The 144,179-nt window shown below is 46.4% G+C and overlaps 1 protein-coding gene across 2 annotated transcripts; it reads left to right on the forward strand.

Annotated features, from left to right (window-relative positions):
• Positions 1-43,725: 43,725 nt before the first annotated feature.
• SDHAF4 (succinate dehydrogenase complex assembly factor 4) lies at positions 43,726-96,030 on the forward strand. Of its 2 annotated transcripts, XR_015296618.1 has the most exons (4): positions 43,828-44,045; positions 67,032-67,172; positions 90,957-91,699; positions 92,339-96,030. XR_015296618.1 is itself a non-coding variant. In XM_086926469.1 (3 exons), exons 1-3 carry the CDS (start codon positions 43,925-43,927, stop codon positions 91,064-91,066), a joined length of 372 nt encoding a protein of 123 aa, XP_086782595.1. In that variant the 5' UTR covers positions 43,726-43,924; the 3' UTR covers positions 91,067-91,514. The 2 variants fall into 2 exon arrangements, 1 of the variants encoding a protein (XP_086782595.1); XM_086926469.1 differs by lacking the exon at positions 92,339-96,030 and having other exon boundaries at positions 43,726-44,045; positions 90,957-91,514.
• Positions 96,031-144,179: the final 48,149 nt, after the last annotated feature.

Here is a 144,179-nt window from a genome sequence, read left to right on the forward strand (position 1 = left end):
ACGTCAATGGCTACTCTTTCCCACACATTCTTTGGGACATCGGACATCGTTGGAGGATGTTGAGTTGCCTTGGTTGTCAGACAACGGCATAAGTGACATGCCATCTGATAGATTTTTGGGACCTGTACCCTTTCAAGTAGAGCTTATTTGGTGGCTACTACACCATGATGTCCTTCATGAGGCAACTACAATCCGACAGGCAGCCATCAATTATTCTGAGGCCCATAGCCTCCTCATCATTGAAATCACAACATTTGCAGTGCTTAATAAGAGTTTCCAAGTCTCTCCACAAACTCATCTATGGCTTCCCCTGCCTGTTGTCAGCTCTGTTGAATTATGTAACATAGTTGATATTTGGCACCAACTCACACTTTTTCGCCTGTGCGTCCTTTACCTTTTGTTAAGATGATGCATCTTCTCCTGGGTGCTTTTTTAGGATTTTTTTCACTCCCTCCCTTTTGAGATTATTGAGGTACCTAACGATCTTCTTCCAGGGTGTTGAACAATCATCAAATGTCTTGATGCACACAGCCCAACGTGCTCCAATGTTCTGTTTCTTCCCTGTGTCGAAAGAGGGCAGTGGCTTTAGGAAAACAGCAACATTGTATTTGGTCCCTACATCTTGCGCCAATGGTTGCAGGAGGAAACGTGCGTAGCGTATTTGGGAAAGCTTCTGAAACCTATTTGCGGTGCTCACAACTTGAGGCAGGCACTCAGAGAGGCAGAACGCTGTGCAAGACACAAAAGAGCTTGCCCTGACCATCAGTGGTAGTTAGTTCCATCTTCCAGCTTAGACTGTCCTTTATAGTGCCTCTGCCACTCCACAGCACACTTTGCAAGCCTGCTGTACTGATTGGTTGGTGGAGTATGTCATGTAGTTTATTTTCCTTGACTTCCAGAGCTGCACCAACTGAAGCGGAGCACCATACTGCAAGTCGAGTCATCTGCTGGGCAAGGGCGGCGGAGAAAATCCACTGCAATCCAGCTGGATGAGCAATCGGGCTGTGGAAAACTGGAAATAGCAGGCTCTTCTCCCAGAACGGCCGTGAACAGTCACATGGCCAGCACTTCAAACGTGGGACCTCAGGACACTCACACGGCGGCTCACCCATACACACAAGCAGTGGTGAGCTCCGTCTCCCCTTGTTGCCAGCTGTAGAGCCGAGAGAGTTTCCAGAGGAGACAATAACTGAGGCAGATGCTAAATCGAATTTAATTATTTACAAACTTCTTTATTAAAATTGCAATGTGCATTATTTACGTTTGAAAATGAAGTATGTTCAATGAATAAATTGTAGTAGGCAACCATTCTTATGTTATGTTATGTTAAGGGGGTGCTTATAAAGCGCACTGTCACCGTGAGTTTCCTGGCGCTGATTGGATGCTGAAAGGAACAGAGGGACTTTAGCTAGAGTGTGGAAAAAGCCAGGTTTTTAGTGATTTACGGAATTGGATGAGAGTGTTAGAGATCCTAACTGGGAGAGGAAGGGAGTTCCAAAATTTGGGGCCAAGGTAGGCGAATCTCCGACCACCAGATCTGCAGAGTTTAATGGAGGGGACAACCAAGAGGTGTAAGTGTGATGATCTGAGGTTACGTGAAGGACAGTAGGGCCGAATGAGGGATTTCAGGAAAGCGGGGCAGGAGCCAGAGAGAGACTTAAAAATAAGGCAGCCAAGCTTGAAGGCTGCCCTTAGGCTAACAGGGAGCCAGTGCAATTTGATGAGAAGGGGTTTGGCAGACTGCCATTTTGGTATCCCGAGGGCCAGTCTCGCCGCCTGGTTTTGAATGATTTGCAGCCTATAGATGGAACATTTAGGCAAACCATGATAGATGGAATTCGAAAAATCCAGGCGGGAGAGGACGAGGGCCATGATAACTTGCAACAGAGCATCGGGGGTGAGGAGGTAAGCCACCTTCCTAATCCTGCGCAGCTGGAACATGCAGGAGGAGACCACCGTCCCCACCTGAGGCCCGAGAGATAGCCCAGCGTCAATGGTGACCCCGAGGCTTTTCACCGAGGCCACCGGGATAGGAGGGGGGCCAAGTTCTGCCGGACAGAAATGTGGACCCCAGTGGGCAGCGCTCCTACCAGGAAGGAGGAGCTCCGTCTTTCCTGGGTTCAGTTTAAGCTGGTTCTGACACATCCACTGAAGGATATGGGACATGACTGCCTGGAAATTGGGAATGGCAGAGGGAGAGTTTAAAGAAAAGATGAGTTGCAGGTCGTCCGCATAATTAAAGACGGTGACGTCCCACTGCCTCAGGGAAAAGAGAAGAGGACGAAGATAGAGATTAAAGAGAAGGGGGGATAAAGAGGAGCCCTGGGGGACCCCACAAGGCAGGTGCTCCCTAGGAGCCCTGAATGTGCCTAGGCTGAGGGTCTGAGATCTCCCAGTGAGGAAGGATTTGACCCATGCCAGCGCCAGGCCCTGGATGCCGGCCTGTTCGACACGGTGGAGAAGGATGTTATGGTCCACCGTGTCGAAGGCGGCCGACAGATCTAATAGTACCAAGGCCTGGGGGGTACCCTTGTCAGCTCCGTCTCTCAAGGTGTCCAGGACGGCCAGGATCACTGTCTCTGTAGAGTGACCAGGTCGGAAACCGGCCTGGTTAACTTCGAGAAAGTTAGAACTCTCGATGAACCTAGAGAGACAGGCAGTGACATGGGCTTCCAAGATTTTAGAAAAGAAGGGTAAGAGAGAGATAGGACGATAGTTTGCCGGGACGGCAGGATCGGCTCCAGGCTTCTTCAACAGAGGCACCAGAACGGCCTCCTTGAAGGAGCTGGGTACCGTCCCGGAAAGAAGAGAAGAATTAAGCAAGGGGAGGATGCAGTCAGGTAAAGAGTGGCAGATGTCCCGTAGTATAGAAGGCGGACAGCGGTCGTCAGGAGAACCAGACTTAATGCGAGCGGCCAGAGTGGCTAGGGATGTGGGGTCTAAGGGGGGGAACTGAGTAATGGAAAGAGCCTTATGAGGGGGAGTAACAGAATCAGCGCCAGGTGAGGTGACCGGAATAGTGTCCTTAATCAAAACAATCTTCTGTATAAAAAAAGTGCTGAATGCATTACAGGATTCCTGTGTAGGGGCCTGGGTCGGGAGCGTCCTGGGATCAGAGGTGAATTCATCCAGGACTCTGAAGATCTCCTTCGACTTGCAAGGGGCTAGTAAGATTCTCTCTGAGGCATAGGCTTTTTTGGCTGCAGAGATGGCAGATTTATACTTATTACGGACTGCCACATAAGTATCTCTGCTTGACGGGCAGTAATCTCTTCTCCACTTACGCTCTGATTGGCGGAGTTCCAGCTGTATGGCTTTAAGTTGGGGAGTAAACCATTTGTGAGAATTACTGTGTCGGGACCGAGGGAACTTGATTAAAGGGGCAAAAATGTCGCTAGCTGACACGAGCCAGTCGGAAACCTGGCCATCTAGCTCGTTGATGTCAATGTTATTGAGGATAGGGGGGCGTGTGTGAGACAGGTGAGATAGCAATTTGGAGGAATCAACAGCCTTCCACTTACGAGCCATGCCACCCTCCCGCGGGGGAATCCTGATCTGACCAGCCACCGAGATGGTGGTATCAATTAGGAAATGATCAGACCACACACAAGGTGTGGTAAGCGGGCAGGAGGACTTCACCCCATGGACCCAGATGTGGTCAAGTATGTGACCGCCGCTGTGAGTGGGAGAGGTGACTAATTGGCTAAAGTTCAGGCTCGAGAGACCTTCGAACAATTCGGTGGCGTGGGGACCGGCATCCTTATGCTGGAACCAGTAGTTAAAGTCCCCAACAATAGCTATGCGTGGGGAGGAAGTGGCTAGACTGGCAAGCTGTTCAATGAAAGATACGGGGAAGGAGGGCATGGGCTGGGGAGAACGATAGAGTACCATAAGGGTAACTGCACCTGCCTCAGTCCCAAGGCTGAGAACCAGATTATCCACTTCAGGAAGAATCATAGAAGTGGAGGCAATAACCTTGATGTTCTTATGTATTACCGCTGTGACCCCCCCCCCGGGGCGGCCCCCTGGGCGGTTGGTGTTAAGCAGGTAATAATCTGGAGGTAACGCTGCCAGGATGTCCTGGAGGGAGTCGTCAGTGAGCCAGGTCTCAGAAAGTAGAAGGACGTCAGGCCTATCAGTCATAAGTAAGTGAAAAATGTCAGTTTGATGTCTGACAAAAGAACGAGTGTTTAAATAAAGTAAACGAATCTGTGACTCGGAGGTGATAGGAGAGGTGGAAGGGGTGACCGGGCCCAGATGAGGGGGAAGGGTACCTGCGATTCCAAGTGAAGTAATCCGCGTCCAGATGTCCAGCGGAAGAGGACAAGCGGCGGATTGTAAGTGCATGAGGGCAGAAGGAGAGTAGGAAATAACGGTAGCGACGTCCCTGGCCCCTGGGCCCGTCCGGCCGCGGACGGGTGCAGACGGGCTAGACTTAGGCTAGACTTAGGCGCGACTTCGGCGCGCGAACGGCGTGCCCGCTGCGCCCGTCCGCTGCGCTCCCTGTAAGGGGGCGCCATTTTATAGGGCAAATGGTTGGTGTGAGGCTCCGAGCGCTAGACCGCTCGCCTAGTGAGCCTCCTCACCCAAGATGGCGGCCAACTATGAGTCCCAGCAGGACTTGAATCTCCTGCAGGACCGATTGATGAGGAAGGGGAGGGAGTGCAGCGCAGAAAACGCCCAGCGCGCAGCCCCAGAAGCACCTGCACAACAAAAATTGTAATTCTTAGAACCTATAGGCCTGTAACCTAGTAATAAGGCCTAGATTTTATTTTAAGTTGACATAGGTATTGATCCCGTGTTTTAACGTGAAAGCCCACTCAATACTGAAATGCTTATTTTTCACTTTACTATGCGGATTTCTAAAGCACATGGCTAACCGTAGGCTTCCCAGCGCTGGCTAAGATACAGCGTTGCTTCGGGACAAGTGAAGAAGCACCAGGGGCTATTAATGTGGATATAGCCATGCCCTTTTCTGAACTGTGATTCGTTATTTGGTCGTCTTAATTCTATGGGGACCATGTGTGGGGATGAGATATGAAAAGGACCTACCACCCCATTTGGCCTTGCAATTTCTAGGTATCTTCAAGCAGCGACCCGTAGAGGATCTTAAAGCCCTAATGGGGGAGTAGGAGGTCAGGAGTGCCCTTATTGAGGGGGAGCGTGGCCAACAGCCTGGCCGGGTAGCCACATTCTCTGCGAGCTCCGCTGGCCCCAAACTGTATCCTGGCAATATCCTGTTCCTCATAGCCGTTTATCCAACAAAACGAAGACTGCAGTGGTGCACCTAGCGGGCGCTTTTCAGTCCTGTAAAATCTGAACAGGAGACTTTTAGCGGCATGTGAATCAACGAGTGATCTCTACCCAAAATGGCGGCTGCGGTGTACTGATTGAGGCTGAGGGCCGATCACTGTAGCTTCTGACCAGTGGCGCCGCACTTAAAAGATCACCCGCGACAGCGAGGAAGAAAGGCGATGTGACCTGCCCTGCCTTTCGGAAGCTGGGACCAGCATAGAGGATAGCGGCTGCTCTGAGTTCGCTTGCAGCTGGAGTGACAGCGAGAGAGCGGACCGGGCACGGGAGATTGCCTGCCGCTTTGACACTCCTGACTGGCAGGGTACACGGCGCTGTTTTGGAAGAGGCAGCAGAGGAGGATTGCTGTTGCTGCTGGGAGTGGCGAGAGACCCAGCAAAGAGGCTCCTGGTTCCTTCACACTCCCCCATGGGCACGGATGACGGAGAAGCCACTGTAGAGGCAAGCAACGCCGTACGCTAGCGGGATTCAGCGCCGCACATTCACCAGGTAATCCCCCGTGGAGCCCCTGGGTATGTCTTGAGATTGGCACGGCCCCAGCAGAGAGACAGGAGCATTGGAGTTGAAGAAGGCGGGTGTGGCCACCAGTGAGGTTCTCGAGAACTCTTGCGACTGGCGAAACGAGATGGAGCTGGAGACACCCCAGTGAAACCCCGCGGCTACAAAGGCGGTGAGATAAACCAGTGGTGCAACTGCATTTGGCAGGGAGAGGGGAAACTCTCCTTTCAGAGGTGCGGCCCCTAATGGAGCTGGTTTCTGTGGGAAGGCAGGCCCCCTGCAAGGTAAAATATAATATTGCGACTGCGATTGGGCTTTCTGTCCTGGATGCAAGATGACATAGTAAGCCCAGACGGGACGAGGGCGGTGCTTCCTCCTACCCCTCGATGTTACTGGGATTGGAGTGAGTGCTGCTTCCCCCTACTTGCTCAACAATACCGGGGAGTGAGGCCAACCACTATAAGTTCACCTGGCTGCTGTGACATACACTTTCACCATGGCACGGAGGGCCAATGGCTGCAATGGGACACTAGCTGTGGGCATATCGACTGAACAACACGGGAGCCTGATCAACATAGTGCAGTGGAAGGGACTGGTGATGCCCGGTCATGGAGAAGAGGGGTACACTGCATATGGGAACAGACCCGGGCTTACTTCCAGGGGGGCCTGGGAGCTGCGCCTGGGGTGGACTTGCTTGAGTCAGAGTCCTTGGAACATTAACAACATATTGCATCCTGGGATTAACAACCCCATTGGAATGTTGAGCAGCTGACGGATTTGTTGCCAGTCACCAGGCCAGGATTCGGACTGTCTGGACATCTGCGCGCTGGGGGGCAAGGTCCATGCCCCCCCTGGCGCTCCTTTCTGGGTGTCCCTTGATCTTGATACTGGCGTTGGTCCAAACCCTGTTCAGTCATGATGGCTAGGGAAAAGGATTCCAAGACAGCCAGACAGGGGAAGATGGATCGCTATACAAAGGTTCTTCCTGCGCCCGCCGGGCGGAGGGGGGCTTGGCCCTCCGCCCAGATACAGATGAAATCTACAGGCGATCCGCACCTCTCGAGAGAGAGCCTGGAAGGCAAATTGGCGGAGGTGCACACGGAAGTCTCTTTTCTGAGACAAGACTTGCGCCACGTCTCTGAGCGGGTGACAGAAGTCGAACAACGTGTTTCCGAGCTTGAGGACACCACGCGGACCGCAAGCAAGGATGTGAGAGATCTTCAGGCGGCAATGAAGGAGGTAACCTGGAAAGTCGATGATGCTGAAAATAGGGCCCGCAGAAACAACCTGCGTTTTGTAGGCTTTCCGGAAAATGCAGAGTGAGCAGATCCGGGACATTTCCTCCTGACTTTCGTCAAAGATGCGCTTCCTGCAGTGCAATTACTGCTTTATCATAGAATGGGCACACCGGATGCAAGGGGTCAAGCCGCAGCCCGGGGCCCCTCCCTGGCCGTTGATAGCTCGATTCTTGACCTTTCAGGACCAGGATCTGATACTCTGGGAGTTGCGGAAAAAAGCTAAAATACCACAAGAGTGATGGTATTTCCTGACTATTCGCGTGATGTTCAAAAGCAACAGCGCACCTTCGACCCAATCAAAGTGAAACTTTGTGCCCTTGGAAACCAATATATGCTGCTGTTCTTCGCCAAACTTAGTCATCTTCCAGGATACCACCCATTTTTTCAGACACCACAGGATGTGTGGTCTTGGATAGAGGAACAGCCTCAGCTGCGGCGGGGGACGCCCTCTCCTGCGCCCTAGACTGCTATCAGGCAACCGGGCCTTGGCTGGGTTAGGTCTCAGCCGAAGCCACGGAGGGGAAAGATCTAACGCCAGACATCCGTTGGGAGCACACTGGGAATATCCTTAATGCCAAGAAACCAGAAGGCCAACCAGTTGGACTGGGACGATGACACAGCCTTGGAGTGTGCATCGAGGACTTCTTTGAGATCCAGCGGCCGTGGAGATTCTGACCAGTCAGAACACCTGGAGTCTTGGATCTCGGATGCCACGCACCCTCTTCTGGAGACTATTCAACACCTGGAGGCATCAATCTCGGGTTCCCGGGTGGAGACCCTGGCTTTCTGCATCACCCGCACAATGGCGAGGATGAACAAAGTAACGGGCCGGACACCCTCACAGAGATGCTGTATTGTGTCTACGACACTGAGGACTTTTGAACCATCTGTTGTAAAGAAGGGAAGTATACAGCGAGTTGTGTGTGTTTCTCTTTTTGTAGTATTATATAGTTGAGTGGGTGGGGGGATGGGCTACAGACCTCTGGGTGATCTACCCGCAACAGTGTTGTCATGTTGACTAGTTAAGGGGTGCCTGCAGAGTGTAAGGAGGGGGGTACGACCGGTATGGTTTGTTATTTTAGTTCTTGAGTTTGGGGTGAGGGGGGGGGGAGGGGGTGGTTGTTTTGTTTTGAGTAATTGTACACACAATGATATTGAAGCAAGGTGGCGGAACATCGAGATGGCATGTATAGTGACATTGCAAAACCGACAACAGTGGGGAGGGGGATAGAGACCCGTTAAGGAGACAGACACAATACACCACCATGATGGCTACAGCTAATAGAGGAATGTACTGGATCCTCTCTTGGAACGTGAATTGGATGGGAAGCAAGGTTAAGAGGGGACTAGTGGCCGCATATTTTAAAAGGTTGAAACCTGATGTCATTCTCCTACAAGAGACACACCTAAAAGGTACTCAATGTGTGTTCCTAGGCAAAGGTGCATATAAAACTACGGCCCATGCTGGATTCTCCACCGGAGCAAGGGGCGTGGCAATACTCATCAGGAAAAACATGCCCTTTCGAATAGAACGCACTTGGACAGATCCCAACGGTACATATGTAGCGATCAGGGGGGGGTGGAATAGACGTCACAACACCTTCATTAGTGTATATGCACCACCAATGCTCCAAAAGCAAACGATGGACAAGTATTCAGCAATTTTATTAGAGGCCGGGTCAGATATGCACATTATAGGGGCAGACTTTAATGTTGTAATAGACCCTACGTGCGACGGCACAACTGTTCTAAAGGGAAATCCCAAGGAGACGCCACTCAAGAGGTTTGTAGACACATTAGCGCTCACAGACATATGGCATAGGCTGCACTCTCGGACCAGAGCCTATTCTTTTTATTCAGGGGCGTAGAACGCCTTTCAAGGATAGATTATGTATTTGCACCAACGGAGGAAATTGAATATCTGGCAAGGTACCTCTCGGATCACTCACCCTTGTGGCGCACGGTGGGTACCCGTACACAGACAGAAGGGGGAATGGAAGTTGAACCCGTGGGAACTTAAAGACCCTCAGGTTGCCAAGGAACTCAGGGTGGACTGGGAGTTGTATTTTAGTGAAAATGTGGGGTTGGTGGATTCTGCCATTACGCTATGGGAGGTGTTAGGAAATAGCAGGGCCATTTTGGTCCAGTCTCTATGTCAATGTACAAACAGGTCACATGTCTAATGGGCGTATAAATTCGCACTTACCCTCCTCTTGGTTTTATTCCTTGTGACCTTTTGCCTGGAATCGGAAGCTACACCCTCCCACACCTCGCTGTCTCCTTGGATCCCTGGATTCCTGCTTCGTCCAGTTTTTTCCTGTTTCCTGGTTATTTTGAGGTTCGGCGGCTGCCGAACCTACTCTTGAAGCAGGGGCGGCTCTAGGCTCATGGAGGCCCTGGGCAGGGAGCGTAGGTAGGGGGCCCCGGAAGAGGGGGTCTGGGCGGGGCGGAGCGCGGAGGCCAGTGTAGAGGGGGGGCAGGGGTGGTCAGGGTGTTTGGAAGTGGAACAGAGCGGAGGCCGCCAAATACCTGCCAGGGGCCGCCATGCAAATATGTATCCATCCTCAAAAGATTATTATATTAAGGATATATATTGGTGTGGTGGCCCCTGGGGTTTGGTGGCCCTGTGCAGGTGCACAGCTTGCACATGCCTAAAGCCGGCCCTGCTTGAAGTTACCTTCTTTATTTTTAGAGTCGGACGGGTGCGGGGCATTCTGCCTCTCCCGGGGAGTGTCTCGATAGACAAGCTAGGACTTGCAAATACGCAGCTGCATATTGGACTCGAGTGACATTTCCGGGTATTTTGTTCTATCTCGACATCGTTTTGTGGTGTTTTGGGAGCATTTACGGAACTCTTGGATTTGTCCTTGGTTTGGAATACTTTGAGCAGTAAACTCTGCAGGGAATCTTATTTTTTTGTTTGTTTCTCCGAATATTTGGACTTAGAGGGTTTTTTTTTTGTTTGATTACTCTTTTTCCCCTTAAGTGACTGAAGTGGGGTTTTTGTTCATATTACTGGAGCAACAATTCTGGATTCTGTGAAGCTCAACTTGATGTTCCTGACTGTTTTCCTCATACAGCCTGCTTTTCGGGTAAGACAACTCCATTGGGTGACACAGGAAGCTGTTTGTACATGTTCATAGACACTGTTTATTTGTCAAAGTCCCTGTCCCTAGTAATAGGCTTGTACATTTTCTTTTCTCCCCTAAACACTGCAGGTGCCTTGGCCTATTGAGACATTATCACCGCTGGGGCTATTATATGGCAGGAATCTGTTGTCTGTCAGACGACAAGTCAGAAGCCAAGTCAGAAGTCAAGTTATACACAGCTATACTGTCGCTTTGTTTTTCCCCCACCCAACGCCCTAGTGAATCGTTCACTGTGTTATTCCTTTAGTGCATCTCATGTGGGTATTGGTAGGGGATTGGAATAATCTTCGCCTCTGCAGCGTTGGGCATAGCCGTATGGTAAAAGGTAACAGAAAACCAAGCTCACGAATTTATACGCTGCCCGGGCGAAGATGAATGAGGCTGGTTCTGCAATCAGTGAGGACAATGGCCCAACTATGCAAGATTTAATGGGAGCTATTAATTCACTCCAGTCTCAGATGCAGGATTTAAGGCAAGAGAATGTAGGTCTGAGACAGGAACTCAGTGCCGTAAGAACAAGGGATCATTCTAGGGGCCAGGGACCGATTTTACAGCCTGCGACCTTCCAGTTTGACAGGGGGGCGGGACCGGGAGCTAGTGGAGGAGCACCTATCGCTGTTACTGTAACAACTCCCGTTCCGGTGCCTTTGGCGGTGGCAGAACGTTTTTCTGGAGACTGCAATAAATACAGCACGTTTATGAATCAGTGCCATTTGCATTTTATGTATCGTCCAAATGCTTTCCCGGACGATTCTGCGAAGGTGGCATTTATCATTTCATATTTAGCGGGTACGGCGGCGTTGTGGGCAGTTCCATTAGTAGATAATGATAACAGAGTGTTGTATAACTATCAGGCCTTTAAAGAGCAGATGTGTTGTCTATTTGCCAAACACGCATTTATGCAGGCAAGTGATGTAGAATTATTGAAACTTCGACAGGGCAAGCAGGATCTATTGACGTATATTGCTACATTCAATCATTTGGTGTCAGAGACACAATGGCCTATGGAGAAGAGGACCTCTTTGTTCTAGCAGGGTCAGAATGAAGACTTGAAAAATGTTGTGTCTCAGGTTGTTGGACCGCCTATTGACAGTGTAGCTTTCATTGACTTGGTGGTGAAGTTGAACCATCGGCTTTTAGAAAGATGTGGTGAGCGGAATCGGTTTCAGTCCTCTCGGGCTGTTTGGGCAAGGAGTGAAGGAAAACCCTCTGTTGCTGTTGAGTCCAAGCCAGGGCCTGAACCGATGGAGATTGGTGGCATACGAGGTCCTTTAACGTTTGAGGAGAAAAAGAGAAGACGTGACATGAATTTGTGTTTATATTGTGGAGGAGCTGGTCATTATGCACGTGAGTGTCCAACAAAGCCTTCCAGTGTGACTTCACCAAAGAATACAGTGGCGTTTGTAGACAAAAAAGGAATGGTTACAACATGGGAAGAACATAATATGTCCTATGAGGTCATAGGGGCCGTGCAGAGAGTCCCTAGACACTTTACCATCTCTGCCTGTCTTGTGATTTCTAGTATGAATCGTGCGACTGTTTCAGTATTACTTGATTCAGGAGCAACAGGTAACTTTATGGATATTCAGTTAGCTGAACATTTGAGTGTTCCTTGTGTGAACAAAGAGCAGCTAGAACCCGTGCGGGCTATTGACGGAACTGAGTATATATGTTTTGATTTGATCGATGCTCCTTCGTTTGGTATGGTTCTTGGTGTGCCATGGCTGCAATTACATAATCCCAGAATAGATTGGGTAAAACGAACAGTGACATTAGATTCTGTTCACTGTTTACAAGACTGTTACAAGGTAGCTACGGATTGGATATCTCCTCTAACCTGTGCTGGTAGTGAGGGGGGAGTAGTGTCACCACTGCCTGCCCCTTATTCCATCTTTAGGGAGGTGTTTGACAAGGGCCAAGCAGATAGTATTCCTCCTCATCGGTCATTTGATTGCCCTATTGATCTGGTGCCTGGTGCTACATTGCCATGTAGCTGCATCTATGCTTTATCTGAGCCAGAGGAGCGACATCTGAAGGTTTATGTGGATGACATGTTGGCTAAGGGCTTTATCCGTCCATCTTCTTCACCTGTATAATCAGCTATCTTCTTCATACCGAAGAAGGAGGGTAGTCTGCGGGCATGTGTGGACTACAGGGCCCTTAATAAGGTCACTGTAAAAAAATAAATATCCCCTTCCCTTAATTCCAGTACTGTTGGATCAGTTGAAAGATGCCACCATATTTACCAAGTTGGATTTAAGGGGAGCATACCATCTCATTCGGGTAAGACCAGGAGATGAATGGAAGACTGCTTTTCGGACAAAGTGTTATGCCTTTTGGTTTATGTAATGCTCCGGCAGCTTTTCAGTTTTTTATCAATGAGGTGTTGAGGGATTTTTTGGATTTAAGTGTTATTGTTTATATTGATGATATTTTGATTTTTTCGAAGTCTTCTGTTGAACACGAGTCTCATGTAATCCAGGTCTTGCGGAAATTAAAGGAACATCAGTTGTTTGTTAAATTTGAAAAATGCCATTTTCATGCCTCAAGTGTGGAGTTTTTGGGGTTTATTGTGTCATCTAGTGGTATCAGAATGGATCCTAGAAAGATCGAATTCATTATCACTTGGCCTCCATCTACATGTGTTAAGGATGTACAGGTACTGTTAGGTTTTCCCAACTTTTATCGGCGTTTTATCTCGCACTTCTCTGATGTGGTGGCCCCGATGACCGCCTTGTTAAAGAAGGGAGTTCAATTTGTTTGGTCATCAGCGGCTCAAGATGCCTTTAGTCAGCTAATCAACAGATTCACTTCTGCCCCGGTGTTGGTACATCCCGATCCTGCCTTGCCATTCTTTGTGGAGACTGATGCCTCTTTGTGTGCTGTAGGAGGGGTGCTTTCACAGAGAGACCAGGAAACTGGTTTTATGCATCCTGCCGCGTTCTTTTCAAAAACCTTGTTGCCAGCTGAACGCAATTATACAGTGGCAGAATGAGAACTTCTTGCTATCAAATTATCATTTGAGGAATGGAGGCATTATTTATGGGGAGCAAGGCATCCAATAACCATTTATACTGACCATAAAAATCTAGAATTCTTTCGCTCTGCGCGAGCATTTACACCTAGGCAGATGTGTTGGGTCCTGTTTTTCAACAAATATGATTTCGTTACTACATATAGGCCAGCAGCCCAGCAGGTGAAATCAGATGCCCTGTCTCGTATTCATGTGGAACAGATTGAGGCAGGATCAGAGAAGGATATATAACCCATGATTGCTGAAGGAAGAATAGTCGGGGCAGTGTCTGCTGATGATTTATTTGCAATTGTAAAGAAAAAGATGGAAAACGTAGATCTGATACCATGGTTGTCAAAGCTGCTATTTGAGGTCCGAGATGGGTTACTGTTCCGAGAAAGTCGCTTGTTTATACCCCCTGAATTATGAGATATGGTTCTTCAATGGTGTCATTCTTCATCTTTGGTTGCATACCCTGGTATCCATAAAACTAGGGAGTTCTGCTTGAGATGGTTCTGGTGGGATACGTTGGCACATGACATTCAGGTTTTTGTGTCATCTTGCCCTGTTTGTGCCATTAGTAAGCCTTCACATTTAAGCCCTTCAGGTATGTTACATCCATTGCCTGTCCCTCCGGCTCCGTGGCATACTATCAGCATGGACTTTGTAACAGATTTGCCTTTTGTTGCAGGGTATACCGCGATTATGGTAGTGGTAGACCTTTTCGCAAAAATGCAGTGGCGGCTGGTGACATTTGAAAGTGATGAGCCGCAAAACGCGTGGTGAGGCGCAAAACGCGCGGTGGAACGCACCATGGCGAGCGAGCGTAGCGAGCGTGCCCGATCCGCATAAGGAGGGTTCGAGAAATTTTTTAAAAAGAGTAGGCAAACGGTGCATTTTGAAGCAAATTTGAGAAAGCAGGAAAGTTAAAAAAGCAATTGTGAAAGTACAGTTATTACATTAATAAAGAGATGTCAATGTCACATTATAACATAGGTAGTTGCTTATTCAGTATAAATCACAGAACTGCATAACAGACTTCGAGATAACCATGCTGAGTACCATTCATACACAGCACATTTGCCATCAAAATGCTCTTTTTTTTTTTAAGCATTCACCTTAACTGTTTAGTTTGCAAAATAAGTAAAGCAGTGGCAGTTGGTGATTTTTCAAAGTGTAAAAAAGTTAGAACCAAGTGAGCCCAACCGATATAAGTCAAGTACAGGGGAGGGGGTTCTTCCTCTGAGATGTTTTTGAAAGAAAAAAATAGCAAATAGTGCATTTTAAGCTAAATTAGACAAAGAAATGAAAAGGCAATAAGAATCTAGAGCACACATAGGGTGCACGACAACTGAGCTGCCTCTTTGTTAATGGCATTATTGTAAGGAAGGAGGCTGAACACTTCTAGTAAAGTACACCTGCACCCCAGTAAGCAGTCTAGAGACAGTGTTGGACTAAACCTGACTTGTATTTTTATTTGTCACAAATCTAACAACAAATAAAAACATAAGTGGGCAGTGTAAGGCACAATACCCACCATGAAAGCTTTAATGTGAAAACACACTTCCCTCTATAATAACTAAGACATACACAGCGACAGTCCTATCCTGCCTCGGCATTGTGGCTTTTATTGAAAAAAGGTTACTAGACGGAATACACAATCTCCCAAGTACATTCCGTAACTATTTCTCACAGAGAAACACCGATCACATGCATCAGTGTACAATGCTGTTGCTTTATAAAATATAAAAGCTAACAGTTGAAAAACTGCTGAAAAAAATATTTAAAAATCATAACAAAGCACAGCAGTGCATCACTGCTGCATTATCAGTAGAATTGCCTGTAAATTGGACAGTCACCCGAGGTCAGCTCTGTACCCCCAGAAATATCAACGTCCAAAATCATATAGGTGTTTTGCAAGGTATGGGAGATTGCATGCACTTTACCTGCTGCAGACAATGTTTGTGGTAATACTAGAGAAATAAACAGTAAAAGCAGCCTTCCAGACCATAAAACAGGAGCACAAACATAAAAAAAACTGCCTACTCATTCCCATTATTAAACGTTACCTCACTGTGTTAGTGATGACTTCACTCGGCCTCAGGAGTCTGCTGACAGAAGGGTTCCCACTTCACCTCTACTCTTGCCTTCTGTCAGCAGAATCTGTTGCACAAATTGCACTGCATTTTACGCTACTAAGTTAAAGGCATCAAATGGCGTGCCAGCCACCTAGCTTAGGCAGCAAGGAGCCTTTGATGTGGTTTCTGACACTTGCAATAATGTGAAACTCTAAGTAGGTATTCTGGGTTTGCAGACCTCTTTACAGCTCTAAAGTGAAATAACGTGCTCTCTCTGACATACTTTGGGAGCTCTCTGACACCAATCTATAAATAGGAGCAGATCGGCTTAGTTTGGCACACATGTATCCATATCAGAAAGCTGTCGCTGAACCTGCTATTGAGCAGCACTGATACATGGTCCTGAATCCGAAAGTGGACCCAGCTTTAATTTTAAGAACCCTGAGTGAAAGTGGACCCTGCTTTAATTTTAAGAACCCTGGGTGAAAGTGCACCCTGCTTTAATTTGAAGAACCCAGAGTGCTTTCTGCCTTCTTACTCTCACTGCTCTGCCAGTGGTTCTCTAATTACCCATCTGCCTCCTTCTACCCCTCTCTGACTCTGCCCTTCTGCCCTCTTACTCTCCCCTCTCTGCCTGCGGTTCTCTTACTGCTTCTCTTTCTCTGGCCCAACTGCCTCTCTCTTACCTCCTGCCACTATCTGTCTCTGCCCCCTCTTACTCTCCCCTCTCTGCCTGCGGTTCTCTTACTGCCTCTCTTTCTCTGCTCTCCTACTCTCCGCGCTCTGCCTGTCCTCTGACTGCCCCTCTGTCTCTTCCCTGCTCCTCTGTGCCTGCCCTGCTCCAAGCTCTTTCTCTCACCGCTCTGACTGCCCCGAAAAACCACAAGCATACTTTAATTTTATTCTAAACCAAAGGAATGTTACCACACACTCGATAAAATCCGCACGACAGTTGATGAGGGCCAGACCTCTCTCCTTGTCCTGCTCGATCTATCTGCGGCCTTCGATACCCTCTCCCCCTCAGTCCTTACATCTCGGCTGAGGGAGGTGGGGGTGAAGAACGCAGCTCTGGATCTTCTGACCTCCTTCCTTACAGGGAGGGAGCAGAGAGTCAAGCTGGGGGAGTTCCTATCTCCATCCCAACCTGTGCGATGTGGGGTCCCCCAAGGGTCAGCACTCAGCCCGACCCTTTTCAATATCTATGTTACCCCACTAGCCAAACTAATAAGATCTTTCGGGATGGAGGTAGTCTCTTATGCAGACGACACTCAAATCCTCGTCTCTCTTCCCCATTCAGATGAACTGATCGCCTCCAAGTTTAGATCTTGTATGGAGGCGGTTGGTCATTGGATGATTCAGAACTCCCTAAAACTGAATGGTGAGAAGACTGAGGTGATGGTGTTCGGGGGGAAAGAAAACATCTGGTCAGCCAATTGGTGGCCCGACTCTCTAGGAACTTGCCCTTCCCCTACAACGTCTGCCAAGAACCTCGGGGTGCTGATAGACCCTGCCCTCGACCTAGGCAGCCAGGTGAGCAGAACTGTCTCCACCTGCTGGGGTCTGATCCACACCCTACGAAGGATCAGGAAATATCTCTCCCTCGAGGCAAGAAAACAAATAGCTGTTGCTCTCATCGGCTCGCGCCTGGATTACTGTATGCGCTATATGCTGGGCTTAACAAAGGCCAGCTGCAGCGCCTACAGGTAGTCCAAAACGCTATAGCTAGATTTGTTCTGGATATTCCCAGACGCTCCTCGGCCACTGCAGCCAGGAAAACGCTGCATTGGCTGCCGGTTGAACACCGAATTCGGTTAAAGGTTCTATGTATGACCTATAGAGCCATTGTCAAAAACAGCGACACAGGAATCGGATCCATCATTTCCCACTATACTCCCGGAAGGAACTTGCGTTCCTCTGGAAAATTGCGTCTGACCACCCCTCGTGTACGAAGAGCCAAATGGGGTGGTAGAGCTTTTTCCACTCTTGCTCCTAAGTGGTGGAATGACCTTCCCCTGGATCTGAGATCTCTCCCGTCTTTACAGCACTTCCGCTCTGCGCTAAAAACCCTTCTTTTTCGGCAAGCATACATGTAAGGTTTCCTGTTTCTTTTCCTTGCCCCTTTTCTGATCATTTTGTTAGGCGCCTTGATACCTGCGGGTCATTGTTCTGCGCATTATAAATCGCCATTCAATTCAATTCAATTCACTTTTCTGTGATGTACAGGTGGATGAATATACTGTAACAGAATTGTCAGTATATGTATTTCTTATTAAAAATATATCACACTCTTGTGTAAAATCCAATATTTACAGTCATAAACACGTAGTGATTACATACATGCTTTAGTTGTTTCTAGGCCTGCAGACATGCCAGAACCACGGATAATGTTCACCTGGAGCACACCCACTCTGCTAGCAGGCTCTTTAAATGCTTCCTTTCATAGGCCAGCAGATAGGGCCTAAAGCAGCAGCTAGCACCTAGGCCAGCAGCTATCACCTAGGTCAGCAGCTAGCACCTAGGCCAGCAGATAGCTCCTGGGAGAGCAGATAGCGCCTGGGAGAGCAGATAGCGCCTGGGAGAGCAGATAGCACCCAGGCTGGCAGATAGCACCCAAGCCGGCAGATAGCACCCAGGCAGGCAGATGGCTCGTGGGAGAGCAGATAGCGCCTGGGAGAGCAGATAGCGCCTGGGAGAGCAGATATCGCCTGGGAGAGCAGAAAGCGCCTGGCAGAGCAGATAGCGCTTGGGCTAGCTTCTCAGAACACGTTTCTTCTGAGACATCAAAGAGAAGTCCATCCCTTCAGTAGACAGTTCTTCCCATCACAGAGTCGTTTAACTTTCAAGAGTATATTCAGAGCCCAAACACACGAACATTCATGCTGTTGAAATGTGCATTTCAACACAAAACCTTTGTGCCTTAAACCAAAGCACATTTAATATAATATAAACCGTTTACAAAGTTGCCATGCACTAACTTAAACAACGGGTTTACTGACTGATTTAGGCCCTCAGGGAGGCCACTTTTCAAACACTGTTCTAATTAAAAACATAATAAAGAAACTTTGCACATAACCGAAGGTAAAACCCATCCTACAGCCAGTCACATGATGGAGCCATAAAATACAAATCACTCACCTCGTGAGACAATGTTGGGATTCTGCAAACAACTGAAGTGGACACCTGGGCAACCTTCCCTCTACTCCGCCTTCGGGTCCAGGGGTCCGCTGCTGCCTGCCAGACAGTCCAATTCCATCACAGTGTAGTGCTGTACACGTGTGATGCATTTCCAATTCAGCAACGGAAAAAGAAAACTCGAGTCTGCGCAGTGTGTCTTCAGGAATTCTATGGACACACTGCGCAGATTCAATTACTATGCTTCTTGCCTGCCTGTAGCCTCTACCCCACCCCTTGCCAACTCGTCACAGGGTGGGACCAACCCCTGTGACGAGTTGGAAATGGGTGGGGTAGCCGTGCTCTTCACTCTCTGATTGACGTGAAGCCCCGGGCACTACAGGGCTTAAGCCTGAAGCGCACGGGGCTAACTTTACCACCACGTCATCAGGGGGTGGAGACTGAGGCTTTGGGCTATGTGTTTGCCGAGCTGATGACCTCACAGACCTAAGGTCGGTGAGCTCTTCAGCCCGGCAAATAGTTTGCCCAGCGTCAATCATCGTCAGTGACTCAGACTGGCAAAATTTGTGCTTTACTTATGGCCCCATTCACAGAAAACAAGGATGGTAGTATTTACCGAGCGAATTTAGGTGAGTGCAGCAGCCTTTCAAATAACATAAAATGCCAACTTGTTTTTTTTGTGGAGATAGACGGTGATGATGGGGACAAAAGTAAAGGGGGCGGAGCCCCGACGCCCGGTACGAGAAACCGCCACTGCAAAAATGGCTCATTTTATCCCTTTGCCTAAAGTCCCTACTGCTAGAGAAATGGCAACTGTGTTTATAAACTCGATAGTGAAGCTTCATGGGATACCTTCAGCCTTAGTGAGTGATAGGGGGGCACAATTTGTATCACATTTTTGGACCGAGTTATGTACATTATTACACATGGAGATAAGATTGTCCTCTACATATCATCTGCAGTCAGACGGACAAACGGAACGTACCAACCAAACAATGGAACAGTATCTCCGTTGTCTCTTGTCCTCATTATCTTGTGCATGGGTTGAAGCCCTCCCTCTGGCCGAATTTGCCTATAATAACAGTGTGCATTCGCTTTGGGGATGACTCCTTTCTATTGTTCAATGGGATATCATCCTAGAGCCATACCTATACAGCCTTCTGGGCATGTACCAGCTATAGACGTGTTGAGTAAATCACTGACTCAGATATGGGAGATCGCCCAAATGCATTTGCAAAAAGCGAAGATCACTATGAAAACTCATGCTGATAAGCATAGACTCCCTGCTCCGTCTTGTGCTGTAGAGAATCGAGTATGGTTGGCCACTAAGAACTTACGAATAAAGGGGTCTAGGAAGTTGCAGCCCCGTTATGTAGGTCCTTTTTCTATCTGTAAGGTGGTAAACCCTGTGGCCATGAAATTGGAATTGCCTGAAGAGTATGGGGTTTATCCAGTTTTCCATACATCCCTCATTAAACCATATATAGAGACATTGCAGAAATTACCCCCTCCTCCTCCTCCTCCTCCTCTCCTAGTTGATGGGCAAGAAGAATTTGAGGTACATGCCATATTAGACTCCAGATGCAGGAGAGGTAGGTTGTACTATCTAGTAGATTGGAAGGGCTTTCCACCTGAAGATAGGACTTGGGAGGTAGCCAGTGGTGTTCATGGACCCAGATTGGTACGTAGGTTTCATGTGAGTGATCCTTCCAAGCCCCGTCCAGTGGGAAGGCCTATGGGAGGGGGGGCACTGTTAGGAAATAGAGGGCCGTTTTGGTCCAGTCTCCATGTCAATGTACAAACAGGTCACATGTCTAATGGGCGTATAAATTCGCACTTACCCTCCTCTCGTTGCTTGGTTTTATTCCTCATGACCTTTTGCCTGGAATCGGAAGTTACACCCTCCCACACCTCACTGTCTCCTTGGATCCTGGATTCCTGCTTCGTCCCGTTTTTCCTGTTTCCTGGTTATTTTGAGGTTTGGTGGCTGCCGAACCTGCTCTTGAAGGTAAATTCTTTATTTTTAGAGTCGGACGGGTGCGGGGCATTCTGCCTCTCCCGGGGAGTGTCTCGATAGACAAGCTGGGACTTGCAAATACACTGCTGCGTATTGGACTTGAGTGACATTTCCAGGTATTTTGTTCTCTCTCGACATCGTTTTGTGGCGTTTTGGGTGCATTTACAGAACTCTTGGATTCGTCCTTGGTTTGGAACACTTTGAGCAGTAAACTCTGCAGGGAATCTTATTTTTTTTGTTTGTTTCTCCGAATATTTGGACTTAGAAGGGTTTTTTTTTAGTTTGATGACTCTTTTTCCCCTTAAGTGACTGAAGTGGGGTTTTTGTTCATATTACTGGAGCAACAATTCTGGATTCTGTGAAGCTCAACTTGATGTTCCTTACTTTTTTCCTCATACACCCTGCTATTTGGGTAAGACAACTCCATTGGGTGACACAGGAAGCTGTTTGTACATGTTCATAGACACTGTTTATTTGTCAAAGTCCCTGTCCGTAGTAATAGGCTTGTACATTTTCTTTTCTTCCCTAAACACTGCAGGTGCCTTGGCCTATTGAGACATTATCACCGCTGGGGCTATTATATGGCAGGAATCCGTTGTCTCTCAGAAGACAAGTCAGAAGCCAAGTCAGAAGTCAAGTTAGACACAGCTATCCTGTTGCTTTGTTTTTCCCCCACCCTCTTCCAACGCCCTAGTGAATCGTACACTGTGTTATTCCTTCAGTGCATCTCATGTGGGTATTGGTAGGGGATTGGAATAATCTTCGCCTCTGCAGCGTTGGGCATAGCCGGGTGGTAAAAGGTAACAGGAGGCTTGCAAACTAGTGCTGAGAGACTGTTGTGTATCGATTTAGATTCCGTATGAATTTCCTGATTCATGCCCTTATACAGGTACACTTCACATTGCCCTTATATAGGCATAGAAATGCAGTCCTTATTTAGGCATAGCCCATGCTACCCAAATACAGGCCTGGCTAATTACATCTGTTCATCTACGTCACAACAATTTCTTGGAAAACCAAACTCTGAAGCTGTTAGGGACATCCCCTTGCTTGAATATTGATTTCTCGTAGAAACTCATTATTTATTTATTTATTTATTTATTTATTTATTTATAAATAAATAAATTAGAACCTAGAGAAAACTTCGGCAAAATTATTGTCAAAACTAAACCTATGCTAAAACACCACCTACTTCTTCCCTCGTACTAGACATAGGTTAGGTACACTAGGGTAGGATTATTTTAGAAGCACCAGTTAAGTATTTTAGCCTGTGTTATTTATGTATGTATTTTTATATATGTCATAGCAACAGACAATGCTATGACAGTATTATTTTATATTACTGTTTACCCTGTACACATTATACTTTGTGTTCTGTCTTACGATTGTAGCAGTTCATATCTCTTGCTTGAGAAAGAAGACTGTTCAATAAACCTTTTTTAGTGAAACACCCGTCTCTCTATTTCTGTGCAACTCTGTAGAAACTCAGCATACACGATTGACTGAGTGAAATAGTTATCTATTGTTTCCACGACTCTGAAGATATTGTTCCGACTGTAAGGGAAACAAAGTTGTCATGTTTATGCGGTTGTCAGAGACTAATCCCTTCTTGTTCATTCGAGAAAGTTTCTAGTGACCTCTGAGTTAACTGGCACACACACAATTAAGTTTAATATACTCAATAGAGACATACTGACCTCAGTCATATGTGAAATCTATAGGGTATGTTATTCCACTACGCAGAGCCTATTAGGGCTATAGGAACTACACTACAGAACATTATAGCACACAAAAAACGGAAATAGGAAGAGGTGATCATGAGGTTGGAATCCCAATTGCTGCAGCTGGAAGCACAGGCGAGTACGAGTATTGATCCCTCTGTACCACGCAGTCTACAACTTCTCCGACAAGAATATTTTTCACTGGACAAAAAAGACACACAGCATGCGATACATGCAATGCACCAACGTCTATATGACGTAGGTGATAAGACCGGTAGGTTGCTGGCATGGCTTAGCAAAAAAGAGCTTGACAGTAGATGGGTTTCAGAGACACAAACGGAGGATGGTCGAGCTCATCTGACCCTAGTCGCAACAGCTAACACCTTTGCAGACTACTACAAGGCCTTTTACTCACAATGTAACCTGGCAGAGCTGTCACACATCCAAGGGTATCTTCAAGAGATACAACTCCCCAAATTAACAGACGACGAGTCCAAGACATTAGATGACAAGTTCATGACAGAAGAAATCATGACAGTGATCGGCCAACTGAAACTGGAAAGGCACCAGAACCTAGTGGGCTACCTCCAGAATATTTTAAACAACATGCTATGCTTTTTGGCCCACACCTCCTCCACCTATACTTGGAGGCACATAAGACAGGAAGCCTCCCCAGGGGCTTGCGGACTGCCACGATTGCAGTAATCCCCAAAAAGGACAGGCCACCGCAGGCTTGCAGTTCCTATCGCCCTATCGCCCTATCTCCCTCACGAATACAGAGACTAAGATTCTGGCTAGAATATTAGCAAATAGGCTGGCCATAGTAATTACTGGCCTCATTCATAGAGACCAGTACGGCTTTATGCCCAAATGGTCGACTAGGCTCAACTTGAGAAGACTACATAATTGGTTAGAAGTGGTTAATACAAGAGAAGATCCACAACTTGCTCTCTCCCTTGATGCCGAGAAGGAATTTGACCTGTCCACTGGCCTTTTCTTTTGTCTGTCATGGAGGAGTTTGGGTTTTGTCCGGTATTTATGCGTTGAATTGTTGTCCTTTATGAGAGACCTGTGGCCAGGGTCAGAGTCAATGGAGTAGTGTCATAGGAATTCCCAATAGGCAGAGGCACTCAGCAGGGTTGCCCGTTATCGCCCTTGCTTTTTGCCCTGGTGCTGGAACCACTTGCTTTTGTGATTCGACAGCACCCAGACATAAAGGGATTTAGGACTGGAGAGAACACTGAGACCGACGAACGCATATCCTTGGATGTAGATTACATATTAATGTATGTCACAAACCCAGAGATTACACTTCCCGCTAAAATGGACAGCTGTGAGACGTATGGCAAACATGCGAGGTACCAAACTAAATGGGGGAAATCATATTTATACCCCATCGACAGGAGCGGCGGTTCTACTGTCGGCCCCAGCCAACTCCAGCTGACACGGAGGACATAATATATCTAGGAGTTTATGCCACAACGAATGCGACTACGGCGTTGGAGCGCAATCTCTAAAGGGTGCTCAGGGATTTTAGAGCTGACATCGAAAGGTGGTGAATGAATGGCAGCATATGGAGAGGGATCACCCCACATATGCACTTGAACACACCCAGTTTACCAAGTGCCCACACATACATCATCTATATGGGGGAAGCTGTGCTGCACAACTCCTGACAGCGATGCAAGTTGTGGTAACAGCCTGGAAACAGACTGAGCAACAAATTAAATGGGATGGCTGAGTCACTAGGGAAATACCACTTTGAGTGGGTAACCGGCTTCCGGAAATCACAAAACTGCGAGGTTTCCGGCAATGGGATTTGCTGGGCATTTCGCAACTTTTTTTGATAATCAAGTTTTATTGGTTTTAAACACATAGAACAAATCAACAAATACACAGAGGTCATAAAAAGAATTACATTCCAATGATAAATGCAACCCCATATCATGACCTCCAAAAGTCCTACACAGGCAAAATACAAAGGCAGGTTACTCAAAACCCTCAACAATACCCAACCATTTCCCCCATACTCTACGGTACTTCTTGCTCCACCCCTTGGCCATGTACAGGGCTTTCTCCTGGGTCACTCACCAATCCACCCCTCTGCGCCACCTCCCCAGATCAGGTGGCTCAGGAATTATCCAAGCTGCCGTTATGTCTCGCTTGGCCACGATTAAGGCTGTATTAAAAAATAACTTATAATTCCTGAACCCATCCAGCCCGTGATTCCCAGCAGTGAGTGACGTGGGTCACGCGGAACCTCCCAACCCAACACCTCTGCAAGTTCCGACTCAATAAATCCCCAGAATTGCTCCAACCGAGGGCACGACCAAACCATATGGAAAAAATTAGCTGGGGTGTGGGCTCAACTTACACAGAAAGCATCCAGGTGCAAGCCCGCTCGGAAAAGGTGCAGGGGAGTGAGATACATGCAGTTAGTAGAGCTGAATCAATATGAGTTTGGCAGTGACAGAGACAGGGACTATCCTGGGGGCCATGAGAGCATCGCGGCAATCCACTTCATCGAGGGGGCCCACCCATTCCACCCATTGTTCCCTCAACTTATCTAAGGAGGTGGGTGTATTGTTAACTAAAGTGCGGTAAATAAGGGAGACCCTCCCCCTTACCCAAGTCCCCATCATTATCTGGGCCTCAGTGGGGCTGTATTCGGGGACCCTCGTGTCTTACGAGATGTGTGTGTGGAGGGCGTGTCTCATCTGCAAATATTTATAAAATTGGGACAATGGTAGGGAATAGCGGGTTTGGAGCTCCTGGAAGGTGAGTATATGGCCTTTAGCCCACACAGCCCCAAGTTGTGAGATGCCAATAGGACCCCATGTTTTAAAACCTTGTAGTCCGCCAACCTCCCGGAGCCAGGTCCCATGCCAAAGGGGTGTACATTGAGTCCGTTTCTGCGTCCATCCGGTCTGACGCAACGAGGGCCGCCAGGCCAATAACACAGATTTTGTTGCCTTGGGCAATCGTGATGAGATGGGCCCCCCGTACATCATGGCCTGGATACTAGGTAATAATAGTTCACTCAACTCCAGCCTATAGGCTGGATCAGCCCAACCACCATTGAACCAATCGTGGATCACCAGGAGCCTTACGGCCAGGAAATAGAGGTATAAATGCGTCATTCCCATACCCCCATCACAGAAAAGAATCCGGCATGTAGACAGAGCCCGGCGCACCCTCCCACCGCTCCAGAGAAACCGGGTAGTTAAACTGTCCAGTTCCCAGAACCAAGTCCTGGGAAAGCAATAGGGGGCATTTTGGAGGACATAAAGAAATCTGGCGAAGATCGTCATTTTAAACAGGGCCACCCACCCCAGGGGTTTCAGCGGTAGTGCTTTCCACTTAAGGAGATCCTCCTTGGCCTTCTTTACCAACAGGGTTACATTAAGAGCCCAGCCCAACTCGGGAAGGAGGGCAATCCATATCCCCAAATATTTGATGGATTGTCGCCAGAGTGGTATGGTGGATTGCCACTCAAAGCATTCCCTCGAGAGATGCAGAGGGACCAAAACTGATTTCCCACGGTTTAGTTGCAGGCCAGATGCCTGCTCAAAAGAATGCAGGGTCTGGATACAATATGGCCTGGAGGAGGCTGGGTCAGCCAAGAAAATCAGGACATTGTCCGCGTATAATGCGATATTGTCCGTTTCGATGGGCATTTATCAACTTAAGGACATATTATACAGTAAAGAGTTGGTTACTTTCTCACACCGACAGGCTGAATATGATATGAACAAGACTCAGCACTACAAATACCTACAGGTGACCCATGCCTGGCGAGTGCAACACATAGATACCAATAACATTCCTGAATATGCACCACTGGAGAGGCGGCTCCTGGTGGGGGAGCTAGCGGAGAAGGCTGTTTCCTGGACATATAGGACATTAATTGATAATAAGCCTGACACTCTACAGAGGTTGCAGGCAAAATTGGAGTCAGAGTTGGGTGAGCTGGACTACATAGATTGGGAACTGGCGCTGATGCACCCCCGAGAGGTGGCCACTAAGTCCAGACTTCGATTGATTCAATTCAAGCACCTGCATAGAACATACTATGACAGAGCACAACTACACCACATAGGAGGGCAGAAACACCTGATTGCTTGCTCTGTAGGGCGTCGGAGGACACATTCCTTCATACAGTGTGGGACTGCCCACAGATTCAACAGTATTGGGCCACCATAGTGGGAGAGCTGGGTAATATCCTGGGAGAGACGATTCCGCTCAGTCCACAGTTTGTTCTGCTGGGAATATCCACTGAAATTGATCTTCCCAAACCCCAGCCAACTCTACTTCAATTAGGATTAGTGGTGACAAAGCACGACCTGGCTAAGACATGGGCGCAGTGGCAATCCCATCTCTAATCGAATGGGGGGAAAGTATGTATATGTTAGGGGGAAAAGACAACTTATAAAGGACAGGGTTGTCCTAAAATGTTTTGGAAAATATGGAAACCATGGCTTGCATATTATGGACTTTCGTTTTCTGATACACAATGATCTGTGGTGGGTGTACGGGTTGCGAAACAGGAAGGGGTCTAACATGATGTATATGTATAGGATGCAGCTCTTTGATTGTTCACCATTGTTGTTTATTTATGATGTAGATCTCACACTTAATACGCTCCTACGTTTTGCTACTGAACAATATCTTTGTAATGTAAGTAAGAAAATGTTAATAAATATATTTATAAATAATTAAGAAAAAAGAATGCCCTTATCATTGTGGTTCCTTTGGCAATAAGCCCTCAATGTACCAGACAGAGTGTTTTAAATGTTACCCTTGTCTCAATTGGGAGCCAGTGCAGAGAAGCTAGTGCACTGTTTGCTGAGGCAGATTTTTGGGACCTTGCATAGGTTTGTTGCAGCAGCGTTTTGGACAACCTGGAGCCATATGATGACTTATTTGGGGGAGCCTATGGACAGAGAGTTCCCGTAGTCCAACCGGGAGAGATTAAGTAATTGGACCCCAATTCTTCTGGACACACTTGGGATAATGTTTATGATGATGGAGTGTTCTGAGGGTACCAAAACAAGTAGACGCACTTTTTTGACCTGTGTATTCATGGACAGAGACTTGTCCAGCTACATCCCAAGACTTTTGATAGGGGAAGAGGGGATGGGTGGATTGCCAAAAGATTCTGGCCAGTCTACAAGTGGTTGGGATTATTACCAAAAAGGTGGTCCCTATGGGGGAAGTGTAACCTTGAACTTCCACTGCAATAGTATCATAAAGAAACGTTGTGCAAGTTTTCTTAGTTATGCAATTATTGTGTTTATTTATAGCAATTAAATTCAAATAATGCAGAAATGGTTCATGAATATATGACATATTATTTACATTACTCAAAAGATAAGGTACTCCTGCAAAGTGATGGCGACATGAGAGTGGTCAATGTGATAGAGTGCGCTTGTGCTAAACACAAATATATAAATACATGCGACTGATCATCTGTGAAGGAGTAGACAGCTCCAGCCTGCTCGCTGTGCACATTTGACTTCCAGTTACAAAGACTTATCCCATTCAGGTCCTAGTGCACCGGACGCCACCTATAAAAGCCCCTGAGCTCCATCCTTATGAATGTGTGCTCCCTGCACAGACTGGCCATAGAAATCTGGGACCTCCTCACCACCCACGAGCCCGACATCGCCTTGCTCACAGAGACCTGGACCAAAGCCAGCTCTGCACCCGACATTGCAAATGCCATCCCAGACGGATACAAGATCCTGAGGAAAGACCGCCCCATAGAAGGCCTCAGCATCATCCACAACAGCTCCCTCGGACTAACAACCACCAATTCGGACGACGCCTCACCTTTCGTGAAACACATCCACTTCCAGATCCAGCCCAACCTCAGAACGACACTCTGCGGAAACTTGCCTACAGACCACCAGGACCCAGCTCCACGTTCACCAACACCATCGCAGACTACATCGCTCCCTACGCCCTCGCCTCCATGGACTACATACTGCTCAGAGACCTGAACTTCCACCTTGACAACCCGAGTGATCTCAACACCACTGCCCTCCTGGAGAACCTCACTGTTGGACTCGGCCCTTTTTGCAGGGTTATCTCTGAACTTTTTGCCTTCCTCCTGTATTTTTTCTGACCTGTTTTTGTTGGTTTTATGACTCTGGGCACTTTACCACTGCCGATCAATGCTAAAGTGCATATGCTTTCCCTATTGTAAATTGATGTATGGATTAGTGATTTCGTGATTGGCTGATTTGGTTTACTTGTCAGACCCCAGTACCGTGCACCAGGAGTGCCCAGGGCTGGTAAATCAAATGCTGCTAGTGGGCTTGCAGCACTGGTTGTGCCACCCATAGAAGCTGCCTGTAAAAGTGTGTCTAAGGCCTGCCATTGCAGAGCCTGTTTGCAGTCTGGTACTACCATGCTGACTGGGCAAGTGCACCCACTTGCCAGTTCCTAAACCTTCCCTTTTCTTCATATCAGATATCCCTATGGTAGGCCCAAGGGCAGAGTGCATTGTAAGTATAAAGTAGGACAAGCATTGGTGTGTGTGGCATGTCCTAATAGTGAATTACAGCCATTTTCGTGGTTCACTATTGCAAGGCTCCCTGTTCTCCATAGGCCAGAATGGGCATTTAGATTATTACATTTTATCATCCTAACTTACTCAGGGAACATGGTTGAAATCCGAGTTTAGTATGCCTGAACTCAGAATGATAAAATACATCTTTTAGTGAAGTTGGTTTTAACACCTTTGATGCTCATGACAAGCTCAGCTCGTCATGAGGTACACCTCTAGTACACTCATGACGAGCTGAGCTCGTCATGAACAATGGGAATAAATCGGGGCCAGCACAGGAGGGGAATACCATCAGCATTGATGGTGTTAACATTCTGTGTTTGAAAATACCACTTTTAGAAAGTAGGTATTTTCTTGTCTAACCTTTCAAGCCTGCCTCTGCTAGGTTGTGTATTCCTTGCCTGGAGTTTGAGTGACAGGGCTGGGGGATTCGAGGAGATAGGGTGAGTCCGCCCAGTGGTGAATAGAGAGATCTGCATCTAGATGGGAGGGAGGAATTGCACCTGGGACCTGAATAGGACTGTGCCTGCCCCCCACAGTGCTGGCACCACCCCATGTGGTGCGCCTGATGTCTCTGCCCTGCACAATGAAAGGAGAGAAGGAATCATGTCAACAAAGTGCTTCAGGACTGTACTTGCCTTCCACAATGCTGGCTCCACCTCCTGTGGGGCGTCGGAGGTTTCTGCCCTGCACTGTGAAAGGGAAGGAGAAGTCTGGTAAACAGAGTGCTTTAGAACTGGTTTGGACCTGGCACAAGCCCCTCTCACCTCAGATCACTTTGGACTACAAGAAGAAACCTTTACTGAGGAGAGACTATTCCCAAGCTGGAGTGCTGCTTGGGGGATTGGCCTGCAGTAGTTGCCTTACTGCCAAAGGAAGGAGAAAGGAACTTTGTGTACTTTACTTTCAACTTGTGAAGGATCTCCAAGAGCTTGGAAAAGAGCTTGCCTCCTGCTGAAGTCTCAGGGACAACAGGCTTCAACCCCCAGCTCCCCAGAGTTCTTGTGGAAGTGCCTGCTGCTGTTTTGGGCCTTCTGAGGAACTGCGTGTCGCAAGGAGCTGGAAGCGCGATGCAACGAGATCGAAGCGTGTCGCCGTCGCTGCTGCTGCCGTCAACTTCTGAACAAGGGTGTTGCCACTGGAGTTGTCGCACTGCACCACATCGAGAGAAGCGTGCTGCAACGTAGAGGAAGCGTGTCGCCGTCGCTGGGTCTGCCGTCGCACTTCTGAACAAGGGTGTCGCCACTGGAACTGTCGCTTCGCCTTGCATCCCGAGAAGCTCGCCGCCATCGAAGCTGCTGCCGTCGCATTTCTGAACAAAGATGTCGCCGATGTAGTTGTCGCATTGTGCTGAAGATTCACGCATCGTGGGAGAAGAGTGTTGCAGTTGGAACTGTTGCAGTCGCACTTCTGAACAAGGGTGTCGCCGCTGCAGTCCACGCATCGAACCGAGAACTTCTCGCATCCCCGGAGAAGTGTGCCGCATCTGGAAGATTTTCACGTCTTTATTTCTTTGCACCAAAACTTTGCCGCATTTCCATCGCTGCATCATTACTTGTTGTGGAAGCGCAACGCATCGTAAGGTACATTGACGCAAAGTGTCGTATCTTAAGAACTGAACTGAACTAAGCTAAAACTACCATCTTAAAATAACAGTATTGTGTATTTTTGTTGTTTCTGGTCTTGTGGTAAATCTATATAAAGTATACTTATTTTTTATATAAAACCTTGTCCATCTGTAGTGTTGTCACTGGGTTACTGTCTGTGGTCACAACTGCTTTACACACTGCCTCTTGTTGCGTGCTTATCTAGGACCCTGATCGATACTGTGACCTTATGCCCCTATTCGGCTATAAATCCATTTATTCCCTATATTGGCATAACCGTTCAAGTGCGATATTCAGAAACTCATCTCTGGCCTCACACGAACAGAGCCACATTCCAAAATAGCTTTCTCTGCCACTTCCTTTGCAACCAATTAGTGCAATGACAGAGCAGAAGTCACTATCTGAGATTCCTAGATTAACACTCTGAGTTCTTCAACAAGATAAAAACTCAGCAAACCTGGAAATCCCCGCTTGCTGTGTTTTGATTAGTAATAGAACTCTAATGAGCACTGATAGACGATCACTTCCTAGTGACATCTTATTGACGTCTTATGTCCAGCAAACTTACGTCAAACAAGGCACCTTTCAGGTATAAATACTACCAACGTGGCCTTAAGCAAGTCCCCTGTTGCCTGTTGCCTGAAGCTGCTGTCATGCTGATGATATCATAGCTGCTATCGCTATTGCTATCGCTGCTAACTAGCGAACGATGGTGTGGTGAACTTAGGAGCTGAACAGCCGTCCCCCTGCAAAGAGCCCAGCAGATGCAAGCTGCCCGCGGACGCTGCCCCTCCTCCTCCTCGACGCGCTGAAGAAGAGACGCTGCCTTTCTCCTGCCGAGAAATCCAGCTCCAGCGTTTCTAGTCTACCCTTGCGGGTGAATGGGATATCGAGCCCTGAGGGAGATACCAGACCTCCATCATTCTATTCCAGAGGTATGGTGTTGACTAAACCCTTGAGAGAGAATTCTTGAAGCAAACCTTGGCAAAACCAACTTAACTTAAAGCTACTTACTTACTCCCCTCCCAAGTATTAGGCTTAGGTCAGGTACACTGGGGTAGGCGTAGTTAGAAGCACCAGTTGAGTATTTTAGCCTAATGTATATATGAATGTATATATGTTGTATTACTTTTAAACCATTGTATGGCTAAGAAACCATATCAATGCTTTTACAGTATTATTTCGCAATACTTATCTTACTGTACGTACTTTTTATCATAACAAGTCTTGCAATTGTGGCAATTCATTTCTCTTGTACGAGAAGAAAGACTGTTCAATAAATGTTAACCTTTTATTGACAAACGCCCGTCTCTCTGTTCTCTACATATTGTGAAAGTAAACTGCACCAACCTGACTGAGTAAAATAACTGTCTATTGTTTCACACGACCCTAGAGATTGACTCTTGATCTGAGGAGCAAAGTTGTCATGTTGCACGGTTGTTGGAAAACTGAATCCCTTCTTGTCTGTTCCAGGGAAGCTGATCACTTCCTATTTCAGTCAAGAAAGTTTCCAGTGACCTCTGAGCTAGTTGGTAACAAACCCAATTAAGTTTAGCATAGTCAGTAGAGGCCTGGAAGATCCGCACTTCTACGTCGATACTACTGTTTATGTTATTCCAATGCGCAGGGCCTATTGGGAAAATAGGAACTACGCTAACATGGCGCCCAACGTTTGGTAAGGCGATAAACTAACGCAAGACGTTAGAGTAACTCAGTCGTGCATATTTCACACAGACCCCTTTCTCCCGTAAATATTCCAATAGACGTCTGGAGTGGGTGAAAGGTTAAAATCCGCCCGAACTCAGTAGGAAGAGATTCCTATGTAAAGCTCTGGTTTATTCAACGTTGAAGGATACAGTGTTCCAAAATATTGTGCACCTAATCTTTGTCTCCTTGGAGACCAACTCTGCAAACCTTGCATTTATACAATGCCGGGAGAAAACGGAACCACTGGGGGCGCAGTAGATGTAACTCAGCAGGGTCCCGAAGATACAGGCCCGGATGCAATTATCATCGCGGTACATTTAAGAAAATCTATAACTTTAAAACTTATAAAAAACGGACTGACACCACAAGGTGGTACAGTAATTTTCGTGATAGAGGCACACGAATATCGGCAGACAGAGGTATTCTATTCATGGATAAACTTTCCAGCGGCAAACGCTAGAACAAAAGAGTTTCACTATTACAAAATAGAGAAACCACCGGATGAGTACGCTCCTTTCGAGGAGACTGAAATCCCACTAAAATTCCAAGAGCACCTGCTCTGGTTTAATGGCGCCCTAAAACATAATGATCACATAACTAGGCTCGGTCCACTAGGTAGACCAGGAGCAACGTGGCCGGTTCTAGCCAGCTACACACCACATCCGGACATTGCAAAAATGTCAAAGGAAGAGCTGTTAGTACAGCTAAAAACACTTATAAAAATACATAGGCAATTAGTCCAATATGTAATGCGGACTGTAACAGTCCAACCAGCTGTTAATGTACCACAGCTGACCCCTCATCAGGGGAACACTAATAAAATTACACCACAGAACATACAGTCATGTCTTGGTAAAACACCCGTAAAACGGGAACAAATTCCTTTCTGGTTAGCACAGAAAATCACTCAAATAGAGGCAGTATTTCCTGATACTACCCCTATAGAGAAACACAGAATCTTGACCATCTACCTTCCTATGGGAATCGCACCGCACGTGGAGGACTGCGACACTTGGGGTACAGTCTTTGCTTCCATTTACACAAAAACACATGGTGTTCCGTCTATGGCGGTAATACCAGAAGTGCTAAAACAGATTCAAAATGAATACGGTCCAGAGCCCGCTTTAAATCTTGGTATGAAATTACTGAAAGACTTCAAGCAGGTCTCGGCTATATTATTAGCCAATATAAAAGGAGAAGCAGCATCTGTGGCGATCCGCCAGAAGTTGAAGGAAACAGATATAACAGAGCAGCCAGTTGAGCTTGCCAGAATCATAGAAAAATGCTATGAAGAATTAGGTAGAGACAGCTTGGGTGGAAAACCGGTAAAGCCCCAACTGCTCGAAAATCCTGAAAAATTATTTATTAAAAATAATTCAAACACTCCTAAAAAGAGCTGGGATGGAAATAAACAATCCACTCCCAAGGAAAAAGTTTTCCAGTCCAGAGGAAGGTCTCCTCGACGGAGGGAAAGAACTCTGACTCGAGAACACCAGTCTCCCCAAAGGGAGCCCTCTGAGAAAAAATATAACCTTAGAAATAGGGATAATCTGAAAAAACCTGATAGATATCAAAGTATTGATACACGTCCCTCTCGATCTTTTTCGCAGAAATCGGAAAGAAGAGGACGGTCAGACCCAGGAGAGCACACCATGTCCAAAGACAAGGAACCTGCTCAGAGTAAAAAATCTCAATTTCCCAAAAAGAAGGTAGCCAGTATTAGAGTAATCAACCATGCCGAGAATACTGAGGACACAGTTGAAAAACGGGGAGTGGGCATTGACAATGTTGGACAGTGCAGCAGAAATCAGTGTAGCCCGCAAAATCCTGATGAGTCATCTGGAGTCAGTGGACACGAATGAATACATTCAGGTTGAAACTGCCGACACCAGACTTAGCGAGCCCCATAAAATATACGAAATAACATTGCGTATAGAGTGTGATAAGACTAGGAAAATAAAGGGTCTATTTTGGGATAAACTCTCAAAAGGCTATGATATTCTGTTAGCTGAAAAAGATTGGCCCCCAGAGTTTGTCAGGGAGTGCCCTCGTGGCGAAGAAGTGATTATGCCTGCCTTCTCGAATCACATTCCGATTCATAAAAAATATACATATGCAAGGAAATGGGCAGTAGCCCAGGCACCGGCATTATATAAAAATCATGTAGGATGGGATGAAGACTCTCCTCCCCACAAAATCCAGTTAAAAAGTGAACCAACTGCCCATCGGCAGTATCCCATTAAGCAAGAAGCTAAAAAACAAGTCAGGGAGATCTTAGATCAACTTGAATACCAGGGGGTGATTGAAACATGCACCTCTCAAATGAACAATCCTTTGTTTCCTGTCTCCAAACCAGACAATTCATATCGTCTAGTTTTGGACTACAGACACCTTAATGCATGTTGCAAAACATTTGCAGTACAAAACTCGCATAGTGCAGCCCTAATGAATAACATAGTTAGGAAAAAATATAAAACGACATTAGACATATCTAATGGTTTCTTTTGTCAAAACATTGCACCAGAAAGCAGATATTTGACCGCTTTCTCAGCATTTGGGTCGCAGAAAAAATTCTGTCGACTCCCACAGGGGTTCAAGAACAGCCCAGGACTATTCTCAGCTAGAGTAACAGAGTTACTACAAATATATGATGATGAGGCATTATCTTACGTAGATGATATCTATCTCACAGACGACGACTTGGATACTCACTTGAAAAGAGTGAACACCATTATACTTGGGTTGGCAGCAGAGGGTTACAAATTCAACTTTAAAAAGTCTCGAATTGCCCATCTGACAGTACTATTCTTAGGGTACAAATTATCAAGTGAAGGAAAAAGCCTAGCGGACAACTTCTTAGAGAAGTGCGCTGTACTCCAAGCTCCAAAAACGCTGAAGAATTTACAATCCATACTAGGTTTTCTGAATTTCGGAAGAACATACATTCTAAATTACGCAGAGAGGGTTAAACCTCTCTACGAACTAATTAAACCTGATTTTAAACAAATCAATTGGACTCAAAAACACACAGAAATTTTGAGATCACTGCAAACAGACATTTTAGCAAAAACAAAATTAGATACACGTGACAACACACGCGATCTTGTAATCCGAGTCATCCCAGGAAGATGCGGATTCACGCACCTAACCTCTAATGAGGGAGAAAAGGTACCAATTTCAATTAAATTTCACTTGTACACACAAGCAGAAAAAGCATTCAGTCTCACAGAAAGAACTGTGAAAGCAGTGCAAATTGCATTAGCAAATGAACGAGAACTAGCACATGGTAAAAGGATTAATATCCTCACAGCGGAATCCGCCTTCGAGGCGCTATTCAGCCCAGTAAACCTGCCTACAGTGTCACTAGATCCGAAATGGATACAGTGTGTAGATTCTCTAGAAGCGGAAGATGTGAGATACTATTTCGCTCCGCAATTCGAAGAACTGAATGATTTAGAATATGAAGAAGAATATCCTCTGCCAATCGAACTTCTGCCTCTCCCACAATACGCCTGTATAATCTATACAGATAGATTTGTACAGCATTTCAACGTAGAGAGCAAATCCTACGATGCAGCCTGTGGGATTGTTAAAGGTCGTTGGCTGTGCGGTAAATTCAGACCGAAAGTAACAAAAACTGAATCATTGAGAAACTGTTCGGCTCGAAGAGCTGAAATCAGATGTTTAAAGATGGCGCTCGAAAATGCAGAACGTGAATTCCCGACACTTATAGTGTGCGATTCTCATTTTTGCGTCAACTCTTACAATAATAAACTGCAGAGTTGGATTGAAAACGATTACAAAGATGACACAGGTGTCACAATAAAGCATAAATTGCTCTGGAAACAGGTAGCTCTTTTACAGAAAGAACTACAAAAGACCCACATGATACACGCACAGAGTCTTCAACGTGATGGCGTTCACGTTGCAGGGAATTCATTGACTAATACAGCCACAGCGGAAGCAATTAAACCGGCTTCCGTAGCCACAAAAAAACGTACAGAAAAATACATAGACGGGGAAACCATGCTGGCAGTAAAAACGACCGTAAAAGGCGACTGTGCAGCACTGCCCGTGAACTATCCACTCAATTATGCATACGTAATCGATGCAAACTCCGTTCCTTTTGCTCGAATCCCTGGAGTGGGGGATAGGGTAATTCCAAACATGAACAGGAGAATATTATTAATAGCAGACGCACACATGGGATTGGGTCTGAGACACCAAACAATCAGGGACTCTCTGAGAGAGTTAGAATCAGTATACTGGTGGCCGGAAATGAGTGAAGGCATTCATGAGTTTGCAAGCAACTGTGAAAACTGCAACAGGGATCGCAGTGGTGAACCATGCTACCGGCTACCGATCAGAAACAGCGTAACGCTGCCTACACCCCATCCTGCGTCCTATTAATCAGTTAAGACTAAACACACTTAAAAAATGAGGCCTCCAGCGCTCGGCTGACGCTAGAACTGTTATAAGAGAGATCTGCGAGTCTATATCGGCACATACGCAATTACCACGTTCCATTCTGACCAGGGTCCTGCTTTCAGCTCTCGAGCTTATAAGGAGGCCATGGCCAGCATGGGATTTGGGTTGCGGTATTCTTGTCCGTCGCACCCCGAAGGGAATAGTGTGGTAGAAAGAAAAAACCGAGACATAAAGCGATCTATAACTGCGAAGGTATTAGGTTCAGGCGCTGGGTGGGTCAAACATTTAATAAGTGTCCAGTCCAGTCTTAACAACTTGCCAAGAAAATCTCTAAAAGGTTTCAGCCCATACGAGCTATTGTTCGGAATTAGAATGAGAATTCAGGACTTAGACAGTCAGGTGTCAGTGGTACAAGATAAGAAAACAGACTTTGACATCAAAGATCGTTTGGCTGTTTTACAGGAACTGAATGAAACAAGAAAATCCTTAAGCAACATAAAGTTAAAGCAACAGCCAGATACCACTGACGAGGCACCACAAGCTACAGCCCCAACAAGGCCTGTCTGGATTCCAAAGATTGAGGATCTAGGCAGAGAAAAAATCACGGTGAAGAAGGAATTTGGGCCTTCTTACAGAAAAGCAGTACCTGTCTTGGCAGTCACCGGAACAAGATCAGTAGTACTACCGCCCCTTGCTGGTAAAAAGGAGAACAGAGTTGTGTCCATCGACCTGGTAAAACCACAACCATGTATCCTATAATCAACAGTAGGCCCAGTGGACTCCCAAGAAACAACAGAATACCCAAACTTGCAACAATCCAAGAGGTTCAAACTGAAAGACTAATCACATTCGATCAGCCTGCAGTGCACAGAGAAGGACTATGCAATAATGCCATGGAACTCGTGCCTCTTGAGACACAGATTGAAACAGTTCGTCAAGAAACACCAGTCTACAATAATGTGGCATCAGAAAGTGCTACGGAAAGACAGATTGAAAGAACAATCCCAACAATTGACAGAACTGCCTCTGGTTATTTTATCAACTTCGACAACTTCTCTGAATATCAAAACGACCCCGAAGTGATGCCAGAAACAAAAAAGACTTTTAAAGAAAAAGCAACGGAACTCTTTCATCAACTGAAGGAAGTCTACCTTATTTCACCTTGGTTAGAGTTCTGGTTCGGTCTAGGTGTATTTTTCCTCCTGCTTTGGCTCATCATGGTACTTTGTTTGGGAAAATTCATTGAGGGAAAATATAGTAAAATGGACACAGCAAGTCAGAACATCAAATTAGTCCTTAAACCACACAGATCATCCCACGTGAAGGAAAGAGAACTGTCAACAGTAAATGTCACAGCAATTCCAATACCTGGTGGGGTAGTATGGAAAAAAACTGACTATGAGATCTATGGTCCGGTCGAGATCCTGAAGTATCCTCATCAACTGAAGGTTTCCTTAAGTGACTTTGTAAAAGCTAGTACATTCTCTGATGATTGGGACTTTAACAGTATTAATGACATGATCTCTGATTTAGTAATATCAGCTAGATTCACAGAACATGATTGTTTACAAGGTTCATCTAGTTATGAACAGTTATTCTGCTACACACATTATGGCGATCATTATTTGCATAAATCTGCACAGCCTAGAAATGTTTTAAGTATAATCAATGGGAACATTGTTCTACACTACCTAAAAGCAGTTCTAAAGCATTTTTTGAGAAATTCAAATACTTCTCAGGGTTTAACACCAGTGATGCAGAAACGTTTTATTACAAACTGTTAGATAAAACAGGAATGAAAACAATGCTGACAAATTCTAAATTGATATATTCAGAAGCATTTTATGACAAAATGATGACATTTGGTTTTGATTATTGGAAAAATAACATTGAAACAAAGACCATTTGGGGTACAAAAGATTGGCAGGTACAAGGTCTTGAAGCACTATTCAGAACCTGCATGATACCAGAACAAATTATGTTTTTAAATGACACAATTCACCAAACATCCTGTCTTGGCCTAGCTAGGATCAAAAACCTAAACAAACCGTCTATTCCAAAGCCAATACCTGAGAACGCAACAACAGATATTGAGATAGACGTAACTAAAATTTTACATTTTAACAGAACACATCCTGATTGGAAAAAGTGGTTAATCTGGCCTACTGACACAAACTGCAGTCAAGATAGATTCCTGAACAAAACACAGGGGTTAAAAATGACCAAATAAGACCCTATATACTCCCAGAGACAACATCCAGGGATAGTAACAACATACAGTGTAGGGAAACTCGGCCTTGAATGGCTAGGAACATCCACACTGGCTGAAATTAAGCAACACTTGTCTTTACTAGAAGATGGTGCTGATTTGCGCGATTTCATTCTTGGACCACGCAAACAGCGTCAAAAGCGTTTCATAGCGACCAGTATCTATGCTGCGTACAACGAGGCTTGGAAAGTCACACAAATTGAAACAGCTGAAAAAATACGAGAAATTGATCGTATTCATTTGGAAAAATCACTTTCTGTGGTGGACAATGGGTTAATGACTCTGTCCTCCAGAATAATAATATATTCCGATAACAACTTTCCGATTTAAAAAGTGCCTTGAATACATACCTACTGGCCAGTATGAACGATTGGGTAAAGGATATGTTAAATCAGAATGGAAATTACCATACACACATTCATGCTACAGTGACAGCGATAAAAATGTATTTCTTAGTGGTGAGAACTGTAAACATTCACTAAGCGGTATACTTTTGTGTCAGGGTATTAATTTACACGGAGCCTGTGAAGGTAATTCTAACAACCTTTCATGCCCCCAGCTAGTCACACCTGCAACTCAGATAGAGCCCTTCTTTATGCAACTTGCTAACGGGAGTTACATTCTTAGAACGGATCACAGATGTTGTGGCCTTGTGCCAGGGAAAAGTTATCTAGTAAGAGTAACATCCATGGTCAAATGCTGTATGCAAGCATTGTTTCCGAGCGGGCCTGTAGACACAGAGACTCCCATCTGGCCTCGTCTGAATCTCTATTCTATACGAATTGATACTTTAAGCAAAATGAAGTCTGTGCTTTTGCAGACAACAGTGCCCATAACGTCATCAAAAGAGACGTATGATCTTCTAGTTGCAAGGACAGCTACGGAGGTTCATGAACTTTTATCAACAAATTGCCCCGTGCATTTCGTAGAAATGCTTAGCCAACTCCTTAACATGTCTAGTGCCACAGGCATCCCAGGCATATTTAAGACGATTTTTACGGGACTGCTAACACCGTTTCAAGCAATTTTGGGAATCGTTCCAAATATTGTCCACTCTGTTTTTGGCGGCATACCCCTATTTTTGGGACTTGTAGCAGGGATTTTATTTTTGACCATCCTGCTTCATTATGGCAAGCCAAAGCTCAGACATAGCTCCCATGGGAATGGAAGAGACAATCCTAGCAATGCGCTACCGGGACAGAATAACTGGAGTCCTTGGATTGGCCAGGCTGAGAGATCTAAACATTACCTGGTTCCTTTCATTCAGACCTATATGGCAGAACTGTATCTTACCGGTACTTCGATGTATGCTATGCGGAGATGAGTGCGTGTTGGACATCTGTCTTTCACTTCCATCAGCAGTACCAATGGACGTCGATACTTTGCTCAGTCCGATAACGGCTCAAGCATTGTGTTGTCCCCAGCGGCTACCAATCCTGATGACGGCATTCGTTGAGACTCCTGTGCTACGACTAGGTGGTAACAGTGGAGCGAGTGACAAAAGCAGCATCACCCAGGTACGACCTTCTGTGAGCATTGCTGATCCCGACTATGATGACAGCAATCATTCTCACACCTGCCAAGTTACAGCACTATCGAATTTGGTTGAACTGTCACCTGATTTTATAGACCAATTCTTTGAGAGCCTGTCTGATATGATGTTCTCACCCGAACCGAAATAATAACTTTGGAGAAGCTTTCCGACACACAGCGTTCCCATGAACTCTGAATTCGGCCTTCAGTTTTGAACAACAAAAACTGCTAAAAGCGTTGGAACTCTAATTTCCCCGTTCAAGCAATAATTCTTTTGAATTGAACACTTTTTAATATTCACCCTTTTTGGCACGAAAAATTCTTTGCTTAAAGTAAAAACTATTCTTAGAGAACAGAAGCTTCAACTTCTATTTCTAAACACATCTAGAGACATAATAACTTACACCAGCCTCTAGCACATTTATTGCAATGCATTTATATGTGATGATTTATCTCGCCCTTCTTCTGTTTCAGAGATATTTCATGTGTAATTCTTTTTACATTATCGTTCATTGATTTCATATGCAATAATTTTTGAATGATTTCTATGCTTCAAAAGCGTACAGTACCTATATTTTCACGTATTACAATATACGCCTATTTCAAATGCATATATGTATTTTGGGGTGGGCAATGTTACACATGCATCTTATTGCTCTAGTTTTAGTAATTTGATGGACATGAATCCGTGGAGTGGGTGTTGCGTGCTTATTTAGGACCCTGATCGATACTGTGACCTTATGCCCCTATTCGTCTATAAATCCATTTATTCCCGATATTGGCATAACCGTTCAAGTGCGATATTCAGAAACTCATCTCTGGCCTCACACGAACAGAGCCACATTCCAGAATAGCTTTCTCTGCCACTTCCTTTGCAACCAATTAGTGCAATGACAGAGCAGAAGTCACTATCTGAGATTCCTAGATTAACACTCTGAGTTCTTCAACAAGATAAAAACTCAGCAAACCTGGAAATCCCCGCTTGCTGTGTTTTGATTAGTAATAGAACTCTAATGAGCACTGATAGACGATCACTTCCTAGTGACATCTTATTGACGTCTTATGTCCAGCAAACTTACGTCAAACAAGGCACCTTTCAGGTATAAATACTACCAACGTGGCCTTAAGCAAGTCCCCTGTTGCCCGTCGCCTGAAGCTGCTGTCATGCTGATGATATCATAGCTGCTATCGCTATTGCTATCGCTGCTAACTAGCGAACAATGGTGTGGTGAACTTAGGAGCTGAACAGCCGCCCCCCTGCAAAGAGCCCAGCAGAAGCAAGCTGCCCGCGGACGCTGCCCCTCCTCCTCCTCGACGCGCTGAAGAAGAGACGCTGCCTTTCTCCTGCCGAGAAATCCAGCTCCAGCGTTTCTAGTCTACCCTTGCGGGTGACTGGGATATCGAGCCCTGAGGGAGATACCAGACCTCCATCATTCTATTCCAGAGGCATGGTGTTGACTAAACCCTTGAGAGAGAATTCTTGAAGCAAACCTTGGCAAAACCAACTTAACTTAAAGCTACTTACTTACTCCCCTCCCAAGTATTAGGCTTAGGTCAGGTACACTGGGGTAGGCGTAGTTAGAAGCACCAGTTTAGTATTTTAGCCTAATGTATATATGAATGTATATATGTTTTATTACTTTTAAACCATTGTATGGCTAAGAAACCATATCAATGCTTTTACAGTATTATTTCGCAATACTTATCTTACTGTACGTACTTTTTATCATAACAAGTCTTGCAATTGTGGCAATTCATTTCTCTTGTACGAGAAGAAAGACTGTTCAATAAATGTTAACCTTTTATTGACAAACGCCCGTCTCTCTATTCTCTACATATTGTGAAAGTAAACTGCACCAACCTGACTGAGTAAAATAACTGTCTATTGTTTCACACGACCCTAGAGATTGACTCTTGATCTGAGGAGCAAAGTTGTCATGTTGCACGGTTGTTGGAAAACTGAATCCCTTCTTGTCTGTGCCAGGGAAGCTGATCACTTCCTATTTCAGTCAAGAAAGTTTCCAGTGACCTCTGAGCTAGTTGGTAACAAACCCAATTAAGTTTAGCATAGTCAGTAGAGGCCTGGAAGATCCGCACTTCTACGTCGATACTACTGTTTATGTTATTCCAATGCGCAGGGCCTATTGGGAAAATAGGAGCTACGCTACACTCTGAGATAAGCCTGTCTGCTCGTGCCAAGCTACCAAGGGGGTGAGCAGGGGTTATTTAGTAGTGTAATCCCCTTATCCTGACTAGAGGCAAGGTAACTCTATTAATGGCCATCTAGGCACGCTGCTTGTCAGGCAGGTGCTGTGAATATGAATCAAGAGAGTGCCACTCACCAAATGCGTGTGAATTGACAGATATATCTCCTTGGGCAACGCATTAAGGATGGAGAACATTAAGCGCAGCAACGAAATAGCAGGTTCCAAGTCCTCTCCCCTCAAAAACCAGCCGCACTCGGGTGTAGGTGGGTGGGGGGTGGGAGACAGTGAACACAAAAGGGCCCCCCTTCTGCCTCATTTAATTCACTGCCATCAGTAAGGCAGTAAGGGCTCCAAATTTCCCTCAGCCCACGCCCAGGGCGCTACTTCAGACATGCCAACCCTCCCGATTCAGGCGTGAGACTACCGATTTCAAGGCTAGTCTCCCGCCTCCCGAATCCACCCGATTCCTCTGGGTTTCAGCTGACAGGGCTCGGTATTGTGTAAAGTGCCAATTCTTCCAGCAATAGTGGGAGTGGCCATGCAGGGGCCCTAGAAGGGTTGAAAAACCAACAAAGCGTAATTAACAAGGGAATGGTCTTTTAAAGACCTGTGAAGTATTGGTTGGAGGGGGTCTGTATGTTTGCACAAGAAGCTGTTTTAGCCCTGGCTGTCACAGGGGGGTGGGGCGGGGGGCATGCACTGCCAGCAACCTGCCACGCCAGTGCACAACACTTGCATCACCCTCTCTCTGCCTGCCTTTGCGCTCCATGCTTCTGAAAGGTATGGAAGAAACGTGCATTTGTGTTTCAAATGTCAAATCCTGCAGCAGCACACTTCCAAAGCCCATACGTGCCAGTAACCCGATTCAATGCCCCATTCTCCCGAATTTTTTTTTTAATCTCCCTCTTTGCTCTTCTGAAATGTTGGCATGTATGCTACTTTAGCAAAGGCCGGCACTGATCCTGCACATGCCTAAGTCACCGCTGAGGGCCAGTCAAGTAGCGTCATGTCATAGCGCCTTGGCTCCTGACAGTGCTTAGAGCCACACGAGAAGCGCACTCTAAGTTGCAGATGACTTTACAGAAGAGGACGCTACATGCTCTTATGGCTCACGTTATCGTACGAGCGGGCGGGGTTTCTAGGGTCGCCAATATATAATTACTAGAAGCTCTTTAACAAAAAACGTCACGGGAGTGAACTTTCCGGATGCCTGTAGTCATTCTCATTTTTACTTCCGGATCAAGAAAGGCAGAGCACAGCGGTCTGCTACTGCGCGGTATTATTTTCTGGTTATCGTCTCTATTTCCGGGGTCGCTAATGATCGAGGCAGTTTTAAGGTCGAAGCGAGGCCTGTCTCGCGGTCTTAGTTATCAGAAGTGAACGATGACGTGGGGTGCGGGTCGTTTGCTGTGCTACGCTGCAGGGAGCCGGACGCTGTGCTTTTCCCCATCCCTGAAGTACACCTTGGGAGCGCAGGCAGCACCAGCTCTGAAGCTGAGCCAGGGTCAGTGTTGTTGTGCGATAGTACTCTAATGCAGCTCAATAACAACTGAAAACCATAGGCAGGTTATGTTCAGGTTACTCTGTTTTTTTATTCCAGTCAGTGCTGGTAAAGTAAAACAAATATTCCGGGAGCCCATACACTGGGGGTTAAGGTGTGACAGCTAGGTTGACCAAATGGCATGGGTGCAAATTCAGGACGGTGAGTGTAAAAATTCAGGACAGGTCAAAATTCATGACAAAAATTGTCAACAGAAGGCACGTTTTATAGACCCATCAGGGGCGGCTCTAGGCTCATGGCGGTCCTGGGGAGGGAGGGTAGGTAGGGGGCCCCGGAAGAGGGGGTCCGGGTGGGGCGGAGCACGGAGGCCAGTGTAGAGTGGGGGGGGGGGGGGGGGGGTCAGGGTGTTTGGAAGTGGAACAGAGCCAGAGGCCACCAAATCCCTGCCAAGGGCCGCCACGCAAATATATATCCATCCTCAGAGGATTTTTATATTAAGGATATATATTGGCGTGGTGGCCCCTGGGGGTTGGTGGCACTGTGCAGGTGCACAGCTCACATGCCTAAGGCCGCCCCTGGACCCATCAGAGGAGGTGGCGCAATAGTATACAAGCGAGTAAATTGGCAACCAACATAAGTGCAAGTCAAAATAAGTTTTATATTAGGTTGAGACAATCGTGCACTTTACGTTTTTCAGTATGCGCGCAGCTTTGAGCAACTGTGCAGGTCTTTTTGTGGTATTCCATAGGCTTTGAGAATGTTGAAGCTCTAGGTAATGGCAAAGCTAGCACCTTTTAGGCAACGGCGGTTATAAAAAATAAAACAATTGATAAAAGCATCATTCTTAATATTTAGCAATTAAACTTTTACAGACTTCTTCTTACAAAGAACCTTGCACCATTTCCCGAAGGAATTTCACTTGCAGTACTCCAGTAAATCAAGACCGTTTGTTTGCTCTCTTTCATCCTAATTGTGGAGATAACCGCGCTGCTATACTACCCTGATCTTGAAGCTATTTTGGCCAGTGGCTGAAACTTTCAGTGATAGGACAGCTTGGTCAGTGAGCCAATATAGCAAACATTTCGAGATAAGCTCCTGCATTTGCAGTTACAGCAAAAAGAAGAAATCTTTCACTTCAGACAGCCTAACATGAACTCTAGCAATTAACACCCATTTCGCTTTCAACAGCCTTTACATGTGCAGATTAACTACTTGCCCGCGTTTCCATTTCTTTTAAGGAGCCAGGCCCCCTGGCTGCCCCTCCCGCCGAATCACTTCACAGGAGACCCCCCCCCCTCCCTTCTTCTGAGCCATCTCAACTTCTGAAAATACTTGTCCTTTAGCACTATGCTAAAATTACGGACTTGTGGCGTCCGTGGAAACTTCTTTCACGGACATTATGGTAAATTCACGGACCGTCCGTGAAATTTACGGGTGGTTGGTCACCCTAGTGGCAGCGGAAAGGGGTTGTGTCACGCAGGGTGGACTCTTACAGGGTGGACTCTTACAGTAGGGTGACCACTAACCAGTCGTTCCGGATTCCCGCGGAGAGTCTAGGTTTTCGGTGGACTGTCCCAGTGTTCCGACATATTTCTTCATTTTAAGTACATGTCCCGATTTTTGAGACAAAGGTCCGCTGGTTGTAATTGCAAGGAGAATTGAAAGTATCCTCTCCTTTCACAGGCGCCTCAGCAGACTGAAAAAAATCACGTAATTTATTATGTTTCTATCAGACAGCATAGGAGGAGTTCGGTTGCATGCTCCCTGCTAAGGGTAGACCGGTGGTAACATTCAGCAACTTTCCTTATTTTGACAGACGGAAATTTTTCACGAAATATGATTCAAACATACTTTCTCCCCAAAAGAAAGACTGAGGACCTGATTTAGATTCGGCAGACAGGTTACTCCGTCACAATGGTGACAGATATGCCGTCTGCTGAAATGTAAATCCTATAGGATATAATGGGATTAATATTTCGGTGGATGGGTATTAGTCACCCTTGTGAAGGAGTAACCCATCTGCTAAGATCTAAATCAGGCCGAAGGTATCCAACACTTGTCATGTACTGGAATCATGAAGGAAATGGGGGGGAATCCAGCTGGATTCTGGATTTGGCAGATACTATTGAGGGGAATTCGGGCTGAACCCAGTGAAATATGTTGAACTTGTCCTGTTATTTCTCCCAAATATGAAGCCTGGATCTCAAAACTGGTCATGTACTGGAATCAGTGCAGGAAATGAAGTGGATTAAGCTGATATTATTGAGCAGGTTCTGGGCTGAACTCAATGAAAAATTTACCCTGGTGTAGTTTGCCAATACTGGGACACATTCAGTAGGGCCCACTAGTTGTCTGCTTTCCTTTTAGAGCAGCAACTTGCAGGTGGCGATGAGACTTTCACTTTGCTGGACCCAAAATAAAGCCCTACTTTTGTCCAATCAGCATAATGACTGGCAGTTATATGGAGCTTAACACCTAGATGGCGATTGCAATGGAGGGAAATAAAGTAATATCTAATATCTCTTAATATTACTTCACAATACTCCAGACGATCTTTGAGTTGGAGTCAGGTTGTTACCTTTGTTCAACCTCTGTATGTAAGAGATATGCATGTACTGTAAGAATGTCACATGTAGATGCCTACATGAGTAATTATATAAATTATGATTTAAAAATGTGCATACTCAATTTCTTTTTTTTGATTGCTTTATAATGCTACTTGCCCCAACGTAGGTTGTTGGAGTTCTTTACATCTCTGACACACACATTCTACAGAGACAATAAATCGTACATGTTTATAAACTAATTCACATGAAATGTGAAATAAGACCGAGAGATTTTTAAAGGTGTAAGAGTCTCATATCAGACATACTGGTAGACATTATACCTTAATTAAGCATGCATGGTCAGAAGAACCAGTCAGGAATTAAAATGTAGCACAGAGGCACTACCCAAAGGAGCCCTTAAGCAACCGTAGAATAATGACAGATTGAAAAAAAAATCAATACAGTTCTAAACCAGTGCCTTGCTGTTTGCGTACAGCTCCTTGATACCAGTACATAGATCACTATTCTAATTGCAAATTATGTAATGAAAGTAACAAAGAGATCGTTGGGTCGAAAGCAGTAACCCACTTAGCTTTCAACATAAAACACAAGTGCATTAACAACCAGTTGTTTTACCTTTATTATTATCCCCAGAGAATTGCTGGGCACACACAGATCTCTGCACAGGTGCCCCTACTGAGTAAGACCTTGTATAATGCAGCCTCTTTGTGACTAATTATGTAAGTCGGATCAGATTATAGTCCAATTTATCCTCCATACCAATTTCTTTGTAGCAGATTTTTTTTAAAAAGGTATAAACTAGCTGTAAGATAGGGTGACCAGATTTCGAGAACCAAAAACCGGCACAGGACAGAAATAATAGTAGAACTAAATTCCTTGGTCTTACTTCTACATCTGGCGTGTCCCGGTTACCCCTGGAGGTATGTGCCTCTATATACAAGGCTTTAAGTGGGCCGGGTCTCACCAGTGCTGAGCACCAGCAGTTTTTTAAAGTGGGCCTTCGAAACAGGTCTCTATTGGGCTCTGTTTTGTGCCCTGGCATTTTTTTCCGGACTGCAGTGAGAGCAGACTGCTGTCACTGCAGTCTGGAAGAAAATGGACCACCTATGCCAGGGCACAAAACAGAGCCAGATAGATACGCGTTTCGAGACAGCAGGCACATCAATGTGTGCACGCTCACACTGCTAACTTCTCACCAGTGGATAAGTTGTGGCATGACGTCATGCCAGGTGAGTGTTGTAGGGGAAGGGAAATCCTTTAACCCCTTCCCCACGGGGCTGATTCCCCTGCGGTGTGGGGGGAGGTAGGCCGCGCGCAGTGCTTGTGACGAGCTCAGCTCGTCATGCTGCACAGCAGCGGAGCTGTGCTCATTGTATTGTAATTGCATTTATGTAGCGCTTACTACCCCATACGAGGTTTCAAATCGCTTTTTCGGCGAGTAGCACGCTACTCCGGGACCCATAGAGGATTAGTGTTGAATTAGTATAGTGAAACATACAAGTACATTTTAAGTGGTGGATAGGTTAGTCAGTTATTTGGATTTGGAATGATAGCAGAAGGATAGAGGAGGACAAAGGTTTGTATTTATATAGCGCTTGTTGAAGCACACTATTCAAGAAGCCTAAAAAGGATTAGTGGTGAATTAATATGGTGAAATATGAAGTCATGTCAGTGGTGGATATTAGTCAGTTACTTGGAGTGAGAAGGATAGCGGAGGGATAAAAGGGGAAGAAAGATTTGCATTCATATAGCACTTGTTACCCCTGATGGGTGTTAAATCGCTTTTCTGGCGAGTAGCACGCCACTCCGGAACCCATAAAGGATTACTGTTGAAAATTAGTATGGTTAAAAGATATGAAGTAATTTAAGTAGTGGATATGTTATTCAGTTATTTGGGTAGTATATTAGTATAGTTTAATATGGAATTTGAGAAGTGAACATGTTAGTCTGTTAATTTCGATTGAAAAGGATAGTGGAGGGATAAAAGAATGAAAGATTTTTTTTTTTAGGTCCTAGCAATAGGAGGAGGCTTTTGGATGAGTAAAAAGGATTTATGGAGGGGAGGACTCTGAGGAAAGAGTTTAGAAAGGTTTGTTTGGGGGATCGGTATAGTAAAAGAGGTGTCAGATGATGCAAGGAGGGGTAGAATAGGAGACAGTCTAGAAAGGGTTATTTTGCCAATCATAGTAGTGGTATGGGGTTTGGGAGAAATGAGAGAGTGGATGTAGAGGATATGTTGATAGATGTATAGGATGAGAGATAGGGTAGTGCATTGGAAGGAGTAGTAGAAGAAGTTTCAGATGAGTCAGAAAGGTTGGGCTAGAAGATATATTGAGCGAAGTATAGTCTGAGAAATAGGGTAGTGCATTGGAAATGCTAAATTAGAAGAAAGTGATAAATATATAGATCCATAATTACACTGAAAGAATATAGATACATAAAGGAGGTAAGTATATGTGGATTAAAGATATTGATAGAGGCACAGGATGAGAAATAGGGTAGTGCATTGGATATGCTTTTTCAGGAGAAAAGTAACAGACCCACAGATCCAAGTACATGGAAGGTACATACGATGCACAATGGAAGTATGTACATGTAGACCAAAGATGATTTTTATTTAATTATTATTCATTTTTTTTTCTCTCAACAACATAATTATTTTACATGTTTATACAAAGTAATACACATAGATAGGTACATATCTATAGTTAAAAATGCTTGTATACAGAGGGATATGCTGTAAATTTCTCTTTGCGTATGGTGCTTATGTGGGGTAGAGTCAAATCTTGAGTAGTTTTCCTAAGATAAGGTGGTTGTCTGTGGACCTTATGTTGGGGGGATAAAGAGTTCCATAGTTTGGCTGCTTGAACAGAGAAGGATGTGCCACCCATGGTTATTTTTCTTGTATGGTGGGATTTTGAGGCGAGATGCCCCTTTAGAGCGGAGGTTCCTTTGTTGAATGTGTTGGGTGATTTTATTCCTGATGAAGAGCGGTCCCATTCCATGTATTGCTTTGTGGGTGATACAAAGCAGCTTGAACGTGGATCTTCTGGCAACCGGTAACCAATGCAGGGCTTTCAAGGCAGGGGAGATGTGGTCTCACGGTTTGATATGCAAGAGTAGTCTGGCAGCCGAGTTCTGAATCCATTGGTCGTTAAAGGTGATCCGTGGTAGAGGCTATTGGCGTAATCGAGTTTGGACAGAACAAGGGAGATGGTAGCTTGGACCTTGTGTGAAAATCCCAAATGAGGGAAAATTTGTTGCAGCGTGTTTATAGTAGCAAAGCTTGATCTTGCTAGTTTATCCACTTGAGCATTCATTGACAGCTTGGAGTCCATGGTCATTCCGAGGTTTCTTACTTCCTTCGAAACTTTAGGCAGTGATCCCAGTTCATCAGTCCATGCGGCAAGCGGGTTGTAATGTTTCCAATCGCCACACGTGAGCATTTCAGTTTTTGAAGCATTCAATTTAAGATGGCTCCAGGTTATCCACTGATCCATGGCTCTTGAGACAGCTGAAAATTGGTGATTTTTCAATGTCTTTGGGGCATTCCAGTTGAAGGAGTATTTGCGTATCATCTACATAGTTATAGCATGTGAGGTGAAATTTATTGATCAGTACTGGTAATGACTTCATGTAGATGTTGAAAAGCATGGGCGAGATGATAGAACCTTGAGGAACCCCTGCTTTTGTGGAGTATGGTTTGGACGAGAAAGGTGGGGTATGGATGACATTAGTTCTGTTTCGAAGGTAGGACTCTATCCAGTCTAAAGCAGTTCCCTCTATGCCGGATTCATAGAGTCTTTGTTTGAGTGTCATGGTCAACCAGTGTATCAATCTCACACTGAACTTGTCTAATTCTTTTCTACTTCACCTTGGAATTATCTTCCCATCCACCTCTTTTCCGAGCACTTTTCTTCATGCACGTTCCGCTTGGAGAGCGACCTTTTATAATTGTGTTATTGCATAAAAGAAAAGTAATATATGCTTACTATACAATGGAATAAATACTTAAGTTTCCGGATATTACTGGCTGCTGGACATCTCCCTTTATTCCTTTTCCCTTGTAGGATGACTGCCTACTGAAAGGGCATGATATGCATTTATCTCTCGAGTATGAAAGTATTGTAATTTCATTTACTCAGATTATTATTGGTTTGCGGACCATTGTTTACCTATACCTCTTTTAAGTTAAAGCAATTCGGTTTGTAATTAGGTGACTTTTTAGCTTTGCTTTTATTAGTGTTTTTCAAACATTCATGTACATTACATGCCTATGTAGGCATATATGTATATCTAAGCATGCATTTGTTTAAATAGATATGCAGATGTGTGTATATATATGTTTTATGTATGTATGTATGTATGTACATATATACACATACATATATAAATGCATATATAAATGTGTGTACGTAGAGAGAGGTAGAGAGGCAGAGGTAGAGAGGTATGTAGAGAGTAGCGAGTGAGCAGTAGCGAGTGAGCAGTAGCGGGTAGAGTGAGTAGTAGAGAGTAGTAGAGAGAGAGAGTGAGTACTAGAGGGTAGACTCTACCCTCTAGTACTCACTAGACGCCTAACAGGCGCATTTATGGTTGTCGATAGTTGTTGATGATGAGGAGTACCAGTTTCTAGAAACTTTTGTTGCAAGGGGGTCCTTAAGCCTAAAAAGGTTTTACAAGGGGGTCTCGGCATCAACAAGTTTGAATACCTCTGGGGTAGAGAGAGTAGTAGAGAGTATTAGAGTGAGTAGTCGAGAGTAGAGAGAGAGTAGTAGAGAGAGTGAGTAGTAGAGAGTATTAGAGAGAGTGAGTAGTAGAGAGAGTGAGTAGTAGAGAGTATTGGAGAGGGAGTAGTAGAGAGGGAGTAGTACTGTCAGTAGTTGAGTAGTAGAGAGTGACTAGTAGAGAGTGAGTAGGAGAGAGAGAAGTAGAGTATTAGAGAGTGAGTACTATAGAGTATTAGAGAGAATAGTAGATAATAGCAGAGAGTGAGTAATAGAGAGTAGTAGAGAGCGAGTAGTTGTTTAACATTCTGCCCATCAATTGTTGTTTTTGCACCAATCTAACCATGGCTGAAACACCATGAACACAAGAGCTATATCAGTCTTCTAGTTTACTATTTACTTTTGTTATTGTTACCCAATGAAATGGTCCTGAATTTACCAACCTCGGAAGGCTGGAAGACTAAATAGGCTTGGCCAAGATTCTAACCTGAAGAACAGCGTACATTCACCCCACTCAGCCATCCTGCCAGCCCTGCCACATTTAAACCAGGGCCTGTTTTGTTGACTTCAGAAGGATGAGAGCCAAGTCAGCCCCATCAGTGTTTGAACTCGAGACTTAGAGGTCACTGCAAAAGGAACACAAAGACAAGGGGGCATCTCACTTCCTTGGTTCTGACCAACAAACTGAGTAGAATGTGTCCATATCAGAAATGGCCCGTCCTAGCAAGGAGAGACACTTTCATTGCTGTCGCCACATCAACAAATACATTACTCCAGTAATAAAAAGTCCCGATGGTTGTAAGTAGAAAATACCAAAAGGTTAAATTGGTTACTTATCAACAAGACCCATTTGAAAGGGCATTACAAGGCTCCAACTCTGTTGCTGCTCTACGAAACTGCCCATTCTGCCCTCCGTAGACCCCAATTCTAACCGCCATCTTTCCCTCCAGCTCCACTTCCACCTGCGCTCATATACACACTAGCATGGTCTCCTGGGTCGCCGTCGTCCGTGCCAGCGTTGACACCACCTTGCAAACCCCCATGCAGCCTTCTCCCCTCCACACACCCCCATGCCACCGGTACGGTCACCTGCCTTCTAATCCAGTGCCAAGAGATACCAAAGGGGATGATGGACGGAGCGTTTGAGCAAATCAAGCACTCCCCCTCAGTCCACTGATCTGGGTTTAATCCATCACCATTCTTTAGCTCACTCCACCAACTCAGTTCAGACATGGCCATATGCAAATCAGTCTGACCCTGTGCCTCATGGGAACAGTCCAGCCCGAACTGCCAAACCATGTCTTCCCTGGACCGGAAACAAGCATTCTGGGACCGGTTTCGGATTCATAATTCTCATCAGCCAGGCTATCTTGAATCCAGTGGTAGAGTGAGCAAGGGACCCACATCTGGGCATACCCTGCCAACTTAGGGCGAACAAAGCGATACCAAAGGGGATGAAGGACGGAGCGTTTGAGCAAATCAAACACTTACCCCCAGTCAACTGATCTGGGTTTAATCCATCACTATTCTTTAGCTCACTCCACCACCCCAGTTCAGACATGGCCATATGCAAATCAGTCTGACCCTGTGCCTCATGGGAACAGTCCAGCCCGAACTGCCAAGCCATGTCTTCCCTGGACCGGAAACAAGCAACCTGGGAAATGTATTTAATGGTACCAAAAGCATGCATCATTGCTAATTAGCAAGGAAGGAGTCAGATCTGTCACCTTGGGGGCTCTCAGACCGCTTCTTCCCAGAGTGACAGATTTCTAGGTGTTATATACAATATGAAATGCCATATCAGCGGAATTAGAATAAGGCACCAAGCCAAATATGGCTGACATGGATGTGCAATGTCTGCACCATGCAAAACCGCCAGATATGGGCAGACCAGAAAGGCAGGCTCTGCACTGTGTAACACTTGCATATCATGTAGTCTGAGACAAGCAAGGTGACCTGTAAGGGGGTATAGAATAGCGTGTTGAAGCTTGTCCAGTCAAGGTTAGATAGGAAGCCCTTTTGAGCTCCAGGCCTCATGTTAATGTGATCTTATATAAGCATGAAATCTTTGGAAGTACATGCAAATGAATTTATATGGATATTCATATATATTTGGTAACAATCCTCCCTTTTGGATAGACCTATCCAACATTAGTTTAAAACCAAAATATATATATATCTGAAGGAAACATTAGTTACATATCTTTGGATAGCATTACACAGTGTTTGCATACAATGCATGTATTGTCACATTGATACAGCTTGATGAGATCAGTATTATATCAGCAAGCTGTAGCGATACCAGCAGAAAGTGTCCAACAAATATTTTTCTCTGTGCAATGCATAGTGCTACAGTGTCACTTTAGTCACTCAGTTTCTGGGCACTTTTTGCAAGTGTCCGTAATTTAAAGGCACGCAGTTAGCAGTCATCTGCTTCTCCTCCTGGCCCGCAGTCGTCTTGTTCAGGGGCAGTGTCACTGCCCTGCCCTGCGTTGTCCTCTTCAGTCTATTTTTCTGCAGGTGCAGACCATCATGTGTACTTCAATCAACAGCATCAGTAGATGTAGATGTCGTGTCCCTCTGACACTTTATGATGGGCCCTCATGGATCGTGGAAATGGTCTGGTCTGTCCTTTTCTTGGCTGCTGTGTTGCTCAGGTCCTCTCGTGACAGATGGTCATCACTTTCTGGTACCGTCCTCTTAGGAGTTGAGCCGCTGCCTTGCGTCTTCTCCCCTCAATCTATTCATGGCGTTGGTTCACAGTCTGTGGTCCCGTCCACCTAGAACTAAAAGAAACAGCTTTTATTTTTCTTGCAATGACCATGTATCCATAATCACTTTAGAAGTCTTTGCCATATTGCAGGCAGTCCTAAAGTCAGAGTCTTAGGCCATTTCAGGCCTGTTCCATCAGTTGCTTTTACTAATAATAACACCTCCATTCATTTTGAAAACATATCCACCCACACCAGTAAATATTTAAATCCATTCACTGGGAAGCAACATGCATCTGTGCATTCATCCTCCCTTGTGCAATATCAGAGGTTCCCTTTCACTGGGAAGCAACTTGCATCTGCACATTCATCCTCCCTTGTGGAATGTCAGAGGGTCCCTGCTCCAGTCATGTAAGGGAAAGGAACATACTGCGTGGGGATACAGGCATCTATGTCATCCTGGTAGGTCCATACTCTCTTCATTATTCGGCTCGCATCCATCATCAATCCTCCCTCTATGTCCATCTGGTGTAGCAGACCATTGTGCTTCCTTTACATTAGCTTACAATAATTGTCTCTGAATGAGCTGTATTTTTGGAATGCTTTGTTCATTAGTCCCATTTGCACTTGGCTTGTAACATGCTTTCATTTAATGCTGTGTCCGCAATGGCATCACCTTTGGCTAACTTAATATTAGCTCCTGTGTATGCTTCACATCTTATTACCGCTATCCTGGTATATAATAGTATTGCTTTTAACAAGATCCTTACTAAAGGACCACTTTTAATAAGGCGCCCTGCTTCTGTTATGCATCCATAGTAATTCCACAGCTGGCCATAAATAAGAACTGCAAAGCATAATGTGAGTCAGTGTAAATGTTAACAGTTTTACCCTTGACTAGTATTCATTTTTTTGTCACAGCATGCAGCTCATCTTATTGAGTAGATGTTCCAAGTGGCAGAGCTGCACTTCAGCTATTGCTATAGCATACCCTGCTCTGTAATCCGTGTCTATCAGTCTGCTGGAGGAACCATCAGTGTACCACTCCTATAGTCTAACTTTTTTAATGGTGTCTAATCTTGGCGTGGTGCAGTTTTCTACAATCTCAACACCAATTTATTTGGGGGTCTTATCTGTTTCTAAGAGAATGGATCTCATCAGAATAACCTATTACAGGTAATACTTTTGCCAATTAAACAGGTGGTCATCTTACATGGTGCCATTATAACCTGTGTGCCTGCTGCTAGCAGAAAAATGTTGCCGATCCAGACAGCAACAACTGCACCAAATATGGCACCTAGACAATACAGGTATAGTCCAACACAATGAGAGCCGTCCTCTCTACCATCACAGCTGCTGACCCCTAGTCACTGCAGAAAGCAAAGTCGCATAGTTGTGTAGTGTAGTTCCTATATTCCCAATAGGCTCTGCGCATTGGAATAACATAAACGGCAGTTTAGACGTAGGACTGAGGTCGACTAGATCTCTATTGAATATGTTAGACTTAATTAGGTATGCCAGCTAGCTCAGAGGTCACTAGAAACTTTCTTGAATGAACAGGGAGGAGTTAACTTCCCTGATTAGACAAGAAGGGATTAGCTTCTGACAACCGCATAAACATGACAACTTTTCTCCCTCCAGATTAAGGAGTATATCTCCAGAGTCATGCGAAAACAATAGATAGCTATTTCACTCAGTCAATCGAACATACTTAGTTTCACCAGAGTGCAGAGAAATAGAGAGACGGGCGGTTTCAATAAAAAGGTGTTATTTATTGAGCAGTCTTCTTTCTCATGCAAGAGAAGTGAATTGCCACAATTGCAATACTTGTCATAAAGTAAAGTGCGTACAGTAAAAGGAGTATTATGAAATAATACTGTAAAAGCATTGATATGGTTTCTGAGCCATATGATACTTAAAACGGATAAAACATATATGTTGGAACTGGCCCTTCTTGCAGGGTCATCCCCAAACTTTTTGCTTCTTCCTCCCTTATTTTTCCTGACCCGTGGTTGTTGGCAATAGGACTCTGCGCACTTTACCACTAATGATCAGTGCTAAAGTGCATATGCTCTCTGTGTAAATTGTTATTCTGATTGGATATACATGTTTGGCATATTTGTATCACCATGAAGTCCCTAGTAAAGTGCACTGGGTGTGCCAGGGCTGGTGATGACAAATGCTACTAGTGGGCCTGCAGCACTGATTGTGCCACCCACAGGAGTAGCTCTAAAATGGTGTCTCGGGCCTGCCACTGCAGCGCCTACGGGCAGTTTAGAACTGCCATGTCCTCCTGGTCCGCGTCCCCGCTGACCAGGCCTAACCCTTCCCTTTTCGTGCACATCAGTCACCCCTATGGAAGGCCCAAGGTACCCCCCTGGGCAGGGTGCCGTGTATGTGAAAGGTAGAGCATGTACTAGTGCAGGTGACATGCTCTGGTAGTGAATTACAGCCATTTTCGTTTTTTACTATTGTAAGGCTATCTTGCTCCATAGGTTAACATGGGGGATGCTGGCTACAGTGGTTAACAGCATTTCTTCCCATAGGAACAAGATAGGACATAAGTATCTAGTATCCCTGAACTCAGAATTTAATAACACATCTTTTAGGAAAGGTGGTTTTTAAATCCTGTGTTTGAGAACAGCACTTTTAGAAAGTTGCTGTTCTCTTGTCTGACCCTTCTGTGTGCCTGGGCCTGTTTGTGTATTGACTGTCTGGTTTGTGAGTGACAGGGGCTGGGGAATTTCCCCAGAGGCTGGATGAGTCAGCACTAGGCTGAATGAATGCCATTGCAACCTGAGTGGTGGGAGGAGTTAGCACCTGGGCTGAATAGGGCTGTGCCTGCCTGCCACAATGCTGGCTCCACCTCCTGCTGGGCGGCTGAGGACCCTGCCCCTCGCTCTGAAAGGAAAGATGCAGCCAGCAAAACAAAGTGCTCAGGATCCACCCAGAACTGGTCCGGACCGGCCTCAGGGCCCACATGCACAGAGAGAACAAAGACTTTAGGGGTATAAGTACAGGACCCCTGACAACAGAAAATCAGATCATCCTGGAAATCAAGAAGGAACCTCTGCCAAGGAGAAAGCTGACTCTGAAGAAGGAAGACTGTCCTGCTGTTGCTCTGCTGGACTGACCTGCTGTTGCTTTGCTGCCAAGGAGAGGGGAAGGACTTTGCTGTGAACTGTGTCCCCTATCTTGAAGGAATCTCCAAGGGCCTGAGAAGAGCTGGGACCCCAGGCAACAGAAAATCAGATCATCCTGGAAATCAAGAAGGAACCTCTGCCAAGGAGAAAGCTGACTCTGAAGAAGGAAGACTGTCCTGCTGTTGCTCTGCTGGACTGACCTGCTGTTGCTTTGCTGCCAAGGAGAGGGGAAGGACTTTGCTGTGAACCGTGTCCCCTGTCTTGAAGGAATCTCCAAGGGCCTGAGAAGAGCTGGCTCCCTGTTTTTTGAAGTCCCAGGAACAAAAGGACTTCACCCCCAGTCTCCCTGAACTCTGCTGAGAGAGTTCTGTCCTTCCTAGAGTGCTTGAATCAGTTGTGGGGCCTCTGGAAGTTGAACCTGAGCTGGGAAGCTTGAGACTAAGCTTGAGAGACTTTTGAAGCTGAAAAGTGTCGCATCGCTCGCTTGCGGAGCGCATCCCCGACAATGCGAGAAGTTTCCCGCCGCAACGAAGGTCGAGAACGGCGCAGCGCCTTACTCCGCTGCTGAAGCCATCGCACCCTTCGTTCGCGGGACGCACCAGACCGGTGCGGGAGAATCGAACATTGCTGCGAGTGTCGCCGCAGAGCCTGTCGTCGCTGGGTGAGATCACCGCTTGCTTGCGGACCGCATCACGTCGCTGCGAACATCGTCGCAGAACCATCACATCGAGGAGCTGCGAGAGAGAGGATCACCGCTGGACCGCGCATCGTCGCCCCGGAGATCGTCGCAGCCCCTACGAGATCATCGCATCGTGCCTTTGCGAGAACCGACTTCCTACGGAACCTACGCACCGGAATCCACGCAAGCGGCCTTCCTCCCCATACAGACCGTATTCGTCGCAACACGCCCGCTGCTGCAGCGGGGATGTCGCATCGCCTCCCAGGGTCTCAGGAGTAACGCATCGCTTGTTTCCACCGCACCAGCTTCCTGCTTATGGAACTTTGTTGCATCTAAAAGGTACTGTGAGTCAACGTGGCGCAACTGTGAACTTTTCACGCATCTGTGGATTATTTGATCGCAACTTAAAGAACTTTGATTACAACCTGAAGAACTCTTTTGAAACCATATCCTTGAACTGTGTGTTGGATTTTTGACGTTTTGGTCTTGTGTAGTTTAGAATAAATATCTTTATTTTCCTAAACTGTTGTGGAATCAGTTTGTGGTGTTTTCACTGTGTTACTGTGAGTGTTGGTACAAATACTTTACGCATTGCCTCTGGTTAGCCTAGACTGCTCAGGCCAAGCTACCTAGAGGGCGAGCAGGGGTTATCTAAGAGGGTTATCTCCTTGCCCTGACTAGAAGCAAGGGTCCCTATTTGGACAGTGGTACCTACCTCTGCCAACTAGAGACCCCCAGTTCTAACAATATAAAATTACATTCAATGATAAAAGTTGATTAAACGTTCTCAACTGGTGCTTCTAAATTACGCCTACCCCGGTGTACCTAACCTAAGCCTAGTACGTGGGAAGGAGTAAGGGAGTTGCAGTTTAAGTTAAGTTAGTTTTGCCAAGAATCTGAATCAAGAATTCTCTAAGGGTCTAATCAGCTCCGTACCTTGGTTTTAGAATGAAGGAGGTCTTGTATCTCGTTCTCAGGACTCGATCCCCAGTAACCAGCAAGGGTGACTGGAAACACTGGAGCTGGATTTTCTCGGCAGGAGAAAAGACAGCGTCTTTCTCAGTGCGTCAAATGGGAGAAACGGCTTCCTTCGGCACTCGCATCAGCTGGGGTTTGGGTAAGTAGATAGCCGCTCTGCTCCAAACCACTGTGCGTTGCTTAAGGCAAATGCTGGTATATTTATACCTGGAAGGGGCCGCGTTTGACGTAAGGTTGGACATAAGACCTCAATAAGAACTGTCACTAAGAACTGGCAGTTCTTTCAGGACTCGCAGGAGTTCTAGGACAAATCAAAACAAAAACAGGGGGAATTTCTGGGTTGCTGGAGGTTTGGTTTGTTTAAAGAACTCGTTGTACTTTCTAGGAGTCTAAGGAAGTAACCTTGCCATATTTGGACTGCATTGGCTATTACTAAATATGGATATGATTCTTATGCCTTTATAAGGATATGATTTGTTATAACCACATAAGGGCATAAATCGGGAATATTTTATTAGAGTCCTAGATACGTTCACAACAGTTGTGTCCCACAGGCCTTTCTTTTCCAGCTATGTCAGCACATCATTGGCCGCATCACTTCATTTGCAATGTTATTTTGCTCTGAAACAGAGATGGAAAGGCAGTTTGTAGTCAGGCAGTCCCCATGAACGTGCAGTACACAATGTCTCTTTCAATTTCTTGGAACAGTTTGCAAGTTCATTTTGTAACCGTCAAAGCATCTGCATTCATTATCCATTGGTGGCAGCAGTTCATTATCCCCAGAAAGGACATCATTCCTATGTTGGTGGGCAGGAGCCGAGTGCCCTGAAACCATTTAATTCTGTCAGGTGATATGCGGCGTGTACCTTGGAATATCACAAAACCCAGGTAAGTCCCCTCTTTTTTTTCACATTTTGACAATGAGTCTTCTCTTCTCTCCTGGAGGTAGTTCAGCAGAGCTACAGTGTCTTTTGTCACAGCCTTTCACAGGTCTCAAGTGATGGAGATGTCACAAGGAGGTTATCAGCTTATTGCAAGGCAATATACCACCTTCCAGGCATAGGTGGCCCAAGTCTCTCTTTATTGCCTGCGCATTGACATTGGGACTCTCAGTGAACGAAGTGGAATTGGTATCCCAGTATGACGGCACACAGGTTTTCACCCAGTGGATGGACTTTAATGCTAAAGCCCACTGAGGAGAGAAAAATACTTGCCTCTACAGGTATAAATAATAATATTGTACTGGTGTCGGGCACAACAGGCTCTAAGGGAACCACAATTTCATAAGGTAATCACTTTATGGGGACAGCATGTTTTCACCAGCCTCTCTTTTTAAAATCTTATTTATTTTAAATATCACTTTATGGTGAGGGCATTTTTTCAAACCTCTTCATTCCCTAAATCTATAACCTTATTGTTAGTTATGTGTACATCCATCCATTTCATTTTCATATGTAACAAGCTGCAGTCTAACAGCATCATTCATCATCTCTCAACACATCCATACGTGCTCTACAGGAGGTGCATACAACCGAGAATCCTTACTGAAGCTGCAAGCAGCAAGTGCCCTGTTCTGACCTATCTTTAGGTATTTCTGAGAAAAAAAAATATATATATACTGTTGCAAAATTATATTTATTTATATTAAAGTTGTGAAATGTGTCCCTTTATCTCCCACATTAGTGGAAACATCTTCCACTTTAGTGGAACCATGAGATTCCCCTTGGGCATGTCTGATATCTTCATCCTGAAACACTGTGCAACAATAAAACTGATACCATACTCTTATCCGCTCTCTGGTATCTACGTTGCACCCCTTGATAATGTTATTCAGTGGAATAAACTCACCCTGCATATCTCCTCCCAAAGGTATTATTTCTCAAGAAAACAGTGATAGCTTAAACAGATCTGTGGTGTCCAATATAGTTCCAGGAAGGCTAATGTGACAGCCCTGTACACACACACATAGTTGCTAACTTCAGATTAAAAATGCTCAAAAACTCCCAGCATGGAAAGACTTTAGATTACTTGTACAGGAATGCAGACACTTCAAAAAATTATTTATTTTAATAAAAGCACCTACATTGTACGCTTAGGACTATGGTCTTATGTTATAGGAAATGAAAAGAGGGGATGGGTAACCCAATATACCCTCGCGGGCTTGGGCAGACAATAAGTAAACTGAAAATTGCCAGCAAGGGATTTATTTCGTGATATAATGTACAGCATGTGGAATCTATACTTCAAGTTTAAGATTCAGACTGTGAATATCAGTCGATGTGTTCAATTCAAATATTCAATTATTTAAGAAAAATATAAATAGCTACCACACTAGCTAGACCTATAGTCCATTTCTGTGCTATTGACCTCTTGCCATCAGTGACTTACCTCTATTGCAGCAGTAGTCATTGTTTCTTTACGTAACCGTTTGGACTTTTTCTTCTGTATTATAGGAAAGACTGTTGTATTCCTTGTACATTAGATTTGTTTTGTCTGTTTAACTCTCATGACTGATCAAGAACCCTTATGATTTTACAACAAATAATAACATTTTTGATACAAAATTTCCCTGTGTTGCATGTCCTTTTTCTAGCTATTGTGGTAGCTATTTATATTTTTCTTAAATAATTGAATATTTGAATTGAACACAGCGACTGATATTCATAGTCTGAATCTTAAACTTGAAGTATAGATTCCACAAATGCTGTACATTATATCACAAAATAAATCCCTTGCTGGCAATTTTCAGTTTACAGACTTATGTTATAGGAGCATCAGGAAAATCCCAAACTGCTAATTTTACAGGTAATCTAGTGGGTACATTTTTCTTCAAGAATGTTTGCTAAGGAACACATGGGCATCTTCCCTGCGTTCTACTTTTCATGATCCAAACTATGCAGACTACTCCTGTATCCAGAGATACATTTTAAGGTGCACATTAAAATCTGGATATATACTTTGATATACTTTGCACAGAATAATTTTCAACAGTGCTAAATATTCCATAAATGGAGGCTAGCCATTGGAAGAGAGATCTGTCCGTCATTCACCGAGGCGATTTGTGGGCGTTCCGGCGAATTTATTATTATTTTTTTTCCCCCTCTCCACCCCTTTTTAAAACGTCATGCGTCGGTGGGCGGATGTGTTTTTTTTTTTTTTTTTTTTTCCCCGTGTTGTTTTGGTCATTTTCGAAGTGCCTTTATCCGGAGTGGTCTGCGAGATTTAAGTTGCCAGGAAGTTGTTTTTATTTCCGATCAGGTTAGCAGCATTTTGTTTATAATTTTGTTTTCCCTTTGTACGTGTACCCCGTTTAATGTCGTCTCCCTGTTTGTTTTACGTTTTTGCGTGTTTTGTTGCTGTTCCACGGTATATTTTTACGTCTATGTGTGTCTAGAATCCCGTTCCTGCCCCCCTCCCGCTGTCCGTGAGCCCGTTCCCGCCCCCCCTCCCGCTGTCCGTGTGCCCGTCCCCCCTCCCGCTGTCCGTGAGCCCGCCCCCCTCCCGCTGTCCGTGAGCCTGTTCCCTCCCCCTCCCGCTGTGTCTAGAATCCCGTTCCCGCCCCCCCTCCCGCTGTCCGTGTGCCCAACCCCCCCCTCCCACTGTCCGTGTGCTCGTCCCCCCTTCCGCTGTCCGTGTGCCCGTCCCCCCTTCTGCTGTCCGTGTGCCCGTCCCCCCTTCCGCTGTCCGTGAGCCCGTCCCCCCTCCCGCTGTCCGTGAGCCCGTCCCCCCTCCCGTAGGCTGCCTCGACCGTGGTACTCCTCTGAGACCTGTACTTGCACCATCTTCGGTATCGGTAAAGATGAGGAAGGACACATTCACAACTCCTAGGGATCAGCCGTTGGGTTAAAATAAAAAAAAAATCCCTAATTAGATCATTAGGTGTACCAACGCTTCCTCTTACCGGTAATATCTAGAACTTCTCACAACTTTTCTCAGTGGTTTGCTAGGCAGTCCACAAAGTAAGCCTACGCTAGCCACGCCCATTCACCTCTTACACGCCCCGTGGTGTATGTTAATTATAAACTGTTACATCTGGAACTTGTCATAACTTTGAGGGCTACAAGTAGCTTTAACTCTTATGTGATCTCAGTCCTTTTCGTTCGCGCTGTTTACCCAGGAGGCCGCACTGACCTGATTGGAACACTTGGGCGTGCAGTGTGGAGGAGCAAGGGACACGGGAGTTGAATGATCTCGCCCCGAAACAGCTAAAGAATAAAGCCAAATTGATTTGATTAGAACATGCAACTCGACCCCTTCGGTCTCTTTTGTGATTTCCGAATTATCCAGCTCTGTCCTGGGTCCCAAAAAAACAACTGCAATCAGTGATGCATGTTTTCCGGCCGATGGTATTTCGCCGTACAGATCTGAGACACCACTCCATCATTGTTGAGCTAAGCCGTTAGTTATTTTTTATTTACATCAGAATTGGGTTGTTGTAAAATTGCACACTTTCCAGTTCACGAGTGACTAGCAGAAACAGAGAAATTTGCTACTTATGCTTTTACCAGCAAATGTACTTTCTAATACAAATGCAGCCCACGTGTTGGCTATATGAAGCTGCTGAAGTAATATACGGATGCCAAATCTTTTCTTAAACCTAACTAAAAATGTAATTAATAAAAAGTATGTTTTATTAGTCTGATAAGAACACTATTCTGTTCCTTACCACATACCTCCTTTCTATGAAAGAATATCTTTACATAATAATAGATGTGAAATACATTGAATCCGAAGATCGAAACCGGCATGATCATGGTTGTAAGTGACGAGGGGTTTACTCCGAAATGGGTCCCGTGGTCACTGAAAACATGCTACACTCAACTGAAAAAACCCTATTGGGCCGAACCCGGGCTTGGGTAGCCTGTGTTCAGGTACAAAGAAGACCTGGTTTATCAGTTCTGTTTGAGCTGTTCCAATTGGAGCAGGACCAATGCTGATTTGCATGTGGCTGGATCTAATCTGAAGTGAGGAAAAAACACGATGGGCTGGAATTCTGCTCGAACAATTGCCTGTAGCTGGACTTTTTGTAAGCATTCATCCATCCTCTTTTGTTCTTTAGCGTGTAAAGTTGACATTTAGCAACCTTATTCACTGTTGGGTTTTTATTTCCCACCCCCTTTCTTCTTCATGGTAGTCTTGTCAGTTGTGGCCAGAAAATCACTTGTCAACCCCGACCTATATGGTAATTTAGATTTTTAGTTATGAATGCATGCTGATTATCAGTTCGCTTATTTCAGTAACTGAAAACTTGACCGTAAAACCATACAGCTAGGATCAATACTGGTGCTAGACAGAAATGCAAAGCACAGAATGTGACATTTTTACTTAAAAATACTGTGACCATTGTGTTGCCTTAAAATGCATTGCCTTTGTTCTTTTTAGCTTTTCTTTCTGTTGGCATTTTAAGCGAGATTGATGTAGTGCTGCATATGTATACACAAATATGCTTTATGGTTTTGGTATGTTAGTCCTTGAGAGTACATAGAATATATTGCTTGTCCTAAGCCCTGAAACTTTTGCCTTTATTGTAATTGTTAAGAGTGACAGATTTCTAGGTGTTATATACAGTATGAAATGCCATATCAGCAGAACTAAAATAGGGCACCAAGCCAAATATGGCTGACATGAATGTGCAATGTCTGCACCATGCAAAACAGCCAGATATGGGCAGACCAGAAAGGCAGGCTTTGCACTGTGTAACACTTGCATATCATGTAGTCTGAGACAAGCAAGACAAGCAAGCTGACCTGTAAGGGGCTATAGAATAGCGTGTTGAAGCTTGTCCAGTCCAGGTCAGATAGGAAGCCCTTTTGAGCTGCAGGCCTCATGTTAATGTGATCTTATATAAGCATGAAATCTTTGGAAGTACATGCAAATGAATTTATATGGATATTCATATATATATTTTGTAACACAGTGGGTTTGTTCAGTGCCTCGGGAAAGCAGGTCAGCAGCTGCTAAGGGAGCGCCCCGCTGCTGCCTTAGCCCCACACTCTGCTGTTTACTTTTGCGCTTTTCATTAAAGGCACCCTTTACTGTGCCCACACCGAAGGCTTATTTACAAAAACTAAACTTGGAATGAGTAAAACCACGAGCGCTCCTGAGAAGGGCTCTTAAATAGAGAAAAAAGTAAATCCTAAACCAGTTCCTAAAATGGGAGTAGTGGATTGATAGTAATTGGTCCATGCTCTCTGGGAGGTTTACCACAGGAAGAGGCATGAATCATGCATGCCATGGACAAATGGGAAGAAAGAATATGAGAGCGATGATGCAGCCAGCAAATGAGAAGCCTATAGGCTGGCTGAAGCCCACATATTCGATACACATGTCTGTTCAAGACAGCGCATGCTCTGTCTAGCCGAGATCTAAAAAGGAAGGTTTATGCCTGACAAAAAAGTTTATTTTGCCAGATTGATTTGCAGTTTAAAACTGCACTACAGGCTGCAAGGACAGGCCTGAGACCTTTATAAAGTTCTACTTTAGTGGGTGGCACAATGAGTGCTGCAGGCCCACTGGTAGCATTTAATTTCCTGGCCCTGAGTACTAATGTAGTACCATGTAAAAGGTACTTACAGTAAATTGGAAGTGCCAATTTGGCTGGTTTCAACATGTTTAAGGAGAGCGCATAAGCAATGTAGCACTGGTTAGCAGTGGTAAAAGTTAAGAGTCCAAATGCCAACCAGATTGAATTTCAGAAAACATGAGAGATGAAGGCAAATAGTTTGAGCGAAGACCAAACTAAGATAGTCAAACCTAATGCTCACCAATTACCTATCTTCTTTATTTGCTAAAATAGCAGCTATCCAGTTTTGCCCACACTCTTCTACTTACAATAGTTTCACTGATATCAAATTTTCATGCATCTGCCCATGATCAGCTTTAATCCCCATCTTCCTTACGCTTTCAATCCCCTTTTAAGCAGTCGACCTTCACACCACGCTTGTGAAATTCAATTATAAAAGGATCTGTCCTGCCACTTTTCTTATTTTAAGTGCTATACATCATCCTTTTGAGATGTCCTCTTCGGAATTGGCGTTTCCGCCTGGATGGCACATACCTCTTTTCTTTCTTTATGCCTAACCTCAAAACACGATTCTCAGACTATCAGCTACTAAATGCTGATGACTCTCTGACCTTTAATGCTTTACTCGTATATAAAATAAATATTTTGCTTTGCTGCCTTGCGCTATCACAACCCTAAGCCAGGAACTCGTGCTACAGTGTAACTCCTCCATAAGACTTTTCCTTTATATCTTCCACTCAAGTCCAACCAATTAACGTTTCACATATCCCCTCCAGTCCATCAAATCATTAACATCCTCCGAATGGGAGGACCATTTCAAATTTTTTTTTAATCCGTACTCCACAGCACCCATTCTACCCTCGACAAAATGATTACATTTACTACTATATCATCGCTTATTCTCACCTCTTACAATCAAGCAGGATGACTGTCAGCCAAGCACGGGTACCAGTACAATTCCTTAAATCCGTTTTTAAAATCATGCATGGAATGCAGTCTGCTTACCTCAACCACTCACTTTCTAACATGCCAAATGCTCTGCTACACACAGCCGAATAGCAGTGAAGAATCCTCCCTATGGCTTTGCTCCTTTGAATTGCTTTGACGCCTCCTATGGAACCTTCCCTTGGTTCAAACGCCCCCCAACAAAGCAGAGCACCTAAAGCCTTACATAATGAATACATCTCCCCCCCCCCCCCCCCTATTTATTTAAGGGAACGATGAAGGATTGAAACCAACACAACTTTTGATATTTGGACTTTTAGGTTAATAATTTGGAGATGGTTTCTTTTTTGGTATTCTTGCAGTGATTAGACTACGAAGTCTGTTTCAGAAGAGTCATAACTCAAAACAACGAATACGTTCTGTAGATTGCATACAGGGTAAGTCTCCTTCACCAGGAGAAGAATAATGGGACAGAAAAGATATGAGCAATTGCACAATGAGTCTGATTTTTTTTTTCTTCAACAAAACGTGTGTTCCTCACTTGCTTCTGACTTTGTATTAATAATGCAGCAAGTAGACCAGTTACAATCGCAAGGTACTATTTTGTTTTTCAAGTAAACGTGATGTGGAACCCTTCGCTATAGATGTGCAAGTGCTCTTAACATGTTAATTTAAAATGGAATAAGGGCTTTAACAGATGAACTCATTTCGTTTGACAGTATGTGGTTGGTGGTATAATTCATCACAAGTGGCTAGCTACAGTTCAGAAGAAAAAAGAAAAAAGCCATTAAAGAAACCGAAGACACCACAGGGTCGTTTGGATAATGAAGAGCCTATCGCAGAAAAAGATCCTTTGCAAGGTGGGTGAAATATTCATAAAACATTTGAGTGCCGGAGACTGTAACACACACAATTTTGTAAGCACACGGTTTTCGATGGAGGAAAAAATAAATTAATGAATTGTGCTACTCTTCATTCTTTCGAAGTCGATTTCCTTTCTGTAATGCCGTTCATATCTAGGAAGCCCCACCCCTTCTGCACTTTCAGAAATACACATGTTTATTGGAATTTACAATAGGCACCCGAAGGTATAAACCGACTCATTCCATAAAAACACCAATCAAATTATTACAGGTTCAGAATGATCGACAGGAGTTAAGACGATGGACAGCTATGTAGGTCTCCGTTTACAATTGACATATAACTTACAACACTGCTGCTGTCAGAACTGATCCTCACATGTGGGTGTAGGGTGATGCCCGAGAAAAAAGGAGGAGAACTATGATGTTTGATAAATGTCCAATAACATACCAGGAAAACAAAAAACTGGGAGGGAAAGAAAGAAAACAAACCAAAAAGAACAGGTTTACCAACTCAAGGAAATGATTGCTTCTAGTTGGCACTGCCTAGTCACAATATATAAATATAATTTATGGGGATGATGCGACCAGGTGGCCCCTATGGGCCCACCAGCCCACCTTTGGGCTGAAGGCTCATTGGACTTCCACTTTTATCAATCGACAGAACACCCCTACGCGATCTCCTTTCTTGCCTTACACTGTTATCATTGCCATATTTCTTACATCCATGCAAGCTCAACTGGGAATCCTGGGATTTTATTTCTTCATTCATTGTATTCACGTATACCACAAAGGCTTCAAGGAACTAAATGAATTCACAACCTGAAGTGAAGGCAGAAAATCAAGAGATGAAGACAAAAACAGGAAAAGGAAATGCCAGCATCCTACAAAAGACAGCAAGCAGATTTGTAAAGCTATCCTGAAGCGAAAATGGCTTCTGGTAGCACGAAGACACACAGGAAACATACTCCAGATTTGTGATCCAAAGACCTTCAATCTGAGTACTTTCTGTCCTACTTCACCTTATAACTTTCTGATTCTTGACCTTTAGGAAAATGCACAAGGCTTAAATGTGAGGTCTAAAGGAAAATGTTTTCCTATCAAGCTGATTAAAAAGCTTGTGGAGGGGAATTCGTGTGCTGCTCTAATAATATGTAGAAAAACATGAAAGGATCAAGCGTATTTCTAAAATAGTAATCTGCTGGCTACCACAAACCCTAATAAGTCATAAAATAAAGAGTCAATAGGCCCCCAAAGCCGTAAAGAGCACAGGGGCGCTCTCCCACCTGTTCCGTTTCTGCGGATGCTGGGGACTTCTGCCAGGGCGAGGTCGGCAGAGCGGAGGTTCCTCCTGGGTACGTGGAAGGATACTCTCTCGTTGAGGTATTTGGGTCCGATGTTGTTGAGGGCATTGTAGGCGTGGATGAGGAGTTTGAAGGTGACCCTCTTCTTGACGGGGAGCCAGTGGAGGTTTTGTAGGTGTTGGGTCATGTGTTCGTGACGCGGTGTCCCGATGACTAGTCTGGCCGCGGCGTTCTGGAAGGTCGAGTTTGTGCAGATGAGTTCAGTTGATTCCGGCATATAGGGCGTTTCCGTAGTCCAGTCTACTGGTTATGAGCGCGTGGGTGACGGTCCTTCTGCAATCGGGGGGGATCCATTTGAAGGTCTTGCGGAGGATGCTTAGGAAGTTGAAACTGGTGGAGGCGAGGGTGTTGATCTGGCGGGTCATGGAGAGGGAGGAGTTGAGGATGATGCTGAGGTTTCGTGCGTGATCTCTAGGGGTGTGTGGATTCCCTAGGGTAGAGGGTCACTAGGTGTTGTCCCAGGTGGAGGTGCAGGGTCTGAGTATGAGGACCTCGGTCTTCTCGGAGTTGAGCTTCAAACAGCTGTCCTTCATCCAGGCTGCCACATTCTTCATTCCTTCCCGGAAACAGAGTCTGGTGTCTTCGGGATTCTTCGTGAGTAAGTGAGAAGAAGTGCTGGGTGCCGTCTGCGTATGTTACAATGCTTAGCCCATGCTGTCTGACTATGGCGGCGAGGGAGGTCATGTAGATGTTGAAGAGCGTCGGGTTGAGCGATGATCCTTGGGGTACTCCGCAGTTGATGTTGGTGGGTTCGGAGAGGAAGGAAAGGAGTCTGATTCTCTGAGTTCTGATGGAGAGAAAGGATTGTATCCAGTCAGGGGTGGCTCCTTGTATCCCTGTGTCGTGAAATCTGGCTGTGAGCGTACAGTGTCAAACGGTGAGGAAGGCTGAGGATAGGTCTAGAAGGATGAGGGCCGGGGTGTGTCCCTGGTCGAGTAGCATGCGGATGTCCTCAGTGGCGGCGAGGAGGGCGGTTTGTGCTGTAGTTGCTGCAGCATCCAAACTGGGAGGTGTCTAGGATGGAGTTATCTTCGATGAAGGCGGTCAGCTGGACGTTTACGAGTCTCTCTCTGACTTTGGCCGTGAAGGGGAGGAGAGAGATGGGCCAGTAGTTTTTCAGGTCCGTTGGGTCGGCCGTTGGTTTCTTGAGGAGGGGTTTAACCTCTTCCCGCTTCCAGTCGTCTAGGCAGATGCTGGATCTCAAGGAGGCATTGATGGTCTGTCCTAGTTCAGGTGCAATGGCGGCGGTGGCCATGTGGAATATGTGCGGTGGGCAGGGGTCCGTTGGGGCTCCTGAGTGGGTTTTCGTCATGGTCGCGGTAAAGTGTTCGACAGTGGCGGGATCCCAGGTCATGATGGCTGGCTTATCAGCGACGGTGGGTAAGGGGTTGGTGTTCGGCATTAGTTCGCTGAAGTTGTGAGCACCTTGATCTTCAGATGGAAGTAGGAGCTGAGCTTGTTCCGGGGAAGGTGTGAGGTCCGTGGCTTCGCTAGTGGGGTTTGTGAACTGCTGTATGACATTGAACAGTTCCTTGGCATTTGTCATGTTGGTCTGGACTTTGTCTCTTATGTTCCTGTGGTTGTTCCGTGCTTGCGTGGTTATCTGTTTTTGCCACGTTTTCTCTAGGCATCTCTAGGAGCGTCTGGCTTCTTGTAGTTCTGTGGTTAACCAGGCGGCCTTCAGAGGGCGTTGTTTGGCGGGGTGGTGGATGGGTGCGAGCTTGTTGGTGCAGCAGGAGATCCTGCTGTGAAATTCTATGGCTGCGGATTTGGTGTTGGTCGTGGCACTGGGGGGGTTTTGGAGGAGGGTGATGTTGAGGTGTTCCTCTGTGACCTTGCTCCAGTTCCGTCGTGGCGAGCTCTGGGTGGGCCTGGGTGCGGTGGTGGTGTTGAAGGTGAAAAGGTTGCAGTGGTGGTCTGTCCAAAGGGGCTGGGTGGTGTGGCTGAAATGGATGTTTGTCCTTCCCGTGAAGATGGGGTCGAGGGTGTGTCCAGCTCTGTGGGTGGGCGTGTTGACCAGCTGCTTCAGTCCGAGGTTGTCCAGGAGAGTGGTGGAGTCAAGGTTGTTGCAGTTGTCGAGGTGGGATTCAGGTCCCCGAGTAGAATGTAGTCCGTGGAGGTGATTGCGTGGGGTGCGACGAGCTTGGCGATAGTAGTCGCGGGCTAGGTACGAGGTCCTGGTGGTCTGTAGAGGAGGTGCTGCGCAGTGTGGTCCTGGGGCTGGTCTGGATCTGGAAGTGGAGGTGCTCTGTGTTGGAGTGGGGGTCACTCGTGCTGGATGTGGAGAGTCGGAGGGGGGTCTTGTGTGCAATGGTGAGTCCTCCTCCTGGGGTGTGGGGGCGGTCCTTTCTCTGGATCTTGTAACCGTCTGGGATGGCCGTGGCAATGTCGGGTCCGGAGGTGGCGTTCGTCCAGGTTTCCGTGAAGAGGGTGATGTAGGGCGAGAGGGTGTCTATCAGGTCCCAGATATCTACTGCGTGTCGGTACAGGGAGCACACATTGAGGAGGATGCAAGTCAGGGTTTCAGCAGGGCGTGCATCAAGCGGGCTTTCGGCGGTTGTTGGAGCTTCGTCGACGGTGAAGGCTCTGTGGCAGGGTCTGCATGAGAACTGTCCATGGGAGGTGATCGGCAAGGATCTCGCGCAGTCGGCGTGTCTTCCGGGATTGAGTGCATGGAGGGTGGTTGAGTCGTAGCGGTGGGGCCTAGGAGAACCAAGGTTCCTGGCGCTGGCCCAGGAGTAATCCAATAAGAAGGGGGAGCTGAAGTAGAAAAGCAGCCACTGATAGGCCTGCCACCTGCCTCTTGTCTTCTTGTAATTATCTTGGTGGGGGTTTCCCCCTTGAAGAAAGAACAAAAGGAGGCACACATAGAGTTATTAAATAAGACTATGAACTGGTTGGGTTGATACAGAAAATGTTCAACTTCACTGGCTGCTAAGATCTTATTGACAAGTAAGGTGGGATGGATAGGAACCGGGCTGGTGAACAGGTCTGGGATTGTATCATTGTCAACTTTAGCACTCCTTATTTTTTATTTTTTTTGCAAATTCTTTTTTATTGCCATTTATATATTAATCAAGAGAAACACTCAAAGCAGTTCCATATCGATAGTAAGAGCAGTACAATACATATTATGCTTGTCAGTTATATTACGCAGTACATCATTCAAGCTTGTCTGGAATTGGATAGATTATATAATCTTCGTTTCAGTTTAAAAGATACTAATCTACTACATGACTATCATTTCCAATATTAGACTAGTGGTAAAGGTAATGTCTCACTATGGCAAACATACGAACTAGGGAGTGGTTGGGCCCTTTGTCAATAGTCTCTGTCTAGACGGTGCAAGCACGGAAAAAGTAGAAGTCCGCCATACAAGAAAATCGTTCAACAATTGCGTAGGAGGAAAATAAAAGCCTTATGAAGAAACCTAGAAAACAAAAGAAACCAATTCCATGTCTTCACACAAAATAAAACAAAACCTTTTAACTACAACTAATGAACTACCAGGGGTCTGCAATTCACTCAAAGGTCTGCTATCGGTTGATCATCGCTGCCTAAAGTTCGGAAGGGGCTTTACCACTCCTTATTTAGCAAACAGTTTACTTATGGGCATTTAAGCACGCAGGTGAAATTCAGTAATATTGCATTACTGCCCTTGAGATACTTTTATAAATCGGTACTCCTAGTTGCCAGGGTTTCCACCCAGGTAAACACCCGGTTTATTGGAAGGTAGGTTTTGGCGCCAGTTAGAACGAATTGTGACAGATGTGTGTATTATGGAATCCCCATCCACAACCGGTTTGAGGCTCTAGCAGATATAGATTGACATAACAGGATGAGGGTTGGTCCCTGTCAGGTGATTGTAGGAGACAGAGATAGGATGGTAGAAGGAACTGGGGAAGAGTCTTCCAATAGGCTTCAGGTCCGTAGGGGAGCTTCTACGACAGGCAAGACCGTTTTAGGGGTACTTAGTTGGAATGTAGCAGGGTTTAAATCTCTCCTGGATAATGACTAGGGTGTTGATCTTTGTAAGTCATATTCCCAACAAGGTAGATTAAAGGGGAACTTACAACATTTATGAGCTTAGGAGTGGGTTGTCAAATGGAGTTGGTAGCTTTTGATTCAAGTAATCTACTGGATGTTCTTTTATCCTTCCCACATAAGGTTAGAGTTCTGATAATTAATATTTACAATTCTCCATCATCCGAAGTTAAGCTGGAAAAACAGTTGACAATTTAGGGATGTGACCCTTTTTGCCTGGACAGTTTTCCCTTTTATTATAGTACCATCTGACTTTAATATACCTACTTCATGTAGTTCTAAGTGGAGAGCAGATACTTAATTAATAGTCTCTGAACAGGTTCACTTTTCCTGTACTGATTAGGGAGATCATTTATGTTATCCCACTTTTTTCTTATTAATCTCTTGACTAATGAAAAATATGTCTCCTCTGACTCAGTTCCCAAATTTAAGGGTAGAGGTAGTAACTCAGCTATTGATTTTATATTTGTGTCTGCTTGCCTTGGCCTTTCCCTCAGTAGTCCAGGGCCTTATGGAACGTTATTAGTGATCATAACCCTCCTATATCCAATTTCAGCTGGTATGATTTTAAGGAAAAGATTAACCCTAATTTATATAAAGAAACTCTTTTTACTAAGGATTATGGTAGACAAATAGGATGGGGTATGATCATTCCTTATTACTTTTTAAAGACTTTCGTAAGGGGGTGTAGTTCGGATTTTGAAGTGTGCCTACAATTGATTCCCCTGATCAAGTTATAGTGGACTCTTTCTCAAATATATGTAAAGAGGTGAAGATTGCTTTTACTAGGAAGAGTAAAAAATCAGTCCGCTGTGGCCTTACATGGTTTGACCAAAACGATACCAAGACACACACAGCTCTAAAGTAGGTCCTCCAACAGATACCAAGGTCAAAAGAAACTGTTAAGGAGGCTAGAAGGCTCTATAGGCTGGGATGTAGGAACAGAATAAGTGCACTTAAAAGAGAAGCATGGTAAGAGCTCAAGAGGCCTACAACATGGAGATAGCTCTGCTTTTTGGCAAGTTGTAAACCTGCCACTTTTTTGTTGGGGGATAGTCAAGTTTATTGATTTTAATACAAACAATACAGCCACATGAAAGCAGGATGAAGTACTCTTTGACCCAATGCACGGATTGTGTTTTTTGAACCACATCAACTACAACCCTGAAGTGTATATGCATTTTCACATGAGCGCATTATTAGTACAGTTTCTCCAAATTCATTTAATCTGCCCCAGCCACCTGCTCCACACCTTTTTGTACTTCTGTGAGTAGTCCTGTGCTACATAAACCTGTTTCTCCTGTATCGCACACCAGTCCAAGCCTATGGGCCACTGTGACACTGTGTGGGGTTGCGGATGCTTCCATAAGGTGGCTATGTCGCTTTTCAGCCCCATAAGGGCGGTGCCCAAGAACGCTTTGTCTGCTCAAGATCCTCCCATGCCCTACAGAATCCCCAGGAGAAAGACCTCAGTCGTGTGGGGGACCTCCCAGCCCCGTACCCCGGTGAGCTTTGTGGCTATAGTGGTCCAGTATCTATTTATAGCCTGTCATACCCATACTATGTGAATTAAGACTGCAATGATTATCGCACAGCGAGGGCAGTCAGAGCTCGACAAAAGGAAAGCCCTGTCTAGTGTGGCAAGGGTAAAATAAGCACAGTATAGATATTATGTCTGGATGGAAATGGAAATGACCCGGGGGCCATGAGGGCGTCCCGCCAGTACTCATCCCTTAAGGGGCCCAGCCAGTGCTCCCAGCGTGTCCTGAGATAATCTAGAGTAGGGTAGGCATTGATAACGAGTGTGCAACAGATTTGGGAAATGCCTCTCGTCCCCAGTGACCCCATCAGGATCTTGGCTTCCAGTGGACTAAACTCTGGGATGAGTGTCGGTGGGGATGTGGGTGGTGATCGCGAGCCTAAGTTGCAAGTATTTATAAAATTGTTGATCCTGTAAGTGTGCTGCAGTTCCTGGAAAGCCCTTCTATGGGTCCCTGACCACGTCTCCCAATTGTGAAACCCCTATAAGGTCAATGTCTGAGATGAAGAAACCTTCCTGTGCTGCCTCTTCATACAAGGAAAAACAACACGAGTGTAACCCATAGACCATATTGAGATCTGAGTGTATATGTATTTTGAACAACAATATCTCAAATCAGATTCAATGGAAAAGGCAAGTATACACGTATGTACAAGACATTACGAGATCAGGAAAAAAAGGAGAGAGACTCTCGCTATCCATTTTGGAAAGTGCATATAGCATCATATATTAAGAACACATTTTGTACAGGACAGTTGTAGCAGCACTGTTTGCATAAAATGCGGTGGCAACCCAAGGGGGCTTTGTGCACTTGGTGCTAGTGAAACAAAGAGTGACGGTGCGAGTGACAGGTGGGTGAACACAGCGAAGGACGCAAGGTGACAAGGTGAAAAACCATATATACAGAAGCAATGGTTCGTCATCAATGAATGAATAGCAGATGTTCGTTAGCGAATCAAGGTTGAGGGTGCACCATGAGTCGCGCTGTACATTGGGTCGACAGCGTTTCAATCCTATCTAGTCAGGATCTTCATCCGGACCGGTTTGCCAGATTTGTAAGTGCTGCGTGGGAAAGGAAAGGAGAAATTAGGGTAGCGGCCAGGGGCGATGGGAGTACGCGTGGTGTCAGAAAGGACGCAAATAGAGCGCTGGGGGTCGAGTGGAGGGGGGAAGGAACATAAGGGCATGGGTGGTGGAGGGTAAGTGGGGGGAGAAGGGGGGTTGGGTGGGAATCGGGGTGGTAAGGGGAGATAGCCGAGTGTGGAGCCAGAGGAGTCGGGGGTGAGGCGGGGAGGGGGGCTAATTAGGGGGGTAGCGAGGGCAAGTAGACGTTTGAAGCAGACTGCGTGAGAATGGGTGCGGGGTGTATCTCCAGATTGGCACAATTTAACAATGGTGGGGTATGTGACGGTCCGATGGCAAGCAGACAAATATCGGGGGGAGGGAGGGCGGGGGCGTTCGAGGCTAGGTAGATAATTGAAGCGGACTGCGTGGGAATGGGTGCTAGGTGTATCTCCAGGTAGGCGTAATTTAACTATGGTGGGGCATGTGACGGTCCGATGGCATGCAGACAATTATCACCGATTGCATGGGAGAAACTGCAAGACCTGCCGCCAACCTGCTCCAGGTTAGCGGGATGAACCGGGTGTGTGGTGTCGGGGGTACGAGTGAAGATACTGGGGCGCTTGGTGCGCAGGGCCCAGAAGGCGGGGGAGTTGGCTGAAATAAGGCAAAAAACTGGGGAGCCTGTGCGCTAGTCGGGTGATCAAGGAAGGCTGACAGGGGGGGAAACAGGGCGGGACGCGCTGTGAAGTGGGGGGCGGGCGGCGTGGGGGGAAAAAGGAACGGTCTATGAGGATCTTCGATGGCTTGGTACTGTGTAGTCCAATTACTATCCTGAGATATGGCGTGTGTAAAGTAGCGTATTACTGGGGCAGCTCAAAGGAGTCAGAAATCTTGTTCCTGGGGGGAAGAAGGTTTGGAGAATGAGGGTTGGCACAGGAGGGAGTGCTGGTAAATGGGGAGGGGGCAGGGTGCTGGGGATAAGTCGACTTGCGTGTGTAGGTACTAAGGTAGGTGTGGGCACAGAATCGGAGCCCCGATCTGTCCAGTGTGTTTCGCCTAGTAGGGGGCATACTCAGAAGGCAGGGTCGGTGAATCGATCCACTGTTGAGGTCCAGACGTCGGTACCTGGAGGCAGGGAAAAGGGGAGGCCAGTCGGCAAGGATAGGAAATAAGGTCTGCGGGGAGGAAGGAGACGGCTGAGGGATGGGCTTAACTAGTGACTTTGTCTAGCTGCCGTACGAATCCGGTTGCCAGGAGGCAGCTCGGGGTCTCGTGAGTAGACCGGAGTCAGCGCCCGGGACTGAAGTAAAGCGGCGTGTTTGGGGCGGCTGTGAAGTAACCAGTGGTGGGCGTGGCCTATGACGTGGGTCGATGTGGGAGTGGAAGGGAGTGGCAGCAAAAGTGACGTGCCTCGTATGCATCCCGGTTGGGGCAAGGGAAGAGAGACTAGGGGACAGTGTTTCGGAAAGGTATTCGGGTTTGCCCGGTTTGTAGTGTCAGTAAACACTGATGGCAGTGAAAAAGTATTGAAGAGTATTTAAAAAGCACATTTCCTGAGCAATCATCTTGCACATATGAATTCGGGACATGCTACAGGTACAATCAGATCTATACCGAAAATTTGGATATATACAGAAATTTGGCAAACACAATGGTTATGTACATGATCGAATTTGTACAGGATAGCAAACAGGATAGCAAACCTAGTGACCACATGCAATTCATTGCTGTAACAATGTAGATGCGGGCCATCAGTAAAAGATAGGTGTCAGACAGGCGGCCCTGAGGAGTGGCAGCGGAAGGGCATCGCAGTGGAGGGCTGAGATTGCGGTTAGATTGGAATGTATTTTCGTAATACCTTTACATGCCAGATTGCATCTCCAGCCAATTCTTCATTGTATACATGCCCCCGATATTTGTCTGCTTGCCATCGGACCAGCACGTACCCCGCCATTGTTAAATTGTGCCAATCTGGAGATACACCCTGCATCCATTCCAACACTATCCGCTTCAAACGTCTACCTGCCCTCGTTACCCCCCCTAACCAACCCCCCCGTCCCGCCCCAACTCCTCTGGGACCACACTCGGCCATCTCCCCTTACCATCCTGATTCCCATCCAACCCCCTTCTCCCCCCTCACTTATCCTACACCACCCATGCCCTTATGTTCCTCCCCCTCCTCTCACACCCCAGCGCTCTACTCTCCAATCTGGAGTTACACCCCGCACCCATTCTCACGCAGTCCGCTTCAAACGTCTACTTGCCCTCGCTACCCCCCTAATTAGCCACCCTCCCCGCCTCACCCCCGACTCCTCTGGCTCCACACTCGGCCATCTCCTCTTACCACCCCGATTCCCATCCAACCCCCCTTCTCCCCCCACTTACCCTCCACCACCCATGCCCTTATGTTCCTTCCCCCCTCCACTCGACCCCCAGCGCTCTATTTGCGTCCTTTCTGACACCACGTGTACTCCCATCGTCCCTGGCCGCTACCCTAATTTCTCCTTTCCTTTCCCACGCAGCACTTACAAATCTGGCAAACCGGTCCTGATGAAGATCCTGACTAGATAGGATTGAAACGCTGTCGACCCAATGTACAGCGCGACTCATGGTGCACCCTCAACCTTGATTCGCTAACGAACATCTGCTTTTCACTCATTGATGACGAACCATTGCTTCTGTATGTATTGTTTTTCACATTGTCACCTTCGCTGTGTTCACCCAGCTGTCACTCGCGCTGTTAGTCTTTGTTTCACTAGCACCAAGTGCACAAACCTCCCTTGGGTTCCCACCGCATTTTATGCTAACAGTCCTGCTACAACTGTCCTGTACAAAATGTGTTCTTAATACATAATGCTATATGCACTTTCCAAAATTGATATCTAGAGTCTCTCTCCTTTGTTTTTTTTTTTCTTCATGATCTCGTAATGTCTTGTACATACGCGTATACTTGCCTTTTCCATTGAATCCGATTGAGATATTGTTGTTCAAAATGCCTCCTTATACAGGGCATGGAGACGGTGTCTTGATTCGCTCCCTGTGCTCTCTGCCCACCACCAGGAGGCTGAATTGTGGGACTTTCCATTGTCCTAATAAGCTTCTGGACCCTCCCCTTCATGCATTTACTGAGTTCCAGCCATTTGGAAGCTACTTGGAAATTGCCATCCAGTCCCAATCCATGCCGTGTTTTGTGGAAGCCAATGTGCACATGCCTGAAACTCCATTACCCAGCTCACTGCTTCATCTCCACCCCTTCAGGCCAGGGATGGGCGAGGAAATCCGTTCTCTTGTGGCTGACTGCTGATAACCTGCTCACACCTGATGCATGTGATTAATGTGAGCTCTTTCAAGCCTCAACTCCCTTCAGTCCACGGTTGGTCATTGTAGCTTTGTATCGGTGAGACCGACCCGTGTTTCCCTTAGCTTTTGTTATCCTTGTTTCCAGAGTTCTGAGCTATAGTTATTCCTTGTTCCTGAGCTGCTGGATCTTTACTTGTTGCTCAACCAGCACTGCCTGCAGTGCAACCTTGACTCCTGAGCTTTAGTAATTCCCTGTTTCTGAACTAGCATTGCCTGCAGTGCTACTTTGACTCTTGAGCTTTTGCAAAATTCTTATCCCTGCTCCAGAACAGCCTTCAGTGCTACTTTGTTTTCTTGACTCATGATTTAGCTCTATTTTAGTGTTCCCTTGTGGCCTCCCCTCCTGCATTTCTTTTCCAGTCCCTGCCTTTCTTCCCATTTCCTTGGTTCCAGTTCCTAGTTTGGTGTATTTCTATTCCTGCTGCCTTGCTTCTATTACCTTGTACGTTTGTTACTTGCTTCCTGTCAAGTGTGCCCTGTTAAGCACTCCTCCTTGCTAGCTCTTTGTCTATCGAGATTGTGTTTAGGTTCTAACCCCTTGCTGTTACTACCTTACGTGTTCCTGTTTGATCGCCAGGATCCATGGGCACAGCTGATAACCTAGTTGGTGTTTCTTGTTCATTGTGATTGTCTTTGAGTAACATCACCATAGATGTCCGTTCCACAGAACCCTGCCTATTCATAGTAAATATAGCAACAGAGTAGGCTAGCAAAGCTTCCGCATAGGCCTTGAGCTTTGTTGTTACACAGGAAGAAGGTACTTATGTTCATGTTCTGGAAGCACCAACAGTAGCAGGATATGTCCAGATCCTCCACCCCTGTATTCTTCCCTTTGTGGATTTGTATCATCCTGCATCCATCCCAATTTTACCCTCAAGGCAACTACTTTAACCCTCACCTTCCTAATGATCTTCAGTTCAGATGAAAGAATTTGGAGAGCAGAGTGGAGACGGCTGTTGTGTGAGGGCTGCAGCTTACCCTGGAGATTTCTGCACCATTTGGTGCGGTTTGGCTCAAACAAATACATACTGATATTTCAGTTTAGAGGAAGGCCGTCACATGCTAGCTGGACCAGCGCCTTATCAAACAAGTATTTCATTATCTCCTACTCATATAGATTTTTTAACTATGGATTGCCCATCAATACTTTACAAGTACATAGCAGACACTTTGTGTTTTCTTTATTTTAGAAAATGCTTAAAAGCATCATCAAGCTGAGCCTGGTGGCTCAGTGGACTATTGGGTCCACTGTAGGGGCCTGTGTTCGACCTCATCATCACAGGTTCAAATCCGTGCGGGTCCACTCATCCTTTCATCCTTCTGAGGTTGATAAAATGATTACCATTGAGTTGGGTAACAATAAACATCTATTATTCAGCACCAATATACCTGTCTGGGTGACTGTGCGCTTTACAAATACACATGTCATGTTATCAAACAATCAAAAGGTGATGGGAGAAATGTTTACAAATAATCTAACCATGGGCAATTGCTTGGGGTAGCATTCCAACTCCTCATTTTTGTGCCCACTATGCAACCTCAAGTAGATACAGCCGTATACCAATCAGCCTTCATTCAGTGGGTACACGTACGCAACACATGGGGAAAATAGGTGGAACTCTCAGGGCATGTCCTCCAATTCAACTACACTGGCAAAAATGCACATGGAGGAAAAGAACAACATCTGTCATAATTCCTCGAATATTCTATGCTAAAGAAGTGATCCAACCTAGTTGACTAAACCGAGGAATGTGCTCCTTTTTAAAGCATGAAAACCCTCACTCACGCTGGGGTGACCTGCTTCATCATCTAGCCCCTCCTCACACTGATGTAATTGGACATCTGTGGGGGGCTTGTACCCTGACATGTATGGGTAGCTGTTGGGGATGGTGCAAAGAACAGGTGCCCAGCGTTCTGGTGTGTAAGTAACTAAATATTAAAAATAGGGTAGAAAAAGAGAAGGGGTAACATTACCTTCTGGTAGATCAATAATCCTTTGATTAAGTTTCCAATTGGTAAGGTTAAAGTATAAGGGAATTATTCAACCCATGCTGAGAAGGTTGAAGGGTTCCAACCCTATTTCATGCGCCTAAAGGAATGCAGGAGGGCCTTTCATCAGGACAAAACCTCTCTAATTAATCACCTTTTTGAGTTTGTGACGATGTAAACTATATAAATGGCACAAATGCGTACTACAGTTTCCATTGATCACTTGGAGCCTTTGAGACCCTTTTAGGGAAACTCTTCTGCCTTCATTCTTGCTCACAGAAGGGGAGCAGCCATCTTCTCACTTTTGGATCCTGTAGCAGAAGGTTCACTGTCGGTATAATATGCTTCTGTGGGAACAATCCAGCCCGAACTACCAATTCAGGTACTTTCTGAACCAGAACACAAGCAACCCAAAACCGGTTTTGGCTTAGTCAGACCATTTCAATTCAAATAGGTCTTTATTTCGACTACATGTCATAAAAGACAACATATTAAAAAAATAAAAACACAGCAACAATTCCATAATACATTAATATAATGTATGAATAATTATTTCAGATAAAATACTGCAAGATCAAAAGGATGTTCTTGTAAGTTCTACTGAGTTGATCCCATCTACTGATTGTTCCATACAAGTCAGTTAAGATCATAAATATTATAAATTGCGGTTAAACACATTAAAAATAAAACAAAGTTTACAATACATTTATAATGTTTAAACAATCAGAATTTAAAACAGGATTAGTCTGGTGGGGCATTCACTGATTTTAATTTGTTCCTGCGGATTGCCCACATCTAATTCAAAAATTTGGCCACGGCAATTACTAAACTTTCGGAACAGTCCGTTCTAAAAATCCTTAGCGCAACTGGTCCTCTTTTAATGCCTTTCTGAATGCATATTGACCTGAGCCACTTGTAACGTGGGGATTTATACTCTGGGCATATAAAGAGGACGTGAGCTAAGCTTTCTGGTCGGGTGCTTCAGAAAGGGCACAAAACACCATTACTGGTTTACCATTTGCTAGTAATGTATTAATTGGGAGAGTTCCCACCCTGTACTGGTGGAACCGTTTCCTTTCCTCAGGAATACTAATGACATCCCAGTATGGTTCATAGGCCGGTATATGTTTGTGGTCCAAGAAATCCCTAATGGGGGGAGGAGCCAAGCCTGCAACCACGATGGCCGCCTGACTCCTCGGCTCCGCTGACCCGCCCGCTTTCTGCCCGAAGCGCATCGGATCCTGCCGTTTATCCTGTCTAAAAGTTGGCGCTTCGGACTCGGGCTGGGCTTCTGACTCGGATGATGTGCTCCCCGTCGGTCAGCTTGCTGTGGACCCGGAGATTCGTCCCCGTCTTGCTCCACCGTGGCGTGTGAGGGACCGGGTCTTTGTTCTGAAGGGAGGCTGCCCCTGGACTCGGCAACAGCGGACGCCTGCAGCGGGAGGGACCGGCGGCTGGCGAGTTACTGTTGCAACAATTGCTACAGTTTGCCGCCCGGCCCTGCACACTTCCACGCTTGCTCCGGAGACTGCGGCAGGCGCTACATTGTGTCCCTCACCCGACTCGAGATCGGCACTGGGTGACTTTCCCATCCTTTGGCGCTGCTGTTGACGCCATTTTACCGGGCACCTTGCACTTCGGCTTGCAGTCCTCGGAGACTTGCATGGGGCACTCTTCATAACGTAAGCTGCTTATAGCAGGATCCGGGCAGCTGGAGATTACTTTGCAGCGTTGCTCTGTGGTAATTGAGCCTATTGCTAACACTATTGGCTTTGTCTTCGGGATGGGCTCTGGCGGACATTACAGAGGACGACAACATGGCGGCGCCCTCTGGGTGCAGGACTCTGCTGCTGAGAAACCCATTGTTCTTGCTGCTGTTTTAAACGCCCTGCGCGACCTGCGATCATCTATGCGGGCGAACGCCCGGGACCTGGAGGACCGACTGGATGCTGTGGTGCCTGGTGAGCCCCCGGACGACTGTGTTGCTAGCTACTTCCCGCCAGCCTTGCTACACCCTGCGACCGGCGGTGGTGACCTGTGTATCCTGCCGTGTGTTGAAGCACGGAACACTCCGGATGAATCGGCTGCCGGGCCCCCCACTCAGGATGTGCTGGGAAGTGTGGCACTGGACCCTGCCCATCGGCTGGAGAGTTCTTGCTGGTCGACCTGCTTTGTGCCCACCTTGGGGTCCCCCGGAGGGCCCCCCTGCTCTACCATGAGATTGTTGCAATGGCCCTGGCCAGTCGGCCTTCAGGTACTGCTGCTGGGTTTCCACCTTTACTGGGTAGCTACTGACTGTTCGGCACTACGTGGGACAGATCTCTGCGAAGGGTTTTTGGCTTGGTGGTGGTCTTTACATCTGCGCCTCTCGTCTAAGATGGCCGCTGCCCGCCTGGACCTCATTGTCCGGCTGGATCGACGGGGACAAGGCTGACACTGTTTTTATGTTTTAGATGTGGTCGGATGCTGCCATGGTTGACGGATAACTAGAACTGCTGGGGTGGTATATGCTATTACGGTGTTGGGTCGGGATCCGAGGAGGGATGGCCGAGGGTGAACACGTTGATTGTTTGTTTCCTTTACCTGGGCCCTCCCCCGGCCTTCTGTGACTTCTTTTCTCTCTTTTCTTCTCTTCTGCATTTCGGGTACTCTTTTTGGGGCGACAGACACACTGCTAGGGGGGGGGGGTAGGCCGTAGCCTCTGCATGCGTGTAGGGTGGGGCGGGTATTCTTATGTTCGTTTTTTGTTTCTATGGGCCTTAGTTTTAGTTCTCCTACTTCTACTCTTTTCTCTCCTCCTTTTTCTCGGGGTCATTGGGTGGATCGTTATGATGTGGGCGGTAACTGCCAACCGTAGTAATGCTTGCTTAAAATTTCTCCTGTCCGGTCTTCTGCGGTCAATTGCTTAGCGGATATTGTTTGCCTGATATTGATGCTGATACTTGCCCACTTATGTCCTGGATGGTCTATTTTGCCTCTGATCCTTTCTAGCTTCTTTTATGGACATACTAAAAACTTTAAAATTAAACCTCACTTCTCCTGCTTCCCGGTGGCGCACATGTCTCCAGTGTAACTCAGTTTTATCCTGTTTTGTGCTCCTATGCTGCCGGGTCGCCCAACAGCTTGCTACTGTGCTTCAGATGCTGCCGTGGCCGGCCGGATGGTTGTAGGCCCGTATTTGTATGATTCTACTTTGCAATAAAGGTTTTCAAAAATTAAAAAAAAAAAAAAGAAATCCCTAATGGTTAAAGGAACAATACACTTCTGAAAATCTCTTTGAGTTACCATGGCCCAATAGAGCTCCTTTAGGGTCTTGCGTGACGGGAAAGTATTTTGTACTGGGTTGTCCCATAAATCCCCCAGACCCATAGCTTTATAGATCAACCTAACTTCTCTGAACCAAGGTATTCTACTTCCTTTGTCCATATCTCTAGTTTCTAATAGACCCTGAGCATAGTGAGAGAGTTCTGGGGTAACCCAGATCCTCCGCCAGTATGCAACCGGTCTAAATTGTGCAACTTCCTCAATTCTCTGACAACCCAAATCTAAGTAGAGGGGTATCAGCGGTATAAATGGGGGGAGCCTCACCAGGCCCCACATGAACTTATTTTGGGCAATTGTCAGGGCTGAGATATTAAATGGCCCCCACAATTCTTCCCTGTATAATACAGAAGCCCGTATTTTAGTATCATATATTTTTAGGGCTGGAGCTATTGGTTGTGTGACCGAGGATCGTAGTTCTCTTAAGAGCACTCCTGCCAGCTGGGCATGTTTAGTGGATAAGTAATTCATATGGAGTTTCCATTATAATCTTGACCCCAAAGTAATTTCAAGATAGGTAAAAGATTGGGTCTGCTCAAGGAGCTCTCGATTCAATAGTGCCCTTCCTTTCACAACCTTGTGCCTGTGCATGACCATAAATTTTGTTTTAGATACGTTGATGGTTAGGCCGTAGTCTGTACAGAAAGCCTCAAAACACCCAATTGCTCTCTGGAACCCTTGTTGTGTTTTGGAAATTAAAAGGGTGTCGTCGGCAAACATTAACAGGGGTATCAGGACACCATTTAACTTAGGAGCATCAGTAGATAAATCCTTCTAATAGTCAATAGCCCTGTTAATGTACAAAGTGAACAATGTCGGAGCCAAGACACACCCTTGTCTTACTCCTCTCATAGTTGGAAATTTCTCAATGGCCTGGCCTTGCTGACCCCACCGGACCTGCGCAAAATTATCGTGGAATTTGATTAAAAGAGCGAGGAGTTTCAGTGGTATGCCTTGCTCCTGAAAAACTCTCCACATCCTTGTACGCTTTACTAAGTCGAAGGCCGATTTCAAATCGACAAAGGCCGCGTGTAGGGTGCCACCTCCGAGAACTACCCACTTCCAATAAATAATAGCACATCTAAAAACCTGGTCCACGGTACTCGTAAATGGACGAACGCCAGCTTGCAGTGGTGACATAACCTCAGCGTCGTCTATCCAATTCTGGATCCTGAACAGCACGAGCCTAGCCACCACCTTCTGAATACAGGCTATCAGGCTAAGTGGTTAATAAAATAAATGGTTCTGTCGGGTGATAACCAAGAGTGATTTGTAGAGTACTGTTACTGTATTCGAGGTCCCCCCTCTTAAGACAACACAATTCAGAAGCTCACAATTAATGACTCGAGGTCTTATTCATTGCATTTTCATATTTTATATGAATTGGAGTCATTCAAGTATTTCATGCAGTACAGATCAAAGACTGTCAACGTGAATTTTTGTGCAAAAGAAAGTGACAGTGGTGAATAGTGCTCAAGTGGTAGAGACTTCTTACATATGTACAGTGAAAGATACACATCTATACAATCAATATATACATATATACACAGTTATTAATTTCAAGGCCATTCCTCATGGCTGTCTAGAGATTTTTCAATGTTTCTTTTAAGTATTTGAAATCCTAGAAGACAATGGCCTGTTGTGGGATGTCGACGTTTCGACCCTTCTGCGCCTGTGTCTAAGGTCGAGGCGGGTCTTTTTCAAGACAAAGGGGTGTTGCACGACAGTCCACTCAAGTAGCAGGTCGTATTGAATCGCCTGTAAAGGGTGAGGCTCAATGGCCTTATAATCCGCTTCCAATCAGTAAAGGGATATCATCGCTGGCTCAGAGGTTCCAGGATCTGCTGCGAGTTGTCAGCTTGACAGCTCGTAGCAGATCCTGGAACTGGAACTACTCGAGTGGACTGTCGTGCAACACCCCTTTGTCTTGAAAAAGACCCGCCGCGACCTTAGACACAGGCGCAGAAGGGTCGAAACGTCGACATCCCACAACAGGCCATTGTCTTCTAGGATTTCAAATACTTAAAAGAAACATTGAAAAATCTCTAGACAGCCATGAGGAATGGCCTTGAAATTAATAACTGTGTATATATGTATATATTGATTGTATAGATGTGTATCTTTCACTGTACATATGTAAGAAGTCTCTACCACTTGAGCACTATTCACCACTGTCACTTTCTTTTGCACAAAAATTCACGTTGACAGTCTTTGATCTGTACTGCATGAAATACTTGAATGACTCCAATTCATATAAAATATGAAAATGCAATGAATAAGACCTCGAGTCATTAATTGTGAGGTTCTGAATTGTGTTGTCTTAAGAGGGGGGACCTCGAATACAGTAACAGTACTCTACAAATCACTCTTGGTTATCACCCGACAGAACCATTTATTTTATTAACCATTAATTACCCAGGTTCTGAGGGACACAGGGTTACCCCTTTTTCTTTAAATATCAGGCTAAGTGGGCTGTAGTTGGCAGAATCAGCACAATCTCCTTTCTTAAAAATAGGGATTATTTCGGCTCCCTTCCAGATGTCTGGAATTGGGGAGCCTTTAGCGATGGCATTGGCAAGTAGCTGTATATACGGTGCCCAGACCTCTCTACCATGTATAAAGAGATCCGCGGGTATCGTATCCAGCCCTGGAGCTCTCCCTTTAGGGACAGTAGTTAAGGCATATTCAACTTCTTTCAAGCTGAATTGCAATGGAGTAGTAATTACGTCGTTAAGGATGATAATACAGCTTGTCCCTTTTTCCCAATCCGGGCATGCAAACTGAGTCTTAAAGTGCGACACCCACGATTCAGGAGGGACATAATTTTGCGGGTAGGCCCTATGGCACACCTTACCCCATTTTTCCAAGTCCCAGAAACCTACCATATTTCTCGACTTGCTAGCTTCAAATAACTCTTCCCAATATTTTTCATCCCAGGATTTTTTAACTTCCTGTTGGGTAATTTTATAGTTGCGTCTTGCAACGTGTATTAGACCCCTATTCTTCGATCTTACTGCTGCAGCAAGTAATTTGTATGCAGCCCTGCAACTTTTACCGTACCAAGATTCTGCCTGCTTTCTATTGTTACGTTGTGGACCAGTAACCTCTTTGATAAAATATTTACTAAGGCTTGTAAAAAGTGTTGTGTGGATTGGAACAACCTGGGACATAAGATCATCATCAGATGTACATCCCTGGAGCTCTGTGGTTGCGCTTACTACTAGTTTACCCATTTCAATAATGTATTCCTGCTTCAGAAGGCACTCAGCCCATTTCACTCTCCTAGTATCATTTGTGGGGAAAATATCAATGGTTACCGGACTGGCTACAGCACACTTTGCTTTAAATAATTCTAGCTCTAAACTAAGGGTGTTGTGGTAGCTCTCTATTCTTTTTATAATAGCCATGTCATGGATGGATGACCAGAACTCTAAGTTGACTAAGATATAGTCTATCCAACTAGTACACACCCGATTATCAAATGTAGGTCTCCCCTCTTTGTCTGTTTTTGTCCTGCCATTTACGGCCCTAAGGCCCTGTTCTAGGCATAGGGCTTTGAACTGAAAAGTAGCCTGAGTCCACCGTTTGATGGGGGGGATGGTCAGTTGAAGAATCTGCCAACTGTGAATTGCCCCTTGGTGAGTTCAATGTAATTTTGATCCAAGGGTTCAAAAGAACAATCGAAATCACCCGCTACCAATAAATTTACCTTGCCATTATAAATATCCAAATGTTGTCACAACTTGGTGACTATCTTGGTGGGTTTACCTCCTGGTTTGCCCCTAGCATAGACATTGAAGACAAGTAAATCTCTATAATCGGGACATTGTAGCTTTACAATAAGGATATCATTGCAATTAGAATTTATTTGTTTAATTGTGTACCTATCATCCTGCTTGACCCAAGTGGTCAGGCCCTCCATAGGCCTGCCTCTTTTGGTATGGACTGCGGGAACAAAAAAGTTCAAATAGCCCTGCCTAAACTGGGATACCGTCTGCCATGTCTCCTGGAGTAATATTACTGTATACGTGTCAATAAAAGTTAACCAATCCAGGGACACTAGTTTGTTCTCGAGTCCTGCTATATTCCAGGACACCAATAATTGGGCAGGTTTATTATTACTAATGCACTCATCTGTCTGTGCGTGCCTCCCTGTGTGAATGTTCCCGAACATGGCTTTAGTCCTTGTGGGTGCAGTGTACTTTATATTTAGACTGTGTTCTACTCTAGAGTTTACATCTATATCTAGATCCCACCCATTTTCTACTTGGGCCATAATAGGATGAGGGTCGTTTCCTTTACCCTTTTTTCCCCCCTCTATCTTTCATGAGGGTTTCTTTGGCCCTATCATATGTTCCCTTAGTGATCACTAGCGAATCGCTGCCTCTGGGCACAAGTCGTTTACAGGAAATCCCATTTGTACGTCAGTACACCCAATCGAGACCAGACAACATAGAAAAACGGTTAAATGTTGGAATGTTAAAGACTGGGGCTCGTGCTTCCCTTATGCCATATTTCTTTGGCTCCCGTGTATTAGTCATCTGATACTGGGGGTAGAAGTATGTTAGGTCATGAGTGGATATTCCTCCCCCTCTACTTTCCAGGTACTAGTCCCTCAGATACGCAGTTGCCCTACGGTCCCTGAAGTTTACAGCAACAATATCCACTTGTATATCTTTAGGTCTCTGGCCCACCCAACCCAGTCTTCCTGTGTGCAAGATCTCCCCGCATATATTGGGCGGTAAGGGCCTATTATTTGTAAGCCAATGGACTACCTTGTTTTTAAGTTCGAGGCGCCCTTCTTTCCTTCCAGCTGTTAATTCAGGAACCCCGGTAAGGACTGTGTCATAGGCTGCTGATTCAGGTGGCAAATCTATTCTACGAAAAATACCTTGTTCGTCCATGTCTTGGGGTCGGGCGGTTTTTCCGTATTTTTTATCTGAGATAGTATTCTGTGTGTTTAATGGTCCTCCCTCCCTCCCTTCCCTGTCTTTCTTACATGTACTAGTTGGTTTGGGGGGAGGGACAGATTATTTGCCTGTGGTTGAGACGTAGTACAATTACTGATTACTTGATAAATTTTTTGCCCATCAGATGTTGACACACTGAGAGTAGGGCTTACTTTAGAGGATGCCAATTCATATAAGATTCCGGTGTTTGATGAAATTACCTCCTCTATGCCCCCCAGCTGTTCATTAATTTTTTTTACCCGCTCCATTAGTGGTAGTACAAGGGATCTAACTAAATGTTCAATTTTTCCCATTAGTTCGAAATGAACATCAGTGGAAAAAATTGAATGTTGCAGGTAAGTTACTCTAGCGGCTTTGTCCTGCAAGCCCTTAGGTGGACTTGTGGTTATTGAAGCCGTTTTTGGGGTCTTGGCACACCTGCCCTTGTGTCTGTTTCCCCCACGTTTGCTTTTATTTACTTGTCCTAGGCCAGGTGAATTTTGTATATTTGACTTCGTGGTAGGCTTAGGATGTTTATCCACATTGGAACTAATTATCATACGGGGTTCTAGATACGAGTCATCAATATCAGACTCCCTGCTGGTATTAGTGGAAGCACTTCGCTCTAATAGTTGTTGAGGGATAACAATATCTCCCGTAGCGTCCCTTTCTGTGACTGTCTTCAGCGGAGTAATAGATTGCTGGATAGGGCCCAGAGACGAGCGCATATTATACAAAGGCTCTAGAGATAAGCGACGTTCCGTAAGGGCTATTTCCCGTTCTAAGACATTTGCAGCCCTTGTTATGAATAGGTCCAATGTCCCTTGAACAGACCCTCCCACCAGTGATTTTTTTACCAGGACTCACCGCAGTATTCTATCAAGCTCGCATTAGGCACAGTGGTGCCGTAAAATGGAGATGGTTTTTTACATAAGAATGCTTAACAGTGTAAATAAAGTAAGTTCAGAATTTAAACTTAGTCCTAATACAGGGAGATTACACCTTACTCAGTTCGTTCCAGGTCAGGTGTCCAATGTCCTGTCGCAAATGACAGGAGGGGGCCCCGGCCCAGCCTACTTCGGCCTAAGACGGCCGCAAACGGCCCGCCCTTTGCCCGGGTTTAGCCCGGCTAGTCCCGTGCACAATCCCGCGTCGCGGGGGCTCTCGTCAGTTTTTAAGCGCCAACAGGCGCTGAGTCAGCGACAGCGGCTGCAAAAGATGCAGATGGTTGTGGTCTTCTCCTCCTCCCTCCACTCGGCGAAAACAAGATGGTATGTTGCGGCGGCGGGAGGGAGAACCGGGAACAGGACGGCAACCAAAGAGAAGTGAGGCAAGTAGCAGGGAGCTATACCCAGAGCCAAACAGGAACCATAGAGCGCCCCCTCTGCCGGGGCTCTTGTCAGTTTTTAAGCACCTCCAGGCGCGGAGTCAGCTGCAGCGGCCGCAAAGGATGCTGATGGTTGTGGTCTTCTCCTCCTCCCTCCACCGGCGGCCACAAGATGGTATGCTACTGCGGCGGGAGGGAGAACAGGGAACAGGGCGGCAACCAAAGAGAAGTGAGGCAAGTAGCAGGGAGCTATACCCAGAGCCAAACCGGAACCATAGACCATTTCAATCGGGTGCAGCTTGGAGCCAGTGGTCAAACTATTTGCAAGCATTCTTTGCATCATTAAGTATGCGTTTTATGTAACACCTAGGTCCCAATGGGTATGCCAAGAAGTTGGTCTCTTGTCTTCGAATCCAAGATGGTACCTCACTGACGAGGCCTAATAAAGCTGAAACTGGCCTGGGGTTGCTTGTGGGCCCATCTTGAGGTCTACCCCAAGCAGTTCAGGATGTACTGTTCCCATGAGAAGCAGGGTCAGTACTGATTTGCATAAGGTAGGCTTTTCACTAGAGTGGCACTGTGGGTGAAAAACAATGGTTTGGTATGCTACCCTGGGAGCTTGCCAGTGGTTAAACTGTTTGCAAGCGTTCCTCCCATGGCATTTTGAATGCATTGTAAAAGCATCATCGTCGTGTTTCAGAAAAATGTAGTGAATGTCCGAATTCTTAGAGACTGCACTTGCGCATGAGATAATCACAGCACTGTTACAGATATGTACATTTTTTTTATTGCTGCACCACTTATGCTTTTTCTTTTCAATTGCAGGATTTCCAGATGGCGTAAACCCTGTTACTAAGGAGAGAGGAGGACCCAAGGGCCCAGAGCCTACTCGTTATGGAGATTGGGAAAGAAAAGGACGTTGTATTGATTTTTAATGCACCTATTATCTAGCATAGGACTCGAAGCTCATTTTACTACATACCGAGTTTCCCTCTGAAAAGTCTCAAAAACAGATTTATTTCTACTGATCTACTGATCGGTCACTTCTTCATTTCTTCTCTCACTTTGTGGTTATGTTGCATACAATTATGGCTATTTAAATTTGTATGTGATCGTAAAATGTGTGGAATATAGTGTTCTTTGCATTTAATGAAGCACTCTTTGTTATTAAAACAGTGTTATATATACTTTAGGATTAACGCTCCTCTTTGGATTTCTTTTAAGCCTCGTGATCATCTTCATCATCTGTTATGTGCATCTTCTTCCGAATCTGCTCTTTTAAGGTGGTGCCTGATAAGACTTTGTGTACTAAATGAAATGAAAGTTGCAATATACTCTCACTTTTTAGTTTATAATCTCAATACACGTAGTATTTTTTCCCCTAACACGTTTATTCTTTGACATGCTTGCTAGACACCTTCAGATGTGGCTTGTCTATTTCAGGGTCTTGGGAAATGTAACGGTCAAAGTATTTGTCTTGCCCACTTCATTGACACTGGAAATATCCAACTATTAATTTTACCTCAAACACAGTTTGTCAGCTGGTGTCCTCCACAAAGTGATGCTGAGTGTTATGTTGTATGTTTCTTTAAGTGCACGAGTTAGAATGTAGAATGGTATGCAATGTTGATTCTATGTTAGGTTTTCATTCTGTGGCTAGCGGTTGATATTGAAGACATCGCTTCCCTGGCTCCCACCTGTTTATTACTTATCTTATTTACAAATAAATATCCTTTTGCCACACTTCTCGTCTGGATTGCTTCACTACAAATTGGCGACGAGGGAAACTGGACATTTAAACCTATTTCTATGGATGGATCCTAAATGTTCAGACAACTACTCGTTTGGATGTCGTCCTACCTGCTAAAAGAACTAGAGCCTTGCCTGGTTGGCTTAAGGGGTTTGTTATGTAAATTTATTGACTTGTTTTTATTGCTCTTGTTTTTTTTGTGTTTTTTTTTTCTTTTTTATATTTGTTTTCTTTCATTGTATAGGGGGGGTGTGTTATGTTGTATGTTTCTTTAAGTGCACGAGTTAGAATGTAGAATGGTATGCAATGTTGATTCTATGTTAGGTTTTCATTCTGTGGCTAGCGGTTGATATTGAAGACATCGCTTCCCTGGCTCCCACCTGTTTATTACTTATCTTATTTACAAATAAATATCCTTTTGCCACACTTCTCGTCTGGATTGCTTCACTACACTGAGCTTTGAAATAGAGTGCAGTAACTATTTATTTTTAGGCAAACGGCAAAGCCAAACAATTTCCACAAAACTTAGTGGTCATGTAATTTGAACCTAAACATACAGAGCTGTGGAGAAAGTTGATGCAGTTATGCCTTGCATTTGGTAGACCGTTTTAACACTAGGACAAGTGTTTTGAGGAGAACTTGAGCCTGGACAGCTTTCTAGATACCCCCCCTCCATTGTCCCATTCGCAGTGTGGAAAGAAAGGCATGTGCTTTTGAGAGAAACACCTAATCATTCACTAGGTGGCGCTTGAACAAGGCCCAAAAAATGACAAGTATTCTGCAGATAAAGGGTTAAGGTGCTGCATCCACCACCTGCAAGCAAATCACTTTAAACTGACAAAAATACAAAAAGGAAATTAGATGTTAATGTGAAAAGGGCAGTGTTAGTGCTAACATTACCTCCATACCGGGCACAGTCCTGGAGCCAGCCGCAGTGCATGGACAAGAAGCTTTACCCAGTTCCGGCCAGTATCATCATCCTCAAATAAACTTTATTTGGTTCATTGAATCATAGAAGTAAGCATTGTACATAAAACATCTCTAACATTTTCCAATACAACATTTGGGGTGGATAAATATAAAATTTAAAACATGATCTTAAGCTTTCAGCATATTCTATCACTTTCCGAAAATAACTGCATGGATTTAAACCCTTCAATCGCATTACCCGGATTTCCTAACGCAATTCATAACGTTTCCTAATTGATAATGCAGTTTTGATAAAATTAAGCACAGCGCTACAGATGCAACAGAGGACAAAGATAAGAAATAATTAAAACCCTCTTGATGAGAACTAGGACAAGTTTCCTTCAAAATTGGCCTAATAAAATGGGCCCTTATATCCTTATATAATGTGCAAAAGAGCATAAAGTGCATTGTGCTTTGTTGGGCTAAATTATTACATGGACAGGGAGTCAGTCTCTCACACCAGCTCACTGGATTAGGAAAGGCCAGAAGAAAGTGCACTGTGCAGAAACGAAACCTAGTCAGAAGGAAGCTTGATTGTGTATGGGTGCTAAAAGATAGATACAATTCCTGGCCTCTTGGCTGCCTATAAACTAAAAGCTCGTCAACCGAGTCAAGCATTCCTAATTCTTTGTAATAAGCAGTTTTTATGATTGGTTTTATATCAGCTGCTATGCTTGCGGGATTGTCATAACAATTTCCCAGACCAATCTTATTGAATGCATTTTTAACATAACGGAGCCAAGGAATGGACAATACCTTTTCCAGGCTCATACAGTCCTTAATGATCTCTCTAGTAAATGACAATTCCTCTGAAGACCACACGTTCCCCCATAAAATTGAATGGGGCGATTTTTAATTCGGTCTTCAGCATAATCCACTCCCAGTTCGGAGTTACAGAATTTCGTAGGAGAACTAATGGGGACCATTAATAGTCTTTTTAAAAATTTGTTTTCCAGAAGTTGTATCTGGCTACATTTTTGATAGCCCCATACTCCTGCCCCATAAGTTGTGACTGACTGGCATTTTGATTTATACAGGGTAAGCATTTCCGCGACCAGCTTATGACCCAACTTGCATGCAAAGCGGAACAAGCCCTCTATGATTCTAATTATACTATAATTATAATATACACTAATAATTAGTGTGTTGGGCCCTCACTGTGATCAGATGGGCCCAATTCAGTTTATTGTTGAAGACATTCCCCAGATATGTGAAGTTAGGTACTTTGTCAACAGTATTTTCCTTTACACCATGATAAAAGACTTGCTAAAATTTACTTTAAGATCCAGTGCCATCATAAAGTCAGTAAAAGCCATTAAAGCTTTTTGTAGGCTATTAGCCGTTAAAGTCATCAGTACTGTATCATCCGCATATGACAAAAGGGGAACCCGCTTTCCACCAATGCTCGGATAGTCCAATTGCTGATCCAATAAAAATTTCTCCACCCCATTTGTATATAAAAGAAACAAAAAGGGGGCCAATATGCATCCCGGTCTGACACCCTCAGTAGACGCAATAGGCCTAGTTTTTTCACCCCCTGGTCCATAGCGTATAGAGACAGAGGTTGTTGAATGCAATCTACTCAACAAAGTAATGAGTGCTTCCTCAAAGCCCATTCTTTCCATTAATGTCCAAAACTTCCCTCTATTGACTGTGTCGAAGGCACTAGATAGGTCCATGAAGGCCAGGTGGATTGACGCACCCTTGGCCTTCATGTACTTACCCATAACTAGGGACACATTGAGACATTGTTAATTCATTCCCATTCCCTTTCAGAAACCATATTGTGATTGAGATATAAGACCAGAGTCATTAGCCTAGATTTCCAGACGGGCGAAAATTCCCCTTCCAGCACTTTACATGTTTTATCAATTAGGGATATGGGCGATAGCATACAGGATCATTCCGGTTGCCTTTCTTGTAAATCGGCACCAGCTCGGCCTCTTTCCACGTAGTAGGGATACGATCTACTAATATTGCTCTAAAAACATTTGCCAAAAATGGAGCCCATAATTGGAGATTGCCCTTAAACATGTCTAGGGGTACCCCGTCTGGCCCTGGGGCTTTTGCAGAGATGCCCTTTATCAGCGCCTTTTCAACCTCGCTGGCAGAAATAGATAAACTCAATTGGGTCGCAGTTTCCAAGTTAATAATTGTGTGATTTTTTTGATCTTGCTAGGATATGCCATTTGGGTTAAATATTTTCGAAAAATGGTCTACCCAGGATTACCCTGTTATAGTTGATTCCATATTTCTAACAGCGTCTGTAAAAAACGGACAGTTTGACTTCCCAGAAGCCCCTGCAATCCTTGAGAGCGCTAGCTCTCTCCAAGTCTTCCCAGGCGCTTGAACAAGGCCCAAAACACCACAAGTAATCTGCAGATAAAGGGTTACGGTGCTGCATCCACCACCTGCAAGCAAATCACTTTAAACTGACAAAAGACAAAATTGAAATTTAGATGTTGATGTGAAAAGGGCAGTGTTAGTGCTAACATTACCTCCGTACTGGGCACCATACTGGAGCCAGCCGCAGTGCATGGACAAGAAGCTGTATGCAGTTCCGGCCAGTACATCGCCTAGTTCCAATGCCCATCTGCCGGCAATTATTCGCGGGCTCAAGAACACGCGCACAAGCTGTTCTACGTTTCCATCTTTGACTAGTTCCTTCAAGACCTACACATGACTCTATTCTGCCCCCAGTGTCTTTCTTCAATGCATCCTTGTGTTATACTTATGTGACTTTATAACCACTTAATGCTTTATTGTTTAACTACGGCTCCTATGAATCCCCTCATGTACCTCTTGTAAAGGTTATCACATAACATGTAAGCCAGTGCCGGGGATCAAACTGATCCCTGCACTCCGGTGTCAGCCACTCTGGCTGCTGTGCCAAACCTCTCCTATTTATGTGATTGTCAAAACATTCCAAACATGACATTGAAATTACATCTCAAATCAGATACAATATTTAAGGACTACCAATTGACCACTTAGGCAAGAACTTTCACCCAGGTCACAGATGCAGATTGCAGATTCAGATGTGCACAGAACCTACGTGTTATTGAAGCTGTCACAAGTGATGAATTGCAATTTTATAAAATGCACGTTTCTGCCAAGTGCTTGTATTCTGCAATGAAAATGTCTGGTAAGCAAGATCAATTAAAAACGCATAATAGTGACTATTTACCTTAGAAATTATTCCAAGAATGTCAAATCTTATCACTGCTTCCCTACATAATTCTGTTGATATATTTTAATCACTTGCTTTAAGGCTTCTTTTTTTTAGTTGTCGGTTCTAAAACAAAATACTGGACAGTTTCTATTTTAGCCATTTTAGTTAGCCTATCCAGCTGGATATCTTTGGCTCAGATACTGCATGTTATTTTGAGATCCCATAGTCTGACTCCATTTTTAAGTAGGCCCGAATCAATTTTAGATAATCGAAGTCACCATCTTAATTTTTGGTAATGGGAGGTGCCGTTTTCCTCAATTTCTGCAGAATCGTCCACATGTCTACCTTTGACACAGATGTCCGTGCCTATCTTTCAAAGAACTAGGAAAGTGTCAAGTCATCCAGATATAGACATCAACAAAACCCCCAGTGCAACATCAAAGTCTAAGTCAAATAACCTTAACCCAAACTGTCTAGTCTATATTGACATATTTTACCTTATTAGTACATTCAAGGATGCAATAATAATCCATCTTTGGAAAGCCTGAACATATCACCCCTTAAGTTTTCAAGGCGCTGGTGACCGTCGGGGAGTTTAAGTGAGCTATTGCCCAGAGTCACATTATGTTGAGCTGAGCCAGTGCTGGGGATCAAACCGTGATCCCCGCACTCCGGTGTCAGCCACTCTGGCTGTTGTGCCAAACCTCTCCTATTTATGTGATTGTCAAAGCATTCCAAACATGACATTGAAATTATATCTCAAATCAGATACAATATATAAGGACTACCAATTGACCACTTAGGCAAGAACTTTCACCCAGGTCACAGATGCAGATTGCAGATGTGCACAGAACCAGATTCCACCTCGATAGAAGAAGCCTCCAGCAAGACTCCCCGAGGCCCTGCAAACTGGTGCCAGGATTATGTTCTCTCAGATGTAGTCTCCTAGCTCCTGACCTTGTGCTCGAAATTTGCTCACAAGTTATTCCAAACTGACAACAAACTCTGTTGTCCCAGTCTGTGCACCACCTCCATACCCTAGGCGTATTATTTATTCATCTGCTCGAACTGGCATAGTGCTTAGAGATAGCACAGTGAGGGTGTAAGTCCTATAAATTGTGATACTACAATATTTCCATGGTTTCACGGTTATTGAAAAGCTTAGCTGCTTTTTATTATATTCGGTGATATTACAAATAGTATGTGCATTAGATCTCGAAATATTTAAATAACTATTTTAAAATAAATATATGGAAATACAGATTGTTTCTAGTGATATTCCGTGTGTAAATCATTCATCAATGATTATTTGGATTGCAACTGCTCCCTCTTAGTAGCCCAAAAGCATTGACACCACCTTATTTATGCATTGGGTGGGTTTTTGCGGGGCTAAAATAACCTGTTTTTTTACATTCAGTGCTGGTGCATTGAACTAAGTTGACTTGTGTCACCTGTGGAAGTTGACTTGTGTCACCTGTGGATGTGAAAACTATCCTTGTAGAGCACAGCCAAATACTCAGTTTAAGCAATAGTCACAGATAACATAAATTATAAATGGGTTACAGTGAATAACTGAGATGTTTTTTACCTTGGGGTTCTGAGTGGCATCACCGAGAGAGTGAGCTCTCGTCTATTTCGTGTCATTTCATCAAATCATTCATCACTTGCTTCACAGCAATATCCCATGCAGTGGTTTAAGACTGATAAAAAATGTGTGATGCTTGAAATTACTGGCCATTCTAGTAACTGGAAGCTATTCTTTGTCCAGTCAATGCCATTTGTCATTAGGTAAGCTGTGAAGGTCATGGGAGATTCACTTCTGTGGGAAGACAAGTGAAGTTGTAATACTGAATTAATTAAAGTAAGATCTTGATGATCAGACTGATAATGTACATTTAGCTCTTCTGTCAGAATTACAGAATCTTGCGAGCTGCAATAGAATGATTGTTACATGTATTCAGTTGGTTGGACTCCACCAGATCTGAAATAAAGCAGACCTGCATGAGGCTGAGCTGGGATGCCATCTGTGTCGGAGTCCTACTGTGTGTTCATAAGTAGATATTTGGCTGTGAGTGGTGTTAACTGTGCAAGTGCATTGATGAATCCCAGATGTGGCAACCATCATTGTGATGTGACTACTGTTAGGTGTCATCTTGTGTCCTCATTCCAGGTAATCCTCAACGTATCCCAGCAAGTTGTAACAGTTGACAACAATGAGTCACTATCCTGGGGCTCTGGTATCCTTTGAATCGGGTAAAGGAGTCTCGGGTTCCTTAAGGGTAGCTGTGAGTCCAGGCATGCCAGTGGATCGTCTGTTTGTAAGTGACATGGAACACACTGTCTGTGCCTGACTACAGGTCTATATGGCAACCCAACAAGGAAGTCAAGCTGATCCGGGGCCTGGGAAAATGCCCCTGTTACCTGCCATAAGAAGGTAGGGAAGGGGGTGTGGGAATCTATTTTAAGATACCCACAGACTCCAGAAGGAGGATGAGCCTGAGGGATACAACCCAGAACATACAGGTGAGGATATTGCTGCTCTGAAGGACCTACCCGAGTTTGCCGGCTGGCAAATTGAAGGGTAAGCATCCGGGAAAACATCTGCAAAGCACAGAGGGAGGGCATATGGTGACAGTCCAAGGCCCAGGCCGCTGGCAACACTTCTGGTGATCATCTGATCTATGGGAGAATGCTATCTTGTACGATGTGGCTAAGGTGTCTGACCCTGGTGCAACCCTTGTGTTGGTGGTCCCCGAGGCCCACCGGGCCTTTCTACTGGTTCTGACCTACTGCCAGCAGGACATCTGGGGCAAACCAAAAGCTTTGCAAGTTTGGTTAATTACTTTTATTCACCAGATCAGGATGACCTCTGATGCATTCTGCAGGTCCTGTCCCGTCTGCCGGGCCACCAGGAAGTCCGGGGCAAAACATAAGGCCCCACTGCTTCCCCTCCCTGTGGTAAGAGCACGTTTTGATAGTGTGGCCATTCATGTTGTTAGGCCCCTGGACCCAAAGACTGCCCTAGACAACAGGCCAATCCTGATCTTGGTGGATCAGCCATACAGTACCCGGAGGCCATTCCTCTGAGGATGGTGACTGCCCCTGTGGTGGCAGGGCACTGATGGGGATTTTCACCTGAGTGGGCGTCCCCAAGGAGGTTTTGTCAGACCAGGATACTAACTTCATTTCTGCCTACATGAAGTCCATGTGGGGTAACGTACATGTTCTCCACACTACACCACCCCCAGACCAATGGTATTGTCGAAAGGTTCAACAAGACCCTGAAGAACATGATTATGGGCCTACTAGAACCAATGAGGCATAAGTGGGGCATCCTCCTGCCATGCTTTTTTTTATTGCTTACAGAGAATTGCCCCAGAAGGAGGGGTTCAGTCTCTTTGAACTCCTGTTAGATCAGCCAGTGCAGGGACCTCTCAGTCTTGTCAAGGAAAGGTGGGAGCAAGCTCCCAGAAAACCCCCTCCAGATGTAGTGAGCTACATGTTGACACTCAGATCCCATATGAAGTGCTTCTGGAAGGAATCCAACCTAGCTAAAATGTGTGGGTTATGGAGCCTGTGGAGTCCATGGCCCTGAAGGATGGGTGGGCCTGGCCCTTTGAGGTCAAGGAGCAGAGGGGGTGAGGCCACCTACTTGGTAGATCTCAAGACATCCAGTACCCCCTGAAGGGTCCTGCATGTAAACTGCCTCAAACCCCACTTTGAGAGCTCCGAAGTAACCATACTTCTGTTGACAGGTGATAGGGTGGAAGAGATGACCGTGTACCCCTCCTCTTCCAAGGAGCAGTATGGATCAGTGGAAGGAGTTGTCCTCTCTCCTACCCTGAGCAACAGAGGGATTGTCGCCTTTGCTGAGGCACTTAGCCTCCCTCTTCTCACTTACCCCCAGGCCCACCACTTGGTGCACCCATTATATTGATTCCAGGGACAGCTTATCTGTCATAGACAAAAGTTACTAGGCTGTGTTACAAAGTGAGTGCCTGTATTCAGAATTAGGTATCCAAAGTGCTAGAGTTAAGGGTGATTGAGCACTCCAGCAGCCGATGTTCCTGTCCAGTGGTTCTAGTACCCACAGCTGCCCTACTGGATTTCACAATGCAATACGAGTTCTGTGTAGTTTTCAGGGGGATTAATTCCTTCTTTAAGATTGACGCTCATCCCATTCACTGAGCTGATGACCTCATCGACTGGTTAGTACTGCTAAGTTACTGAGTAGGTTTGACTTAACGTCAGTGTACTGGCAGATTGCCTTAACCAAAGGGACTAAGGAGAAGTCTACCTTCTCCTCCCCAGATGTGCCACTTACAGTGTCAAGTGATACCCTTGGGTTAAAGAATGCTCCTGCCACGTTCGAGAAGTTGGTCAACCGGGTCCTGCTTGGATTGGAGGATCTCAGTGCCACCTATCTTGACAACCTTGCTGTCTTCAGCCAAGAGTTCCATCTCCAGGAAGTGCTCCAGGCCATGCAGAAGGCAGGCCTATCAGGACCAGTAAGTGCTGGATAGCACAGGGACCTGTGGTTTATTTGGGCCGACAAACCGGTGGGGGCAAAGTTTAGCTTCTACAGGCCAAGATTCAGAACATTCTGGCTTAGGAACACCCAAAGACTCAGGCAGAGTTGAGAGCCTCCTTGGGCCTCGCCGGCTAGTACAGGAAATTTGTCAAGGGGTGGGGCACTATTGTTGCCTCAATACACAAAAAGAGTAGACCAGGTCTGTGGTGGTGTGTTGCCCTGAGTGGTGAACAAGGATCGCAGGTACATGTGTGGAGGGGTGTGTTGAGTCACACTGGGCTGAAAATTCCCATCAGACCACCCTTGTGGCGGCATATCATCATATGGGGATAGGCGGTCGCTCCGAGCACCGCCCATATCTTAACGTGACGGTGCGGCAGTGGAGAGCGGCACGCTGAGCCACAGTCATGCTCAAGGAAAGGGAATTATAAGATGAGTGCAGTGCTCTAGGAAAAGTGTTTACTAAAATTGACTACCTAAGCTAAGGGGAGTACCTGTAAAGGTTAGCGTGGGTGTCAAGATTAAAAACACGCCTAGTAGTAGATGAGTGAGACTACATATTGGCGCTGTGCAGAGTGGTCAACTAGTTTCAGCTTGACGGAGAATTGCTCCAGCTTTCATCAGGACCTAATAGGTAATAAGCTACTGCAACAGAGTCTGTGAGGTGTACAAATACAAAAGAAATTATAGAAAAAGTAGTAGAAAAAATACATGCAGTTTACTGAAGGAAGTCATGTATCTCCCCACAACTTGGAACCTCAATGTCCACAGGAGACAGAAAGGAAATCTTCTTCCCAGCTTTGTGTGGGTGACGGCCCCACCTCGCCCGGCAACCGCTCGGGAGAATGAGGCCCCGCTCTATCCGTCTGTACCTTTTGCTCTGAGTCGAGCGGAAGGGAAGGCCTTCCCTTCCGCTCGACTCAGAGCAAAAGGTACCAACACAAAGCTGGGAAGAAGATTTCCTTTCTGTCTCCTGTGGACATTGAGGTTCCAAGTTGTGGGGAGATACATGACTTCCTTCAGTAAACTGCATGTATTTTTTCTACTACTTTTTCTATAATTTCTTTTGTATTTGTACACCTCACAGACTCTGTTGCAGTAGCTTATTACCTATTAGGTCCTGATGAAAGCTGGAGCAATTCTCCGTCAAGCTGAAACTAGTTGACCACTCTGCACAGCGCCAATATGTAGTCTCACTCATCTACTACTAGGCGTGTTTTTAATCTTGACACCCACGCTAACCTTTACAGGTACTCCCCTTAGCTTAGGTAGTCAATTTTAGTAAACACTTTTCCTAGAGCACTGCACTCATCTTATAATTCCCTTTCCTTGAGCATGACTGTGGCTCAGCGTGCCGCTCTCCACTGCCGCACCGTCACGTTAAGATATGGGCGGTGCTCGGAGCGACCGCCTATCCCCATATGATGATATGCCGCCACAAGGGTGGTCTGATGGGAATTTTCAGCCCAGTGTGACTCAACACACCCCTCCACACATGTACCTGCGATCCTTGTTCACCACTCAGGGCAACACACCACCACAGACCTGGTCTACTCTTTTTGTGTATTGATCTTGACTTTAGGGGCATGAGTTGACAGGTCGTTAAATTATTTCCCCTTTGACCCTCCTCATATTTGGTTTTTCAGCACTATTGTTGCCCCCTTAAAAGAGCGGACTTCTAAGAAGCAGCCCAAGAAGGTGATCTGGACGGAAGAGTGCCAGAACACTTTTGACATCTTGTGCTCAAGGCACCTGACTTCTCCAAAGAGTTCGTCATTCGTACATAAATATCTCCGCATGACACTGGGGCTGTGCTCTCACAGTTGAATGATGAGGGCCTGGACCAACCTGTAACCTTCATTAGTAGAAGGTTAATTTCCAGGGAACAGAGGTGGAGTGCTATTGAAAGGGAAGCCTTTGCACTGGTCTGGGCACTGAAGAAGTTGTGACCATGCTTGTTTGGGACTCCCTCCTTGGTTCAGACAGTCACAGATCACTTAGATGGCTAATGTACATGAGGGGGAAAATAACTGGTGAGTTCCATCTCCTTACATGATATGGACTTTATGGTGGAACATAGCCCTGGGACTGACCACGCAAATGCTGATGGTTTTTCCAGGTTTTTCAGCCTTAACAATGAGAAATCCCATGAGGGTTGGTAATTCCCCCCTGCTTTCAGCTGGGGAGGATATATGTTAGAACTGGATCCTTGGCATAGTATTCACCCAAACATTTTGTTTGCTGGATTCATTTTTGTTACCTTTAGGACTTTGTGCACTTTACCTCGGCTATTCAGTGCTAAAGTGCTCATGCTCTCTCCTTCAAACATAGTAAAATTGGACTCGACTTAATTGGCATACCTAATTTACTTGTAAGCCCCTAGTAAATTATTCTAGCAGTGTCTGTAAATTAGGTTTAAATATGTTATTGTTTTTTTTCAATAACCGGTTTTAACTTTCTATGAACAAGGCACATATTAATCATATTTGTGGACATCTGATAATCCCAAAAAACTTCCCCCAACCCTCAGCTGACCTGCTCCCTACCACCACTCCCCTCTCAGTCAAAACATTCCAAAGTCCCTAGACCATGTGGTTTCACAGCCACTCATGTCTTGTGTGTAACTAGAGTGGAGGCCTGCAGCCCATCATGGTGCGGGTATACAGCATTGTAGTAGTCATCCAGTTTGGAGGGATCTAAAAGTTTCAGAACACTAACTCATTTTAGGCATGATAGTTCTAGTTAGTCTCTACTAAAGCATGCCAGTAGGTGACCCCATTGTTTAGTAAAGGTTCTCTCACTCCAAGTCAGATATGACAGTTTTTCCCTGTTCAGGATCCATCACAATTTCTCAACCCATTTTTTCTCTGCAGGTAGTCTTATTTTGACCACAGAGTTCCAGGATAGTTTGTTTGGCAGCTAGGAGGAGATGGGAGATTATCCTGCCAAAGATACCATAGAGCTGGTAGACATCTGGGGCTGGTCATCCCAATAAAATCGCCTCTGGTCAACATACTAGATCAGACCCTGAAATATATTTTACCCTGGCAAGTACTGAGGAGTAAAATGACTATCTTTGAGCATGACTAAAGAATATAGGTTAGAGATCAATCTTTCATACAGCCCCTCCAACATAAAGGGCTTCACCCTCTCATTAATTTGGCTAATCGTAGGGTAGAGAATGTGGCCGAACGGCTAGGGGAGTCGACCACAGAGCTGGTGAACCGGGTTAGAGTCTCAGCAGGGACGCTCCACATTTTGTGATTCTGGGCAAATCGCTTAATCTCCCTTTGCCTAACAAAAATGAATGCGTCTGTCTGTAACGTAACTGGTGCTCATGTAAAGCGCTCTGATACCTTTAGGTCTAGTTTCCGCTATATAAAACTCCACAATACAAATACAAAAAATAATCATACTGGGTTGTATTGCCATATATAAAGGATTTTAAACATTGTCTCCCTCCTGACAGCATTTGACACAGTTATAAGTCTGCACTAAGATTCCCCCCCCCCCCATTGATCCTGATCGAGGGTAATACCCAGTTGTTTTTCCCAAGTCTATAGGAACGAGTATTTGCCAGTGCCACTTCTCACATTGATTATGTTGTATATGATTGCTGTAGCATGTTTGTTACCTGTGCAGTATACCAGATATTGTTCATAAGAGAGGGTCCTCGTTTCTCCATGTCTGATTCTAAGGTTGGGCACCCAATGGTGCAATTTGAAGTAGCAGAATCTTTTCATCTCTGGGAGGGTATATTCTTATTGTAGCTGTTTGAAGGATTTTACTGACCCCTGTGCAAATAGATCTTGTAATGTTTTGCATCCCCCTTCCAACCATGTGCTATAAGAGATTCTGGGTAGCCCCGGGGTATATTCTTGATTCCCCCAGAAGGGTGTAAATGGGGACGGGAAAGAAGTAAGGCCATATTTAACCCCTACACTATACCAAATGGGTAAGGTAGCTCTTGTGACCGGGAAGATGTTGAGTGTTTTCATATGTTCGGACCTCGGCTGCCACAGAATATCCCACAGGAGGCCTGCTGACATTGTGTGGTCAATAATGCATCGGCCTTCTCTCTCCCTATGAATCCAATGGATGAGGATGCACAATAGAGCTGAAGGTCAGGGATGCCCAAACCGCCCAACTGTGGACCAGTGTGCTCTGCTTCTGACCAAACCTCCCTGCTTTACCCAGCCCAATAAAAGAGACACATGTCAGTTGAAGGTCGGCTATGTATTTGCGTGGAATCTGGAGTGGGAAGGTCTGGTGCAGGCTAAGAAACTTCGTCAGGATAGTTATTTTATAGGCAGTGATCCTGCCAAAGAGGGATAGGGTTTTATATATTCAACTCAAGAACTCAGATCGAATGCTCCTCTTTAGTCGTTTGAGTTTGATATCTGTAGTTTGTGTTATGTTAGAGGCCACTGCCAATCCCAAGTGTTTTATGTGTGATGGAGCCCACTGTACGAATGTGAGTGTTTGTAAAACTACTGGCTATGAGGTGGGTATTCAGTATCTCAGATTTGGAGATGTTGATTTCGAACCCATAAACCTTTTGATGGAGGTGAAATTCTACGAGGGCCTATGGGAGGATGCCAGTAGGGGTTGTCCAGGATAAAAGAATATCATCAGCAAACCTAGTGAGTTTCTGTTGCCAAATCTAACACATGTGATCCGGGGGTTGGCCTAAATGTACTGCACCAGGGGTTCTAGCATAAGGGGGAAAAAGGAGGGGGAAAAAAGGACACCCCTGCCTTGTTCCTCTGTGAATATCCACCCATCCTTGAATAAAGCCTGTTGACTTGGATCTTGGCTTAAGGTGTGTGGTAAACCACGAGGTGCAAAGATATCAAAGTGGTACCCATTCTTACCTGCTGTAGAAAATCAACCATAAAATCCCTGTGAACCCTATCAAACACTTGTTAGACCTTTCATCCTTAGGGTTGTCTTCCCCCAAACCTTTTTGCCTTATTCTTCCATTTTTTGCTGATCTTGCTTTTGTTGGCCTCAGGACTGTGCACTTTACCACTGCTTACCAGTGCTAAAGGGTGTTTGCTCTCTCCCTTCAAACATGGCGAAATTGGCTTACACCCAAATAGCACATTTAATTTAATTAGAAGTCCCTAGTAAAGCGGTACTACATGTGCCCAGTGTCTGTAAATTAATTAAATGCTACTAGTGAGGCCGCAGCACTGATTGTGCTGCTCACCTGTGTGTGAAGTTTTAAACTGCTATTTCGATCTAGCAAATAAACCTTTTGCCAGGCCTAACCTTTACTTTTTAATACACATCAGTCATCCCTACAGAGCACAGAGGGCATGGTGTAGTGTATTTCAAAAGCTGGACATGTACTATATTACCTTTAGCATGTCCCGGTAGTGAAAAAATCTTAAATGTGTTTTTCACTTCTGCTAGGCCTACCTCTCCCATTAGGTAACATTGAGTTAACTTATTACAATTATTGTGTGATCACTTTCAATTGGGAGCAGGTAGGAATGTTGAGTTTGGTGTAAAAATGAGTGTGATTGGAAGCCTTCTTTAAAGGTAAAGACAGAGTTCTGAAAATGTAACTTTTAAAAAGTTGACATTTCTTTGTCCCAACCATTTGGTGTCTGCTGGTTATGTATTGCTCCCAAACAGTGAGACAACGGGGAATAGTAGCTGGCAGGATAGACCCTCTGTGAGTTAATGAGAAGGAGGAGCTGTAATATACCACACTTGCACATCACAAAGGCTCTCTGCCCGGCACCCTCACATAGGGTTTTGACACTTGTCTTTTGTTACCCCAGACAAGCAGGGGCCAGGGCAAGGAGGCAAACACTCCCGAGGGGGAAACCTACAGAACCTTGTCCTTCAAAGTGGGCACAAGGTATACATAATAGACATGCAGACCCAACTCATTAGTACACCTCTGGACCTGTGGAATACTCAGGAGGACTGTTGTGCTGCTCTGCTAGAAGGACTGCTGCTCTTTTGCCCTGCAGCCTGAGTGAGAAGAACTGGATCTGCATCTTGATCTCAGAACCGCCAGAGTGACTCCAAGAGCTAGTTGACAGGCCTCCTAATCGGAGACTCTAGGAAGGTAAAGGCTCCAAGCATCTTGAAGGCTAAGGCAATCAGGTTTAAATAGGTGTGGGGTTTTTCATGTATTGTGCTTTCACTTTATTACTGTTTGAAGTGCTGCATAAATACCTGAAAGAAATTGTGGCTGCTGCTTGAGTAGGGTGTCATCCCCACAACTAGTAACTCAATTTCCAACAATACTTTTTAAGCCTCTAGGGAGACCCTGATAGTTTAGAATCCATTGTTCCTATGTCTAAAAGGTGAAGGGCCAGTTTAGCATTCCAGGATGAAGCCAGACTTGTCCAGATAAATCAGGTCACCCATTAGGCATTTGATCCTTTGGGTGGCTATCTTGGTGAGAATTTTGGGGTCCGTATTAAGGAGGCATATGCAGCAATATTCACCACATTCGTTGGGGTCTTTATTAGATTTGGGGATATGTGATGTAATGGATTCAGTCATAGAAGGAGTCATCCTACCCTCTTGAATTACCTCTAGGTAAACTTTGAGGAGCACAGGTAGAAGTGATGGGGCAAAACACTTCTAGAAGGCCACTGTGAAGCAATCAGGGCCAGGTTCACTAGAGGGCAACTTAGAGATGGCTCTCAGGATTTCGTCCATCTCCGGTTTCTCTAGTCTTTTCTGATCAAGGCAGCTTAGTATGGGTAGCTGGGCTACCCATACTAGATGCTCCTGGGGCTCTGTCTGATCTCTGCTATAGAGTTGGGTGTAGAAAACATGAAAGCTGTCTGTTTCTCCATCTCCTGTGACTACCTGACCATGGGGATATTTAATCTCTGGAATGATGGTCCTGGCACGATGTGCACTCAACTAGTTAGCTAGGAGGTTCTCTGTTGTATTTCCCTGAACATAGAACTTGTTGCCAAGGTGCACCAGCAAAGACGCCATACAATCTGCCTCCAGAGTTTCTAATATGGCCACGGACCATAAGAACCTTCCTCCAGATTCTGGGAGAGTGGGATCACTTATGTTTTTATTCTAGTTACCGTAGCACCTCTCTCATATTGAGAGACGTGTTGCTTCTGCGGTAAAGGTACCCCAGAGCAGCCATTATCTCTCCAGTATTGTTATGAGAAGTGTAATCCTCAATGCTCTTTTTGACATTCAGGACTGTCACTGAGTCCTTCAGTAAGTGGTCTTCTAGGTGCCAAGAGCTTGAAGCCCTAGCCACCCCTGTGCCCCCATCCATTAGGATGCAAGAATCAAGCCCATGATCTGAGAGTGTGATGGGATGTTAGATGGCATCTGTTAAATTGGGGAGTTGACATTTATCTAGGAGAAAGTAATCCATTCTGCCATATGTTTAATGGGCACTGAGTATTAGGCCTTGTGGATGCCTGAAGGACATGCCACTTACTATTGAGGGAATACTCCTATGTCTCCCGGTAGTATATTGCCTGCCGCCGATAGGACCGCTGACAATGCCCTTCCTGGGTTGTCTGTGTCAGCTGTCTGGATTAAGGTCAACACCAATAATCAAAGGCATCGTTGACCAGGTGTGGATTGTGTCTGAGAGAAAGGATTCTTGTCTGTGGTTGGGACTACAGATCGAGGCCAGGGTAAGGGGTTGACCCAGTAGAGAGCCCCGGACAGCCACTCAATTCCCATTGGCATTTTGGAGGGTTCAGTCCACTACCAGGGGTCAGCGATGGAATATCAAAAAGACCACCCCAGTTGTTTCCTTGTGGTCTGAGGAGAAGTATTGGTCCGGAAATTCTCTCAACCTCAAACAGAAGTGATTAAGCTGTAAGAAGGGTTTTTTTTGTAGGAGCCTAATATTAATCACAATGTTACCACAGTGCACTCAGTTTTAAACAGTTGTATCGTTCAGTAAACAGAATTCATTGATGATAGTTGGATGAAAAACACGTGTTTTGAAGTGATGGGCGACCGGAGTCAACAGGTGGGCACCCGCCTCTGACAAATTGCTTCCCTTTCTTGTAGGAGCCCCTTCGTCTGCCTGAAGGAGGGGCAGTTCATGCAGGATGGAACAGCATGTAGTCAGATAAAGACCTTGTGCTTTGTATGTTAATATGTGCAGTGTTCTAGTGTCCACGACCCCATTGTGCGGTGTATTAGCATAGCGACTGACGTGTCAGAGTGGCGGCTGTGTCTGGGTGCAACTGGGGTGGATGGCTAGACCCTTCTGAAACCCAACAATCTCAACCACAAACTAAACATCGATAGGAAACAGAAAAAAAGAACAGTTAATGAAGTAAAAACCAAAATCTAAGTCCCTGTTGTTCATTACCCTACCGGCTGAGGTGACTAGGATAGAAACGAGGGACCGTACCAATTTTGGAGTTTGGGGAAGAAGGCCTCTGTTAACACAAGGTCTGGGTGAAGCTCGCCCAGGCTGGCGATGCCAGAAGCCAGTGTATGCTTAGTGCAGAGGTCCTGTGGCTCCCAGGGACAAAATTCTCCCCAAGTTACGTTGCTGTTGAAATTGTGAGACAGTCTATCCTGCTATTGGTTCAGATTCTGGGGTCAGAGACCATGTTGCAGCCGGACCTGTCGCTGGTGGGCTGCTCACACATTGGACTTGTTCTAGAGCTCCCTGTCGGGCAGTCAGTATTTCCTCCTATTTGAGGAGATTGTGTTTATGTTCTCAACCCATCTAGGTCCATTGTGGACTCTTTGGACCTCTCGCCTGAGGCCGTCTTACTGTCTCCATCTCTGTTAGAGGCAGGTTTCGTTTTTGGCAGGTTTCTCGTTGTGACTTTGTGGCCCAGTGCTTGCGCTGACATTCAAACAACAAACTAAAGAGATGCCACCATTTGTATCTAATATTGTTCTCTTTCAGGAATGTAGTAACAGGTCGCAATGTTTTGCACTTGATCAAGGTGATCTCAAATAGGCCATGGAAGATTTGTATGTCATCCCCGTTCTAGCATATTGATCGGTCCACCACGCCTCACTGCTTCTATGATTGCCTCGTTGTCTTCAAAGCAGTGGAAACCGACTAAGATGTCTGAGGCAGTTTCAAGTTTTGGACTCCAGTCCTGTCTTTGTGAGCTCTATTGATACGTAATGGGTCGGGCCATACTCATTGAGGATTGCCTCAGCCAGGCCTTGGATAAAGATTTTCATGTCTTTGCCAACGGATAACCCTCGAATTCGCAAGTTACAATGGTGGGATTGATTTTCCATGTCCTCCTGCTTTTCTTGTTGTTCATTCAGTCACTAAGCGAGAGCGATATTCTTCCACAACGAGAATGCATTCTTCCCGGGACAGTTCCGATAAGACCACTGTTGATCCCAATCCTGAATGTCCCGTCCGAGCTCAGAGAGGTTCTGTTTAAGATCACCAGATGGTACCCAGTTCATTCTTGCTCTTAGTGAAGAACTGTACCATGAAGCTTTTCGTTAAAGCTGCTGTCTTGTTTCCAAATGTTGTCTACTCACACTCGGAGAGCTTGTCTAGATGCAAGGGCGGTTTAGTGAACATTTTCCCCTTCTTGTTTGCGGGGCCTGGAAGAGGGCCCTAATTGGTTATTTCACACTTGGTTCTGGGGTCCACCATTGTTCCCTCGATGTCGGCTATATGGGCACTATTCGCTAAGAAGTGTGATTAGTGTGGGTGTCACAGCCTAGTTGAGCGGGGCACATGCTCACTTGGCAAAGCATGGCCTGGTCCTGCACTTGAAGTATCCCACGAAGGACTCTAATCAGGTGATCCCCAGTTTTAAGTTAACAGGGGCTCCTTGTCTGGGTGGCATAGCTTGTTCCCCTAAATGGTCACTGTAGCGAATAATTTTCTTGATATAATGGCGCTGTAGGGCCCGGGCGGTGCTCCCTCAGAATGTTTTTCTGTACTCATAGCTATGTAGGGGCAGAAATCTTGCCACTGAGACCGCACTCTTTTAACTCTAACGGGGGGCCCCGGTTGCTGGGGTTGGAATCCCGAAGTGGACAGAGTCTGGCTTCTCTCTCTGTAAAGCGCCTTCACCAGGGCTGTAGATCTCACCTGCACTACTCTGGATCAGAGTTTCTGGCTCAGCAGAGATCTAAAAAAGGAAAGGGGGGCACCCGCTGACTCAGGGCTCCAACTACCCATCTGCTGTTGGCTGTGTGGGGCCCCCTTCTGGGGAATCGCGAAACCATTGTGATGCATCTAGTGGACAAGCGCCACGGTCACGTTGACTCTGGGCCCTCTGATATAGTCAGTCTGTGAAGGGAGTTCGCTAGTGTGGCCTCCGTCTGGGAAGGGAAGGAAAGCCACTTTCTGCCACTCTGAGAAGGCCGAGTCGCCATGCCATTTTAGTGCACCGCCATCGTGAATGAGTCACCACTGAGCCCTGCATTGTCCCTGCTATATGATCGGCCACCGCACCCTCTCTCTTCAGGGCTTCGCCGCTCACAGCCGCTGAGGTAGACCCAGGAGACTTAATTTATGGCTAAAAGCAGGGACCGCGCTCCCTGGAAGCCTACTTATTCCTAAAATGCACCAAGCCCGGACAAGCACTCCAGATTTAGACATTTGTCACTATCTTGGGCTAGGACCAAGGCCTTTAAATTAACTAGTATTAGTGGGCAGCAGCACTAATTGTGCTACCCACTAAAGTAGCAGTGTAAAACCTGTCTCAGGCCAGCCATTGTAGCCTACATGTGCAGTTTTAAATTACCATTTCGACTTGGCAAAAAAAACATTTGGCAGGCATAAACCCTCCTTCTTAATACTTCTATCACACCTAAGGTTGGTCCTAAGGGCTCATAGTGCAGGGTACATTGTATTAAAAAAGTAGGGTATGTGTGTTCAAGTTTTGCATGTTCTGGCAGTGAAAAACTCTTAAGCTTTTTTTTCACTGTTAAAGGCCCTATCTCTCCCAATGACTAACATTGGGTTGCACTATTACATTTAGTAAGCGCGAACTATGGGTTGGGAGTGTACAGAGATCTGCTGTTTACACTCACATGAATTGTATTTTAAAATCCCCTTTAATGGTGAAGTCGGATTTTAAGTTACAATTCTGAAAATTACACTTTTAGAAACTGGCCTTTTCCTGTTCCCAACCATCTGGGTCTACATGCCCTGCGTTACATGACCATGATTGGCTCTGCTGTTGGGTAAAGTCTGGCTGTTTTTTTGCTACGCTACCAGACGGTTAAGCACAGATTAATTTATTGACTTTTATGGTTCACCCTGGCAATAATTGTGGTTGTTGCCTGAATGGGCTTCCACCCCCTTAACCAAAACCCATTTTTTTACACAGTGCCTGTTTAATTTCTGCAAGGCACATTGCAGTATTTAGTTTGTTATGATTTTATTTTTTGATAATTCACTTGACTCTGATTTTTTGCTTTCTGTAACAATATTATTGGTTGAATAAATGTACAAATATTGAGAACAGGAAAACTTTGTTTCGCAAGTTTGCTTAATTGTTTTGTTTGAGCAATAAAAATCAGGATTCTCCTTTTTCTGCCTACCGACACCCCAAATTAATTAGGGGTGGAGCATCGCCAACCCCTTCATTCCCTACCCCAGTCATAGCTTTTGAGGTGACCCTACCTCCAGGACAGGATAACCCAGGAGATTCTGAAAATGAAGCCCCCCCCCCCCACTCCACTGGGTAACAAATAGCTGGCATTTCCAGAATTCTCCCGTTTTGTTTCCTGTCACGAGTACGTGGGGTAAAGACACTGGTATCCTGCTGGCAGGAGACGAGTAACAGGGAATGATTTACTGGTCGGACAAGCTTGTGAGAAAAACTGTCATCATGGGAATGACAGAATTGGAGATCATCTTTGGGATTTCTTAAGTCCAAGCCCCATTTTGTACTTAGTGCACTGGGCAGCTGTGATCAAAGGGTCCTGGCCTGTTAGTTTCCTCTCTGCTCTCAGCAGATTTTGCAGGAGGAAGTGTTACAGGCATGCAGGGCAGTCTCTGCATGTACAGGCTGACATTTCAGAGTGTGGAATAGCAAAGAAATGACCAGCACTATGTAACAACATCATCAAGGAAGTAAGATGTTTACCTTGGTGTTTGTAGAGAATTTTAACTATATTTCTATATCTTTGGCTGTAGCTATGAATAAATATTCACACAAGAGGAGACAGTGCCCTCCCTGTCGTTCTGTATCTCCCTAGTCCTTTCTTTGTTCTGGGATCTATTCTTCTTCACCCAAGAGTAAAAGAATGGGCAGAGAGGAAAAAGATGAGAGGGTTAAGAGTATTTTCTTTTAAAGCTTTAACTGTTTTTAAGAAGGACAATCCCAAGGGAGCCACAAGCAGGAAGTTTGCAACTGAGAACCTTCACAATCTGATATTTCTTTCCGTGTTTCAGAACAGAAAGAGAATCCTATTTCAAGGGAAATGTTGCAGGATATCCTAGCCCATATTCGAGAGAACATAGGTTTTCAGCCACTTGAAAGACCGTAAAACTGTTCTAAGACCGTTTCAGAGACCTCCAACCCCTGGACTTCTTATTCGCCAGTCTGTTTTAGAAACAATCAAACGGAATAGGAAGGATCTTGACAAGATACTCCCAAGGTTTATGCCAAGATTGTATCCTCAGGATTACATGGATTTAGTGTTGCCTGATAATATTCTTGTGGGCTCTGTGACTGCAAGTCTTATAGGCATGTCTTCTTGGTCAGAGGTGCACATTTTGAAGGGTTCGAGTGACAAAATGTTCTCTTAAAGTGTTTTCAGGATCCCATGTTGCATGAGAGTTGGAGCCTGTATTGAGTATTGAGCCTATAATACTCAATCTTTGTTTTGAACTTCAAAACCCTCTTCAAACTTATCCAGGAGTACTGACTGTTTGGAACTCTTGGAGGCCATGGAACGACAGATCAAACTTTTATCAGGTATCTCTTTTGATGGGGTCAGATCTACGGCTTTGACAAGTAGAGCGTGGAATGCAGCAAGACTCAATCTTTATTTAAGGACTGGGACACAGAGTCCGCATAGAGCCACTGCTTTAAGAATGTTTTTTGATGGTGCTAGACTATTTGCCTTGGAATTGGAGGATAAGTTACATTGCCTGCTTAAGGAAAAGAAACATTCCCCTTCATTTAAATGAGTCTTCTAATCCCTAAAAGTTATCAAAATGGAAATGTCCCTTTAGGTATATGTGTAGAATACGGTAAGGGTATGATCAAGCTTCTGGGAGTCCCTGTACGCCATCCTTGTTTCATTACTTCAAAAAGCAGAAACAGGACACTGTGCTTGAGAATCAGTGCTTCTGACTGCCTCAGAAACTGAAAGAAAAATAGCCAGTCATCAAAGGATGGGGAAGGATACGTCGATTCTTCTCAGAGTGGCAACAATGACCGTACACAAGTAGGTTCTACAGATAAAGAAGGGATACCAAATCAAGTGTGATTCAGTGCTAAGGCCATCTGGGACCATTCCTATGCTTATGCCTAAGAATCCTCTCAAGAAGAAGAGTCTTCTAGAAGGAGTATCTGCCTTGCTGCTCAAAGGAGCAATCTGCCAAGTCCCAAAGATGGAGGAAGGTCTGGGAATCTACCCCATAGTATTTATAGCCCATAAAACTACAGGGGGCTTTTGTCTGGTCATAGATATAAAGGAGTTGAACAAATATGTTCAGGATATTCAGTTCAAAACGGAAACATTTCAGAGGACCACTCCTTTGTTCCTTTCAACCATTTAATGATTATACATGACATTGTGGATGCATATCTAATTGTCCCAATTCTGAAGGATCATTAAAGGTTCCTGAGGTTCTGTGTGGGTAAAAAACGGTGGCAGTCCTTAGTTCTACCCTTCGGTCTCATTTCAATATCAACAGTCTACAAAGGGAGGGGTCCCAGTGATTGCTCATCTTCATCTCCTGGGGATCCCAGTTTTGCCCTACCTAGGCAACTGATTGCTACGTGCTCCATCCAAGGAAAATACATGTTCCATTTTAAACCAAAAGAAGGGGCATTTAACAAATTGGGATTTATTCTCAATGTAACCAAGGGTCAGGTTCAACCTTCAGAAGACCTACAAGTAAATGGAGCAAGACTCTGAACAGATCTGGGGATTTTTCTGGTATAATATTAGATTTTTCATTTTCAGAAATTGATAATGGTATTTGATCATACAGCAAATACCAGCCACATTCTGGATGGAGTTCCAGGCAGATATAGCAGCAAGTGTGTTCACTGTTCATTGGGTCAGATACTCCCTCTTTGTCCACTGTTGTGGCATCTACACAAGTTCTACTTAGTCACTGGCTAAATTAGTCCCTCTTTCTGTCAAAATCACACATAGCTGAAGTTGTGGTTGAATACAGAGAACTTATCCAAAAGGGTAATTATGCATCTTCAGCAACTGTTGATTTTTACAACGCATGCCATTCAGATAGGTTGGGGAGCCACTCTCAATCTTCCTTCATGTCAGTTCAAATGGTCAACAGTTGAAAGGACAAGATCTTCATATTGGAGATCGTTAACAGCAATCTACAGAGTTCTTCTAAATTTTAAATAATTTAGTTCTTCAAAATTATGTTTTGGGGAGAACAGAACGCACTATCTCAGGACCTTTATCTACCATTAGGGGATCCAGGTTACTCAATCAAGTACTAAGTCTTCTATGCTCCTGGGCAGAAGGTAAGCACTTACATCTGTCAGCGATTCTTATCAAGTGGGAGAACTATTCACAAGCGATAGGTTGAAACGGCGCTGCCTTCTTCAACAAACACTTTCACGGGGGAGGAGCTTCGCGGGCAACCAAGATGGCCGCGTAAGCTCGGAGCTCCGCGGACCTTCCGATCCTCCTCATATATCCTGTCTGAAATCCTAATCCACGAGGGTGGATTCTTATTGCTGGTGGTCTGCTGAGGCGGGAGCTGCCTTCCGCCTTCGAATCGGTGGTTCCTACGCTGAGCTACGTCGAGTTGAACTCCGTGCCAGGGCTGTGCCATTGTCTCTCCGGACTCCCCCACTCCGCACGATTGGACTGCGTAGTGACTGCCTGCTGTCCCTACTGGCGGAGTGCTAGTGCCTACAGTTCGTTCTTTCATCGGCCTGGTCTACCTGTCTAGCTCGGATTTTCTTCTTGGCTCGTTGGGCTCGGGCTTGGCTGGTGCAGCCTTTTGTCCTCATCGGAACCAACATGGCGGGCAGAGGGGACCCCTACAAGACGTCGAACAAAGGCGTCCGCGGGAAAGCACAGTCACAACAGAGTAGAATTGAGCGATATGTCCAGCCGAAGACGCCACCTGCCACGGGATCTTCTGCCAAGAGCCTTCCATCTACGGGCTCGCCTGACGGCTCTGAGCCTACTCTGAGCGACATCATGGGAGCCATTACCAGTTTTCGGGCTGACATGCAGCAGCAACATGAGATCTTGACCCACAAGGTGGACACTATGGCTGTTGATCTGACTCTCATTAGAGCCGACCTGGGCAAGACTAATGATCGAGTGAAGACACTGGACATTAAGACCTCCAGCCTGACGGCCGACGTCTCGGACCTGCAAACCGAGGTCCCGAACCTGCGGATGACTGCGGACCAATTCTAGAGGAGGCTGGAGGACTTTGAGGGACGTGCCAGGTGACAGAACGTCCGCATTGTCGGTGTTCCGGAGGGGTCGGAGGAAGCGGCGACGGACCTCTTTGTGGAGGACCTGATACAGACCCATTTGGCACTGTCTGGTCTTAGTAACTTTTTCTCTGTGGAGCGTGCCCATCGGGTGCCGGGCGGCCCGCCGAAGTCGGGCGTGGCGCCTAGACCCATCGTAGCACGGCTTCTCAACTTTCGGGACCGAGATGCGGTCCTGCAGGCGTCCAGACGGCATGGACCGCTTAAGTACCAGAACGCTGAAATACACTTCTACCCGGACTTTACCAGGGCTGTTCAGCGACAGCGCCAGAGCTATGCGGGCGTAAAGCGGCGACTGCGAGATATGGGATATAAGTACTCTATGATGTTCCCTGCCAAACTCCGGATTGAACATGAGGGCCGTGCCCTATTCTTTGACTTCGCCGAGAATGTGAGTGAATGGTTGGACACTTTGTCGCCGCGTCGGGACGCTCATGATGAACAAGATGGAGGTGCGGCTGGTGGCTCGGATCTATGAGACTTGGCTCTACTGTGTAACACTGGCGTTTGGTGACCCCGCTTCATGAGACTGTCGGTATTGTTTTCAAGTGACCCTGCTGACTTTCCTGTCGTTACATGGAGGGTGGCGGGAGGTGTTCGTGGAGATTCCTTACTCCTCTGGGACTTTTTGTAGAGTAGTTTATGGGGCGACAGGCACACTGCTGGTTGGGGGGGCTTTTTAGTCTGATGCAGGGGTGCAGGGTGGGGGGTGCAATTATACAAGTTTACTTGTTTGTTCGTTCTTTCTCTTTTCTTTCCTCTAGGCAATGGATCATGTTTACTGCTGTTTTTCACTTGATGGTTGGGTTGGCTGGGGCTGGGTGGGACGGGATGCGGGACGATGGGGGGTAGGAAATTAAAAGTGATCAGTTGGAATGTTAATGGGTTGGGTGACCGTGTTAAGAGAGGGGTGGTGATTCAACTGCTTAAGAGACATATGCCCAATATTGTGCTCCTACAAGAGACGCATTTGATTGGAAATTCTTGCAAAGCTCTTAATCGTAAAGGCTACAAGATGGTTGCCCACTCTGGGTTCTCTTCGGGCTCCCGGGGGGCGGGAATCCTGGTGCGCGTGTCCCTTCCCCTTGAGATTGACGTCACTGTGATTGATGAGAGGGGGCGCTACGCTGCAGTGGCGGGGAGATGGGAAGGGCGTTCCCTCGCGCTACTTTCGGTTTATGTTCAACCAGGCCTACAATCCAGTACTTTCCAGGACCTTGGTGGCGCCATTTTGTCCTTGCCTGATGGTCTATTGATAATGGGGGGTGACTTCAACTCAGTCTGCTCTGGCTCCCTCGACCGCCAACCGCCGCGAGATCTTCGCAGTTCCCAACCGTGGTTGCCTCCCTTTCTTGACTCCATGGGTTTGGTGGACAGTTGGCGACTTTTACATCCCGCGCTCCGCCATTTCTCCTTCCTTTCGAGTGCCCATGGTAGTCTCTCCCGTATAGACTACGTTTTTACCTTGGCTGCACATGCGTCTGCCGTGTCTGAGGCCCGTTTTTTGGCAAGGGGTATTTCCGACCACTCCCCGTTGTGGGTCTCGTTTGACTTTAACATTGTCCTGTCTGACCGGCTGGTGGCGGTTAACCCATGGTATTTCCGTAATCTCAAGACTCGTGCACTCCTTGCTAAGGCCATCGGCCTTTACTTCTCGGAGAATGTGGGCTTGGTTGGCTCGGCTATTACCCTGTGGGAGGCATTCAAGACTGTGTTAAGGGGTGAGGCTCTTGCTCTCATTGCAGAGGCCAGGCGGGTTAGAGATGCCGACCTCACGTGTATTGAAGACAAGGTTTTGCGCCTCGAGTCCCGACTGGGGCCTGAGCCCGATACCTCTCTTTTACATGCTCTTTCCCTTAAACAGACGGAATACCATGATCTTGCCACGAATGCTGCCCTTACCCTGGCCAAGGAACAGCAAGGTCGTGTCTACGACGTTGGGGATAAAGCTGGGAAGCTGCTGGCTTGGCTGGACAGGCGCGAGATGGCTAGCCGCGTGGTGCCTGAGATCTTGGGCGATGACGGTGTCGCCGTCACGGACCCAAGTGCTATTGCCGAGTCCTTTGCTGATTATTTCCGGGGTGTCTACACTTCCAACTCAGACCGCTCCGAGGCTGACTCGGCTGCGTTCCTCTCAACGATTGACCTTCCCAGTCTTTCTGAAGAGGACCGTGCCGACTTGGATCGAGACATATCCGCTGACGAGATCGCCTTGGCGATCCGTGCACTAAGGTCGGGTAAAGCGACTGGCCCCAATGGTATTCCGGTCGAGTTATACAAAATTCGACCGGATGTGGTATCCACGCACCTGCGGACTATGTTTTTGAAGGCACTGAACGAGGTCCTCCTCCCCTTAGATCAGAGGCTGGCCACCATCGTGGTTATTCACAAAGAGGGAAAGCCAAGAGACGTGTGCCGATCCTATCGCCCTATTTCCCTCCTCAATGTGGAGCCTAAGATCCTAGCCAAACTGCTTGCTGATCGATTGGTTGGAGTCATCGGTGATTTGGTGCACCCGGACCAGTCGGGTTTCATTCCCCGCCGTAACACTGCCCTTAACCTGTGTCGGCTCCATGGTGTTATGACCAGAGCCCACACCCTCGAGGAACCGGCGGTGCTTGCTTCTCTGGACGCCACGATGGCTTTTGACTCGTTCGAGTGGAGTTATCTATGGGCGGTGCTGGCGAAGCTTGGATTTGGACCGGTCTTTGTGAGTTGGGTGCAACTCCTTTATGCTTGCCCGCTGGCTAATGTCACAGTCAATGGCCGCGTGTCGGCGTCCTTTGCCCTTCACCGAGGTACCAGGCAGGGTTGCCCCCTGTCACCTCTCCTGTTTGCCCTGGCTCTTGAGCCGCTCGCGGCCATGCTACGTACACACCCGGACTTACATGGCATAACCTGGGCCCCGGGCTTTGAAGATAGAGTTTCCCTGTACGCAGATGATATTCTGCTCTACCTTACTTCTCCCTGCAAGTCGCTCATTGTGGCATGCGACGTGCTCAGGCTTTTTGGACGCCACTCTGGCCTGGTCATCAATTGGGCCAAGTCTTCTCTTTACATTCTAAAGGGGGACACACCGCGCCTCCCTAGAGGCTGCAATATCCAGATGGCCGGACAGGGCTTTAAGTACCTGGGAATATACATCTCCGGTAGTTCTAAGGCGCGATACGACCACAATCTGCTCCCCCCTCTCCAGCGACTGCGGAGAGACGTGGATAGTTGGCACAGGCTCCCGCTCTCTCTCCTGGGCCGGGCAGCATTGTTCAAAATGATGTCCCTGCCCAGGTTCCTCTATGCCTTGCAGAACACTCAGGACCCGGTCCCGGCCCGCTATTTTCGGGAGATTGAGAGTTTGCAACGGGCCTTGCTTTGGGATGGCCGTCCCCGTGTCGCCATCCAGAAGCTCACGTTGCCGTGGTACGACGGAGGCATAGCCCTCCCGGATGTACGTCGGTACTATTGGTCCTCTCAGCTCACTGCTATCAACCACGGCTTTTATGGCCCTACTGATAGCCCAGGCTATGCAATGGACAGGTGGCTCTTACGCAGTAGCAACTACTATCGTGCCCTGTATTCTAGATCCTTTGATCGGCGCCTGTCAGGCCAGACTAAGGCGGCGGTTCACGTTTGGCGGACGATCACTAAGGCGCAGGGTTGGCAGGGCAGACTGACTAGGTGTACCCCACTGTACGACTCTGATATCTTGGGCAGGCTGTGGCACACCAAGGGCTTCGACAAATGGGATCTCATAGGCATCTCTAGGGTGGACGATATGGTTATTAAGGGCGAAGTCAAGACCTTTCCTCAACTGCAGGCCGAATACCGTTTGGGCGATTCAGAGTTTTTCCGTTACGCCCAACTGAGACACGCGTTGCTCTCTGCCACGCCGACGGAGGGAGAGATCCCCGAAAGCTCCCCCTTAGAGGACAGGATACTGGATGGCCATATGCCTGACAGTGCTATTTCCCTGTCCTATAAGAAATTGATTAATGTTCGAACTGATCTCCTCCTGTGCTTGCGAGACCAATGGACGGCGGACGGCCTGGAACTTGACGATGAGGACTGACAGAGTGCAGTGTCCTCCCCTGAGGAGGTCGCTATCTCCTCACGTCTCCGACTGGTGCAATTCAAAATCCTTCACCGGGTGTATGTCACCGGCCCTCGGCTCTTGCATATGGGATTCTCGCCAGATGGCCTTTGTCGTCGAGGTTGTGGTGCTCTCGCAACCTTTTTACATATTCTGTGGGAATGCCCTGTCATTGCCCCCTATTGGGCGAGAGTGCACCGGATTATGGGAGAGGTGACTGGTGTGGTGTTGGCAGCAGAGGCGCGGAGATGCCTCCTTAACGTTTGGGAACCGTCTGACCACAACACGGCGCAGACTCGTTGGGTGACACTGGGCAATATGGTTGCCAAGCGTGATATCGCTCAAAAGTGAGGTGCTGCTACGGCCCCCCTGGTGGTACAATGGAAAGCCAACATGGACTGGTGCATGTTCCGAGAAAAGACGGTCTATGTAGCCAGGGGGAGGCCTCAGACATGGAATAAAGTGTGGGGGGCATGGAATGCGTACAGGGGCGATGTGTGCCTGCCGCCGGAACCTGTCCCTCTGGACGAACACTTATCACCGTAGCCTGTGACACCAACTGTTTTATGCTGTTTGTATTTCTCCTGCTTTTTCCTCCCCCCCTTCCTATCCAACCACTCATTCTTTTTATTGATTCTCTACCTGTCCTCCTCTGCCTTTTGCCGACTCCTTGATGTCTCTACTGCTCCATTGCCACTCTCACGCGCCTTTTGGCGTTTCTTTTCTTGGTTTAGTTCTCTTTCTTAAAAAACAAAAAACAACCTGCAATGTTCTGATGTGAATCACCTTGCACTTTTCTCCTCCTGATTCTATGCTGCCTTGCCTCCGGGATGTTAGGCTGAATAGCTGTGTGCTCTTTTGTAATAAAGGTTTTAAAAATTAAAAAAAAAAAAATAAAAAAAAAAAAACCAAACACTTTCACTGTCAAGGGCTTTATTCAGGTGTGTCTGTGTAAGCATATGAAGGCTACATAATGCCTTCCCTCAATTTCCTCTTATTTTAAATGTCTTAGCAAAGATTCACCAAGAGAAGGCAGGAGTGATCTTGGCAGTGCCACATTGGCCTCATCACACTAGGTTTCCTGTACTTAAAGCTCTGACTTAAAACCCTCTTTGGGTATTTCCTCTCTTCCCTTCTCCTTTAAAACTGTCATCTCTTCCTCTCAGACTCAATCTGTCAGCTTAGAAGCTGAAAGGCCGTCCTTGTACCCCTGTCTGATTTGGTATCGTATTTGCTCTGTGCCTGACTGCTGACCGACAGTATTAATTCCTGTGCCAGACAGTGCTGATCGTATTGCTGCTATAATCATTTTTTGTGCCAGACTGTGCCGATCGTATTGCTGCTATCATTAATTTATGTGCCAGACTGTGCTGATCGTATTGCTGGTGTAATTAATTTCCGCACCAGACAGTGCCCCGATCTCGCCCTGCATTACTTTGTTATTGTTTGGTGCCCTGATCTCTCCGTGCATTACTTTGTTGCTGTTTGGTGGTGCCATTTTGTTAGTCCCAGCCCGTCTCCCCTACCCGCTCCCAGCCGCTGCTCCCCCGCGGCCCCACCCCCGCTCCCTACAGCATCTACACTCGATCCCATCTCCCCTCTCACCACCCCGCTCCCGCCTCCCAGCTGCTCCTCCCTCCCACTGGAACATAAGGTGAGTCCGGAGCGGTGAAGAGCTGTGACCGCCCTGACCCGGTCAGACACGGTCGCTCCACCCGCTCCTGGCCGTCCTTGTACCCCTGCCTGATTTGGTATCGTATTTGTTCTGTGCCTGACTGCTGACCGACCGTATTAATTCCTGTGCCAGACAGTGCTGATCGTATTGCTGCTATAATAATTTTTTGTGCCAGACTGTGTCGATCGTATTGCTGCTATCATTAATTTATGTGCCAGACTGTGCTGATCGTATTGCTGGTGAAATAAATTTCCGCGCCAGACTGTGCCACGATCTCGCCCTGCATTACTTTTTTCTTGTTTGGTGCCCCGATCTCTTCGTGCATTACTTTGTTGTTGTTTGGTGGTGCCATTTTGTTGGTCCCAGCCCGTCTCCCCTCCCCGCTCCCAGCCGCTGCTCCCCTGCGGCCCCACCCCCGCTCCCTACAGCATCTACACTCGATCCCATCTCCCCTCTCGCCACCCCTCTACCGCCTCCTAGCTGCTCCTCCCTCGCTCCGCCCCCTCCACTATCCACTTATGTCAGGGAGACTTACGCGCAGCGTTCACGCGCAGCGGGCGTGCCCTATGCGTGCCGAAGTCGCGCCAAAGGTAAGCCCGTCTACGCCCCTTTGCGCCTGGACCGCGCCCAGCGCCAGACCCTCTGGCCCCCGCAGAAACCACCCCTCCCGCCTAACATACAACGCCGCATCCCTTTCTGCACTCAACACCCGCCGCCTCCCCGACTGCCACCAAGCCGCCCCAGGAAGCACCCATGGACCCTTCACCTGCCAATCCTGCAAGTTCTGCTGCATCAGGACCCACACTACATCCACAAACGCCAAACAGAGCTCCGACAATACCCACCTGAAGTGCATCCTGCTCAACACCCGCTCGGTCCACAGACACGCCATTGAACTATGGAACCTACTCGACACCACAACGCCGGACGTCGCCTTTCTTACAGAAACTTGGATGAACGCCTCATCAGTGCCCATCCCGGACGGCTACAAGATCATCTGAAAGGACCGCATCAACCAAACAGGAGGAGGCATCGCGATCGTCCACAAGAACACCATCCGCATCGCGACCAGCTCCGACGACACCCTCACAGCAGCCGAACACCTTCACTTCCAGATACACACCGACCCCAAGACCACACTTAGAGGCACCCTCATCTACAGACCACCAGGACCCCACACACAATTTTGCAAAGACATCACTGACTTTATAAGCCCACACGCCCTCCCCTCCGAGGACTACATTCTCCTAGGGGACCTCAACTTCCACCTGGAAAAGAACGACGACAGCAACACATCCACTCTTCTGGACAACCTCGCCAATCTCGGACTCAAACAACTGGTAAACACCCCCACCCACTACGCCGGACACACGCTCGACCTAATCTTCTCCTCCAGCAAGCACGTCTCCTTCTATCACGCCACAAGACTCCACTGGACGGACCACAGCTGCGTCCATTTCAACTTCAGAAAGACCACAACCCACCACCACCCACAACAAGTCCCCCGCAGAAACTGGAACAAAATTACCACCGACCAGCTCACCACATCGCTAAACCAAATCCCTCCCACCATATCATCGGACCCAAATCAAGCAGCAATCAATCTCGCACAATGGATCACCCACTGCGCTGACGAATTAGCACCCTTGAAAAACCCTCACAACAAGCCAGGTTGCAAAAAAGCCTCCTGGTTCAATGACGACCTCAAGAACTCCAAAAAGAACTGCCGCACCCTCGAGAAAGCCTGGCGAAAAAACCCAACCACAGACACCATGACTGCCCTCAAGGACACCACCCGCAAACACCACCAGCTGATCCGATCCACCAAGAAATCTGCATTCAAAGATCGACTCAACAACAACGCCCACAACAGCAAGGAACTCTTCAGCATCGTCAAAGAGCTTACCAATCCCAACGCCAGCACCAACGACATCACCCCCTCTCAAGACCTCTGCCACTCTCTAGCCTCGTTCTTCCACAGCAAAATCGCTGACATACATAACAGCATTGGCGCCCAGTCCATCCCATTACCACAGAACTGAAGCCCCCCACCACCACCCTTCGCGCCTGGAACCCGATCAGCACCGAAGACACCATCCGCTTGATGAACTCCATTCACTCCGGATCACCTACCGACCCATGCCCCCACCACATCTTCAACAAGGCCGACTCCATCCTCGCACCCCATCTCCGGGATATCATCAACTGCTCCCTCAACACCGCTACTTTCCCGGAAAGCTGGAAACATGCCGAACTCAGTGCCCTCCTGAAGAAACCTACAGCAGACCCCACTGAACTTAAGGACTACCGCCCCATCTCGCTCCTCCCTTTCCCTGCCAAAGTCATAGAGAAGACCGTCAACAGTCAGCTCGCCGCCTTCCTCGAGTCTAACGGATCCCTCAACCCCTCACAGTCTGGCTTCCGAGCCAAACACAGCACCGAGACTGCCCTCATCGCAGCCACAGACGACATCCGAACACTACTCGACAACGGGGAAACAGCGGCCCTCATCCTCCTGGACCTCTCCGCAGCGTTTGACACGGTATGTCACAGCACCCTTGTACAACGCCTCAGCAACGCGGGGATACAAGGAAAAGCATTGGACTGGATCATCTCGTTCCTCGCCGGAAGAACCCAGAGAGTCCGCCTACCCCCTTTCAGATCAGGGGCCACCGAAGTCATCTGCGGAGTACCACAATGATCATCGCTCAGTCCCCACCCTCTTCAACGTCTACATGAGCCCCCTCGCGTCCATCGCACGCCAGCACAACCTCATCATCATCTCCTACGCTGACGACACACAGCTGATCCTCTCCCTCATCAAAGACCCAAACACCGCCAAAACCAACCTACACGAAGGGATGAAAAACGTAGCTGAGTGGATGAAGAACAGCCGCTTAAAACTGAATTCACACAAAACGGAAGTCCTCATCCTAGGATCATCCCCCTCTGCATGGGACGACTCATGGTGGCCACCGGCCCTGGGCAGCGCACCCAAACCAACGGACCATGCTCGCAACCTGGGATTTGTTCTAGACTCCTCCCTCTCGATGACGAGACAAGTTAACGCCATCTCATCATCATGCTTTAACATCTTACGTATGCTCAGAAAGATCTTCCGATGGATCCCCACCGAAACAAGAAAGACGGTCACCCAAGCACTGGTCACAAGCCGACTGGACTACGGAAACACCCTCTACGCCGGAACCACAGCCAAATTACAGAAAAAGCTCCAACGCATTCAGAACGCCTCCGCCCGACTCATCCTAGACATACACCGCCACAATCACATATCCGATCACTTGAGAGATCTTCACTGGCTCCCCGTTAACAAGAGAATAACGTTCCGTCTTCTCACCCATGCACACAAAGCCCTCTACGACCTAGGACCCAAGTACCTCAACACGCGCCTGACCTTTTACACCAGGGCCGGACTGGTGCTTTCGGGCACCGGGCAATCCCCCGGTCGGCTGGAGGGGGTGGGGGGCCGGTTTTGAATCAGGGGGCCGGTTTTGTGAGTGGGGGCCGATTTTCGGTCCGACCCGACGGGTACAGCGTGTCAGTGTCAGACAGTCTGACACTGACACTCTGTACCGGTCGGGTCGGACCGAAAATCGGCCCCCAGTCCCCCCACTCACAAAACCGGCCCCCTGATCCAAAGCCGGCCCCCCACCCAGACAGTACTGTACTCACTCAGAGTCCCGCGCCGCCCATACACTGCAGCAGGCAGCAACAAGCCTGATTGTCGACCTTTGTACTGTTGTGCGGTGCAACCTAAAAAAAAAAGCGGAAGCGTAACTTTGGAGGAGAGGGAGAGGTGCCTGACTGTGTGCAGCGCGCAGTTATGCCCTGCCTCCTCCGGCGCGTCTGCGCACTGCCTAGGGTGCTGTCTTTCGCGCATGTGCATTGATTGGGGGCAATTAAAACTGCGCAGTCAGTGTGCCCTACTACAGCAGGTTGCAGGCCCTGATCACGAGAGCCAGCTAGAGCCAGGAGAGGACCGGAGCGCCGAGCGGCCACCATAATTTAATTTATTGTACTGTGGTGGGGTGGCTAGGCTAGGCCCGGGGCCGCTGGCACGCTGCCCGCCCCTGGAAGTAGGCAGCCCTCCTGTCCTGTGTCTGCCACCAACAACACGGCCCGACCCGTGGTCCGTGACGGCGTGACCGTGAGTGAGTAAGTGTAGCTTGACTGTCTGTCTTTAATGCAAACACTCATGACCTTACCACTCTCACTCAGGTCAGGTCATGACTGCGTGGCATGGTCATCACAGCATCGGACACTGCAGGGAGACTGCATAGCAGTGAGCCTCGACCCCGTGCAGTGCCCCGTCTCATTGAGCCCGCCGCTGCTGCTCGCACCGCCATCTGTTGCACCCCCATTTGGTGTCTGCAGCCTCTCATGAAGTAATGCCGCTCGAGTCCGGACCGGGCCCAGCTGCTGAAGAGAGTTTGTTGCCTCAAGAACATCATGAGGCTGGCCTGTAGCGTGGATTTCACTCTCTGCTTCAGGTTCAGGTAATTTATTATTCTAGTATAGTTAATTATTTTAGAGCGTCATCATGTCACTGCTGACTGACTTGGCCAGTGCTGACCTCTATTGTACCCGAGGGTCGTAAAGGTCATTTGTTTGTGTGCGGACCGTCATTTATTCTAAAAATCTAGAAGAGGGTCTGCCACAAAGTCTTTGCTCGGCTTACCTAGATGGTTCATTCCTACCAGGAGGTGCCCCTTACCACAGAGTGTGTTAGTGGTAGGAATAACATCTCCGTGTTGCAAGATACACGACTGTCTGTCCTGTTTAGTTTTCTTGATAGGACACTAACTTTGTTACATTGTTCTCTTTTTCTGTAATGTGCCGAAATATTTTCATTACATATCACAACCAAGCAACCATCGGAAGTGTTCTATATTGCTGTGATATGTACACACTTGATTAAGTCTCTAAAATTAATTGTACATTCCACAGAAATGTTTTTAAAAATGCTCTTATCTGAAATGTATACAGCATACGTAAAAAGCTGCGCTCAGAAATAGGATAAGTATATCAAGGACTAAGTGAGCTGCATCAGTCTTTGTAGTTTACTCATACTAATGCTGATTTTTAGTGATTCCTGACTCGCATGACAGGGCCAAGAGACTCAATTAAAATTACACATAACAAGAGACCTGCGTGTGGGAAGGGCTTTGCCTGCACTCGATCCTCCTTTTGCTAGGGTCGTCATATTAGCTTTTCTCCCTAAAAGACCACTGTGTGGTGATATACCACTTGCTCTATGCTGCCTCTTGTGGGTCTTGGTATGTTTTAAGGCCTTTACTGGGTAACATAACTTTTCTGTTAATTCTGATACCATAGAGAATTAGATGACTCCATGTAAGTAGAGACACAATGCTCTAGTCCTGTTAGTTCAAATGAGCCGCTCCAGGACTGCAATTCCCAGAATGTAGTAGATTTGTTGTTGAATGAAAACCTACAACAGAAGCAAGGCATCCGTGGTAACATGGGATTATCTAGTCACCGTACTAATGTCTGTCATTGGATCCCTGTTTTCTCATCTCTAACTAGATTAGGGATCTCTTCTCTATATACATGATGGGGTAGTGGGACATGGATCTGGCAGCCTGCAGTCACAGAAGCAGTGTTTATGGATACATAGAGCTGTCAGGAGCGCCTGGAACCCTACCCCTCATTTCTTCCTTCAGAAATATGCCAGTCGGCCCAGGTCCAACGGCAACTACTTTACTTTCAGCACTGATCCACAGCATCACAATCAACAGAGTTTTTAGTTCTGTGACAGGCTGCCTGCGGCTGGTGTAATCTGGTGCCTGCTGCAGGGCTGGGTACGTAGGCACCTCTCGCCAAATGGGGTGGACTGCTCAGCTAGGGTTAATGGTTTTATTTAGGTTTGAGGCTGCTATTTTAGTCTTGAAATAACCACATACAGCCTGGCTGTGACCTATGTGTGCCTCAGCCTCACTCTCCGGTGTAATTTCTAATTATATTGCTCGTGAGAAAATGTCACTCATAATCGTTGAATTGTCACTCATAATTACATTGAAATTATGAAAATGTCACACATGGCAATCTGAAACCTTGGCAGCTATGACACTGAAGTTGGCGCAATTTATCCAGAGGATTGCCAGTTCTTTGCGAGGCCTTATTGGTGAACTGATAGCACAGGGAGCTGTCAGGCCTGAGTTATCATCCCCTGCTTTAATGCGGTTTCGGTGTGAATTGCAAAGAAAACATCATTTCGGGTGGATGTGTTCAGGCATCTTGTCCTTAGGAGTGTGCTGTGGCAGGCCTCAGAGGAGGGTATTTTGTAAGAACTAGTGTGTTCTCAGCAGGGGCCGGGCCCAGCAGCAGACCGATTGATCTCACAGGCACCGCGCTCTGCATGCATGTGGACGAGAGAAACCAAGCGCGGCAACAAGAGAAAGGCCTCTCCCCCTGACCACCTGCTCTTCAGCTCCCTCGTTAAGATGTTCCCCTGTTAGCTGTCTATTTTTACTGTCTTTTAAGTCGGAGTCATCTCCTAGAGCCTGCCAGTGCCCGGCCGTAGCTGCCAAGGTTTCAGATTGCTATGTTTGTGACATTTTCATAAGTTCAGTGTAATTATGAGTGACTATGTTCCCCTGTTAGCTGTCTATTTTTACTGTCTTTTAAGTCGGAGTCATCACCTAGAGCCTGCCAGTGCCCGGCCGTAAGCTTTCACAAGTGCGCACTATCTAAAACTGCCGAAAATAAAATGCAGATTGTGACTGTCACCCACACGCTAATCTCCTCTTCCAAGAATTAAGGACAAACCATTAATCTTTGATGTCAGAAAGAGATACCCATCAAGTGGCTGAACTGCACAGTGGGAAACTCGAAAATCTGCTATCAACCCCGGCTTCCGTGGTTGACCAAACAGTGTAATCCTGAGCAAATATTTTGCCTCAGAGCCTCCTTTTTCAACATTATCACATATCAGAGCAGCTTCAAATGAGTGTGTTTGGGTTGTGTGCAGTACAAAAACCTCTTTTGTGATTGATTTAATGTTACTCTCTGTATGATAAGAATTTAGGCCACATATAGGGTAGAAATGACAACTCACTTGCTTCTTAGTTCACGAATAGCATTTTTAGCATGGCGTGGGCAGGAATATTTGTAAATTTCTGTTTAAAACCTTTCGCTTGCAATAAATACTTCTCGATGCAGAGATACAATCTGATGGACTAAGGTGAAACACTCAATATTAAAGAAACACTTTTTAAAAATGTTGAAGACCACTTATATTCTAATATGTTGTTTCTTGCATGATTTTCAGGGCTCAGCTCGCACATGAGCTTTTACAGCCAGAGCCCACCCTTGGCTTGGCTCTGTCTCGGCTCTCCCTGTTAATTTCTTTGCTCGCCCACTTCTAGTACTTGTAGACATATCACAGTAGAGTGTGGATAATTTGACCTTCCACCTAACCTGTGTTAGTAGAGTCTGCTAATCCACCTGCTTGGGTTCTTGGTAGATCTTGTTAATATGGGGTGTGTCTGTTCTTTCCTTTGTGTTATTGGAATGCTTATAAAAGTGGGTGTGTGAGGTGTATGGGTTTGATGGCATTGTTGATAGTTTTCATGTTAGTTCTAAAGTTATAATCAGGCTGCTGGTTTGGTGACCTCTATCTCTCTCTCTATCTCTCTCTATCTCTCTCTTTCTCTCTCTTTCTCTCTCTTTCTCTTCCTCTCTCTCTTTCTCTCTCTCTCTCTCTCTCTCTTTCTCTCTCTCTCTCTCTCTCTCTCTCTCTCTCTCTCTCTCTCAGCTCTTTATCTATCTCTCTCTCTCAGCTCTTTATCTATCTCTCTCTCTTAGCTCTTTATCTATCTCTCTCTTAGCTCTTTATCTCTCTCTTTCTCTCTTAGCTCTTTATCTCTCTCTCTCTTAGCTCTTTATCTCTCTCTCTCTCTCTCTTAGCTCTTTATCTATCTCTCTCTTAGCTCTTTATCTCTCTCTCTCTCTCTCCCTCTCTCTCTCTCTCCCTCTTAGCTCTTTATCTCCCCCTCTCTCCTCTCTCTCTCTCGCTCTCTCTCTCTCTCTCTCTCTCTCTCTCTCTCTCTCTCTCTCTTTTTGTTTTGGCTTTTCTGTCTCCCAAATTTTCTTGGGGGGTAGAAGTTCAACCCTCAAACTCACCCTAGTGGTTGCTCACGGCGCTTGCTCGCTACACATCATGTGGGGGTTGGTCTCACTTTTACTTTGTTCTCTCTTATTTACTACTTGTGTTTATTTTTGGTGCTCCTGAAAGAATGCCTATGGATACATATGACTGGGTGGGTAACCTGATGTTCTTTAAGGTCATCATCTACTGTTTACTGTGCTTTGAAAGTTGATACAATTTGAATATGTAATGAAAAATGTGCTGTAAAATTCACCATTTTGGTCTGTCATTTTTGAAAAATTTCTCGGGGGCAGAACCCCCCAAACCTCCCTAGTGGCCGTCGGGCTCGCTCGCTGCGCTAGCTACGCGCCGGACGGGGGCTGGCTCGCTACGCGCCAGACGGGTGCTGGTCTGGCAAAATTTGCCAGGGCTGCTTTCACTTCCCAGTCCGGCCCTGTTTTACACCCCCACCCGCCAACTACGATCGTCCAATCAAGCCCTCGCCGCGATTCCACGCATCCGAAGAGCCACCATGGAAGGAAGATCTTTCTCCTACTTAGCGGCCAAAACCTGGAATTCTCTCCCCACCCACCTCCGCCTTACACAGAACCACCTCTCCTTCAGAAAACAACTCAAAACCTGGTTATTTGATAAGTAGAGAATCCCTCTCCCTCAAGCGCCTTGAGACCCTCTGGGTGAGTAGTGCGCTATACAAATTTTGACTTGACTTGACTTGACCAATTCAATTGCTTTAAATTATCAAAACTCCAGGGGACCATCCACCTCAAAAGCTTATTCCAAACATTGTTGTATTTTGCATAGTGGTGTTTTGCTCATGATTTGTCAGTTACAGTCTTTTTTTCTGTACTTAAATTCTTGCAAGACGGCTTTCACCTTTATCTTTCACTTTTCACTTTGAAATAACACTGTTTAACTAACATAGCATTCAGGGAATTTTTGGGAACCCCAGAATGCATTGGAGGCATTACTTGAGGATGTTTGTAAAGCTTTTCAATTTTAAGCCCTATTTGACGGAAATCTTCTACTTCCTGAGATCTTCCTTCTGTTTTAAGGTCTAGACAGGGTCCTTCTTTTGAACCTTTAGATTCAGTGGATCTTGCGTTCCTTCATATAAGGTTTCTTTTCCAGTAGCTTCAACATCTGCCTTTAGGATTGAGGAATTTCGACCTTACTATTTTGCCCTCCTTTCTTAAGGTTTTTGATCATGGTGTTATTTTGAAACCTGATCCATCCTTTATCCCTAACAAAATCTGCTTTTTAAAAAAAAAAAAATTGTATTGACAGATTGCACACATAGCGCAGCACCCCGCACCCTGGAGGTAACTGCCAATCAAATACACTGCATCAAAGAATTGGCAATCTATGCATTGTTTTGAGTCCAAAAGTTGCATCAAACTGAACAATTTCAGCTCCCTCCATCCCTCAAACCCCCCTGTCCCCCAACTCCCCCCACCCGGATCCCACCCATCCCGGTCGCAGGACATCATCTCACATTTCCTCCAAACCAATCTTTGTTCTAATAATGTATACACTCCTTCCATTTTGGCCCCTTTATACCACCTCCAGAGCAACCTCCCGTTCCACCAGAGGCTCCAGCCACAGGCCCCGATAGTCTGCCCATCGCTTTCATATCTTGTAATGCTTTTGTGGGCATCCTCGGGCCACAAAGATTGGCTGTTCCAGCCACATACAAAAGTCAAGCCCCTTCTTCCACACCTGAACTGAGGGAGCTCGGGGATCCTTCCATGCTTTGGCTACGTCTCTTTTGGCCAAGGTTAGGCCCAGTAACAGTAGATGCCTCTTATACATGTTACCCCCCACCCCCTCCAACACATGCAGCAGACCTAATTGCGGTGTGCGAGGAAAATCCCACCCTAGGACCACAGACATACAATCCCACACCCCATTCCAGAACCTAGCCAGAGAGCTACAGCTCCACACTGTGTGAATCAATGTCCCCACCTCCCCGCCACACCGGATACAGTCTGGGAATGCAATGAGGCAGGCCCGTCACAACCTCTCCCTTGTAAAGTAGACCCTGTGCAGGTATTTGAATTGGATGAGTCGTAAGCGTATAGTTATGGCCGCACCTCTAGGGGCCACCAGCGCCTCCCGCCAGTCCTCCTCCTCCAGTGCTCCCACATCCCTCTCCCATGACTCCCGGAGCTTCAGCAGTTTAGTGAAGCAATGTGTGACTAATGTTTGATATATGCTGGATATCTTTTTGTCCCCTAGGTCCCCCATAAAGACCTTGGCCTCTAACGGACTAAATTATGGGAGGGAATCAAGACCTTCCAGGCTTGGTGTAATGGCATGGTGGAATTGCAGATATTTAAAGAATTGGGACCGGGGCATATCATACTCTTCGCTTAGATCTTGGAAGGATTAAGTGTCGTTCCTGACATTACATTTCCCAGAGACGAGATTCCAATATCATCCCAGCCCCTAAAGCCTTAGAGAGACGCCAGAGCAGGTAGATGTCCATTATGCCACAACGGGGTCTCCTCGGTCAACGTGCCCCACCATCTCATGCGACGTAGTGCCTGCCTCCAGATCCGAAACACTACCTGGGTGGCCGGCAGCAACCTCTTCCGCAGCTGTGCCACGTACAAGACCGTATGTAGAGTGTTAGAGCCCATAAGATGTCGTTCCAGGGCGTATGCCAGGTCCCCCCTATCCCCATACCACCATTCATTTAGAACCAGGAGATGGGAGGCTTGGTAGTATGAAACGATATCGGAGGTCGCCAAACCACCACAGTATGTTGATAAAAAACAGGTGTGCAGAGCCACCCACACCGCTCCTCCAGCCCAAAGAAACTGCCCCAGCACCGAATCAACTTGCCGGAACCAATGGGGTGAGATCGGGTATGGGTGGTTCTGTAATTGAAAGAGTAATTGGGGAAGGGCCACCATTTTAAAGATGGCCGACCTGCCATAAATAGTAAGGGGCATTTGGGACCACGTCTTCATCTCCGTCCGGACCCGATCCCAAACTGGCACCAGGTTATTCTCCCAGGATATCGCAGGAACCTCAGAGATAAACACTCCCAAGTATTTAATACCCCCAACCGCTACCTGTAGCGTGGATGCCCAGTCCCCCACCCCCGGAATTCTCACCCAACACCCACAGGGTCGACTTACGAGGATTCAGATGTAACCCGGAGGTTTCGCCAAATATCTGCATAATCTCCAGTAGACACGGCCCAACCTGCTAAGATTTGTGAGAAAAAACAGAACATCATCAGCGTAGAGGGCAATTCTATCTGATGGGCACCGCTCCCATTCGAAGCCACGAAGCTGCGCATCTATGTGCACCCAAGCCACCAACGGCTCCATGGCCAGGGCGAACATGTACGGCGAGAGGGGGCAGCCCTGCCTAGTGCCACGCCCAATGGAGAACTTAGAGGAAATGGCCCCTGCCACCCTAACCGAGGCTGTATACAAGAGTCTCAAATATGACACGAAACGAGGCCCCAAATTAAGCCGATAAGTCTCTAAGAAGGACAAGGAGAACCCTACTCACATAGGAACCAGGGCATCATATTATATCATAGAACAACGGTTCCTGTGGTATGATATTTGTATAAAAATGCAAATGTTTGCTTAATAGCAGATTATAGTAACACAGAAAGGTTGGACAGAGATGTCGAAAAGAGGCGCACAGACAAGTTTGAGTCAGTCTCAGCAATGTTTATATTTCAAAACACAAGTTGCTTAATTATACAATGATATACAATTTGTCACATAATCATGTGAAAAACAAAACACAAAAACCATAAGGGTGCACAGTGTCCCAAGTGTATATATATGAAACCAAAACTAATTCAAACAACACACAAATAAATATAAGCACAACGGTTTCTTATAGGATGACCAAAAAGAAGGAAAATGACCAAAGTATTAATAAATAATTCTATCTAGTGACCATATATAATCATAGGCACTAGTTGTAGGTTCAATTCCTTGTAGCGTCGACGGCGTTTCAACCCTTGAGGATATGGGTCTCATCAGGACAGGAAAGAGAAATGGGAGGTGCACTGCTGAAGTATGAGACAAACTTCAAAATAAGATATTAAAGTTCTGGGTGCACTCGTGGGTGGTGTTTCCGTCAAAACACCAATAATTGTCAAACGTGGTAGTGTAGGCACAGAGGTGCTAGTACATCCCCAAATGAGGCACTCCAAGGGTGGTCATAGAATGATTTCAAAAGTTGTTTCTCAAATATTTATTCGTTATTCAATGTTTTCATAATCGTTTCAATGATATTAACAGCATATCAATAAAGCATGTGGTAATTCCTTTGAGGTAAACAATAAACACAAACTCCTCCTATGCATTTCGGGCGGAAAGCCCTTGGTCACGGAGAGCTGGAAGGAAGACAAGTGAGGGGTCAAGCCGGGGGTTCAGAAGGAGCGTGAAAAACTAACTATTAAAGTGCTGATCAATGTGGGAGTGAACTCACTGTGTGTTCTTAAATAAACGAGAAGGAGTGAATCCGAAAGGTGAACTAAGGATGGGGTGGATGATACGGCGGTCAGCAGGGATGGAAGGGGAGTGTGTGGAAAGTTACGTCACGTGAGGGCAAAGATGAATAAAGATAACAAAAAGCGGTTCGCATGCTCAGTCGTGTGAAGTACACGGAGAGTTGTGAAACTTACTTCATATCCGCCTGGTTCTCCCCATCCACACTACAACGGCGCTCCAGGGCTTCAATGTCCGCTGCGGCCCGGACTAAGTCTGCCTTAAGCTGCCGGCGATAAATCTGCTTTTTATGTTTCCCAGGAGGTGCATCTTTCTTCTTTTCTTCATTTTATTCTTCTACTTCTTCTTCAGAAGAAAATAATTTACATACTTTGTCTATTTAAAGAACGCTTTTAATTTATTTTGACAAGTCACATGTATTCAGGAAATCCAGTCCCTTGTGTGTGAATTTTGTTCAAACTGAGAGAGTGAGGAAAGGTGAAAAGATGACCCTGAGCAGCTGGATTAAAACTACAATCATCCAGGCTAACCAGATTGAGTTTGATCAGAGTATGGTCCAATGCAGGTGCATAACGGCGATGGCTGCATCCTGACCAAATTACATTGTATTTCCATTCATTAGATTTGTAGGGCAGCAACTTGGTCTTCCTACACTACAGACTGAATGTCATTAACAGTGATACTGTTGTTCAGGGGAACCAGACGTGTCAGGGGATTAGGGGTGATGCGCTCCTGGAAGTATCAATGTCAGCAATGGGACCTGCATTAGGTTATGCATGTCTCACTTGGAATGTACGGGGTATGCACACTATGCATAGGCGCCACAAAATACACTCGTTCTTAATCCGCAGGGGCATACAGATCGCATTTCTCCAGGAAACCCACCTCATTGCAGCAGAGGGGAAAGCCTTGCAGTGCCGCTGGAGGGGTCAGGTCTATTACACCACATACTCTGCATACGCGAGGGGGTCTTAATCTGGATTAGAGCGGGGACCCTTTCCAGTGTACGACACAGCTGATTGATCCGGAGGGCAGATATGTGGTGATCCAGGGGAGATTAGATGGGAGGGATTTAACGCTGGGGTGTCTCTATGCGCGGAATGTGGACCAACCTGCCTTCTTTTCCCATCTGTCTAGGAGGCTTGCGACTGTCCTTGCAGGACCGCTACTACTGGGGGGCGACTTTAACTGTGTCGCGGACATTGACTTAGATCGATCACACCCTCCCCTCCCAAATGCACCTGCACACAAGCTCGCATTGGCATGTAGTACCTGGCAGTGTACTTGGGGTTTGGTAGACACTTGGCAAACACAGCACCCTTTAGATAGGATTACTCATTTTTTTCTGATCTGCTGTATCTGCACTTATGCCTGGATGCCTTCCTATGCTCCCCAGAGGTACGCGGTGAGATTTGTAATAGCGAGTATGTAACTAGAACTATATCGGACCATAATCCTTTGATGGACCAGCTGGGTTGGTCGCGAGTGAGCCCCAGACTCCCCACCTGGAGAATAAGACCTGAGGCGCTCGAAGACTAGGTCTTTCAAGCCACCATTGCCACTGCTATTACAGAATACTTTCAGTTTAATGAGGGGACTACGGGGGATGTGAATGTGGAGTGGGACGCCTATAAAACAGTGGTGCGTGGGATATGCATTTTGGTGGTGGCGGGATCGCGGAAGGCTCTCCTACAAGACATCCAGAGGGACGATGATCGCTTGCGCGCCCTCGAACATGAGCGCCCGGAAAATCCGGCCAAGCAAGCTGACCTGTTAAAAGCCAAAGAGGCAGTAGCGGCGAATGTGGAGCGTCTGCGATGCTTCGACTACAAAAAATATATCACACGAGCACACTCGGAGAGAGACAAGTCGGGGACCCTTCTAGCATGGCTGGCCAATCTGGCCCGCCGCGGATCGATCATACTAGAGATGAGGGACCAAGCTGGTGGGGCCCACTTTGATCAGCAAGGGATCAATGAATTGTTTTTTGACTATTATACAGAGCTTTATCGCAGCCGTGCTCTACCTTCAGAAGAGGATTTATTGCGTTTCACGGAGGGACTGGGCCTGCCAAAACTAGATGAGGAGGATGCGAAACTGCTGGGGCGAGAGATTGAGGTGAGGGAGGTGCGAGTGGCTCGGATAGCATCCTGGTGGAATTTTTTTTAACTTATGTTGACCTTCTTGCCCCTCGCCTCACAAACCTCTATAATATAGCCAAACAGATAGGCAGATTGCATGACTCTACTAGGGAGGCGATCGTCGTCCCTTTATTAAAGCCGGGCAAACAACCTTGGGATAGTACAGCTTACCACCTACTGTCCATGCTTAATTTAGACTACAAAATCCTGAGTAAAATCCTGGCAACACGTCTGCTTCCCCACATGCCCATGCTGATCCATGCCGACCAATCTGGGTTCATCCCGACCCGCAATACCGCGCTTAATATACGACGGCTCCTTCATGTTTTGGAGGCCGACTCCTATGAGGTGGATACCGTGGCGGTGTATGCAGTTGATATCGAAAAAGCTTTCGACAGTCTAGAATGGGGATACCTATACCATGTGATGAATCAGATGGAACTTGGCCCTGGCTTTATACAATGCACGACGTTGCTATAAGTGGATGCAACCGCCAGAATCAGGACGGGAGGAGTGATTTCGGATGCATACACGGTGGGAAGGGGCACGCGCCAGGGGTGCCCCCTCTCCCTATTATTATTCGCTATGGTGATGGAGCCTCTGGCGGAGCACGCTAGATCGGGGTGGGCGTATCAGGGTCTAGATGTTTATGAGCAAGTACACCATATTGCTCTTTATGCGGATGACCTCTTACTGTTTTTAGCGGATACTGGCGAGGCTCTGCAGTGGGCGAAATCCCTGCTGAGGGCCCTGAGAGCAGTAGCTGGGTTGAAAGTTAACTGGACGAAGTCGTACCTGTTTCCAGTGCGCAAGGGAAGACCTCGCCCCCAAAATATTGGCGGGGTGAACTGGGAGGAGAGATGCCTCCCCTACCTGGGCACTTTGATCTACCATGACCAGGAAGATATACTTGAAGGGAATGTCGGGAGGGCGATCAAGGGAGCCAGGGCTAACTCGAGTTCTGGGGCACCTTACCACTGTCAGTCGCGGGTCGGGTGGCTCTACTCAAAATGGTGACTCTTCCGAGATTACTATATTACATCCGAGCCCTCCCGATCTGGATCCCGGCAACGTATTTTAAGAGGCTTAGGGGGATGATCAGCTCCTTTGTATGGGGGGCGGGAAGGTGTAGAGTGGCTCTTGGTACGCTGATGAGGTCCCGGGCGGAGGGTGGGCTAGCGGGCCCTGATTATGAAATGTATTACATAGCAGCACAGCTCCAATGGCTCAGTGGGTGGCGAGGGCCACTAGGGGGGAATGGGAGTCGGGCACAATGTCGGGCCCCCTGCTGGCATTATCTCACATAGTTTTGCGTCTCCCGCCTGGTGACTTGCATCTTACCCGGGACTTTGCTACAGCTCGCAAGTGCTGGAATAGGTATTTGCAGGAAGGATCCATAGGGGCCCCTTACGCGCCTGATATACCTTTGAAAATGTGCAGGGCACTGCCGCATGGGGGCACCTGGCGGAGGTTGGAGGACTGGGAACAGCAGGGGTTAGCCACGATCGGTGACCTCTATGAGAAGGGCGCCATGCTACCGTTTGCTGACCTCCGAGAACGATATGACCTACCAGGGGGTGACTTTTTGCTACATACTGCGCTCACGGCGGCGATACGAAAACACTGGAAGGCAGGTCTCGTGAAACCACCTACTTCCATGGGTTGCCAATATGTTGTAGTAGCCGCGGGAATAGTTAAGGCAGTAACGTGCTTATAGAGGCACATGACACAGGAAGCCTTGATCCCCCCGACTGCCCTGAAAACGAAGTGGGAAACTGACATAGGGGAGGACATACCGGACACGGCATGGAGTGGCATAGTGGGAAGGGCCTGGAAAGGTACAAGAAATGCGCGCTTCCAATTAGTACATTTCCACATTCTGCACAGGGCATATTTAACACCAGTCTGATTACATAAGTACTTTCTGACCCAGTCAGCGCCCTGCCCAAGATGCGCAATGCCTGAGGCTGACTTCAAACATATGTTATGGGAGTGCCCGGTTCTTGACTCTTTTTTGGGTGGGGGGGAGGCGGTGATGACCCTGTTGATGGATGTCACAGAGAGAGAGACCTACAACCCTCCACTCACTGCATACTACATTTTTTCCCCACACCTCGAAAAACAAGATCACTAGCAAGTTTATAGACCTGGGATTCCTTCTAGCTAAGAGAGCTATAACCTCTCACTGGAAAGCAAAGAAGGGTCCCAGCCTAGAAGCATCGAGGGCTGAATTTTGTAAATGGGCTGACTGTGAAGGTAATATCCGTCTTCAAATTGCACACAGAACGAGTAGCGAGAAGGCGATGGAGAGGGCGAGAGCTTGGGGAAGGCTGGTCATGGAACTCGTGCCCACTGAACAGGAGGATGCTGAGGCACCGGCAGATGTCACCGAAGCCCGCCCACCATAGTATATTACGCTGCTTCGGGGACTTCCTCAGGGGTTGTTGGAGCACTGCTGCCCCTACACATAGCTGGGTCACCACGAATCGCAGCATAGTACTAGGTACCGTTGCTAGATAAGACTAGGGGCATAGACCCGCTTATGTCCTAGATAATGTCTCTAATGACACGTCTGGAGGGGGAAGGGGTGGGGGTTGGGAGGGGGAGGGAGGGGGTTGGTTGAGGGTGTTTGAAGTTGGCTGAGAGGAGGGGAGGTGGGAGTCCTTGGGTTAATACATCCTGCACGATGATCACAAGCGGTTACTTTACTCCTGATAAATATCACAACAAACAAGTGGATCGATGTAGCTTATGATGGTAAGAGTTGATGTATTCTGAATTCTCATTGAGGAATGTGAGAACTGGTGATTGAGGATGTCTTTACTAAGTATGACGTGTTATGCTGATAATAACCCAATAAAAGTGTTTTGCAAAATAAATTAACAGTGATACTGTTCTGAACTGCAGCGCACCTTGCCAGACAGTGTCATATTGCCCAGCTTTGTGCCCTTGGAATAGATCGTGACTTCCGGAACGACACATTTAGGACCCCAAATCATGCTCCCTCCCCCCCATTATTGCCCATGCTCTCATTTAAAAAAAAAAAATTCTTTATTAGGTTTTCTTCAAATCAGTAGCTTGCATCCAAAGCAACAAGTATACAGTTTGTCCTCCTCAGACGAGGTGGCGAACATCACAAGAATACATGTCAACAATAGTGCATGTGCTCGCAACCGTGGAGAGTCCACTATCTTTGACATTATCTTTGGTTCATCTTTGTATATGCATAATCAAACCCAACTGTGATAAACTCCCCCCCGCCACCCTCCCAAAATCCCCCCTCAGTGCCCTCTCCCCCGCTGCGGGGGTCTATGTAAATCTAGGTCCATGTGTCGAAGTGTTCATGTGGGGCCACCCTGTTTCTCCTTCCCCTGTCCTGGGCCCCTCCCCCTACGGAGGATGCCTCATTCGCGCTGTCTATGGTGATTTGGGAGGCATGTCCTGCTATCTACTGCATCATCGCTCCCCATGCCAGTAGCACCTCGGGTAGTTTGGCATCTCTTTTGGTGTTCCTAATGTGCCCCTCCTCTGCTAGGGCCCACTCCCGTAGATCCGTCCTCCATTTTGTCAGTAGCGGTCCTTGCTGAGTTAACCAGTGAATCGCAATACGCCTCTTGGCTATAACTAGACCCAGGACCAGGAACCATCTGCTTATCTTACATTTTGGCTCCCGAGGAATCAAGCCCAGCAGACAAGCGCGTGGATCCAAGGCTATCGTCCACCCCGTTATCCGGGTCAAATCCCCGAGAACTGTCCCCCAATACGTCTGGATCGTTGGGCACGTCTATACCATATGCAGAAAATCTGCCTGATCATAACTACATCTGGGGCAGTGTGGATCTCTGGAGCGATCAATGGCCTCCTGGGTGAGAGGTACGTCATATGTGTTCTATAATACTGGATTTGCTTAAAGCAATTGCTCACTGTCACCTTCCGTACACTCCCGTGTATCTTTTCCCAGGTTCGCGTAGTGACCTCCTGTGGACACACCTGCTGCCATTTTTCTTCTATTTTTAGGGGGCCGTGCTTTTTATCGTCCCTCAACGCCCTATAGAGGTGAGTAACACACGTTTGCCCTCCCGCCATAGCGATCAAAGTGACCAGGGTGTGGAAGTGCCCCGGGGCTTCTGGAAATATGGGCCATAATTGCTGCGCTGTTGCCGCTATTTTTGCATATTGCAAAAACTGCCCTGCTCCCAACTCAAAGGTGGTCACCACCTCCTGGTAAGTGATGAATTTACTGTCCTGGTAGAGGTCAGACAATATCAGGCAGCCCCCCGCCTTCCAAGCCTCTATTGACATCACCTGGTCAATTTGAGCAAAGGGCGGCATCAGCCAGAAGTCCGCCTCCGGGGCGAAAGTTGATTATTCTAAGGACCACTCGATGCCAAATTGGAGCCGCAAGCCGCACCAAAGGAGGACCGAGCACCTTTTGCCCCCCGGCCCGCCAGAACAACGCCCCTAGCTGTCGGTCCCCATACGTACCTGCCAGCAGGAACCTCTCCCAAGAGGGATCCGCTTCCAACCAGGCTATGGTATGTTGCAATTGCAATGCAAAATAATAAAGTTCCAAGTCTGGGATCTTCAACCCCCCTCTAACCCAACTGCGTTTCATGACTTCTAAACTAATCCTGCATTGCTTTCCGTTCCATAGTTATTGGACCAGCAGTGTATCAATTTCCATGAATACCCGGTGCAGAATTTCAAAGAAGGAGCTTTGCATAGTATAGAGACATCGGGGCAGGACCACCATCTTTATTAGTGCAATCTTTCCCATCAGGGAGCGTTTACGGGTGTTCAAAAAGGTAATACTACCCTGCAGCCCCAGATTATCCTCCCCTTGTTGTGCTGATAAAACTCTGCCTCAGTCCTACAGATCCGAATCCCTAGGTATCGGACCGTGTCTTCCGCCCACGGAAGCTCCAAAACCGGGCGTTGGTCCTCCCCCAGTCAATCTCCATTCCAATCGCGTAGAGCAGTGACTTTGTTCTGTTAAAGTAAAGCCCGGATCCATCAGCTAATTGGGACAGCGCCATTATCAATGTCGGCAATGACTGAATCGGTCTGTTCAGGTATATTAACCCGTCATTGGCATACATTGACACCATATGCTCCAAACCCCCCACACTTATGCCCAGTCCTACAAGCATCTTGCGCAGATTTCACTCCAACGGCGCCATTACCAGGGCAAATAGCAAGGGGGAGAGCGGGCAACCCTGCCGCATCCCCCTTGCTATAGGAATTGTGTCTGACACGTAACGTCCTGTACGGAACCTCGCTATCGGACGAGCATATAGTAATTTAATCCAGTTTACAAACCCCTCCCCCAGGCCCATTTTAAGCAGTACCTGCCAGGTAATCCCATCTGATCTAATCGAACGCCGGATAACTATTGAGGAATACCAAGGTGCTCTGTTGGGCACGTCCCTCCAAGGATTGCATAATGTGCGCCAGGCGACAGATATTCCGCAACGTATTTCTGCCCGGTATAAACCTGGACTGGTCGTCATGGACCAGCCGCCGAAGATAGGGGAGGAGCCTAGACGCTAATACCTGGCTGATAATTTTAAGATCGACATTCAACATACAAATGGGCCTATATGAGCCTGGGAGAAGAGGGTCCTTCCCAGGTTTGGGAATCATCACGATCAGTGCTTCCCACATGGAATATGGGAGCACACCACGTTCCTCGACCTCCACTGTGATCTCTAGTAGTCTGGGGATCAGGACTCCGCCGTACTCTCTATAGAGCTTGGCTGCTATACCATCCATTCCAGGGGACTTCGCCGTCTTTAGGTGGGCGATTGCTGCTCTTATTTCCTCCCCACTAAAGGGGCCCCCCAAGGCCTCCTGACTGTCCGTGTCTATACTAGGCAATTCCACCCCTGCCAGATAGGCCTCCACAGCCTCAAGGGTCGTGGGTGACTGGGTCTCGGAGTATATGTTATGTAGGTGGGCCTGGAATACAATATTTATTTCATGTTGAGCATACACCATCTGTCCAAGGTCGTTTTTGAGTGCCAGGATTGGATGAGACTGAGTTTCTGCCCTAATCAGGTGCACCAGCAGCCGCCCCGCCTTATACCCAGCGACGCCTACTCACGGCTCTAACATATTTTCCTAGAGAGTCCCATATGTCCCCTATCTGCCGCCGCACTTCATCCCATTCAGCCGACCAATCCCTGTTCGTGGGAAGTTCCTTTTCCAAAGCTGCTAATCATTCCTCCTGCCTCCGCAGATCACGCTCCAACACTTTTTTAACCTCCACTTCTGTGGACATGCATATCCCCCGTACCACCGCCTTCATTGCGTCCCACTTTGTCGCCCTAGTGCTAGCGGAGCCCCAGTTGACCTCCATATAATCGTCCAGCCCAGTCGATATGGCGTCCTTATAGATGGGGTCACCAAAAGCTTCAATATTGAGCCGCCAGAGTGGTACTTTAGATCTCGTGTGGGCTAGCAAGTAAGCAATTAGGAGCGGGGAATGATCAGACAAATAGCGGGCTAGGTATTGCGTCTCAGCAACCCGATATACTGCCGTCTTTTGAATTAAGAAGTAGTCTAATTGACTATAGGTATTGGCAGCAGGTGTGTGACACGAGTACAGTCTACGACTAGGATTACAGTGGCGCCACACGTCCAACAACCCATAATTGGGAAGCAGTTGGCCTATAGCCTCTCGGACTCTAGGTTTGGCATCCAGTTTTGGGGGGAATCGGTCGAGCTCCCCATCCAGGGCACAATTAAAGTCATCTCATCTGCCACCACCAATTCTGTATCTGGGTCCAGATCCAGCTGTCCCATCGCTCGGCTCTAAAACCCCCATTATCGCTATTCGGGGAATAAACATTTACAAGGCTTATAATGCACCCATCTAGGGTCTCCTCCACCACCACAAACCTCCCATCAGGATCCTGTGTAACATGCAACGCCTTAAAGGGGACTCCCAGTGCCACCCAAAGAAGCGCTCCCCTAGCAAACCCCGAGTAGGATGTAGCAAAAAACTGCCCCCTCAATCTGCGTTGGACAAATTTAAGACAGTTTCCCCACATGTGAGTTTCCTGGAGTAATTCTATACTGACCCCATATCGCCTAAGGTATGCTGCCGCCCGGATTCGTTTCACCCTATTATTGAGCCCCCGAACATTCCATGTGATCACTTTGTAATTCTGGTTATCCCCTGGCATGATTGAGCTATTTTCGGTATCGCAGTCCCCCGTCTGTAGTGTGGTGACTCCCCAGTAGTGTCATAGCTTGCCCCCGCAAGAGGAGGACATCTTCGATCCTCTGTGTGACAACATAGACCACACCCAGCAGCAACCCCAACAAACCCACAACTGGAGACCCCAACTCACCCCACCCACAGGCGATAACCCTTCATTCTCGCAACCTGTCCTGGTCTGAGGTCTTCGAATCCCGCCCCCAAGCTCCACCCACCCCCTAGAATAC

This window comes from Lissotriton vulgaris, chromosome 6 (assembly GCF_964263255.1).
Source record: "Lissotriton vulgaris chromosome 6, aLisVul1.2, whole genome shotgun sequence".
NCBI lineage: Eukaryota > Metazoa > Chordata > Amphibia > Caudata > Salamandridae > Lissotriton > Lissotriton vulgaris.

What these genes read in the sequence shown, in the direction of transcription:
- SDHAF4 (XM_086926469.1), top strand. Translation starts at nt 43,925, where the DNA reads ATGACGTGGGGTGCGGGTCGTTTGCTGTGCTACGCTGCAGGGAGCCGG. An exon ending in AGCTCTGAAGCTGAGCCAGG is followed by an intron (nt 44,046 to 67,031) that starts GTCAGTGTTGTT and finishes TTCGTTTGACAG; the next exon opens with TATGTGGTTGGTGGTATAAT. An exon ending in AGAAAAAGATCCTTTGCAAG is followed by an intron (nt 67,173 to 90,956) that starts GTGGGTGAAATA and finishes TTTCAATTGCAG; the next exon opens with GATTTCCAGATGGCGTAAAC.